The sequence below is a fragment of the Microchirus variegatus genome, assembly GCF_963457635.1.
Source record: "Microchirus variegatus genome assembly, chromosome: 6".
NCBI classification, from domain to species: domain Eukaryota; kingdom Metazoa; phylum Chordata; class Actinopteri; order Pleuronectiformes; family Soleidae; genus Microchirus; species Microchirus variegatus.
In genome coordinates this window covers 11057034-11201212 of record NC_139807.1, presented here as the reverse complement: position 1 = coordinate 11201212, position 144179 = coordinate 11057034, and the positions used below count along the sequence as shown (strand labels likewise).

General features: G+C 40.2%; 9 protein-coding genes across 11 annotated transcripts in view; 8 read left to right on the top strand and 1 right to left on the bottom strand.

The window, feature by feature from the left end:
- Positions 1-4748, top strand: part of LOC310928664 (zinc finger CCHC domain-containing protein 7-like) — a 6561-nt gene extending 1813 nt beyond the window's left edge. Inside the window, exons 2-8 of one of the 2 annotated variants that reach the window (XM_083891298.1) lie at positions 444-496; positions 824-934; positions 2253-2423; positions 2683-2718; positions 2900-3004; positions 3256-3373; positions 4090-4748. In XM_083891298.1, the coding sequence (XP_083747424.1) occupies positions 444-496; positions 824-934; positions 2253-2423; positions 2683-2718; positions 2900-3004; positions 3256-3373; positions 4090-4574 (1079 nt within the window). In that variant the 3' untranslated portion in view covers positions 4575-4748. Of the gene's footprint in view, positions 1-443; positions 497-823; positions 935-2249; positions 2424-2682; positions 2719-2899; positions 3005-3255; positions 3374-4089 lie in introns of both variants that reach the window. The other variant, XM_083891297.1, reaches the window with a different exon arrangement.
- An 864-nt stretch (positions 4749-5612) lies between these two features.
- LOC310928635 (E3 ubiquitin-protein ligase RNF38-like) lies at positions 5613-17665 on the top strand. 2 transcript variants are annotated; one of them, XM_083891264.1, is made up of 12 exons: positions 5613-6929; positions 11968-12020; positions 12153-12334; positions 12667-13087; positions 13787-13927; positions 14044-14229; positions 14896-15057; positions 15142-15245; positions 15520-15601; positions 15674-15795; positions 16024-16123; positions 16627-17665. In XM_083891264.1, the coding sequence occupies exons 1-12, from the start codon at positions 6635-6637 to the stop codon at positions 16687-16689; spliced, it is 1911 nt and encodes a 636-aa protein (XP_083747390.1). In that variant the 5' UTR covers positions 5613-6634; the 3' UTR covers positions 16690-17665. The 2 variants fall into 2 exon arrangements, with proteins under 2 accessions (XP_083747390.1, XP_083747389.1); XM_083891263.1 differs by having other exon boundaries at positions 16024-17665.
- Positions 17666-29113: 11448 nt separating this feature from the next.
- On the top strand, positions 29114-37042 carry LOC310928384 (neuronal acetylcholine receptor subunit beta-2-like; the record flags this gene model as incomplete). The annotated part of the gene is made up of 6 exons (XM_083890916.1): positions 29114-29165; positions 32385-32530; positions 32828-32872; positions 33221-33330; positions 35011-36001; positions 36887-37042. The coding sequence occupies 6 exons, from the start codon at positions 29114-29116 to the stop codon at positions 37040-37042; spliced, it is 1500 nt and encodes a 499-aa protein (XP_083747042.1).
- Positions 37043-43958: 6916 nt separating this feature from the next.
- Positions 43959-61051, top strand: LOC310929083 (neuronal acetylcholine receptor subunit alpha-3-like; the record flags this gene model as incomplete). The annotated part of the gene is made up of 7 exons (XM_083891788.1): positions 43959-44016; positions 55381-55520; positions 55630-55674; positions 55761-55870; positions 56258-56465; positions 56949-57995; positions 60926-61051. The coding sequence occupies 7 exons, from the start codon at positions 43959-43961 to the stop codon at positions 61049-61051; spliced, it is 1734 nt and encodes a 577-aa protein (XP_083747914.1).
- Positions 61052-71478: 10427 nt separating this feature from the next.
- Positions 71479-76149, top strand: LOC310928676 (neuronal acetylcholine receptor subunit non-alpha-2-like; the record flags this gene model as incomplete). Its single annotated transcript, XM_083891310.1, has 6 exons — positions 71479-71548; positions 72784-72935; positions 74495-74539; positions 74790-74899; positions 74979-75888; positions 75985-76149. Exons 2-6 carry the CDS (start codon positions 72813-72815, stop codon positions 76147-76149), a joined length of 1353 nt encoding a protein of 450 aa, XP_083747436.1. The 5' UTR covers positions 71479-71548; positions 72784-72812.
- A 5199-nt stretch (positions 76150-81348) lies between these two features.
- On the top strand, positions 81349-108891 carry LOC310928927 (neuronal acetylcholine receptor subunit alpha-7-like; the record flags this gene model as incomplete). The annotated part of the gene is made up of 9 exons (XM_083891594.1): positions 81349-81418; positions 89722-89861; positions 91412-91456; positions 92773-92882; positions 103415-103662; positions 105027-105221; positions 105754-105840; positions 108112-108221; positions 108304-108891. The coding sequence occupies 9 exons, from the start codon at positions 81349-81351 to the stop codon at positions 108889-108891; spliced, it is 1593 nt and encodes a 530-aa protein (XP_083747720.1).
- A 7116-nt stretch (positions 108892-116007) lies between these two features.
- Positions 116008-118372, bottom strand: LOC310928135 (uncharacterized protein). The gene is made up of 4 exons (XM_083890622.1): positions 117966-118372; positions 117788-117887; positions 117130-117260; positions 116008-116999 (listed from the first exon to the last, which is right to left on the bottom strand). Exons 1-4 carry the CDS (start codon positions 118200-118202, stop codon positions 116706-116708), a joined length of 762 nt encoding a protein of 253 aa, XP_083746748.1. The 5' UTR covers positions 118203-118372; the 3' UTR covers positions 116008-116705.
- Positions 118373-118899: 527 nt separating this feature from the next.
- Positions 118900-121481, top strand: polr2g (RNA polymerase II subunit G; the record flags this gene model as incomplete). Its single annotated transcript, XM_083891450.1, has 8 exons — positions 118900-118911; positions 119144-119253; positions 119669-119828; positions 120055-120105; positions 120204-120269; positions 120524-120595; positions 120721-120754; positions 121468-121481. The coding sequence occupies 8 exons, from the start codon at positions 118900-118902 to the stop codon at positions 121479-121481; spliced, it is 519 nt and encodes a 172-aa protein (XP_083747576.1).
- A 969-nt stretch (positions 121482-122450) lies between these two features.
- Positions 122451-129643, top strand: eef1g (eukaryotic translation elongation factor 1 gamma). The gene is made up of 10 exons (XM_083890925.1): positions 122451-122498; positions 123332-123490; positions 123706-123769; positions 124394-124536; positions 124685-124828; positions 124943-125072; positions 126793-126997; positions 127570-127742; positions 128629-128753; positions 129273-129643. The coding sequence occupies exons 1-10, from the start codon at positions 122487-122489 to the stop codon at positions 129429-129431; spliced, it is 1314 nt and encodes a 437-aa protein (XP_083747051.1). The 5' UTR covers positions 122451-122486; the 3' UTR covers positions 129432-129643.
- Positions 129644-144179: the final 14536 nt, after the last annotated feature.

Here is a 144179-nt window from a genome sequence, read left to right as displayed (position 1 = left end):
CACAGTGGATAAGTGGACCATCTGTAATTTCTCATGGTGTTATCAGCTCAGACAACCACAGCTTCTCTGTGGGTGTGCAATTTATTTTGGAACTTGCACAGAGCCAGTTTGCTCAACATGTACTCGTGCTTTTGTGAACATACACTCACTTAGCAGCACACTGGCGCACAGAGGTTATATTGTTTTGTTTTTTTAACACAGGTGATTTATTTTCACAATCCTGAGTGATTTTGAGCCGTGAGGACTACGTCTTTTTTATAAGACAGCGTCTTCATGCTTGGTAAATCTCCTGATCTGTCCGTTTGTCTTAAGGCAGTTTTTGGAAATGTGTTATGCAGTTCAACAAGTATCCACCATGAGAGCTAGTCCACCATGGATGGTGTTGAATTGAAAAACGTTTATGTCTTTATAACTCATTCTTCTCAATGGTCCCTTCAACACAGATCCAGTTATGAAGACATTTACAGGTACTTGGGCTGTATCAGAGAAAGACAAGGTAACTGTTGGTATATATATTTTAAAGAGCATAACAATACCTTATTTATTCTGTGAAATGTGTCTTCTGTATTGTTATACTAATACATGCACCAGTACATTCTTACAATACTGACACAAAAGCAACTGTTCACAATGACTGGATATTTATTGTTAAGATTTATTGTCAATTTTATTACACAGTTCTCATTATAGATTTAGGAAGCTTAAAAAAATAATAATTCCAAAATGGCATTAAACTAATGTTTCAGTATGTACTCACTATCATGACGTCACACATTTGATGTGATAGTATAGTGAAACTTCCTTTTCTTCTGATATCATCCAGTGTGGTGCGACTAAGCCTCTGACAAGCCGCTACTTTATGCACGGCCGTGATGTGATCTGTTACATCTGCAACAGGACAGGACATGGTGCTAAAAGCTGCTACTACCAAAAGGTAAGGTATTCTCTTATACTGTCAGTAAAATGCCAACCCAGCTGCTGAGACCTCTGGCTTAAATGAATTGATTTTTTATTTACATTTTTTTTTAAAGATCGACTAATCTTTACAGTTTTATTCAAATGTTTGTTGCCGATGTTTGTGATTAGTTCACCATCAGTGACACTTTCATTTATTCCCAAATTTTAAGTACTCGCCTATTCTGTGAAGTTCTTAAATCAATTATGACCGAGATTTTGCTGCAATGATACATTTACCGATCTGTGTGACACCGTTGATGGATTAGAAGGTTGTATATATCAACAGCTGTGTGTAATAGCGCAGTGTGCTTTGACTGATGTTTGATGTTGTTGGAGAACCTCTCTATTGTCGATGTGCCACAGGCAGCAGTATACTTTGTTTGCTGCTGTTAATGCTAGAGATTGGTGGTGAGTGTTTGCATGTAAAACAGATGTATAAGGGTGTCCCTACATCCAGTTATGATGAGATGTGGGAGTGGAAATGTGGCCTGTGGCTATGGACTATATAGGTTTGAAGCTGTTTTCATTATTAAAACAAGATTTCGATTGTTTTAGCTTCTTAAAATTGTCTTTGTTTGTTTGCTCCACATAACAAAGAAATCATTAAAACAGAATCATTTTGCTTTGTGGACAAAACACAGACGTTCGAGAACGTCGCAATATCCAGGTTTGACAAACGCAGATAAACATTTTTAACATTTTCTGACATTTTATGGACCAAATGTTTAATCGAGAAAATAATCAACAGATTAATAGATTACAAAAATAATCTACTCTGGACTCACTTCCACACACTCAGTGATCGAACACAGCTTTATGAATCTAACATAGTTCCGTTTTAGTTGCAAATCTACAAATGTTTATGCATCTGGGCACTGGTGTCTCATTCATCAAAACAATTGACAGCATTTGAACTGTCAAATGGTAACACAAATCTTTGGTCTGTTTTAAATTCATAAATATTTCTCAGCTGCCAAGACAAAAAAAATATTTCTGCACTGTTGTGAAAAATTATGCTGCCAAGTTGAAAAAAAACAAACAGAATATGCGCTCTGAATATGGTGTTAAATATCAGGCTAAAAAGTATGTGTAATGATTTGTAGAACTAAAGGAGACAAGGATCTGTGTTTTACAGATTTTGTGCTCATAACTCATGTGTTTCCTGACAGGCTACCACAAGATGTAAAGAGCCATCGTTGTTTTTGTAGTCCCATGGTCGCCTGCAGAGAATGACTGCTGATGGAAGATAACTAACTTTTATCATAAAACTGTCTTTGTTGTCTCTGCATCAGCAGAAATGTCCAACATGTGTCCTATGTGGGATCAAGGGCCACATCCAGAGAGACTGTCCAAGTCGCCCCTGCCCCAGCTGTGGGATGCCTCCACATGGCCTCAGGCCCTGTGAGAACCCCCCAGTGTGGAACCAGCTCTGCCGGCGCTGTGGGATGACAGGACACCTCTCTGATGTGAGTGTGTGTCTCACAGCCCTCGGGTCTAGTCCCCATTTTAGTGTGTGTAGTTGTGTTGAAGGAAAAACTTTTGAAAAGCATTTGTCAGTAAAGTGTGACAGATTTCCTGTAGCCTCAGGCACTCGTGGGCGCCATTTATGAAGTGCTGTTTTATTGACAAACAGTTCTTCATCATCATACAAGTTCAGTTACACATTGTATTTTATGTATTATTGCCCCCAAATGTTTTAATTTTCCCTGTTTGTGGGATCCTCAGACCTGCCCAGATACATGGCGACAGTATCACATGACGGTGAGTCATTTTTTTTTCTCAGTGATTTTAAAAAGCAAGCTGCTCAACATTTGTCTTTTTTTGAGATTTTAGTGCTTTTGCTTGACATTATAAAAAAAAGAAACTCTTTAAAGAGAAGACAGCAGAGGATTTGTTATTTATCCATGTTTTAAAGTACTCTTATTTTCTCCTTTTCCTCCAGATCCGGTTAGAGGTTCCTCTTCGGCCACGGAGAACCCCCACCCTCAAACATAAGAGATGCTTTGCTCATTGTTACAATTGCTCTAAGAGGGGGCATTATGGCTTTGTAAGTGATGAATAAAAGAAATTGTTTCCTTACATCTCTACTTCTCTTTGTGGCCTCTCTCTCTTTCTCTGTGTTGTTGGGCCAAACTTCATTATAATCCGCTCTTGTTTGAACTGCGTCGTCTCTCTTGCTTCTCCCTCATCTTTTTATTCATCTATTTATTTAGTTAATTAATAGTTTTTTGCAACAGCACTATTCTCCAAATTGTCTCATGTCTACCTCTTGTGTCTCTGTCTCTTTGTCCGTATCAGGAGTGCAATAAGAGGAGGATGGTCAATGGTACTTTTCCATCATTGCCTTACGTTTGCCACTATGACACCATTGCAGACATCCTCCAATATTGTACCGGGGTGCAAAATGAAACAACAGGTGACAAAACATAACTGTTACATAACATTGTTATTATCATTATTGGGTTTCTTGGTGGCAGGGTGGTCTAAGTTGGAAAACCTTCTGCACTTTCAGTGGGTTTCTCAGGGTCACTAGCATTTAGCCAAATGCCTCGCCTGCAAAAGCAGTAAGGTTGAGTGACCAGTCAAGGTGACCGTAGTGACCATGTTTGATAAGTTATGTACAGTTCTGTAATTGGCTTATAGAATAACTCATGGCCAGGTTTAGCACAGTGTTTTAGTGCCCTCTGCGGCTGATGGTGTAAAGCTTTTCACTTGTCTTTAAGGTTCAAACACTAGAGGTCAACAAACACAAGATTTGCAGAGTTGTCATTTATTTTTTAAAGCAGTGTTTTTTTGTTATCAGTATTGTTTTCCACTTTAAGTAAGTTGTAAAGTTGTAAACACAGCACTGACATGTTTGTCACCTAATACAGTTGTTACTGTGAGCATGAAAACAGTTGTCTATTACATGTAGCTGATGTAGTTGGAGTTGTGGCAGATATTCCAATATCTGTTATTTTCCCCAAATCGTTGATAATCCTGTGGTTGATTGGTAAACAGCTTCTTTCACATTGTGTTTGACCCACTGTTAATATAGACACATTGATTAGAGCTGTTGTAAACAACGGCCTTCATACAAAGTCACACTGATTATAAAGGAAATCTTTTTTGTCATCGTTTCTGTGTTTACAGAGCTTGTGGGCCTGGGATCCAAGCGCCCTTTTGACCAACAGCACTTGACTGAACCGTCAGGGGATAATAGTCAGAATCAGCCTATCCACGGGAGGAGCCGGACAAAACCGGAGACATGTAGCAGAGCTGCCAAGAGGAAGACATGGCCTGAGAGACGCAGAGAGAGACAGCAGGTGAAGAAAATCAGGAGAGAAGCTCAAGCCCGACGAGAGGGAGGACTACTGAAGAGGCCTCACTGCAATTCTGATGATGAAGCATGCCATGGAGACCCCTTCAAGTCACCTTGTAGTGGTCACTACCAGGCCACACCCCCTTCACAGAGGAGAAAGAGGGATGAGGCAGGTGGTAGAAGGAGCAGGAAAAGCAGAGAGGCAGAGAGGTGGAAGAAGAGAGGGGGGATGAAACGTGGGGATTTGTATCATGTAGACATCGGAAGTGAAAACCTCCTCTCCCCAAAGCAAAGAATACGCCACAGAAGAAGATAAAGTGCGATTTTTAGTTTAGTCTATTCCTTTTTTAATAGTGACAAATGTGACTGGAAAATAAATGTTGAATTATCTTTTGATCTTTTTAACTACCTCAGGGTAAGGGGGTAATGTTTTTGGCAGCATAACTTCAAATATAAAGGACAAACTTTGATTAAATGTTTTGGAAATGTAGGTTATGGCCCTGAAGAATAAATTATTAGATTTTGGTGGTGATGTGGTTATAAATAACTGCTTGTATGAACTGGTGTGGAAAACTGAGCCTGGCCTTTGTGGACTTTTGCACTCATGAGTGCTTTCGGTGTGCTAAACACATAGAACAGCATATACAGTTGAAGTATCATAATCAGAACTGGTTTGTAATTTTTTTTTCCAATTTTCAATATTCAGTATTTTCGAGTATGATTTGATACTAATTTTGGATCCTTTGTATCATGGTGTGTTTTTATTTTATTTGCATAAATGCTTGTAAAAGACACCGACATCTGATTGCCCTCTATAAAACGCCACATTATTTTGTATTATTTATAGACAAAAAAATGCATTAAACACGCGTTTTTAGATCAAAAGCCAATGCATGGTTTGTTTTCATGCGATTACAGTCATGTTAGCAACATTAGGAAACGGGGGTGAGGGTTTTTGTTGTTGTAGTAGATGATAAACGGCTTCAAACACGAGCGTTTTCCAACCCTTACCTCTGCTACGAAGCTGCTGAATTATTAATGAGCTGAGCAGCTGCCTGGGGTTTGCCAGGCCAAAGCAGTCAACTATGATAACACGTCGACACGGAAAATCGACTCCGACCTACAGATATGTAATAAAAGTCAGTTTGAAGGCGGTTGTATGAGTTTAAACGTTCCTTCTCGATTCGCTTTTTGTGACTTATTTATACGCAAGACGCGCGTTTGCTTCGTGCCGAGCTACATGCATCTCTGAGATCGATTGGCTTTGCCTGGGCAGAGATGTGAAACTCCCATTGATTGATCTCCACTACACTCCCTGCTGACCAGAGAAAACACAGCGAAGGCAAGAGGGGCTTTAAACTGGACTAATTCTGTCCACCTTTATTTGACGGATAAGGTAGCTGTCCGCGCACTCGCATAATATGAACTAATCCGGCGGTAGCTCCGTTAAACCGCCTGCATAACTTGAAAACAACACGACGGTTGCTAGCTTGTAATGTCGGCAGTTGGACTTGTTTTCCCCTCTAGACCCCGCTTCCCTTTAGCCTCGGGCTAGCTGGAAAATCGACATTATGCTAATGAACGAGCAGGTATAGTTCTCAGACGCAGAGGGGTGTAACTTCACTGTTCAGCGGGCACTCCGTTTGCATTTAGCTGCAATTTAATCAACGCACCCGTGCCGATGAGGTTGCTTCACTGCAGGATACCAGGGCGGCTGGTTTTCTTTTAGTTTGCTAACGCTCGACAGCTAGCCATCTTGCTTGTGTTTGGGATTTAAGTATTAAACCGGTCTAGAATTTAGCGGCGGACATTAACTTGAGTTACGGTCGCTTGTTTATTTTTTTCCACAATTGACGTATCAGTTTAGAACCAAGCCGTTTGAGACCAGTGCCTTTAAAAACACTTTGTTTTGCGGTGGAAAACCCGACAGTGTTCCTCTGTGAACAGACAATAGAGAAGCTGAGACTTGCTCAGTTTTGTTCTGGTGTCGATGAAAACTACTGATAACTAAACTGCGTTTTCATCATAGAATCCTACAAATATATCCTCTTTTTGTGGGCAAATGTTACTTGTTCGCGTATATAAGTGGTGAAATTAATTAAGAAGCGGATATTTTCGTTAAGGGAACACTGTATCGAATCGACGCATATGTTGAGGACTGAGCTTCCAGGTGTCTCCTCTCATTATGTTTAAACAACCGCTTTAAATGCTTCAGAAAACACTCGCAGTTGCCGGTCGTCGTCAGCGTTAATCAGGTGGACCGAGAGACGCGCAGAGGCGGTGTGAAGAGGTAGGGAGGCTCCTGGACGTCCGTCTCTCTTGCACTACCTTCATCACGTCCATCCACTACGGTTCCCCTGCTCCTCCTCACCAGTCATGGACCCCCCGAGGACTCGGTCGCGGTCTCGGTCTGGCTTCTATCATTTCGGCATGAACGGCGGTGTAGGGAACAGCGGCGGTGGTAGCGCTGTCGGTACCGGCAGCTTGATGAGCGCCAGCGGAGGAGGGGTGAGCTACCCGCAGCAGAGCAACTCTGGCTGGGCTCCCCACCACGGTGGCCGTAGCTACTCCGAGAGCCAGCAGCAGCAGCAGCAACACACGCAGGGGAGCTACATGTCCGCAGGGGCGCAGCGCCACTCTTCGCTCGGAGCTCACAGACACCCTGGGGCCGGTAAGCAGCCTTCCGTAAACAGGGCCTGAAGCCCGGCCAGATGCATCCTCACACGCACACACACACCCCCCTGTGGGATTCATGCAGACCACTGGCAACAGAACAGGTTCTGAGACATTTAATTGAAAAAGACTTGCTTTCACTGCCAGGTGATGCTTGAAAAGCCAAGCAAATGTCATGTCAGGGGAAGTAGAATAGGCTTGGCTTTAGAGTTGAAGTTGCATTTACTTAGGTAAATAGAAGCACACACCAGGTTCCTCAACGCCCTGTTTTGTATGTCACTGCCAGGCTGGCCTTCTATTTGCAGTGCAAACTATAGAGAAAGCACTCAGAGAACAATAAGTTGTTCAGTTTCCCACAGTGCCATTCTCACAAATATGGCTGATTGGTAAAAGAACCAAACAATTATGAGTTTTTTTAAAGTGAGTTTTTTTATGCTTTAGCAAAATAGATTTGAAAATCAAATTTGATAGCGGTGGGGCTTTCTAAATTGTGTATGTCAATCTGGGTCTTGATTTCCATTTCAACCTAATTATGGTAATATACAGTAAACGTCTTAGGCTACCAACAAATGTGTTGTTTTTCCAATACTATGATTACACTGTACAAGTATCTCTCCATCACTTTACTGGAAAACATTCAACGTGTATGCAGTTTTAAGGTTTAGGTTTGGAGTATTGAGTGTGACCTACACTAACACTTGGACAACAGCACAACCCTGGCTTTCTTTTAACTGGAGTGGAATCCTAATTAATGTTTCTGTTAAAGACATTCTTGAGCATTATATATAAATGTAGCATGAGTCTATTGGGTATTTTCACGATTAATCGAGTACTTGTTGCTCCATTAAAATACCAAAAACTTTTTGAAAAATGTTTAGTGTTAACCAAACCTGGAAATGATGGTGTTCTCAAATGTCTTTTGTCTGCCAACCAAAATTATTTTAATACGTTTTAATTATTTATTTGTTATATGGAGCTGAAAAATCTAAGAAACTTGTTTTGATTATTAAAAACATACTTGATTAATTATTACCAAATTATTATTAATTATTTATCAATCAATTATTAATTGATTACCAAAAATAGTTAATGATTAATTCAGTAATCAATTAATCATGTAAATGTTCCAGCCCTAATTGTATGTGGATTTTTTTCCAAAGCAAAAAAATAAGCAAAAACATAACTTTTTAGCAGAGTTATTTACAAAACTGGCAAAATCTCTTATCTCAAACATTGATTTAAAAAAAAGAGGAAAAAAATCCTGGATCTGTGTCTGCATCGCCATCAAAATGTAATTATCTCTCTGGACCAGAAAATGTAATCAAAATCCACCCTTTACCATTTGAGTTATGCTGCTCTCAATAGGACAAACCTCCTTGGCAGAGGTAATTATTCCAGTAGGGGTTTAACACTGCAGAACTTTCCAATTGGACAGTCTAGGGGCCTCATCTATATAACTGTGCGTGGTACGCCTGAAAACTTGTTGTTCACAGAGGAAACACAGAAAGTGCTAATGCACATAAATATAATATCAAACCTTGTATGTCCCACATCAGTTTCCCTTTTATAAATCACAATCGTGCATACTTAAGTTCCACTCATACGCGCAGTGTGGCTTAGGGAGTAGTGGCCGCCACTTATGTTCGTCGCCTGCAAGGTTTGTGAAAGGTTAGAGGGGTTGGGCATTGTGAGGGGGTTGTTTAATAATAAATTAATATTTGGATTAATAATGAATTGATTAATTAATAATCACCAAACCTAGAAGCCAGTTTCTGTGTGCGCTTCTCTCTAACACTGGATTCAGTGTGGCGCAGAGATCTAGCAGGACAACTCATGGAGGTCAGAAGTGGCTCACAATCCATTCATCATCACTACATAGACTTGATGTGATGTTTTGAATTAATGGAGAAGTCCTGCACTTTTCACTTTTTATGGACATTTTGTTTTCTTCAAATAGACAGATATTGTGATGTATCGCTACATGAAACTTATTGATTATCACAGAATCGTTGTATCATGATATTATTGGTATTGTGGACCATGTATCGTATTGTGTGATAACCTGTGATTTCCACCCCTATTCAGGACAGATTAAGTTAAGTCTCATTAAACAGCATTTTGGGGACTTGTACAATCCTTGTAAATCAAACACCCCACTGCTATGATACATAATACAGCCTTCAAAGTGGTTCATCATAAATGCCAATGCCATTCAACTCAAATTATTTTAGTTTATGCAAAGCTCTGTCCAAACTTGTCTCTCATTGGTTGTGCAGATTTATGCTGTGCTTCTGTAGCAATGTCCCAACACAAAGAAATGAGAAATTACCAGTGGAGTTCATTTGTTCCTTGTCTTTGTCAAATTCAAATTGATTGTATTGCCTACGACTCAACTGGCTTTTCATACCCAATTAAAATTAGACTTCACCAAAGCCTCCTTTTATTGATCACATTGACACCAGATTGACAGCAGGTTTCTATTGTTGGCCATTGCAAAGTGTCTGGAGAAACCTTCTGTCATACCAGATTGGATCCGTGCACAAGTGTAGTCAATGAATTAAAGCAGTCTTTTAATGGGCCTAATAGTAACAGTGTTGTCAAACACCGAAAATAACCCACACAGAGGGGACACACACACAGAAACACATGCTTCCTGAATTGAAAGACGACACAGTGGTTTGTGTGAATGTCCCTGCTGTGCGAGCTGCCTTCCTTCCCTTAGCAGTTGCACATGCCTCTTTGTAGATGGCACGGCTCTGGGTTTCTTTTTTTGTTTGATATGTCGATTTTCACACTGTGTGTGCTTATTTGTTTGTGTCCCTGATTTATTTATATTTTTCAAGCTTTTTCTTTTTAATCCTCCTCATTCACCCCAGTTTCAAAATGTGAGTGTTGCATCCCACAGCATACCAGGCCTGTAATTTGATAGCATCTGGTTTAAGAGATCTTCATTAACACTCTCATGAGATCTCTTCAGGTTATGTTTGGTAAAATAGGTTGTTTATTTTTGCCCTGGTTCCTCAAAATAATAGTTGAAGTCTCTGTATCTCACATAATGAACAAGATTAATCTTCTACTTGGTGACAGCTGATACTCCCGTTTTTTTTTTTTCATCATTCCAAACTGGATGTCAGTCCTCTAAAGAAATTGTGTCACCCCTCCCCTGTAGCCATGCTCGGAGGAAGCAAGCTCATGTGCTCGCCAGCAGAACCTGTCCAGTCTGGCTCACCAACCCCTCTCCTATTTCCCCGGGTAAATCAGCATTAACAGACCTAGTGCTTCATGAAACATATGGGTGACTGAGTCCAGGGACCCTGTGAGCTTTAGATTGTTCATGAATAAAGATATAACCCAGCCAGCATGTTGGCCCTCCTGTTGGCTAGTCAGTCAACCAACCATCCCTCTGTTCTCCTTAGCCACTAGCAGGGCGTCTTTGAGCTGTCAATATCGCAAACTTCACATGGCTCTGGAGTGGTGTCGCAAAGACAAGAAAGAGGTGGAAGTGGTTTTCAGACATTTATTTATTAGGTATTCTCTTTCTGCGGAGGCCGAAGGGGACGGTTTTGAGAGGGAGGCATTTGTGGGAACAGAAGGACATGGGGGAGGAGACTTTATTTTCTCTTTTTGGTGATTAAAGGTTTTTCGGAGGGCTGCTTAAAGGAAACTCTTGTCAGCTGTGTTCAAGGACATTCTTCTTAAGCTGCTGAAATGTCTAGGTGCACATGCTGCATCCAGATAGCTCATGTAGAGTCTTAGATAAACAGCTGGGAGAGCATTGTGTTTTTCTGAGATTATGTCCGTGGCATTATTGTTTTATTCGGTGCGATTTCTTTTTTTTATATTAATTCATATAAGAAAATATTGTATTCAGCTTTGGAGAGTGATTTTTATTTTATTTTTTATCTTATCAAAAGGAATCAAAAAGACACAATACTGATTTTTCCCAATACTGATTTTTCCCCACACAGACACTAATCCAGACTTTCTTCTAATGGTGAGCATCTATAGCAAGTACTATAGTGGTGCTGCACTTTATGGGCCAGTACTGTGACTAAGTTCAAGTATTATTTTCTTTTGCCATTAGTTTTTTGATTTACAATTATTGAAAAAAAAAAAAAAAAGAAGAAAAGCACATTTTCAAATATGAGAAACTGAAACCTGGTATCTCCCACCATTTCTGCATGATGAAGGACATTGATTCTCGACATCTCCAGATTGTCTTTTAAAGGAGTGTATCAACCGTTAATCCTCTATATCAGTGTTGGTAAAACCTTTTTTTATGGGCACCCACATGCCATTAAAATATGACAAATTGTTGATCCACAAGTTTGTGCACAATATATCAATTACTGACTACTTTTTACTTTCATTTCTGTAACTATTTATTGAATAAATATCCATATAAACCTGAAGGTAAAGGTTGAAAATAGAAGACCTAGTCTCTGGGAATGATTTCTCTTGTACAATATTAAAGAAAAACGCAATTCTGATGAGTTTGTCTAGAGACAAAAGCTATAATCTCGATTTATGAGTGTTTCAACTTGGGATACTGAATAGGTGCTTCAAAATGTGCGAGTGAGTGTGTCTGTTCCTGTGAGTGTGCATGGCAGGATTTTTCTGGTAGATCAGAGAGAGTGATTTGTCTGAAAGAGCCAGAGAAGATGAGTCCAGTGTGACATCTCCCAGCGATGGCTTCCTCCCTCATCTGCCCGTTTCAAGCAGCAAATTTAAAATCCTGTTTCTCTCTGTCTCTTGGTAACAACAGGGGACAACTCTCTGTCATCTCAGGTGCACTTTTTTTACGTAGAATACTGTGATGGTAGGTCTGTGCATCCAAAGTACCATCAGCCACGCTGCATCAAGATGATAACTTTTTGGCGAGCACTGTGGTCTTATGAGGAAAAAAAAATCAAAGGCAACTAGCTGCTGGTTTGTTGTTCTGCTGGTTCAGAAAACATTTCTCAATGGCTCATGTGACATTGATGTTTTTGTCAGTTCTCTTAACTGATTGTGTTTTTTTCTCCTGTGGCCTGTAGGAGGAGTGCTACATTTTCATCCAGATGGTGTGTGCAATGACGATGGGGACAAAGTGAGTATGAAATATGACCGCTGCTGGTTTCCTGCCCTTTGCTCCTGGTTTGAATAGCATTTGTATATCATTGTTGTCTCTAACTCATTTTACCCTTTTGTCTGAACTCTTTTTATTTTTCCCTTAATGCAGATAGAAGACAGCCCAAGCCCCAAGAGGCAACGTCTTTCCCAGCAGTCCATGTTGGATCTGGGCTCTGCACCTCCCTCCACTCCATCCTCTCCCATTCGCCCATGGGAGCTACCTCCCAGTCGCAGACCACACCCCCACTACATGCCAGAGAGATGTCACACACCTGTTCGAAACCGTCGCAGGTGAGTGTGCGTACATGTGGCAAAAATACACGCTTGGCATTATCTTCAGAATTAGTCTTGTCATTGTCGTCCAGTTTATTAAATGGCAAAAGTAGACAATTATGTGACTCCAATGATGGAGATTCCCATCACAAATTACACAATCCCTTATTTATATCCTAAAAAAGATCTTAAACCACTAAAGAGTCCAAAAACCCCAAATTGCTTTCAATAAAAATGTGTAAAATACACATTTTGACATCACACAATCTTTTCTTTTTTGATCACAACCTTGACTGCAGCACAGCTTCTTCTCCCTCTTATTTAGTATTTTCTTGTGTCTTTCACCTCAGCCCTCCAGTGAGACGACAGCGCGGCCGGAGAGATCGTCTGACTCGCCACCACCACCACCACGCCCACAACAACCACCATCACTACAACAGCAACAACAACCACCACCACCATCACCCCAACGCCCACCATCATCACCACCACCACCACCTGCACTCCCACCACGGTCCATCCTCAGCCCACCAGGATGAAAACTACCGTCATCAAGCTCCTCCTCAGGGCTTCCCACCTTACAGCCAGCAGCCACCACGAGGGCCAGGGCCTGATGAGCGCTCAGGATACCACCCCGCAAACCCTTCCCCCAGGCCTCTCCATCAGTCGCCAAATCTGTCTCCCAGGCTGCTGCACCCTGCGGCCCATCCACACCCACATGCTCACCCGTCCCAACAACAGAACAGTGTGGTGCTAGACCTCCATGAACAGGTGAGTGCAGTTTGTTTGGGGAGTTAAGTTTACAAAGAACAAACATTGTTCCAGTAAAGCCCCTAAAATGAGAAAACATAACCTGCTCTCGATTACTCAGAGTATTCTTATTGTCATCTTTTCTTGTGTATTTTTGTCTCCTTCATATACATTCAGAAAACAACCTTTAGATATGGTATAGTAAACTTAGCTCCTTATGGGTGTATTAAAGCTGATGTAAAATACACCACTGTGTCACCATAGACACAAAAACACGGCTACATTGAGAAACACAGAGACAGTTGTGTGGAACTGTTGACTCATTTGACAATGGTTTGAATTTAACAGACATTCGTGTATATTTAAAAGTTACACACTACTGCTGCTTAAATGTCGACCACATAATTTTCTTGCAATTTCGCCATATGGGTGAAAGTTCCTGTTTGTTAACATATCTGGATTCTGCACTCGTTTCTTCCAAGTGGGGAATGATTCAGTTCACTACGTCTCAAAATTCTCTGGTTAGCCCTGTGGCGTGTATCGTAAAAGAATACAGCTGTATCATATAATGTTCAGATTAAAATCTATTTGCCCTTTCATTTTTATATTACAAAATGTTGGTGTTCATTTGGAACCTTGTTAATTAATGGGTTTGATTAAATCAGAGTCTGCATTATGTCTAAAGTATGGGACATTTCCTCTTCTGATTTCCAAATTCAGGGTTCCGTTCCAGTATCATATCCCATGTCTCCTGCGGGGGCGCCACCTGGCCTGCCGCCTCGCTCTGCCCCTCAGCAGATCCCAGCATGCTCTGTGGTTTTTAGTGGACAGCACTACCCCGTCTGCAGCGTCCCTCCTCCTGTGAGTGTGTTTCTGTTAAATCATATTTTATTTCCACATTTGGTTTTATTGACAAGTTTTCTTTTTTGCATTACATCCTGAAATAACACTATCCTTTTTTTCCCCCACTCCATTAGGTCCTTCAGACCTGTTCGGTTCAACACTTACCAATGCCCTATCCCTTCCCATCATTGCTGTCCAGTGACCCAGCCTTCCTGCTCCCCCCTCCTCACCTCCCCCACCCAACACATCTGTCGCACCACCCACCTCATTTGCCACAGCCGGGACAGTTTGGACCCTATCCCACACAACAGGCACGATCGGTGAGTGGCCATGTGTACAGTATAGTGTAATGATCAAGTTTTGATACCAAATATGTCTGGAAAACCCCTGAGTTCATAGGCTTAGATAATGACGTCTTAATCTGCCATTGTGTTTTTCTTCATGGCTTCTTTCTGTGTTCCACCTGTGTTAATTGAAACAGTAGTTGTGCAGCAGTAAAGCTTCTTTATAATGGGCAATTCATATTTAATACATTAGGGTTTTCGCAATTTCTCATCTCTTTTTTTAGTGGTTAAAGAGACTGTTTTGTTATATATGAAGCCATGCACCTGTTAACCTGTGAGTGGCTGTTATAGTAAAGTGAGTAAACAACATATGTTAACTGGGTGCAACTTGGTAATGCAGTTAAAGAAGGAATATCTTTGGGTATTGGCATAATTGTCAATGAGAATTATTGTTTTGTAATAATTCAATAAAGCACTCCACATTTTCTAACAATAAACATCAAATTTCAAAACCAAAGCACAGGGCTTCTGGGAGTTTTAGTGTTCTCCTCAAACCGTTTCTTGGGATGTGGTGATTTTCCTCACACAGTCCAGAAACATCACAGCTGCATGTGCTGAGCCTCTCACCAAGTGTCAGTTGTGATTGGCTCCTTGTGGCTGTTGCTGTGCATGAAAATAATCCTTTCCTCTGTTTTGTCTCAGCCATTACAGAGGATAGAAAATGATGTGGAGCTGCTTGGAGAGCATCTATCTTTGGGTGCTGGGATCCACTATCCGCCTGCTACCCACCCAGCCCTTACCCCGCACTCCACACAGCTTCACTTCCTCTCCCATGACCCCTTACCACAGGAGTTCTTTGGAGTGGTGAGCAAGAAGAATCATTTTCACCCTCTAGAATAGAAATTGTCTAAATGATCTGATATCTATATATTTTTAATCTTGTCCTAGTCCTATCCAAACTTCATTCCTCGACGTCTCCCGGGGCGACGGTATCGCTCACAACAGCCACTGCCACCTTCGCCTTACCACCCCAGCCTCCTGCCTTACTTCCTGTAAGTAGCTCAGTACAGAAACTAAGAAACGAGAGATTAGAAGAAAAAGGCTTATTTTTGTTATTTATACTAGTCTTGTGTTCTCAGAGTGTTTTTTTATTGGTAAATGTATTATTCATGCCTAGGGAAGTTAACATTATTACATTAGTATGCTCAAGGTCCTGAGCCTTTAACATACAAAGTGTTTCTTAGGCAGTTTCAGATCACAGGGTGCAGCATAATTTGATTCTATGATCGAATTAACTTGAACTATTCTTTGTTCAATCTCCTTTAGTTCAATGCTGCCAGTCCAGCCCACAGGTCCTGCGATCAGCCTCGAGCTGGATGTCGACGATGGAGAGGTGGAAAACTATGAGGTTTGTCTTCATATATTAAACATGTTGTTTTGTCTTTGTGTTGTTGCTGATACTTGGTTTTCCCTCCCCCAGGCCCTCCTGAACCTCGCTGAGCGTCTGGGAGAGGCCAAACTCCGAGGACTGACCAAGGGAGACATTGAGCAGCTTCCCTCCTATCGGTTCAATCCAAATAACCATCAGTCTGAGCAAACACTGTGAGTGCCTTTTACAGCCACCAGGCCATCACCTGCTAATAGGATGAATGTGATATTAGCTTTGACTGTGACAAAAGTGAACATAACAAGCTAAATGTCCTCATTTCATAAGAGACTATTGCAGTACTCACAGTATATTTTTTCCCTGTGTGCCACATGGGGGAATGTGTGAAACGGCAGATTGCCGGTGTTCTTGTAAGTTGCATGATCATACCTGTTGTGTTGCAGGTGTGTGGTATGTATGAGTGATTTTGAGTCCCGCCAGCTGCTGCGAGTCCTGCCTTGCAGCCATGAGTTCCACGGGAAGTGTGTTGACAAATGGCTGAGGGTAAGTACACACACTGCACTGTTTCTCCTCCTGGGGCTGAACTTTTCACGTCAAAGTGTAAGTCTCTCCTTTTTTGTGGGGGTAAATGTCCACTTTTGCAGTCTCGCGTCAATAAATTGACACATGCCCCTATTTAGAAGTCAAAACATCCTGTTGGGTAACAGAAATGAGCAGCAGGCTTGTGTCTGAATGTTCCTTAATTCAGTTTGAAAGAGTCTGAAAACCACAATAAACCCCAGTAAAGGATCATCAGAACAATCTGTCAACATCTCCCTCTGAAAAAGCTAAAAGAGGCCTTTTCCTGCCAAGTTACTGTGGTGACCATAACATAGTCTTGTGATTTTAGAGGGATCAGTCTTTGCCCAAAGGCTCCTGGTGAATGTTCATGTTTAGTGACTGTTCAAGTGTAAAGTTTTTGAGACTTGGGTGTTTTGTGATTCACGTCATGACTTTAAATCCATCCCCACTCTGAACACTAACTTCTTCCCTCTGCGTGTCTTCAGGCTAACAGAACGTGCCCTATTTGTCGGGCCGATGCCTCAGAGGTTCAACGAGACTCAGAGTGACCACATGAGGGTGCCAGACGCTCCGCTGTCTGTCTGACACATTCAGTACTGCCTGCTCTGATTCTCATGACACACATGGGTGCTTGTTGTATACACATACACACACACACCATTTTTCTCTTTGTACAGCACACTCGTCTGTTTTGTGTCTTTGATTTTTCTCACTTTGAGTTACGTGCATCACCCTTTTAGAATTTCTCTTGCTCAGCTCTTTTCCCGTCTTTTCATCTTTCCTTTAAATGTACAAACACGGGTCCTCGCAATTGACCCACCTTACTGCAGTGGTGTGTGTCTGTGTGTGTGTGAGAGAGTGTGTGTTTGTGTGCACACATGCACCTGAAATGTTCAGTATCGTGTGGTCCGACTTATGGTGCTGGCTGTGGTGTGCGCGTGCGTGTGCGCGTGCGTGTGTGTGTGTGTGTGTTTGGCAGATTTGTAGGTGTCCTGGAGCATGCCTGAGTTCCTGTTGTGTATCACACAACAACATCTGAGGGTTTTTTTTGTTGTTGTCCTGAGTTTACTATGATTATGCACTGTGTGTGTGTGTGTGTGCGTGTTATAGACTTTGATCCTTTTCTCTAGTTTGACACTAAGGGTCCATGCTGCCACTCATTTACCTAGTTTGGTTTGTTTCATCAAAATTATTACTATTATTATTATTATTATTATTATTATTATCAGTTATAGGTGATTGTTTCCTGCCCAGCTGTTACCTCATCATTCCGGCTTTGGTTATCTTTGATTACAAATGCTTTACGGCACCACTTTTGAAATTAAGCACATTATATTATGCAGTTTTTCTTTTTTCTTTATTTTATTAGAAACAATAAGTTTGTCTGTGACTTTGCAATGGCACATGTGTTACATATTATACATATATACACTGTATAAATCTATGAATATCTGTATACCAAATAAAAGGCTTAATATTAACTTTTTAAACTTAGCATTTTGTATCTTTCTTATGTTTTGCAGTGAAAAATAAATCGAATGTGTCTGGATTTCTGTGTTAAGTGACAAAGACTTTTTCAGTATAATACTGCTGTGGCGTCTCTTGGTGGGTGGGGTAATGGCTAAAAGCTGCCACTAGGTGGTGACACTGCTCTTTCAGACGAAACTGAGAACCTTTAATTATTTTGGGCTCCTGAATACATGCACTAGTTTGTTTATGATTAATGTTACTTCTCTAAATTCAAATGTTTGTTAAATAGAGTATATATAGAGAGAATATTTGATTGTTGTGGATTTGTCAATGTGACCAACAGCTTTACTGTTACTGTTGTGTTTTTCAGTCACTCTGGGCATAACCTGTAATACGTCTATGGTATTAAAGATCAATGTCTTCCTCATGAGATGGTAAAACTAATGATGTTCCCACTTGATGCGTAAAGAGGGTGGTAGGTTTACACAAGCAGAAATAAATAACAATTACTGTGACCATGATTAATTTGGCTTGTATTTTTGTTTGATTTGAGTTTTAATGCAGCTACAAATACATTGTGATTGAAGCTAAAATTGACAGAAATCAAGAATAGCGAGAGCTTAATCAAAACTTGGAGAACAAACGAAGAATATCCAAACATTCATGGTTGTTATTATTAACTGTCTAATGCTCCTATTAATCTACAGTAGATGGAGCAGGAGACTCAAAAGAAATCAATAGTAGTGACCTGAGAGAACACACAAAGAACATGCCTCAACCAAGCATCAATTATTGTGGACAACTTAATGAGTTTGTCATTTTGAAATTCTCCTTTTCACCCATCAAATGAAAATTAATAGGGCAGGTGATTAAACAGAACGCATGAATTGAAACGTGTGGAAGATGGAAGGATGGAAGGAGCAGGACAATCAACAGAAATCAAGACAAGTGAGTATATATTCATATATCTAAACAAACAAACAACATGGTGTATATATATATTTACAAGCATTGATTTATTATGGACAAATTAACTTGTTTAGTATTTTGAAATGTTAAACTGCAGTAAATAAATAGAGCAGGTAAATAAACTGAAATCCACAATGCACTTGATTTGAAACTTGGACAAAGAAAGTACAATAACCCGTTAAAGTGCTGGTGAATGTAAACACAGAGAGTAAACACATTATACAGGCAAATGTCTGTGAACAGATAAAGAAGTCAAGTGTGTGTGTGTGTCCACACCTGTGTTTTAGTGGCAGCTCATACCTGCAGAAGACGATCAGAAATTGTGGTACTATAAATTAACAGTGTTAATAAAATTTTACAATATAATTCAAAATGGCAGATGAAGTTAGCTTGAGGGTGAGCAGCTTGCAAGGAGCTGATGCTGCAGAAACAAAGAAAACAAATGTCATTGTTTTCTTTTTTTTAATATGGGAAAAGTACACGTGTGAGAGAGATGGCTCCAGCTCCAAGGGATATTTCCCTCTTTTCTGCTTAGGAATATCACTACTTGTTGCCGATTTAATGTAAACTGAATTTCTGAGGGTTACAGTGAATTATGTTCTAAAGGGGGTTAATGAGACCTGAAACCAAAACGGCTTGTATCTTGTGTCAGATCCAGATTCCCACAGACTTAAGTATCTTAAATGGTTCAAAATGAAGAAAAAATGACACAAAACAACCACAAAGTGACTCAAAACGACCAAAACACAGCCCTGAATGTGTGTAATTCTGATAAAAGAGGCTGTATATGATGAAAACTGCATCATCATGAGCACTATACTGCTGTATTCTCGTCTTTATATGCAGGTGTGACCTTGACCTCTTAAGATTCAAGGTCAGACTAACACATAGATGTTTTTCTTCTTTGCAGTTGACTGCTTAAACTGATCAAACCTCATGTCAGGTAAAACAGACGAGGATGATATATGTTTTGCTTTCTTCCTTCTACTATCGCTCTATTTTCACTCTTTTCTCTGTTTGTTTGTTCCACCACTTTCATTCTCTCCTTCATTGCCTTTTCTTCTCTCCTTCCTCTTGTCCTTCTTAATCCAATCACTGTTTTAAGTGTTTCTTCTACTTTTCAGTCCACTGTCTTAGATGTTCTTCCTCTCCTCCTGCGTTTTTATGCATTATTTCTTTCTTTCCTTCCTCCTCTTCTCCGTCGTTGCCTCTGCCTGTGAACACCACCCACACTCCTTTAAGCAGCTTCCTCTGCAGAGCTCTGAAGTGGAAATGATGGGAATGTTCTGCCTAAAACTGTCTTCCCAGTTTTTCAACTCGGGGAACAAACGCGATTTGTCTTGTCTCGTTTTCCTCCCATTTTCTAGCCCGGGTTGTTTGAGGCTACAGCCTGGCCTGTTCTTGATGGCAGACTAAGTTCATCTTCATCTTTTTTCCCCCCCAACAGTCAAAACAAACCATATTGCAGTCCTCTGCAGTTACATTTCCCAAATAACTTTCTTTCACTGTGACACTGGTGCACATGTTGGTTTGTCTACAGCCAGTCATGCTCGACTGGCTGCCCTCTCCTCAGGATGTGCTGGGACGGGTGTAGTTCCTACAGTGACTGTGAAGAAGTTTGTCAGCTGGAGGTCAAAGAAAGGGTAAGAATTACATTTACAAGAAGAGGAATCACCAGAGTTTTCTATGTGGGCTTTGTATATTCTCTCCTTGTGGGTTTGTTTGGGTGTTTTCTCAGCTTAATACGTCACTACAAGGTACTCCAGCTGACCTTGTGACCTTTAGAGGAAAAGAGTATTTGCAAATGATAAATCATATACTGTATCAAGTCAAGTCAGCTTATTTCTTTTTTCTAATTTAAGTCACATTTAAAAACAACCAGGCTTGACCAAAGTGCTTTAAATGTGTAACAAAAAGGCACAAAACATGAAACTATAAACATGATGCTTAAATTAACCTGTAAAATAATATGATAATTTTCTGACTTATTCATTATGATACTCCCTACTTAAAACTGTAATTTTGTCAACTAGCCTATCTTATTATATCCAATATGTCAACAAAAGCTTAACATCCAAACAACAAATCAGAATAAAGGAACAGATCAAATAAAAATGCATAAAACAAAAGTAAAATTAATTAGAAATAACGTAATCTTAACAACATCTTAAAACAGTCTCTAAGGCCAAAGAAAATGACACTGGAGCTTTGAAGTTGACTATTAGTTTTGATGTAATACAATCTTTACTCATATGTTCCTTCCTCCAGCAGATGAATGTCATCATCATCATCATCGTCATCATCACCTGCTCAGTGCAGCTCTAAGGTACAAATAAAGCATAGTAAAGTCTTAAAGCTGCAGTACGTACCTTTTGCTACTTTTTCATTGTCGATGATGTTATTGTTCTGCCTCGGTTCAGTCTTTTTGAACTGAAACAATGCAACGTTATCAGTTTGCCGCGTCCTTCATCTGTGTCAAGCAATACTATCAGACCTGACTGAGGGAGTGGTTGTGTGTATACACTATCTGCTAACTGCTGAACAATCAGGTTTTATGAGCAGTAGAATTCACCTACCTAATAATTCACCACCTTACTTTACCGCTATGTTACTCTTGCCTCCGCCTGTCTTAGCTTAAATCACTTCCTGTGTGCAGCATCGGGAATGTTGCCTGGCGACACGAGGTCATAACACAGAGAGTTGTTTGGCGCTAATCATCCCTGAATGAATTCATTTGACAATGGCTTAAATGGAACTGTTTATGTGTTTATACTGTCAAGTTATGCACTAATGCTTTAAGTAGAGTAGAAAGCTTTAAGTATACAGTCATTTTTTTTTTATCTGTCCGATATCCGTTGCAGTGATTTTGACCATGTAGCAGACCGATACTGATACTGACCGATACTGACTCTCAGCCCTAGTATAGACTGTCCAAATGAATGGAAGTCAAAGCAGTGTTTGAAGAGGAGCAGCTTCTCTCTGTGTAGATATAACCGGAGCAGGCAGAGCTTAGTGGACACATTTTATTTTTATATACAAACAAGATGGAGAATCTGTGTTACCTGTCAGCTCTGGTCAGTCTACACACACACACACACACAGTTACTTGTTGTGTCCTTCTTCTTTCTTGTTCTGTCTTTCACTGATATCACTGCACTCAGCGGTGTGAGAGGTAAAATGTGAATGTGTCAGCAGCTTCCACAGGAAACTGACTGTTATATTTATTTCATAGGGATTTCCCCGTCCTTATATTCTCGGTGGCTGGCGGTCATGTCATCATGTTCTGAGCTGTCAGAGGACATCAGTGTTACTGCTGGGGCATGAAGTGTGTGTGTGTGTGAGAGAGAGGGACAGTATGAGGGACATGAGGAAGACAGACAGAGTAGAGTAGATGTATGGTAAGCTTGGGTGTCAACCTTGTGGCTTGAGGGCCTCAGTCGTTGTCCTGCGGCCCTACACTTATTTGAAAATTCTGATGGAAATTGACCCAAACTGACCAAGTGAACAATATTTTAATAGTGATTATACATTAGGCTATATTTATAACATTATTTATTCAACCTTTGACTATATATAAGCTTACCTAGTGTTTTAATTACAGTGGTCTACATGTTATTTTGATTTAATGTTTTGATTCAATTTTATTGCTGTCTGTTCTGTCTATTTTGCATCATAAATATGTTTTTTTTTGTATCTAAACAAATACTTTTACTTTGAAAAGGTACGGAAGAGGATTAGGGCCACGGAGGAAAAAAATATTTGAGTTCTGACTTTAATCTCAGAAATTCTGACTTTATTCTCAGAATTCAAGACTTTAAAGTCAGAGATTAAAGTCAGAATTCTGAATTTAATCTCAGAATACTGACTTTAAAGTCAGAAAATCTGACTTTATTCTCAGAATTTTGACCTTGAATTCAGAACTCAGATATTTCTTTTTTTCCTGGCCCTAATCCTCTTCCGTAAAAAGGTGTGCAATATCATCCTAAATATTTTTAATTGAAACATCACAATGGATTACCAAAATATGATTTTAATAAACTTACTAAACTGTTGGACTTTTTTTTCACTTGACCGGGCTCCGGCTCCCTCCTGACCACATTAGAAGTTCACTGGCCCCCCGGGGTCATTTTGAGTTTGAGGCCCCTGACATAAAGTGTTTCATTTTGACACGTACAGAACTTAGTCAGAGAGCTTTAAGACACATACATACACATACACACACACAGCAGCAGTGTGTGATGTGTGATGTACACTCATACACACATACACACAATGAACACGGACAGCAGGAGCCTCTGGGCGTCTTCCCAGTCTGCTGGATGATTCCTTCTCTTGGAAACTTGGGAGTAACATTCATGAGGTCAAAGTAAACACTGTCACTGTGGTTTTTTGGCTTTAAGAGGCCACAAAAAGATTGTACAACAATATGAGCCGGTGTAAAATGTTTATAAGGAAGTATACTTCCTGATCAGGTGTTGTTTTCCTTCACCTCTGCTTTCTGCCTCATTGTAACTGTGGAGAATGAGCATCTATTGAGACCATCTATGTGCACAAGGATTAAAGTTATCATATATGAACCTATTATCTGTCATAGCATGCAAATGAATATCTTCTTCATTCATGCAACTGTGCTGTGTCATAGAAATCACACTCATACAAAATGTAATGAATTTAACACAGTAAATGTTTCTATAAAACAAACATTTTTACGACTTAAAAAAAGGTGGCTCTCTGCAATATTGTAATAAATGCGGCTTATGTTCCAGCACCACCACTGCAGTTTGATTTAAGAGACCCATTTGCCATCTTTATATCCATTTGCCCTTATTTCTGTCCCTCTGGTAATGACGTTTCGTCCGTTTTTCTCCTCGCTGATCTGAAACGATGTACGACGATGAAAGGTGCGTCTGATGATGCCAGCTGTCATGTTCAGGTACACGCACCTGCTCATGACTGTGTGTCACATCAGGTCACACACACACGTGTCATTTATTGCCGTGTATGAGCGATTGTGCCGATATGCAATCTGAGCCAGAGAAAATGAAAAAGTATTTGTCTGAAGTCGGGTTACAGCAAAGGTTTAATGTGGTAAATGGACCAATAAGAGTCTCAGTCAGTGAGGGTGAGTACAGTGTGTGTGTGTGTGTGTGTGTCCTCTCACAGATTTATGAGGTTTTGGTGGAACAAAGGGAGGAAGTAGAAGTTTTAATAGTATCAGACCCTTTATATTTGTAGTTTAAATGATTCGAATTTCAATTTATAACTGGCCCTAAAATAGAAAAATAGATTAGAAATTACATACATTTATTAGCAAGAAGAAGACACAACTAGTCAGATTACAGTCAGAAAATGCATCTTCTTTTCCCTACAATTCCAGCATTTAAAAAAAACAAAACACACACAGTAGATGAAGACATGATTATTAATCACTGCAGTAATGCACTCAGATCAACTCACAGTCTTTAGTGCTTAAAGGGATTTAAAGTGATTCCAGGGAGGGGAGAGTCAGTACAGAACACTTTATCACCCATGAGTGGTCATGTTCATGTGAGTGCACCTGTAAATATAAAATGTAAAGCCATACCTGAATCTCAAAGAAGACAAGAGCACTCAGAGCGAGTGCCACTGCAACGACCGCTACACTCATAATCCACACAGTTGTGGATTATTTGCTGTGGATGCCTCAAAGATTATAGAGTTATAGAATACATATAATTACATGTTTTCCCCCTATGATATTATGTGTTTACTGTTTGAGCCCAAAAGTGTCACATTTCAACAAAATACACTTATAAAGATTCTGTTTTTGTGTAGAGATTAGAGATTAGAGATTAGAGATTAGAGATAGCGATAATTTTTTTCCCCCCGAACCAAAAACGCAAATAGGAAATGTTTGTATTCCAACATATTTATTTACCATAAGGAATCTATGAGTATGGAATATGGAGTATTTGGGATTTTGAAAAAAAAAAAAGAAAACGGTCAGAATTCTGACTCCAATCTCAGAATATATGCTGCATTCTTTCAAAAAACCTTTTCTCTCATCGTATTTGCTCGGCGTGACTGTGTCACAGGAACATGTCAGACTCTGCAGCGCCGTCATATTTCTTCACCCTCTTCTCTCTGTGTGTGTGTGTGTGTGTGTGTGTGTGTGGGGTCCATGCCTGTCAGACTGTTGCTGCCTGTGTCATACAGCATGTGCAGAGCTGCATCTTCTCGGTCTGCAGTAAAGTTGCCGTGAGAGCGTTTGTGTGGACGAGCACTGCCGTGGAGGCAGAAGATCAGCCATGCATGTGCACACACCACCGTGCACATGCACCCTGAGCCATGTGTGGACGTTTTAATAATTGATAAACCTACCTAGTTGCATTCTTATGGTTGATATCATTTTTGCTCTGAGGTGAATTTTCCACATAGGCTTCAATAGTTTCCACTATAAGTGCTTATAGATAAAGTAGACGAGGACATGAAATTGAGAACATACTCACTCTTTGGATTTGCTCACTTAGACTTTCAAAGGTTTTTCTGGGTCGATGTCCACCTAAATTTAAAATAGATATGTAAGCAAATCAGGCAGAGCAGCAGGAAAACACAGAAGTAGTTTGCAGACATGCTCTGATGCTGTAGGCCAAGTCAGAACATTTAAATGAGTTCTACCATGACAAGAGTCCTGCAACATGCTCACCCTCCCACTGGGAGCATGCCTGTTTGGTTTAAGAGAGACAGCAACAACAACAACAACAGGGTATATGGAAGAAGAGAGGTGATAAAAGGGAGGAGGTTAAAAAGGGTAGTGTGTTATTATTACTTATACAAACAAAAGTAATGACTGAAGGCTTACCACGAGGTTTAGGAGCACAGAGCAGGAGCAGGAAGATCAGAAAGAGATAAAGATAAATGATGAGATGCATTCATTGCTTCATGTCCGGGAGGTCCCATCACACTGGTTCTGTTTCACTGGAGCAGGACATTGAACAGCTGTGACATGCTACCAGTCAGGAAACGTGGAGAGTCCCATATCGCACTCAGTCCAAGTCCAAGACACACGTGTCCTCCAGTGAAATGAATTTGTAAGATGTAGAGTGTGTGTGTGTGTGTGTGTGTGTTGGGGGGTTGGCCGTGTTCCTGCTGTCTCTACGCTGCCAGGAGGCAAACAAGTACACAGTTATGAGCCTGGAGAGGAGGTAACTAAACAAACTTAATCCATTTAAATGATATACAATATGATGACACAGCTGCTGGGAAACACATACATACACACACTTTGAACCCCTCCCCGGGCCGAAAGCATTTAAATAATTCTAATTTATACTCTGCAGAGTTTTTACTCATCAGGATTATAAACAAAATTTACTAAGTGTTGAAGAACCGAGCTCAAAGAAAAAAGTTTTAGAAGGTTATGTTTTATTCATGTCTGAATTCTCAGTGGTGACCAGTGGTGGGAGGTCAGAAATCCCAGTGTGTTTTCATGGATTATACAGTGTTGCTGCTGTTTCCTCTTCCTTTATTTGAAAACATGACCATTTATCATCACATTTACTTCCTGATTTCTGCCAAAAAGAAGCAAAAGTATTTAAATCTGCACGTAAGAGCTGCTGAGACCCTAAACCAATTAAAAAACCCTCTGGAGGGTTATCCTATCTTATCTCTGCGACTTTCTGCCGGTTGAGCAAGATACTTTGGTTTTCATAGTGCATGCATATCTTATTTTAAATGTACTAGTTAAGCGATTTTATTGTTTATTTTACTTTATTTTTTAATTGTGTATTGATCTGTGAATCAATGTGATAGATGTTTTTCAAGCTATTTTCAATGACACAGTGTTGTTTCTAGTCTCCATTAAGACTTGTAGTTTTGTAGTAACACAGCTAATGAATACAACAGCACATGTTTAATGACTAACATTAAACACTGAAGTGTCTCAGGGAACCATGCAGCTCCCACTCTCTGAAACACAATCACAAAAAATATATATTTGAACCTGTTTTTACTCACTGTAATAATCACAGAAATGGCAGCACATCACTGCTCTGAAATCTTATGCTGCAAAAATGTGTGAGAATGTGTGCAAAATATGAACAAAAATGTGTCTGAGTTAAAACCTAAAACCACTAATATGGAACTTCTAATGGAATTAGGAAGTGCTTGAAGCTAAAGAAGCTCAGATGTTGTTTATTCAAACGTGCTTGAATGAAACCATGATTATCCTTTAATCTGTGTGTGTGTGTGTGTGTGTGTGTGTGTGTGTGTGTGTGTGAGCTCTAAGTAGCACTGATTAAATTTGGCCTCCCTCTGCTCCTCTGCCTTGCTTTTAGGAAGTAGCGATAATGTTCATTAGGAGAGACAAGCGGGGAATTCAGAGGGCGGATGCTCACATGTCGCTGAAGTGTGGCTGTGATGGGGAGTGATGGGAAGTTAATTTGATTCGGTTGCATTTGGAGCTGTGACCAGGAGTTCATTTTTACACAGTGTGTGCAAAAGTATGAGGGAGGGAGTTCAGCTGAAGTTCAGGTGAGAGTGGTTTAACTATAGTGTGTGAGGTCTATTGACGTGTTTGGGAAATACTGTAACACTACCACTGATATATATATATATATATATATATATATGTACTGTAATAATATGAAATATGTTTCCTCTGCTCTGTTTACATCCGAGAACAGGAATCCCTACTTTGTGGACTGAGGATTCTTCTATTTCTTCTATAGGACAGGGGATGTCACTATGTGTACAGACTGTAAAACTCACTGAGGCATATATATATATATATATATATATATATATATATATATATATATATATATATATATATATATATATATATATATAGGTGTAGGAATATATATATATATATGTATATATATATATATACATATATATATATACATATATATATAAAACAAATTTAATCTGAAATTGATCTCATCCTCGATTTAGAAAATACAACTGTTTCCATTTAGCTGAACGCAAGATTGCAGTCGTTCAGTGTCATTTTTACAGCTTTGAAATAGCACTTTTATTGCCCTCAAACCGACATTTTCCCCTCTGTTTTCAGAAAACCTTTTCATTTATTCATTATCATTATTTCATTCTTAGCCTGATATCTGCTCTCTCTTTTGCTGTCCCGTGTCCAGCTCTGTCCTCCATCTTCATCCATGCACCTCCACACTTTCATGCTGCCTCCCTGATTCCAAAAAGGAAGATTAAACCTTACCTTTCCTGTGGATCCAGTCTGCTTATACTGTACATGATGTCTCCTCTGGGCACTTACATTAGTTTCTTTGGGACTTTGCCGCCTCCTAACCACACTTACATTATAGAATTCATATTTACCAGCTCCCAAACAGGGCTGTTGTCCAGTGCTTTTGTCCCATTTGATTGGTTCTTGGTCTGAATTCGTGCCCAAATATAGCCTATGACTAAAGCAGACACTCACCACATCATAAAGTGCTAATCTCATATAGACTACAGTTGAAACAATGTTGTTGTGTAGTTGTGTTGTCATTTTAGTTATATGCTCATCTTTTATGTTCTCCTGCAGCAGACCTGTGGCCGCCTATGGTGATGTGAAGACACGTGGACAAATTCCCCCACAGTCATCAGTACACTTAAAGCTTTATTTCAAGGTTTTCACACTTCCTGTGACTTTCATCATGACCCCCCCCCCCTCATACCACCAAAATGCAGATACCAAGGCCTCTGCTGAGCTGCTTTCACAGACCTAATCCCACATAAATTAATCTCTGGATTTAATACATTTATCTTAATCTATATTAACAGATTAAATGTCATGTTTGTAGTTAAAAGCTTCCTGTATTTTTCCTCTCTGCTGAGCTTCGTGAGAGTGTCTCTTGAATTTCAGTGGAGGGATGATTCTGGTCTGATTGAAGGGAATGGAGTTTCCACCTCCTTCTGGGTAGTTAATGTCATGCTTCCTTGAGGGGGGGATTTCGGATTTCTTCCTTGTTGTTGTCACACATGACAAACTGCCGAACAAGACGCTTGAGACTGAAACTGACGCCTGACCGTTGAGGGAGCGCGCAGGGCGGGCAGGGCGATGATGTGAGGCACCGCGGGGCGCGTAAATCTTTTATCTGGAGGAATGGTCGCTCTGGTGATAGTGGGATTGGAGGTTCCCCATTTGCTCCTGACCCATATTCCTGGGAAAACTGATGTTGCGAGGAATAAGTAAGTGGGGAGTATTTTGTCTGTAGATGGTTTATTCTGCGCGCACAGCTCCAGGACCAGCGCTGGGGTCGGTGCTCTAATCTAATCCAGCCTCCTCATCTCTGGGCTTTGACAGCAGTTTTCTCTTTCCAGGCTTCAAAGCTTCACTAACCGCTCGTCCTCCGCGGGATCACCTGCAATGAGACCACTTTAATCCCACCCCGTCTCTTCAGTTATTTTTCCCCCCTTCTTCTTATTTCTACTTATTTCTCACTTCACGTAAAGGGCGGAGAAGAGAAGAAAAACGCGCGGAAATCAATCTTCTTCTGCGAGTCTCCGTGTGTCTGTCGCACTGGAGGTAAAACAATGGAAATCCCGGTGAAAGCAGCGATGGCTCTCCTGGTTCTCAGTTTGGGAAGTGAGTATAATCAATGAGATTTATCCTTTCGATCCTCTGGAATCCTCTCGTGATGGAGACGGGGAGACACTTTGGTTTGGTTTTAATCGCACGGTTGTTGGCTGTTTGTTGTAAAATGGAACACTCTATTTTCCCTGGACTCTGTCAATGCTTTATGTTAAACTTAATGTCACTTGTGCTTTGTATCTAACACTGCTCATATTAACACTGTGCATTTTAAATGCATAACTGTTTCAGACAAATCTCACCAGATAACTGTGGCTCGTGAAAAGCAGGGTAGTGAGGAAAGGAAGTGTCCTCCAACACATGTGATTCAGCTCACCTCAAACCCAAAGAATCAAAGTAAAATTAACCTCAATTCCAGCAGGGTGCTTTAATGGCTGCTGCACACATTTCAGCAATCACAACCTATAATTTAACTCCAAATCCAATATCAGTGTTGAGCCATTTTGGCACTGTGGTTTCCTCATGGCTCATTAGGCAGTGGGATCATGTGTCTTTAACTGCACACACACACACGCCTCGTATTGGTTCTCTGTGGCCCTCACTGTGTCTAATGGCCTGCAGTGTGTGTGTGTGTGTGTCAAGGCCCTCTGATGAAAACTACAGAGATCTAAAGAGACCGTGTCCTCTCAGAGAATCTTTAGTTCTCCCAGATCATGTGCAAGAGTCTTTCTTTTGTTTTTAGCAGAGGAGGAACTAATGAGGAGCTGTCCATGGTGCTGCGTTCAGGAGCTGTCCATGGTGCTGACACTATGTCCAGTATCTGCTTCAGCAGTCAATGAGGCAAACCCCAGAACCACTCGTGTCTGATTACTGTTTACTCTAGAGTGTTTAGATAATTCTAATCAAATACCATCTAGGTTTTAATGTGGTGATGTCACACGTTTGACACATCAAATTTTAAATTGGAATAAAGGGATGATCTGTGCAGGTAACTGAAATCTGAATTGTTATAGGTACACTTACATTTGTAATAAAAACTTACTAAATGTTGCACTATAGAGGACAATTGATGTGTTTCTGTTGTATCTAATTTCCTTACATTTACCTGTCCTCCAACTGCCTTTTTTCATCACTATTCTCAGAATTGTAATTGTGTTAAGTATATTAGAAACATATGGACCTAAGTTAGTTATTCCTATTCTTATATTAAACATTCATCCAAAAGCTAATTAAAATGCATGATGATAAAATGTCAAAATTTACATGATAATATTTTCAGCATGCAGCAACAAAACAGGGCAGTGATTCCCTCTGATTGTCTCTTTCCTCCCCATCACTTTCCCTTCCTCTCACCTCTTTAATCCCACTAACAGATCTATGATTCACTTCCGGTAACTGAACTCTGTCTGTCTGTCTGTCTGTCTGTCTGTCTGTCTGTCTGTCTGTCTGTCTGCAGCTGAGACATTGCATGATTGTGGCTCTGTTACACTTTTCAACCCTCATATGAAGAGACTAAATCCAGATATTTCACTTAGTTGGGTCTTATTTCTCTTGTCCTCTCGTTCACCCCTTCCACTTTCTTCTTGCACACTCATCTTGTTCCAGTTTCTTACTCTTATACCACAACTTATCTGACATATTCAGGGCCTCATCACTCGGTCTCACACATTGTCTCCTGTCCTCTCTCTCTCTCTCTGTCTCTCTCAGTATCAGCGAGTAATGTGAGCAGCAGCTTTCCCTGATGACTTGTTTTGCGCATTAAACAATGCCTGGGAGAAGAGGAAGTGGGATAACATGCTTCATGCATTTAACATGTTGCACGAAACCCTGACACAATCCTCGCTCTGCTTTTCTGCAGCTCTTGAGTGAAACGTGTGTGCGAGAAGAGAGATATTCTATGTTGAGAGTTTCTATGGTTGTTGTTTCTCTATCTAGTCTGGTTTAATCGGTGCATTCTCACAATCCTGTGTCAGTGATTCAACTGTAACATGTCAGTTATTGTGTGATCTTTGAATAAGAGATACAGTGCAAATTTAAGCAGCTGTAAACACGTGATAGTGATAATGAAACTATAAACTCACTTGATTGAAACAGGATAGAAAGACAGTTATGAAGAATTGTTGATTTCATCCTCGCAGACTGTGATGATGAATATTTTGAGAGCAACCAACCAACAGCAAATCTAATGAGACACTAAGAACAGTTTCTCCGGCAGTACCGCGAGCAACACAAGCGTCTTGATGAAACTTGCCCACGTGGCTGTGGAGGCATGAGAGTAGCACATGTCTTTCTTTACTAAAATAAACGACTTCCTGAGCAAATCTAAAGGGGAGCTGAATCCTAAACTGTCTCGGTGTGCGAGAGGCCAGATGGTCACATGCTGAATTATTCATCAGGCAAGAAAAGAACCTACACAACGACGTCCTGACGCTCCAGCTTCTCAGTCTGCTGGAATGACTCCGACACAGTAAAGCTGTTTGCTCAGTTTAACTCTTCATGTGTGTTGTGATGGAGACTTCGTGGTTGATTTGCTCTGATTGAGGACGACTTGGAAAATAATCTTTAATTGCGTCTGAGTCTGTGTGTTCGTGAAAATGATGGCATTTTTATTTTAGTGGCGATGAATTATTGAGATGTGGAGAGTGCAGCAAGGCAGAGAGGAGTGTGTGTGTGTGTGTTGGATGTGTTACCTCTTCAGGACCTTTGCTGGCACTGCAAACACTGACCTTGTCAGGACCAGCAGTCCTCGTGGAGACCAAAACCTGGTCCTAATGAGGTAGAATCTCATTTCTGAGTAACTGGTTACGTTTATGGCCAAGAATTGTGGTTAAGCTTAGGGTTAGACATCAACTGGTTGTGGTTAAGGTGAGGGATAACACTTTGAATACGCTGTTAAAATGAATGGAATTCATTGCAAGTCCTTTTAAGGATAGATGTGTGTACTCGTGTGTGTAATGCTACTCAAACACATCTCATTTTAGCCTCACCTACCAGTTTAGCAATTTACATCTCATTGTTGCCATTCTCAGTTCTCATTTGTTTTTCACCATTTGCACAAACCTTCACCAAACGCACATGTACCAAGACATTTTGGCCTCAAGCCTTTCACCAGGATGACATCAGACCTTTATCACACCGTATGGAATCTCCCACTTGGATCATTTAATGTCAAATATTTACATGCCATGGCTTTTTACCCTGTAGACTGATTGTATTCTCATTGATTCTGCATTATCTGATTTTTTTTACAGTGTCTTTTACGTGTTTTTGCAGCTGCTTTGTGTGCAGATGTAGAGGAGCGGCTGGTGAGTCACCTGTTGTCACCGGAGCGATACAACAAGCTCATCAGACCGGCCGTCAACAACAGCCAGCAGGTCACCATCTTTATCCAAGTGTCTCTGGCCCAGCTGATCAATGTGGTGAGGAAATGCACACACACACACATCTAAATTCACATCTTAGCCCCAAACTTCATTAGGACCAGGTTTTGGTCCCCATGAGGACAACTAGTCCTGTCAAGGACAGCCATTATGCTAGAAAAGCAGGAACACGCTCACCTCTCTGCCTCGATGCCCTCTCCACACCTCAGTATCACATATGGTGTTGTGATGAGACATAATCTCCTAATGCAACAATAATTAAATATCACAGATGGTGGAATTTACCTGTCCTGAAAATTCAGAGCTCAACAGATCCACAAACTGTCTGTGTTTCAGAACGAGAGGGAGCAGATCATGACCACTAACTGTTGGCTCACTCAGGTTTGTGTCCTCACTTCATCTCTCCTCTATCTCTTCCGTATTATGTGTAAATGTGAGTTCAAGTCGTGCCTTGTAGGGACACAACACTGTCTGTCTCATATTTTAGTCATTATTCAACACATGCATGCACACGGTTGTCAAATTCATAAAGACAATTCGGAGAGACGTCTCCTGTCTCCTGTCCACTGATGAGGTCAGCTAATGGCTTGAAGGACAAACACGTCTGTGAAATGTTGATTTTTTTTGGCGCATGCTTCTTGGATGTTGTGTGCATGTTAGTGACATTTAAACGTATTCATGTATTGTTGCTTTACTTGTGTGTGTGTCGATGCGTTTTTTTCCCTGCAGGTGTGGAATGACTACAGGTTAATGTGGGACCCTGAAGCGTACGAGGGTATCAAGAAAATCCGCCTTCCATCACAGCACATCTGGCTGCCAGACATCGTCCTCTACAACAAGTATGTTTACTTTGTGATGTGCACACTGAGTGTGTGTCTGAACAACCTAGTGACTAAAGGAGGAACAAATAAACAAACCTCTTTTCCTAACTGGTTAACAAGTTGTCTAGACTGTCTGATATTGTGATGGAAATACATTTGACACAGATTGGAAGTTGTTGAGAGAGTGAGGACGTGTTGACAGCAAGACAGAAATAACTAAGGCTATGGAGGACACACATAAATAATGTTTACTTTATTTCGATTAAAGATCAAGTTATGGTTATGTGTGAGCCAAAACAAGGCATCTAACTGTCAATACAAGTTGCAAAAAACTCAAAATCCTGTTAATTATGTACTGAATTTCAGTTTGAGTAGTAGTACATTTATTTTAAATTTAAATGTATTACTCATTATGCAGATTAATCTGACAACCTACTTTCTCGTGCCCCAACGAATGAGCTTATAAAGTTTCAGCCAAATGTGTACATGGGATTTGTGCAATATATGCATTGGATTAATACGATCACACTAGTTAATATAATAGATCCATCAATAGAAGCCAATCTTTATTTTACCCTTAAGTCTCAAGACAGAAACAGAACAAACCCAAATACAAGTCAAAGCCAATGTTAAACTTCGTTAAATATGCTTTTTTTTTGCTACATGAAAAAACTGAAAAAAGGAAACTTACCACAAGATCCCTTTAGTGGCTATTTCTGAAGCTGTGAGTCTCATCATATGATCTGTATCAGCAGTTTCAAGTTTGAAAAATAGAATTTTGAAATGTATGTTTCAGCTCATACACTGAAAATAAAACAGCCAAAGCCTTTAATTTGAAAAGTGAAGGCCATGAAGTAGGGGCGACTCTTCTGGTTAGCAAAAAAACGACATATGTTTCACTTGATTTACAGTCGGTCAACAGGAGTAACTGTTCTCAATCACTAGTTTCAATCACAAGGCTTGTTCAACACCACATTGTACGAGTGTACACTGGACACCAGTATGATTGACAGCTGGTATTGTCCAATAGGACTCCGTCTAGTGTAACATACATTCTAACTTTCAGCTGTCACATCCAAAAATACCTTGTGGTATCTTTAAAAATCTACTAAACAGACCAGTGTTTACTTTGTACCTATGATCAACACTTTCAAAGCTATGGACATGTAGTTTCTGTGTACTCCACTCATCATATCTGACTTGTAGGCATGAAACTTTTATGAACACATGTTGCTGGTCAGCTGACGACCACAGAAGGAGCCTAAAGGCTTAAGAGGCACAATAATAGAATATGATCAGCTCTACTTTACAACATCAGGTTGAGGTCTCATGGCCAAATCTGGGTGACCAGAGGAGGTCACAGTGAGCAGGTGGGGAGTCTACATTTTTAATCAGGCCACATAATCACAGCAGCCCCAAAGCATTAGAGACTGAGTGTGATGGTTGGATTCCTAACCTTCTTCATAATTGATAGGCCATCACCTGCAGCATTGGCAAAATGAAGAAAAAAATTCTGTATCAGCAGATTTGAGGTGAGGGGCAGTTTTTGCAGTGCTGCTTGCTTCCACATCACCTGTTTTAAAAAAGTGAGCTATTATTTAAACATGATTTATCTTTATCCTCATCTTGAGTGTGTTTTAAATTAAATCAAATCTTTTGCTTTTCTGTCATTCACCTCCTGCCCTTTCCGTCTACCAGCGCCGACGGGACCTATGAAGTCTCCTTCTACTCCAACGCCGTGGTCTCCAACAACGGCGATGTTGCCTGGCTTCCACCGGCCATCTATAAGTCGGCTTGCAAAATAGAAGTGCGTGATTTCCCCTTCGACCAGCAGAACTGCACCCTGAAGTTTCGCTCGTGGACCTACGACCACACAGAGATCGATCTCAACCTTCTCAGCGATTTTGCCTCGCGCGATGACTTCAAACCCAGCGGCGAGTGGGATATTGTTTCATTGCCTGGACGCAAGAACGTAGACCCTAACGACATCAGGTACCTGGATATCACCTATGACTTTATTATCAAAAGAAAACCTTTATTTTACACCATCAACCTGATCATCCCTTGCATCCTGATCACTTCCTTGGCCATTCTGGTCTTCTACCTCCCGTCAGACTGTGGTGAGAAGATGACTCTCTGTATCTCTGTCCTTCTGGCCCTGACTGTGTTTTTACTCCTAATCTCAAAGATTGTGCCTCCTACGTCTTTAGCAGTGCCTCTGATCGGGAAGTACCTCATGTTTACGATGGTGCTGGTCACCTTTTCCATTGTTACCAGTGTTTGCGTGCTCAACGTGCACCATCGCTCCCCCAGTACTCACACCATGCCTCCTTGGGTCAAGCGTGTCTTCTTGTACAGGCTCCCCTCTTACCTCTTCATGCGGAGACCCGGTAGCTCCAACATGCGCGAGAAGTTCCGGAAAAAGCACCAGCATCAATCAAACTTGGACCAGAAGCTGCGTGGAGCAGATGGGGGGACTGGAAGCCCCGGAGGAATCACAGGTTCGTCCTCGTCCTTCTTCATCAACGAGGAATCGGCCAAGCGCTACGGCTGGAAGATCAGCGACTTGTCGGAGAACACAGACTTCAGAAAGAGGATGACGCTCAAGAGCAACATCGACGTAGAGGACGCGGTGGACGGAGTGCGCTACATCGCCGAGAAGATGAAGAGCGAGGATGACGATGAAGGGGTAGGTGTTTGAGAAAGTTTGTTATACGTTTTTAAAGGAAGTCGTCCACAGAAAATGGAGCCGATGTGAGTGTGACTAACCGTGACTTGTACTGTCGTGACACCATGAGGGTGAAGCTTCAGAGGGAAAATGTCTCAAATACATTTTGAATGGATTAACATGACATTTGTTTCCAACATCCTCCTCAACCTCAGTCTGTGACTTTTGCTAAAATGCTGTTTAACATCAGCAGTTATGCATGCACATATTAGCATGTCATTTAAAGAGCCACCACTACATTCTTAGAAATAAAAGTGCTAAGTAGAGCCATATAAGGTTCTTCAGCTTGTCCTTATAGGAGAACCGTTTTTGGCTCCAGGTAGAACCTTTAAGGTTCCACCTGAAACCCTTTTGGAGGGTTCCACCAAGAACCTTTTTTAAACCCTTTATTCAGGAAAGGGGTTTTAAAGAGTTCTCTGGATCAAAATGGTTCTTACTGGAACCATTAGTGTTACCAAGAACCCTTGAAAAACCCTTTCTTCATGAAAGGAAGCAAATGGTTCCAGGTAGAACTTCAGCCCTTGAATCTACAGAAATACAAATTATAATTTTATAGTAACTATGAATCATTATTACTGTATTAGGTATAACAATTTGTACAATCATAGGTTTGCAAATGCTGATGACTGCACTGCAACCTATGACCATGTTGAGATTACAAAAGGTCAGGCTATAACGAGATTAAATCGGTGCTTTGGTGTTCATTTTAATGTGTAAGTTGACGACTAGTACTACTACAAAATCATTGACACAACATCCAGCATAATTAATTGTGAAACTGAAAAGTAGAGACTATAAAACCCAACTGACGATGGAGATACTTGTATCTTCTGCTTCTGTCTGCAGATCATTGAAGACTGGAAGTACGTGGCCATGGTGATCGATCGTCTCTTCCTGTGGATCTTTGTGTGCGTGTGTGTGGTCGGGACGCTCGGCCTCTTCATGCAGCCCCTGTTCCAGAGCTATAACACCCCCATTGTCGACGACATGGACCACAACTGAAACTTAAGAAAAAGCCTGAACTTTGATGTCAACGTGACATGACCCCGGACATGAATTTTACAAACAAGACGCTCTGAGAATATTTGAACACATAAAGTCACTCGTCTGCCTCACGGGGCAACTCTCACTGGGAAATGGTTGCGATGCACTTTAGCCCTCGACCCCCCACCTTCCCCCCTCTTCCTCCCTCGTCTTCATCCTCCGTCATCATCATGACTCATTGTCATTCACCGCATCTATTTATGTCAGTATGAAGGATAAATCTGCTCTATACGTATTTTTATACTTTAAAGCATTCAAGTAAACAGTTTCACAAACGTCATATTTTATGGATAAACTTCCGAGTTCATAATCCTAATCCAAGTGGAATCAGTATATTTGCATTTCCCTAGGGTTTGAAGACTGAAAATCCTTAATTACATTATAGGGCTAGCATGTATACAAAAAGAGAGCATTTTATTATTATTATTATTATTATTATTATTATTATTATTATTTCTTTAGACTCACAGAATGAGTCCAAAGATGAACAAAGTTAAGCCTCTGCAGATATGAGCCTCACGTTGATGACACAACCCTAAAGAAAAGGAGATTCCTTGATTCTTGAAATTACAGTTCAAACTGCATTAATAATGATAGTTGAGTGTGTGTTTTACCCTCTCACACACACACACACACACACACACACACACACACACACACACACACACACACACACACACACACACACACACACACACACACACACACACACACACACACACACACACACACAGACCTCACTGTGAGTCTGTGGTCGACAAACTGACCATATATCAAAAGGTTGCTGTTACAGTAGCTGTGTTTAAAAACAAAGTAGCGCCACCACAGTCATAACAGACTCCAAGGCAGTTTGTCAGTATCCATCATCTCAGAAACCAGCAACAATAACAATGCGCAATATTTTATACACTCTAACTTGTAGCAAATGAACACTCTGACACTTCACTTGCTTTGTCTTCCATCATCTTTTAAATCAGCCTGACATGAGAAACATGACTTGAATCTGTGTCCACATGCATCACCATCATACTTCGTCACTAATTTGACATCACTACCATAATTAGCCAAGGAAAAACAGTGTCGCACTAATGCAGACGTAGCCTTTTTTCTTTCATATATTGTTTGATTTGCAAATCATTCAATTGAACCGTTTCTTCTCTATCCAGCCACTGGACAGTTGTTTTATGTAAAAAGTTAAGTTTTTGTCCGTCTAGACAATAAATGCAGAGAATTAAGAGCTGTGAACTGTGATGTTTTGTTCACCGGATCAATAAATAAAATCAACAATGATCACACAGAGTAAGTCAACGTTTCAATACTAATACTAATAAATACGAGATTTGGAAAATCAGTAGAAGAATTTAGAAGCTCCTTTCTTTTCCCTTCATATTTCTGTTTCATTTAGGCGCTGTGATGGACTGTTGACCTGTCCAGGGTGTGACCCTGTCAGCTGGGATTGGCACCAGCAACCCCCCCCCCCACGACACTCATGGAGTGGACAAAGTGGTAGAAGATGAATGAATGACAGCATGAGTATTTCAAGATCCATGATTAGTTGTTTTTCAGGAACTGCTGATACTTCCAGTAAAATGAACCACTCTACCTCAGTGTTTTACTGGAAACAGCATTTTACACACACACACATGCGCACACACACACACTTACAGAGAGAGAGAGACTTAATCCTCCAGATGTAGTGTCAGCGTTCGAATTGGAGCGAAGCAATTACCGCTTGTATTAGTATTTTCTCCGTCGGTTTCACTCATATATTACATACTTGACATCTGCATCAATTTCTATTAAGACAGTGACCACATCAGGGTGTGGAGGGTTAGAGGAGCCGGGTCAATACATCGACGGATCGACGGATCGATCAACTGCTCATGTTCATTTGGTTCTTCCTTTCAAATTTAAACAGATCATCTTTTTTTTTTTATGTACCATACTTGCTGTTGGAGCCTTTTGGTCTGAGAGTCTGTGTGGATTCTTGCACTCCCCCTCCAAAGCTGTCAGCTGCTGTCTGAGCACAGCTGCAACAGGAAGTTCACACTAGTGAGGCTTGGGAAAGAGAACTCACTGACTTAATATATTTACACGTTGTAAATGTGTGGTTCACAGATTAGGGGCAGAATCAACCAAATGAAATGACTCTTCAGCTCTCCTTCATCGTATCCAAGGCTGAAATTAGTAGATAAACAGGAAGCCATGAATTCATGAGCTGTTTTTTTTTTGCCTTAATCAAGATATAAAACCACATTCACAGAAAAGAAGACATCTAGTTTGTTGCTTTTGAATTTGCTCTTTATTCAAACTAATTTGAGTCAGCTCATAGCCCCAAAAAGAAATACCAACAGTGTCTTAATGTCAATTTAGCTCTGCCCTACGATGAGTGCACCACCAGGCCGATTCCTCAAAAGCAAAAGAATCGAAGGAATTAAAGAGAAACGTCAAAGCAGAGAGAGTTGCTGTAATGGAGTCCAGGTCTGATCATGAAGCGTGACCAAACTAGATGGGTCAAGGGAGAAGGACTGGGCGTAACACGCAGGGTGGGACTGAGGGAGAGAAGAGAGGGGGGGGGTATAACAGAGGGAGCCAGAGATGATAAAGGTTGGTCATAAACAAAGGGACACATGATTGTGCAGCGTGTTCGACCAGCAGAGGAGCCCACATTAAAGACTCAGGCTGCAGGCAGAGATCAATAGGCATTTATACGTCACTGTTAACACATGTGGACATACAGTACAAGTGCAAATGTACACACACACACACAGAGGTGGGCGAGCATTTACCTGTGCATTTTTTCTTTTTAAATCTGGGTTAGGGTTATGTGCTTGCATTTTTTTCAACCACCACAACTACAAAAGTTAAACTTGGTTATTTCCATCATGTTTTCAAGCTTAGAAAGCAGAGACAAAAAATAAATAAAAATCAGTTAACACTTTAGATTAGGGAAGAATAGAATATCAGTGCAGAGTTGTAGCTCTTATGAGCACATATTATATGAGCAATTAACCCTTAACCTTCAAATGACATTTTGGGTAACACTTTAGATTAGGGAACACATATTCACCATTACCTAGGATCTTTCTGACATATATAAGTAGCATACTCGCCCTTTATCAGCTTAATGATCCCATAATCATTAAGCACGTATTAACACCTTATTCTACATAACCTTATTTTACCTCCATTACGACATGAATTAAGATTTTTCCTACATAAGGTGTTAGTACGTGATTAATATTTACTAATAAAGGGCTACTATGCTACTTATATGCATGTTAGTAAGCACCTAGTTAATGGTGAATATGTGTTCCCTAATCTAAAGTGTTACCCAAAATGTCATTTGAGGGTTAAGTGTTAATTGCTCATATAATATGTGCTCATAAAAGCTACAACTGCACTGATATTCTATTCTATTCTGAAAAACCCTTTCCCCGAAGAAAGGGTTTTTCAAGGGTTCTTGGTAACACTAATGGTTCCAGTAAGAACCATTTCAATACAGCGAACCCTTTAAAACCCCTTTCCTGAATAAAGGGCTTTAAAAGGGTTCTTGGTGGAACCCTCCAAAATGTTTTTGTTTTTTTATAATACAAAAAGGGTTCTCCTATGAGGTCAAACCGAAGAACCTTATATGGTTCTACTTTGCACGTTTATTTCTAAGAGTCTATTCTATTCTATTCTCTGGTTCCTGTATCCAGCCTTTGGCCTCCATCTCCCCCATTATCCTCCTCAAGACATTTGGATTTATACCTTAGGATTTATACCTGCCATTTCTGCTCTGCGGTCGATATTTATGAACTACATCACTGCATTACAGATTGTGTAGCTGTGCAGTTGATTCAGAAGGGGGGGGGGCTGATCTGAGCACATGATCTGAGCCGCTAAGCTGAGGGGGACAGACACCGGACCATGGTCCCAAAGCACTTCACAGGGTTTTAAACTGGGCTCAGGGGCTCCGTTCTGCTCCTGCTGGAGCAATAAATATCTCCTCAAGTCTGTTAACTGGTGACAGATCAGGGTGCGTTATAGTGCTCACTAGTGGTCAAAAGAAGGACTGCAGACTTGATTAAAAAATTGTGAACAGACCAAAAACACAATCTGCTCCCAGAAAAACTCTTTATTACCGATCAGAGGAAATCATACTACATCTAATTATAAATCATTTAGTTTGGATGAATATGTAGGAAATTATTGTGTATCTTGAATTTGTATTTCACAATTTTTCATACTAAAAAAGCTCAGACGAAAATGTCTTATATGTTTGCTATAAAATCTGGATTATATATTCCCAGGCACAATCTAGTTTAAGTGTAGTTGATTTGCCAATTTCGAGGACACCGACATCCCAGTATTTTTTTTATCTATTATGCACGACAGCGTCGATATCAAAACAGACTAAATAAGAAAACCAGCACAGAAAGTTTTAATCAGGATATTCCAAACAAACAATAATTAAAAATATTCAAAATGACAGGCAGTGATTCACACAAACGTGAATGGAGCAGATAATGATTGACCTTTTCTTTCTGTCCATGTGACCTCAGACTGAAGCAGAAAAGGACATTACCGGTCATTCGGAGAGCGACGTCACCGCTGGGAGGAGAAAATCACAAACACACTGTCACAGCAGATTTCATGGATGTCACTTAAGATTTAATGCAAGTGTGTGCACATGTGAGTGTGTGTGTGTATTCAGATAGGGAGCGTTTGATGGGAGAGAGATGACATTTTAATTAGCAGCAGAGGACTTTAATCAGATAACTGTGATTCAAACAATGAGGAGACTTTTATTAGATGCTGGTGGCTGCAACTCGACCACAGCACGAGGAATCAGATCACAGTGGACAGTGGATGAAGAAATGGAGAAAAGGAAGTAAACTCTTCAGTGTTTCAGGAGGAGGGAGAACAGAGAGAGTGATAGATGGGTCACACAGGGTATAGCCTGACTGGAAAAGAGCAGCATGAGCTGTGGGGATGAGAGGAAGATGCTGAGAGCTTTTAAAAACTCAGGGTTGGCAGAGGGAGGTGATGGTGGAGTGGTAGAGGATTAGCTGAAGCAGAAGGGAAAGGTGGAAGGCAAGAAGGCATGGATGGGGTTAAAGGGTGAGGCAGAAAAGACATATATTTTTTTTCTTCTTTCGATAATGTGTTGTGGAAATTCTCTGCTGCTGGTGAAGAATGAAATAGAAAACCTCTGCCGGCCCGGTGAGCTGATCCTATAGCTGGAGAAAGACCCAGAGCAAAGTGAGCCCTCCATATTTATACTTGAGAAACTCCCCTTCTGCATTCCTCTAATAGACAAAGAGTCTGCCATTCAAGGCGGTGTTTTCACACCTCTTTGTCTACTGTAGGTATCGAGGAGTCGAATCATACAAACTATCTTTGATGAAGTTTATTATGTTCTTCAAAATGACTCAATTACTCGACACTGTTCAATCAGTGACAAAAGGTCACAGGTTGACCTTTTAAAGCTCAGTGCTGTGGGAAATACCCTCTGATATTTGTTTGTTGTTAAATGTCAAGAAGCCTTGTGTAAATCATTATCTTAGAGGCAACATCTCTACCTGTGTCCTTAGAGAGAGAACTCACTGTGATTATCTCTTCTCTTCAGTTGTCCGTCACCGATCATATGCATTCCTCTCGTTAAACTCTGTCCTTCACTTTGTCCCTGTGTGTTGTTTTTATAGGAACTCCTTCTGTCCTGTGTGTACTGCACTTTTTCCTCCTCTGAGAGTGAACACTACAACAACCTCAGTTGACTTCACAGCCTCTTGGATCCTGACTCACCAGCTCCTGACCTTTCGCTCTCTTCAATAAGTGTTGCAGAAAATGACCAGACTAATATGAAGTCAACTAAATGAGTAACACTTGTCTTTCTTTCCCTTGATGTGCATGTACATCAATGCACTCCTCAACATACAGTACACTGTGCTTCTGTGTGATCAGTGTGAAGCTGATAGAAATTAAATTAAGGCTAATAAATAAAATAAAATTGCATTGAAATAACTTTGATTCAAACAGCAAGGAAATTATTTTTTTTATCAATATCGCACACATAAGTAACAGGCACAGTGATGTAATTTCTGGCCCAAGGAATTATAGATACTGAATATTTCAACAGGGCAGATACAAAAACATCTTTTGCTGCTGAATACAACACATATAGAGGTCTTCCATGCACGCACATACCCACATCTGTATGAAGGGGACAGATCTTCTAAAAGCTATTCATCCCTGTCCTATTATTTATTTATTCCTATTATATATATACATATATATTTTTTATTTATTTAATTAATATTACCTTTATTATAACCAGGAAAAAGTCCTACTAAGATTAAGAGCATCATATTTGTTGCACATTTAATAGACTACAAGACAAATAAATAAATAAATTAATACAAATTGAGAAATTACATTTAATGAGCTCCACCTCCAGTTAGTTATTATTCTAAATCTAAAAAAAATAAATTAAAAAAAATAAACATTTATTTCCATGAATTCAAGTTTTACTTTAAAATATGTTTAAATTCACAGCAGGATATTATGTTTTAAACCTTTATTTATTTATTTTAGATAGATAGATAGATAGATAGATATTGTAAACTTGAGTCAGGTCGCTGTGAGTTTGGCCCACGGGTGAGTGTGGGTGAGTGTGGGTGGGAGTGAGGGACGGACAGAGGGAGGAGGGACCGTGCAGAAGTTGACTCCATGTCTGCAGCGCACCACCAAGTCCAACCTCTCCACGCTCCTGAAGCGCGAAGGGGAAATGCTGTAATTGTTTCACAGTTTCACTGACAACACTTCTCTTCCCCTCCTCGTCAGCTCCATCTTTCGCGCACAGGACGCTTCGCCAAGCGTGGATGTATCGATGAATTTCGCCGGGATCCTGACCAGCGTCCTGCTGCTGCTTCTCCTCGCGGGGCAAGGTAAGACACGACGCGCCGTGGGTCGGTGTTGGACTCGCGACGCGAAGCCCAAACATTCTAGACTTTCGTTGAAGTGCGTTTTTGAACCGCTGTCACTTTATATCGCGACATGAATGTTGACCTTGCTTTGGATCCAGTTTGACCACCTCTGATGAACTCCCTTATGACCGACACAGATCAGTGACAAACACACCTTTTATTCCCAACACAACAGTCGCTCTCGATGAAAAACATGTCACGATAATAATATCAACATTTATTCAGTCTAGTTTTCTACAGAATATGCGCACTCGTGGATGAAAAGTGACAAGTGGCGCACGGCGCAGTTGCCATTTTAATTATTCTGAGTCGTAAAGTGCGCAAAGCTTCTCTCTCTCACACACACACACACAGCTTTTCTTCTTAGGACGCTGCATAGCCCCATTAGTACCAGGTTTTGGTCTCAGGGCCGGCCAAAGCCTTAATGGGGCCCAAACTGAATTTGACCCCCCCCCCCCCACCACCTCGGAGTAGCAGGTCCTCGACTATTATTTATACAATTGTAATACTACTATAATAATTAAATTGCTGGAAAAAGTTGTGTTATTTACACCAAACCAGTGTTACTCTTTTTTTTGTTTGTTTGTTTGTTATCAGTAGGAGGCAGTAAAATCACAAAAGTGGCTTATTATTAATTTGCACTTTCGTATTCAAATTGAAGCACTAGGTGTTTCATGACATGGCTGTTAAAACATGTTAAAACAGACGTGCAAGTGTACACTATATCTTTATTTTAAATCATATTGAAGATTTTAAAAATGTTTTTTTCTCCACATGCTATTTTGTATGATGCCACTTACGGTGGTTTTCCACTACACGGTACCGGCACGGCTGGAACTCAGCACATTTTTTTTGCTTTTCCGTTACCGATAGCTAGTACCTGGTACTTTTTTTAAGTGCCTGCTCTTGCAATGTTCCAAGCGAGCTGAGCCGATACTATGCGTGACGTCGCCAAATTGCAGGCCACTGATTGGTCAGAGAGTCGGCACTGGAAGAGGCGTGAGCAAGACGTCCGACACAAGAATCAAACCAAACAATGCCGGACTCTAGATCAATTTAACACTTAAAAAATCCTGAAAACTTGCGTGAATCTCCAACATTTAGCAAGGAAATGTCTTAATTCTCAATATTTAACCGCAACACAACCCCTGCCGCTAGCACACGGAGACACAGTCGTCTGTGCTCCGGTCATGCAGGAAGTACCAAACTAATATTTTTAATGAACTGATTCTAATGATTCAGTTTTTAAGTCACTAGTCCCTAGTTTGTGAATGTCCCCCTGCCACATTGAGGAGGTCCCGTGCCGTGTTGTGCCAGTACCATGTAGTGGAAAAGCGCTGTTAGTTCACTCATGCCTTGGACCCGGCTCTGTTTGGTGTCCATGAAGATCCTGACAAGGTCAATGTTTATGCCAGTAAAAGTTCCCAAACACACATACTTTGGATAGTTGTGAGTAGACTTGTTCCGATTCCGATACCGGTATCAGAAAGACCTCCGATACTGCCGAAAATGCCGTCATCGTTATCGGCGAGTCCTGGAGTCCAAGCACCGATCCGATACCACGTAACTTATTATAAATAGGAATCCGTTTAGTGGTTAGCTCCGTTAGCTCTGACACAACTCCTCTTCGTCGCTCTTAAAACAGTTGCGCTGATTTAAAAAAAAAAAGAAAAAAGAAAATAATGCAAATTATATCACATTGGTATCGGTATCAGCCGATACCACAGCACAAGTATCGGTATCGGGAGGGGAAAAAATGGTATCGGAACATCTCTAGTTGTGTGGACACTCACTGACCAAATAATGCCTCGAACTGAACCTTAAACAAACCACCTCTAAACTGGATTCTAACCTTTTCCCAGGCTTGTTTTGTCATTCATATACATGGTGAGGGCCTAGATAGATAGATGTATTTTGTTTGATTTCTGGCAAATTCTTCTTCAGGTACATGGTGTCAGGCACATAACAACCTCTGGGATGTTTAGTTCAACGTGCTTGAAGGGTTGACTTTTCTCCAATACCATGACATGTAGCATTAGCTCACAACTCGGTCCCTGGGGCAACTGTGAGGAGCTCATGCATGTGCGTGTAAATCGAGTCAACATATGAGCGACACATGTTTCTGTCTCAGTAGTTGATTGACTGTCGGTGTTGATGAACTGAATTGTCCAGATGTAAAGGAGTGTTGTACATAACAGCGTAGTCCTGGAGCTGTATATGGATTCACTCTCTTGCTCAATTTTTCAGTGAGTAGATTGTTCCCTGTGGTCTTTAACAGGCAATGAATCGTTTTCCTTCTTTCCGATGTTATCTCGTACCTGAGTTTCTAGTTCATGGAAGACTGCTGCTCCACTGTGTTCTTTAAAACAGAAGATTTTTGTAGAAGTAGACTCTGGCTCTCAAGGGAACCCAGAGCAGAACAAAACAAGATGACTGCTTTGAAAAACTTTTTATACTGTGTTGAATACGGCTCTTTATCTCATTATTAACATGGACAAAGAGTACACAGGGGAGAACTCATCTCAATAAGCATCCTTCTAACCTGTGTCTTTTAAAATAACTGAATGTGGCAAGTAAGTTGTGTTTATGTTGTGCCAATGTGTTTGTTGTGCTTTGACACCTGTCACATAATGTGATGTATGATGTTTGCTTCTGCCCTACATAGGGAGTGATGTTGAGAAAAGAAACGTTAAGTTTTCAGGCAGATAAATCATTTTCATTTCGTGTCACTAAGCTGAGAAAAAATTAAAACCTTTTTTTTCTTCAGTCGGTCGGTTAAGAGTTTCTGGCTCAAGTGAAAGAGTTTTTGGGGGGTTTCTTGTTCGTGGAATGGGAGATGGCTGAAATTTGTACTTGCCAACTCTTTTAGCTTTGGTTGACTGAAATAATGAATTGTGAGTCTCTTTTGGCTGGTTGGGCTCAGGTTTACAGATAGTGGAATCTGCAGGGAGCTACAGGAAGAGGTGCTGTTCCTTTTTGAAAGGAACCATCTCAGGTGTTTTGAGCATCTGATTAGGATGCCCCCCTCAACACCTTTGAAACTCCTTCAACTCCATTGGAAGTTGTCTGGGAGTCTCCAACTGGGAGGAGACCATGGGAATGTTCTGGATGGTGTAAGTGTTTTATCCCATCCTGAGAACTCGACAGAGCTGCTCATTTAAGCCAATTAAGAAAATTGTAAGATGTTTTTCGAAAATGATATTTAGTGAAGTTAGCTTTAGTATTGCTAACACTTCCTATGATACGTGACTGTTTCTCTGAGGAATATTCTGTGGAACAAAAAACATCCATCCATCTTCTACCGCTTATCCGATGTCAGGTCGCGGGAATAGTAGCTTGAGCAGAGAATCCCAGAATTCCCTCTCCCCGGCCACTTCGTCCAGCTCTTCCGGGGGAATCCCGAGGCGTTCCCAGGCCAACCGAGAGACATAGACTCTCCAGCGAGTCCTGGGTCTTCCCCACGGGTCTCCTCCCAGTGGGACGTGCCCGGAACACCTCACCAGGGAGGCGTCCAGGAGGCATCCTGACCAGGTGCCCGAGCCACCTCATCTGGCTTCTCTCATTTTTTTCATGTCAGACTTTAAACTTGACCAAATGTGTTCAGTGCATACTGAGTGGATATAAATGGTTTTCTTGATTAGTTCAGCCTCACTGGGCATTTTCGTTCATACCAAACACCCATCTTCAGTTTATCTCAAACAAACACAAACCTTTCCTGGGTAGAGTATGAAAAACACGTAGGAGGTGTGATTATTGTGGCCGTAAGCTGAATAACTGCTGCTGTGTGAAAATGTTGTACAACAATGCAACAGTGACTTTGTCCCAGATGTGATACTCGGTTGTCTGTCCCATGGGAGCAACACAAAGTGTCTTCACGTTATCAAATTGGAGTCATTTATGTTTATTCAGGCTTCACACAGGCTGCAACCTGATGCAGACAACCCCCCTCTGTCTCCCCCCCCCCCCCCACACACACACTTTGTCCTTTTCCCTCTATTTTATTCCATTGTCCCTGAACTGGGTAACTTTTTAAAGGATTTTTAAATGGACGCCAATACTGTCACAGCAGAGCAGATTTCCCTGAAGCGAGACAAAGTCTATTGTCTCTTTGCAATTTAGAGGTGATTAAATGATACAAAACCCAGAGAAATGAAAGGATTTTGCTCTCACCTTCCTCTTCCCTCAATCCCTCATCGGCTGTGTGGGCTTTTTTATGGTTGTGAACAGGAGGGGCTGTGTATGCAGATAAGTGCCGGAAAAACATACATTGACACACAAGCTCTCGGTGGGGGTCCGATTAGTGGGCTACAGAAGGTATTGTCTCCTGCCAGCCAGGATCAAGAGAATTGTTACTATGTCGGAGGGAATGCTGATCCTACAGTTCATCGGATTTGGGTTTTTTAGTCAAAAATAGAATTTGGATGGAGGAGGTGTATAGTGAATGAAATTTTGGACAGCAGGGAGGTTGTAAGGTGGAGTCAAAATAAACTTACAGTCTGTGGGGCAGATTGTAGTGAGCGTCGGCGTGTGTGAGGATCTGAACTTCCATTGTGAAGTCTCCAGAATTGTGATTTGTGCCAAACTTTGTGATCGTCACATTTTCCTATAGACTTCCATTTAAACTCAGTTCTTTGTGCGACCAGTGGAGTCACCCCAAGTAGCTAACCCTGAAATACTACATCCATTATTTTATGTACAGTCTAAAAAATGTTTGATATCACAACTGCATGATTCATTAACCTCCATCCTCTTCCTTGCATCATAGCGAGCAGAAAGCAATGTGAGGCACATGTCAAACATACTATATTGAGCCTCTGTAGCCTTTACTTTGTTGTCACTGAATGTGAGGCAACTGATTGCGTTACATTACTTGTGCTGTTCATGTCACTGGATTAGAACTGAGGAAACCTCTGGGATCATGAGAGGTGAAACGTGTGAAAAGCTGTTGCTTTCAATCCATTGACCTCTATTTAGAGAGAGAGTGTGTCGTCGTGTACGTACACAATGTTGGAGAAAAATAAATAAATAACAATTTACATAAAAATGAATGTGTACTCGCTGCTTTCGACTGATTGTGTTTGCTAATCTGCAAAACTAAAATGCTCGTCTGAGCTTTGAAGTACGGAGCAGCTCTCTAGTTTCTTCTCCTCCAGAAGCAATATAGCTGCATTAAAGCCTGACAGACAATCAGTGTGTGTGTGTGTGTGTGTGCGCGCGTGTGCGTGTGGCTTAGGGACTGTGTGGTGGCTGCAGGGATCCTCTTAACGCGATTGTCGTGTGATCATTGTAACCACTAGGACCCCCCCCAGCTCCTTCCCTCACGCACACACACACACACACACACACACACACACACACACACACACACACACACACACACACACACACACACACACACACACACACACACACACACACACACACACATGCTACCAGGCAGAGACAGAGGCGTCTCTTCTCTTCCTCATGGATTGGCACATACGTCTTCCTCCAGACAGCCCTGTTGTTTGATTCCTGTGGGACAGCTTGGTCTTTAGTGCAGGCAGAGAAAACTGAGTCATGCTTTAGCATGGAAGACGAGATGGTGAGAAATGGAAAGCGAGGGATGAAGTTGAGCAAGAGGATGAGCATATATCCAAACATAGTCCTCCTACTTTTCTTCCCCTTTGATACCATTCTCTTCTTTTTTTTTTCCCACCACATCCTTCATATGCTTTTTTTGGGGGGGGGGAACTGACATTTGGGGGAATTTGGAGGATAAGTTAACACCTTGAAGTCTTTGTCAAGCCAACTTTTGCAGGTTGGCTGAGCACAAACTTTCCCCAGCAGAATATTTCCCAGAGCATTACACTTCCTCTGTCAACTTGTTTTCTTACCATGGAGAATCCTGCATCTCTTCTTCAGGGAAAACAGACACACCGGCACCTGTCTGTCTCTACAGGAAGTAGAATTATACATGATTCATTAGGCAAGGCCAACCTTCATCCTGTTCTACAATCACGTCAGACCAGTCTGCAGCCCCATATGCAACAAGATGTCATGAACTGTAACCATTTATTGCTTATTCAATTTCACTTGTCGCATGATGCATATACAAGGATACACTCCGATGTAGTGAAGGTGCCGTCACTTTGGGGGTAACGCGATCATCATGAATTGTGGGAAATGTAGATTATGGTCAACGCACGCCTTAAAGCAGCATAAACCTATTTCAACACAGATTTTTAAGACCAATTAATCACTCGTGGGCCCCATAAAATGACGTGGCGGGCCACATCTGGCCCCCGGGCCTTGAGTTTGACACATGTGACTTAGAGTTATATACGGCCCCTTAATCATTGATTTTATTAGTTGGTATTTTTTCCACCGGTGACATTTTTTTGCCGGCCAAATTCACGTGACAACGGCCAAAATTCGTTATATACCGACTAACGTAAACCCTGGCTTGGAGGAATGTCATTTTCGTTGTTTTTATGCCGCTGTCAGTACTGTTCTCCTCAGCAGGCGTTTTTAAAACGGTGACGGCTGGGATTACGTCGGCTGCAGCGGAGCGGATTTTCCTGGTTAAATTCTGGTCAATAATGCTCCCCTGCTAGCTGGCTGTAAACTGTGGAATGGATTTCCTGAACGGAATCGTGCATCTTTACTCATTGAGACACGACCTCAGTTCAGGAAATCCATTCCACGTTTTTTGCAGCCAGCTATCAGAGCAGTCAGGGAATCACTTGTGGAGTCATTTCAGCAGACATTAAAGCACAGACGTATCGGATTGGACATTTCTACAGTTGTATCGAAAACATTTCCGATCCATCAATTACATCTGTATCGGAACCCGATGCAGATACTGGATCGGCTCGGCCCCATCCCTAATTTTTACACATGCTAACACATGACCAGACACTGACCTAGCACCTAAATCTGACTTGGAAAACGTGGAAACTACATTGGCAATAACACCACCAAATTGTTAGGATACGTAGAAATTGTAATGATGAGAGGAAGCAGGATGATGATGTGATGCGTCTCAGATGCTGTGACAGTTGACTTCCACTATCATTCCAGTGACAGCATCTCATGTCTGTGATGGAGGGCCATTATATATTGATTTTGAGGAGCATTATCTTGTTATTAATGGCTTTAGTTTTGTTCTGATATTGATCATACATGGAATACAGGTCTGCTTGAAGATCAAGTTTCCCCATTAGATCTTTTTGTGTGTGAGAGAATGCAGTTAAAATACCTTGTGCAAAGAATCTTACCTACAAACAATAGGCAACACTGTCTCATATGAAAGCACAGAGGCAAGGACATATTGAATTTCATGCACCAGTTGAAACAAAATCATATGCCGTTCACTCAGCGTGAGTCAAATCAAAGGTGAACGGACGTACATATATAGGAGGAACATGTGTACACACGTGTATGCGGTTACACATCCATGAGTGTACGTCATACATACATACATGAAAACACAAATAAATGAATACATGCACCATATGCTCCATGGGAGTCGCAGCATCACATGCAGTAATCACTGTAGATCCTCATGTGCGTCACTCTGCATGTCATGGTCAGGCCATCAAAAAACCCTGGAGAGCAAAGACTGACTTTCTCTGTCACTTCTCTCCTCCCATCTCTTCACTCGGCTTTGGCTCTGTATCTTTTAACCCTGCGCTCACACACACACTGTCAGCAGTGTTATTATTGGAGGGTAATTAGTTCCTCCAGAACGTCCAGCGCTCGCTCCCAGGCTCATCCTGTTAAGCACACGCGTGATCAAAGAGCTTCTTACAGGGAAACGGTCTTTTTTTTTGTTGCAGCTTTTGCTTCTGTAGCCAATGAGAGACGAACTCACTGTTTGGCTTGTTAATACCAAATCAATGTTGCTATTTAAGTGTGAAATGCATGACTGCTTGGCTTAATTGACTTTAGCCTTGGCTTGTCACTTTGTTAGCACGTGTGGAGTAAATGCATACGCAGAAAAATGGTGATGAAAAAGTGTCCAGCTGATTTCACGTCGTCATCAGAAGCTTGACAAGTTTTTTAATGTTTGAGATGATAAGAGTCGAGATAAATTATGTTGATGATGCCTGGAGCAATTCTGAACTTAAAGACTCTATCCCAACATTTTTAACATTTATTTTACATGAAACGTTTCTACTGATCTAGAGAATTAAATCTGTATTCTCATGAATGGCCATCATTGAGAAGCCTGTTTGTATGTAGGTCCATGGGAAAAAAACACACTTCTTGGCTTAGGACATCATTAAACATATTCCTGAGAATTCAATCTTTAGTTTTAAGTCTTCAATACCACATGATGTCCATTTTGTAAATGATGATCCCCATCAGAAGACAATAGATAAAATGTGGTAGTTATTGAGACTAGTGCTGAAAACATAACTCAACTATTTTGATAATTGATTCGTCGCTTTAATGAATAAACAAAGGTTTCTGATTTTTCAGCTTCTTAAATGTTAATATTTTATCGTTTCTTTGTGCCATATAACAAATCATTAAAACTGAATATTTTGGTTTGTGGACAAAACGAGACATTTGGGAACATCATCATTTCCATGTTTGAACACAACATGGAAACACACATTTTACAGGATTTTCTGACATTTTATGGATCAAACAATTAATCAAGAGAATAATGAACAGATTAATCGATTATGAAAATAACAGTTAGTTGCAGGCCTAAATGAGACACCATGTGGTTGATAGCTAATACCGTGTGTGCATGGTTGCAGATGTAAGTGGATGTTTCTTGTGGTTTCAACACTAAACTCCAGGCTTACAAACATCATCATAGGTCAATGGCAGGCAGTAAAAGTCACATCCAGCATTAACTGAGGTTAAAGAGCAAAGGTTGTGCTTTAATTCCTTTAAATTAAAGCTACTTAAGATCTAGCAGAACAACTGAGGGAATTAAGTAAGTGGCTGTGCCAACACGTGAAGAAGAAAAAAAAAAGGTTTTGTCACACTGAACAAAAGGTCCAATTAATGGACAGATTTTGATTGCTTTTGTTTTCCCCACAGCCAATTAGAGGCTTAAAGAAGGTTTGTAAAGGGCAGCCAATCAGGGAGCAGTGGGCACTTTTTTTAAAGGCAGGTACCAAGACTGAAATTACAAAACTGTCTCTCGAGAAAGGTCTTTTCATTAAGCTTTAAGACTCGTCTCTATACCTCTACAGGTGACCCCAGATAACTCTGTATGAGTGAGTTTGAAGTCACCACAGTATAGAACTTTTTATGACTCACTTTTATAACCCATACACTGTTGCAGCTAGAACTGATGTTTATTTTTTTTTGACAAATTTGAATTTTTTTTCTTCTACCCCAAAAGGTAGGTTTTATTCAAAGAAAGCAGTGCAGCCAAAAAACTTATGTGGGACTAATCGTTTGGAGATATATGTTCTTCATCCATCCATCGTCAACTGTTTATCCACGATAGGATCCCAGGGGTGGCAGCTCTAGCTAGAGGACCCCAAACTTTCTCACACCACATCTTCCAACACTGATTGGGGGGATTCCCAGATCAGCAAGGAGATCTTAATAAGTGGTCTGTTTCCATGCAAAGGAGCAGCAGCTCTACCCCAAGGCTCTCCAGGATGACTGAACTTCTCACTCTATCTCTAAGGGAGACCCCCCCCCCACCCACCCACTCTCTAGAGAAAACACATTTTCTACCCACAATCTTGTTGATCCCTGGGGATTTATGAAGAGATCGAGAGCTTTGCCTTGTGACTCGGCTCCCTTTTCGTCACAACGGTGTGGTGGAATGAACGCAACAGCACGCCTGGCCAATCTCATGCTCCACTGTTCCCTCACCCCCTCACTCCTTTGCTTTGGTCAAAAACTCCTTCCCCATGTGCGTTTTCACAATTCTGTTTCAGTAAAGCTATTGTCAGCGTCTAACATTAATCGTCATGCTTACACAAAATCAACAAACACGGGATGCAATTCGATGAGATTGTTATTTCCCCTGCTATAACAAGTCTGATTTGTGAACATAGAGGAAATGAACCGGTCGTTCAAAATGAGAAAGCAGACTGTAATATGATATTTACTGTATGTCTGCGAGATATTCATCTGACTGTATTCCCAACTGCAATAAGTGGCTGAACTGCTATAGGGCTTTATGAGCAATAAAAATTAGATTTTTTGGATTTGTTGGAGCATATAGGTTCTGTTTTACTGTATAGTATGTGGACGTTGAGTGGAGGCTGAGGTCAAAGGCCAAAGACACACACACATGGTTTCTCTGAAGACATTAAAAGTTTTATTAAAAAAAAAAAAAAAGAAAAAACTATTGCACACTGACTTAATGATGAACACATGTAGTGGTGGATCAATCCATTCTGAAACACTGGAGGAAAGACATTGAATTGAAAGCAAATATGACTATAGTTGAGATTTACTGAATATTAAACCAAATATACGTTTGAAATGCCTTGTAGAGAAACGACTGACTCACGCATCAAGAGCGTGTTCCATTAAAGGACCATGTTTTATTTAGATGTTGTCAAAGAAACAAACCTTTCCTTTGAATGTAGCTATTAGTGTGCGCTGAATATGGGTCGAGCGAGTTTTGCCCTTTTGGTGAAGCGCACTCTCTGTAATGGTTCACACTGCTTGCTAAGTGCAAGGGATGATGGTCTGGGACTGTGTTGAATAATAAGTGCATCACTTCTTGACCTGAAAGCCTCTGCTCTTTCTTTTTTTTCTTCAAAATGTATTAGTCAGTTAAAAAATTCAATAGCACACCGACTGTCAATGTTTAAATGGCTGACATTGAAATAATTAAACAGCAGCTGTGTGTTTATTTACCACATGTTAAGCTACTGCTGCAGTGATTCTGAGGTTGTTGTGTTTGCTGTCCCTCATGGGGATGTTCTGGGTTAGGCGTGGATCTGTGTGCCATGCCAGTTCTCCACAATACAACCTTCAATCCCATCCTCACAAAGGGCACAAACCCTTGTGCAGACTGATGCAGGGAGGAGGGAATGCATCGTTTTTCACCTTCAGCTTTGTGTCAATAGAGATCCATTAAAAGCTTTTCAAACTTTGCCTTTATTTTGATCCCTCACAGCTCATTCTTCTTCTCTCCAGAGCAATCCAGGGCAAAGCAATATTGATTAACTAGTTAAAGGGTCGTTTCATCTAAGTCAACTTAAAAACTAAACTAAAATAAGCTTCATTTCTCTTGCAGTCATGGTCTCAGCACAGTTCTCAACATCCATGTTTTAACATAATACAGCAAATGTAAAGTGACATTATTTCCCTCTCCTTCCATTTCCTCTTCCTCTTTCTTTAAATTAGGCTGCCTTTCATCCAAAGGAGAGGACAGATTATTCCGCAAGTTGTTCCGCAGATACAACCAGTTCATCCGACCAGTGGAGAATGTGTCTGATCCAGTTACGGTGGAGTTCGAGGTCTCCATATCTCAGCTGGTAAAAGTGGTAAGAATAGACTATTAGGTCTATGAAGAGATCATTTTAAGTTTTAGAATATATTTTTATCCAAATCTCTTTAACTCTGTTGACTAATTTGTCCATTTTGTCCTCAAAGGATGAGGTGAATCAGATTATGGAAACCAATCTGTGGCTGAGACATGTGAGTGAGGTTAATCTACATAGGAATCTAGTCTGCGACATTATTTGTACACAGTGATTTGCATTTTTTATTTTTTATTTTTTTAGGTGTGGAACGACTACAAGCTGAAATGGGCTCCTGTTGAATACGACGGAATTGAATTCATACGAGTTCCCTCCAATAAAATTTGGAGACCCGACATTGTTTTGTACAACAAGTAAGTGAGAGGTGAAGAGGTGTGTTATTATCACCCATCATAGGTAATATTGGTCACAAACATTATTTTATAAATGTACATTTCTTTGTTACTCTTTATCCTTATGCTGTTTATTAATATTCAGCACATTTTATGTTATAATTGCAGTTAAAGCTCCAGTATGTAAGATTTATAATAAATGATCTAGACCACTATGTTTTTACTTTAGCCCACAGTGGACAAACTAAACTAAAATCTAGACTTGAATGATAGTTGAAGGGAAGAGTGAGGTGACGGGGTATTTAACTGCAATTATTCCACTTCACCAATAGATTTTGCTAAATCCTACACACTGAACCTGTTTAAGTGAAATGACATTGACATCTCGTTGGAAATACTCTTCCATAGCGCTGTGGGTGATTTCCTCGTGGAAGACAAAACCAAGGCTCTGCTGAAGTTCGACGGCACCATCACCTGGGTTCCTCCAGCCATCTTCAAATCCTCTTGCCCCATGGACATCACCTACTTCCCCTTTGACTACCAGAACTGCTCCATGAAGTTTGGCTCCTGGACTTACGACAAAGCCAAGATCGACCTGGTGCTCATCGGCTCAAAGGTTAGAAGCTCCGTCTCTGTCAGAGGGCAGGATTCTTGTGTGATGATGTTTTGCTGCTTTGTGGAGTTACTTTAAAGTGGACATATTATGCAAAATCAACCTTTAATCAATTTAATACTTGTATTTGGAACTCTGGAGGCTCTATGAGTAAGCAAAGTGTGAAAAAAGATGACTCAGTCATGTTTGTGTTGTCCGCCTCAGTCAGTTCTTGTCTTTGTCTATGAATCTTTGTCTCACGGAGCTTCGCTTTTTCCTAAAAAAACGAGAGAGTGCAGGCGAGGGCAATAGTAGCTGGAAGAGTTGTACGCATGTTCTGTTCTTGGCTGCATAGTGCAGCAGTTGTGGTGCTTCATCCTTAAGGTATTTTGACCAAAGCCCATGTCACAGACATGTTCATTAGGACACCAGGGAACTAGGTTAACTTGGAGAAATAGGCTATAATATGAGTCCTTTAATTCTAGATAACTTTGTGCATTTCCACAGGTGAACCTGAAAGACTTCTGGGAAAGCGGAGAGTGGGAGATCATAGATGCGCCAGGATACAAGCACGACATCAAGTATAACTGCTGTGAGGAGATCTACCCAGACATCACCTACTCCTTCTACATCCGCCGCTTGCCACTCTTCTACACCATCAACCTGATCATCCCCTGCCTGCTCATCTCCTTCCTCACAGTGCTGGTCTTCTACCTTCCATCCGACTGTGGCGAGAAGGTGACCCTGTGTATCTCAGTCCTCCTCTCCCTCACTGTGTTCCTGCTGGTCATCACCGAGACCATCCCCTCAACATCACTCGTCATCCCACTGATCGGCGAGTACCTCCTCTTCACCATGATTTTTGTCACGCTCAGCATCGTGATCACGGTCTTTGTGCTGAACGTCCACTACCGCACCCCCATGACTCACACGATGCCAGAGTGGGTGAGATCGGTGTTCCTCGGGGTGTTGCCCAGGGTGATGCTGATGAGGCGGCCAATCGACCAAGGCTGCTCCTCTCCTGCTATCACAGCAGGAGGAGAAGGACGAGAAGGGAGCAGTGGAGGAAGAAAAATGAGGAAAAACAGCGTAGTAGGCGGAAGTAGCTCAGGAAGTGTGAGTATTGGAGGTTTAACTGGAGGTGTGAGCTGTCCATCACTGGATGGTGGTGCAGGGGGAGGAGAGTCCAACTCAGCAGGTGGTTCCATGAACTGTGTGGAGTACGGCAAGATGAACCACAACATGAAACGAAACATAAACAGGAGGTGTCCTTATAGAGGCAAGGAGGTGCCGACTCCTGTCCCTCCTTCAATGGCCCCCCCTCCTCCTCCTCCTCCTCCTCCACCACCTCCTCCACCTCCTCTCCCTTCTCAGGGATCTCAGACCCAGGGGCCCCAGGAATCAGAGCCACCAAAGCTACCCAGGTCCAAGAATGTCTCGTCCCCTGTCAATGCAGTCGTCGCCTTCTCCGTGGTGTCGCCAGAGATTAAGCAGGCCATCGAGAGTGTGAAGTACATCGCAGAGAACATGAGGACGCGCAACAAAGCCAAAGAGGTAAGAACAAGCATTTTTGTCACATTTATTTTTTGGGATCATAGCAGAGGATTTTCTCTTCCCATGAAATATAAACAAACTGTCAGGGAGTGGATTGTATTGAGTGTAATATATAGAAATCAAATAATAATAATAGCCCCTGAGTCAATGACCATTATGTTGAAAGTTGTATTGCATTGTATAGTGTGGAATGAAAAAGAAATATGGTTACACTTGGTCAATATGGTCATAATTTTGTAATCGGGCACAAATATTATGTTTATACAATCTTATTTGAATCATTATTGAATAGAAATACCCAAGAAAAATAACAATGGAAAAATGTGTGTGGGACATAAGGGAGATAAACTTAGTTGTAATCAAGTTCACTCGTAATTATCAATGTTGAATCACAAATATTTTAATATAGATAAAGTATTTCACTGGTGGTAGTAACTCTCATTACCAAGCTATTACATGGATATCACTTTGAAAAATAACACAGTATTACTGTATTATTATCTACTTATTACAACTGTTACTACCAAACCAGAAAGTGCATTACACTGTTAGAAATAAGGGTTCCAAAAGGGTCCTTCTACAAGGGCTGAGGTTCTACCTGGAACCATTTGCTTCTGAAAAAAGGGTTTTTCAAGGGTTCTTGGTAACACTAATGTTTCCAGTAAAAACCATTTTGATCCCGAGAACCCTTTAAAACCCCTTTCCTGAACAAAGGGTTTTAAAAAGGGTTCTTGGTGGAACCCTCCAAAAGGGTTGAGGTAGAGCCAAAAAGTGTTCTCCTGAGGACAAGCCAAATAACCTTATACTGTTCTACTTGGCACTTTTATTTCTAAGAGTGTAGAAACAAGTATTACCATAATATTACCTATAATACTTTTTTTTACCTATTACATTATTTTATATAGTTAATAATCATGAACTATGGTTGCTCAAGAGAGACAGAAACACACAAGTGGAGACAAAGGCAAAATCTTTCAGCCAAAACCACAGAGTCACCACAGAAGCTTGACCAAAGCTCAACTTTAAGTACTGGATTTTAACCTCAAATGAACTATATACTATATCTCTAATTCTCAAGTCTCAACCCTCAAAGCTATTATTAACCTCGTGGAGACCTTTATTCCTCCCTTAGAAAGGTGTGAATAGACCCACCCACACATGCACACAGCAAAAAAATATAGTGCATGTGTTATCTCGGTGTGGGAGTTTCTGCTTTGCTTAGTAAATGGAGGAGAAACCATTTAAAAGAAGCTATAAAAGGAGTATAAAGCTGCTTGTGTGTTGCAGATACAGAGCTTTTTGTTTGCCCCCCCCCCTGCTCTGGATGCGTCCGATATGTTTGTTGCCTCAGCTCTATCTTTTCTTAGCAAAGCTGAGATCTTTCTCTGAAGCATGTGGACTTGCCATACGGCCTCTTCTATAGGCGCGCACACACACAGGCATCATGGTCAGTGCAGCCATGATCCGATTGTCCACACCTGACTGATCAAGGGATGCACGCGCGGCGGCGCACACAAGCTGTGCAAACTCTGACAATAGCCATGATGCTTGGTGCTTTCAGGCTCTTTCGTACACATCAAATTAAATCAGATCAGATGTTATTTGTATGGCAACAGATCACAACACACATTATCTTATTATCAAGGCTCTATACATAGCAAGGCAGAAACCTCACCGTATTACAGAGAGAGGAGAGGAGAGGAGAGGAGAAACAGTTCACACAGTGAGCAGGCACTTTGTGTCAGTGGAGAGAAAAACCAGGAAGAAATGTCTGACAGACTCAAGGATGTGCAGCCGTCTGCCTCGTCCAGTCGGGGTGAAAGGAAAAGGGGGAGGAGGGGCCATTAAGAGACAGAAGAGGGAGAACATGCAAGAGCAGATGTTTTGATTAACCCTTTAAGGAAAAATTATTTCTTTGCATTTTTTATTATTCTATTCTATTATTTTATTTACTTATAACAATAACGACAAACAATATCTATTTTTTTTACTTAGACCCTACAGTATTTCAGATACAGGCCTCTACCAAACGGTTGAGATGTTTGTTCATAATAAACCTGGTTTTCATAATTCATAAAGTTCAACATTCAGAACAAGTCACATTTATTGTTAGTGAGTTCAGCTTGATGCATTTTTCAATGAGATATAGTGACTTAAAGTGTGGTCGAACAAACGGTTGAGTAGAACCTTAAAGGGTTAACAGTCGTGATATCTGTATACATATACATTGTCATTTTTATAAGCTGTAGTCAGTATCGGTCCAATACTGGTCAAAATCACTGGATCGGACAGATAAAAATGTAGAATCTGATACAATTTTAAAATCCTACATATTACGTGCTTCACTGTGCACGTGTACTGTAGAAATAAAACCATTTTAGCGGAGTCATGTTTGGGCTGTTTATTTCTTGTTAGGGTTAGAATTATGTCACTGAAATGACTCTGCACAAATGTTTCGTTAACAGCTTCATACGTTCATAAACACTCAAAAATGTCTGTATTGGATTGATATTCTTTGATATCGGTATCAATCTCGGACACAGAAAGGTGGTATTGTCCCATCCCTGACACAGTGTCCTAATAGTTGTGCCATTATCAGGATTGTCAAGTCCAAAAGTGCAATCATTCTTTTAAAAATAATCACAAGTAACTCTTGGTGATTTTCTTAAGTCTGCAGTCTGTTATGTCCGTCCTATTTGTCCGTCTTCTGTAAATTTTATATCCCTGGCCTCCACTTTGTTGCCCAACAATCTATGGATATTTTAATGATGTCAATCTAATCCTTATTTCACTGTCATCAGGTGAAGGTTGTGGGGAAAATTCCACAGGAGAAAGAACAGTGTATCGTTGTGTTATTAGTGTGAATTTCCTTATTTTCTCCTTATTTTCTCCTTATTTTCTCCTCCTATTTTATCCCCTCCTCTCCTCAGGTGGAGGATGACTGGAAGTACGTTGCCATGGTCATTGATAGGATCTTCCTGTGGGTTTTTGTGACAGTGTGCGTGCTGGGAACTGTCGGACTCTTCCTCCAGCCACTCATCAGCTTCCTAAAATGAGATACTTTTGTCTCTGTCCTGTCTCTTTCTCTCTCTCCCTCTCTCCCTCTCTCCCTCTTGTCTTCTTTGTGTCTATCTCTCTAACACACTTGCATTAGTGCGGGATTTATCTTTCCTGCAGCTCTTTCACATCAAACCCTGGGCTGTCGTCTTTCTCCATTTCTATTTTTTGTCTCCCCTGCATCTGTCCTCTTCTGTGGGACTACATCGTCCACCATGATATTTACTTACCCGCATTTCCCCTATGTGCATGCAATGCTGTCATACACTTGTTGGCTTTTCTTTCAACTCTTTGTAGGAGTGATTTTCACATCTGCTCTCCTTTCTTCTTCCATTTTTCACCTCTCCTTAATGTTGCCTGATGCTGCCTGCAGCTTTTCTGTTTACAGTCATCTCCAAACATTTACATCCTTTATTTTACTAGGCATTTACTCGATTTTTTATTTGTTTTAGAATCTGTTTCACTTGTTGTATTGCCAAGGAGGTATTAGCATACAACAAATTTGATTTGGTCATTTGGGGCAATAACACAAAAATATGAATAAAGGCTAAAAAGGAATGAAAAATAAAAAAAATGTTATAGCACAAGCAAAATACAAACACTACATTCAGACAATAATCACCTAGATCAGAAATAGCAATCACGATGAACAAAAGCACTTAAGTTCTTAAACATTCATGTCTTCAATCCTCTTTAATATAATAATCAACCAACAGTTCTCTGAAAGAGCAATAAAGTGCTGGCTCTTCTTTATTTTCTCGTCTTAACTCTGGGCATCAATATGTTTTTGCATTATTTTAAATCGTGATTATATTTTTTGAGATTATAGATTTAGTTGTTTTCCCCATAAGTATGTGCACAAATAAGGAGGAGAGATTCTGAGGGGAGATTTATATAAAAAAGCTAAAACCTGCAGCTGCCTACAGAGCACAGTGGTGTGTGTGATTTAAAAAAAAAAAAAAAAAAAATCAAGGACAATGGTGTGCAGCTTACAGCTGCTTTAAATATTGGTCGGGTGCATTCATAAAAAACAGATCAACATAAATCAACAATGTCGGACAAATAATTGCAAATTGTCTGGAAGGAGATTTTTTTTTTTCTCCTAAAAGGGAAAGGCAGCTTTCTCTGTATGGCACATTTCATTGTGCAGCTGTGTGCGATACATACAAACAAAATAACTGTTAAAATGGGAAATATTCACATTTTAACAAAACCTAATTATAATAAAAAATAAAAGAAAGTACAGAAAATGGAGAGAGAATAACACAAAAAGGTAGATTAAGATAGAGCAGAAAATATGATGTGCAGCATTAAAATATTGTTTTGTTTTGGCTTCTCCGTCTCTCAGGGTCACCACAGAGAATCACCTGCTTTTTCAGTATCCGGGCTTTGGACCATAATCATTTTAGCATGAATAAATCTGAAAATAATTGAGCAGTACATGTGTTAATTTACAACACTTAACATCTGTATTAATATATTTATATAAAGAAAAGCAGTGGACCTAACATCAAACCATGTGGCACACCTTTTGATACACAGAGGAGTAAGCCAGTATTGTACTAAGTCGAGGTCAAATTTCAGCTGCAGCAAAACCTTTAATAATAATAATAATAATAATAATAATAAAAAAATCTTTGCTTTCCAAAGTCAGAGTAATGTTGTAAAGAGACAGCCTGAACACCTTTGTATTCTCCAGTAGCACTTTGTTATCATTAGTCACTGCAATAAGACACTTTAGAGAACTGTGGACCAGTATGTCTTACTATACATTTTAAATTAGACCAAACTATATTTTGATAACTGCTTATGATACTTTCTGTTCAGTCTCGTGATGTAGAGGTCATTTGACGGCTGCCAACTTTCCTCCAGCTTTTCCTGCTGTTGTCTCCATGTTTTTCCTGTACATTCCCGCGTAAACTACGAAGTGAGTTATATGCATGACTTCTGAGAAGGACACTGGCTGTGGCTTCATCCTCGATGATGATGATGACGATATGTTTTCCCCAAAAAAATAAGCACAACAAATAAATTCACAATATCAGTGTCATGTATCGAGAACTCTTTAAAGTGCATATCGTAGATTAAACATACACATTGTAGATTAAACATGTACAAAAAAAAAGACTTTAAATGTAAAACTTGTTTTTAAAAATAAAGATGTTCTTGGACTCAAACTGTGTTGGTGTGATGTGACCGTATTCAACTGTTTTTAAGATTGTGTTGAGGCAGAAAGCTACAGAGAGCAGGTAGAGTCACTAAAATGAATTATTAATTTACATTATTTGTTCTTTCAATTGTGAAAAATTGTCATTTTAATGTGATACACACGAGCACAATGATCTGTGAGTGGCAGACGGATGATCTTGCTGTTTGTTGTGATGTAACAATATTTGACAAGTGTGTCCACAGTCTCTCCAACTTCATATTAATGTATTTTTTGATAAAAACTCATGTAATTTTGTATTAACTGCGTGTTTTCTAAATAACATTACAAATGTCAACACTGCAGAAATTGTGACAGGATGAGTGAGAAACTGTGAATCTTGCTCTGTCACAACAGACAATAATTCTTCTTCTGTCATGGGGAAGGAGGAGGTGTGAAAAGAGTGAAGGGTGAGTAGAAGTGCTCACTCCTTTGGATTTCTGCTAAGTCAGTGACTATAACTCATTTCTAAAGGAGTATGAAGAAATGTAAGGATTCTTTTCTTTTTTACTCTGACACAAAGGTGTATTCAAGTTAAACCACGTTCAAGGTGACGGTTTAATATTTGAAATGTGTTCACTCACTCATATTCTGCCACTGTCCATGAGGGTGACACAGGGGACGCTGGTGCCAATCCAAGCTGACCTCTCACTCTCACACCTATGGTCTATATATAGTGTCCAATTTGCCTTATCTGCATGTTGGGGGAAACAGGAGAACCTGGAGAAAACTCACGCACACACAGGGAGAACATGCAAACTCCATGTAGAAGGAGCCTTCTTCCAACCGAGTCTTCTTGCTGCAAAGGCAAGAGTTCTTAATTCAACCTATTATAATTTAATTTATATAATACCGTGGCATTGATCCACAGTAATTCCATGGGACATTCTTCATAAAAATCAGTTTATTTCATGGTGAATTTGAATTTGGAGAACAATCTGACAAAAGTCTGAAGCGGTGAAGACATGGAGTCACATTTACGGTAAAAGAGGAAAAGAGGCACAAACAGCAAAGTCAAAGGTCATGGGTGAGTCTGACTCTGCCTTTTAGCTTATACCGTATATGTCTGCACACACACACACACAAACACACACTAAAAGTTCAGTGTGGTGAAACTACAAAATGTAGCCTGAAGTCAGACCAAGTCTGGCTCTTGCTTTGAATCAGCCCACCCTGTGGCTCCCAGTGACTCAATCGCTCTTACTCAATCCCCACTTGTGTGCACATTTTCTGTGTGTGTGTGTGTGTGTGTGTGTGTGTCTGTATCAGGAAGGACGGAGACGAAAACACGTGTCACCTGAGGAACTGAGAGCGAGAAACAAAGGGAGAGAGAGAGAGAGAGTGAGATAAAGTGACATTGTTGTCTGCGTGTCCTCCCCAGCACGGCTCTCGCTACATGAGGATTATGGGATGGATGGAGTCTAGCTATGAATATGGAGATGCAGCAGCAGCAGCAGCAGCACAACAGCTCCACATAATATCCCATCAGTCCCGGTCTGCTGGCTAACAGGGTCACATCAGCACCTGGCTGTCACAGACACTCCGGTTATTCTTGGACGGTGTTTGCATGTTAGATTTTTTACAACACGTCTGTCCTCCAACTTAGACAGTTACCATTTTAGAAAAGAGTAAAATTAGCTTTTGCTCGCAAACATATATAAAGGTGTCGATTATATAGCATGTTGAGAAATAAGCGCTTCTCTGGAGCTGCAGCCACTTTAATCTGAATTTGTGATGGTGCTGGATATTTGAAAGCATTTTTTTTTTGAGTGATTAGACTTGAAGCACGCAGCGGCAGTCAGAGCAAGGCAGAGTACAGCAAAGCCTTTGCTACTAAATTGAGGGATAATACATTATTAAGCCATGCAGCCACATGGATGAATATTTTACACATTCCTTTCTGTTGACATCAACTCTTAGCATCCAGCTCCTGGACAGAAGGGCTACAGAATGAGAGCCATGTCACAGCTTATGTGATTTGATTTTGTGCTTTTTGGTTCTTTTGAAAATGAAATGACAACTTTGTTCATGTTTTTTTTTTTACTTTTTGAAAATCTTTTAAGCAATCTCAACATGCGTCTCCCCCACATCCTTGTTCTTGTCGTCTTCTATGTCCTTCTTTCTTTCTCCCTGTCCTTTTAATTTTAGCATTCGAGGGACTTCAAGAATCGAGGATGTGATCGTGGAGCGTCTGCAGGGAACCCAAGAAGCACACTGAGAAAGGCCGTGGTGGAATTATTGGGTGAGATGGGGCATAACGCAGCAAGCGTGGATGGTGAATGAGGGTAGACTCTTGTGTCATCGGGAGCAGAACAGTATGTGCCTGCAGCCAGTCAACTGTGGATAAGTAAAGGAGACTCTCCTCTAAATAATTAATTCCAGTGGGAGCCTTCTGAACACACACACACACACACACACACACATGCCCAGTCTGTTTCCTAAAGTAGAATACTAAACACACGCACACACACATGCAAACACAGCTTTTTACTCTGATAATTATTTTTAGATGGCTGAAGAAACATCGTCTTAGGCTCTTTTAGGTATTTTGAGAACAAACGGCACCAAAATGATAAGTTAACATTTAGATAGGAACTGCGCCTCAGGAGCATCGTCTCTGCTGCATTGCATCTTCTTTTGGTGTCTGTGTTAAAAAAAAAAGAAGAAGAAAGAAATATAAAATATAACTAGGACATAATGCTAGACCAGTGTTTTTCAACCTTTTTTGAGCCAAGGTAAATTTATTTCATTGAAAAAATCATGAGGCACACCACCAAACAAAAATATTCAAAAAAATGATACTCTGTAGCCTATATTAACAATTTAGTCATTCTTATCATAGTGCCTTGAATATTTATATCCATATTATTTGCAGATAATTAATTATTTGTTTTCAAAAAATGTTTTTAGACCAATTAGGTGAAATTGGATAATTTCCCACGGCACACCTGACGATCTCTCACAGCACACTGGTTGAAAAACAATGCTGGACCTTGCGTTGTATGATTTGTTTGAGGCGTGAACAGATTATTGGTGCAATACACATGCTCGCTATTGTGGAGTACATTTATCAGGGAATTCATTCAGTGTCATTTATTCATTTATTTTTGCAGCGATGATCAATAATTCCTTGATACTTCTGCACCTCCTCTGGGCTCTGTTTGCAGACTCACACCTTCATTTGGAGTTTGACTCTGCATGCAGGACCTTTTCCGGTGCTGGACTGCTTTCAATGGCAGCATATTTTCTAAGCCTTAAACAAACCTAAAAAAGGAAAAAGTCTCAAGAAATGTCCAACGATCAATGAGCGATTGCTTTGATTGTCTTCTTTCTCGGTCCTGTATCAGACACCTGGAAGTTTGAGTGTCCTGTGCAGTATTTTGGCTGTTCCTCAGATGCTCCTTCTGTGCTGAGATCTTAGATGTTGTACCTGGAATCAGCTGGAGCCACAGTCTCAGTGTGAACTGAGGACTTTCTCTCTCTCTCTCAGCCCTCAGCTTTTCTTGAGCTTCTTGTGTTCTTTCTTCTTCGTCACCTGGGATTGCAACTTCTTCTGTAGTTTGCAGTACGATGTCTGCTTGCTCATTCATCATCACCAGTTTGTCAGTCTGAAGTGGGCCATCGTTGACAGTGACGCTCACTAGTCTTTGATCTCCCTCATCCTGCTTAGTGTACTGCTTCAGGATGTTGGATGTGCGGCGAAACCCTCTGTACATTGTGAGGAGTCTACTATATCTCCTCCTTTGCCCTGCATTTGCTGTTGGTAGGAACTGTAAATTACAACTCCGTCTAATCCAGCTTTCCGTTTGCTTATACAACAATGAGCTCAGTGGAGTCAAGACTTTTCTGATGCCACAGCAGCAGCAGCAGCAGCAGCAGCAGCAGCTTAGTGTTGGCAGCGGGTTACATGTTCATGTGACATGTCACATATGTGTCTGTGCGTGACAGAAGGTGCCTCATTAACTGTCCATCTTCTGCAGAGGCTATTGTGCGTTACATAACAGGTTTGTGACTCTGGATTCTAGGAGATCATACACATGTCCAGCTTATATGCATATGCATGTATATATATATATATATACACACATATATATATATTTATAAAGACACGTCACCATATTATGTGCGTAAACAGATTTAGGTCCCCACAACACGAGTAACACCTGGAACACACACATACACACATGACCTGCGTTACCTGAAGGAGACAGAATTGTGACACCGTGCTGAGAGCTTGAGTTTCAACAGTCTGTGCTCTTTTATTTTTTTCTTTCCACATCAGATGATGTATCATGTTACAGGTCAATACATTTTTTTTTTTTTGTGCTTGCATGTGCTGAGTAAGAAACTTCTGATTTGACCCTGGAACTCCTCCAACCACCTTTCCTTTCCAATTTACTCCGATCTTTTCTATACAGTATTTTTGCTACTACAGTTTTTTTGGTGTCACTTGATCATAATACAAAATAACCTTTGCCTTACAAGTTTTCCCTCACTATGATAACATTGGTGGGCCAATGTGTGAGTGTTCTCCTTTGAAGATTGTGTGAGGTTAGTTTTTCTTAGAATCCCCCTCCTCCTCCTTTATCGTGTTTGTTTAATCCTTACAATAACAGAGTAAGATTTTAAAAAATACAGGCCTTGGGAGATAAATATATAATCTTTGATAAATATTTTTCCACTCCAAATCTTATCAAATTATGCAGCTTCTAGATTATGAGCAACAGCAGTTTAGAAACCGCCGAACAGAGGAAAAAGGAAAACACTAACCCACACAAACAACTGGTCATCACACACATACAGATTCGCCTTTACTTTCTTCCTTCTCTGGCTCCCTCACAAGCTCCCAAAACAAACAAACAAACAAACAAACAGAAAAACCCACTGTCTACCTGATCTCAGTCATCTAGGAAAGGACCAGCAGGTTTCCAATCTGAGACAATTTGTGAAATACTCAGAGGCGAAGTCTCTGAGGCAGCAGCTGCCTGCCCCACATCTCCAAGTGGAGCAGAAAATCAGGATAATATCATTGTGATAATCATCCTCCCATTATCCCATCACTTCAAACCATGAAGGAGAAGGAGGGTGTGGGGGGTAGGGGGGCACCAAGCCAGTGCCGGCCCAAGCCTTTATGGGGCCTTAAGCTGAATTTGATTTAAATTGCATTAATTATAGTAGTATAGTTATTTAAACCAATTTAAACCAAACCAGTGTCACTGTCTGTTTAACCTTATAGGGCAGTGAAATCACAAAAGTGTATTCACTTTTATTTTCAAAGTGAAGCATGAAGTGCAGTGACACTGAACTTGAATAAACAAGTTAAACCAGTTTAATAATTTTGGCTTTTAAAACTTAAAACAAATGTGCAAATATGCAGTAAATAAGCAAATCTTCAACTCCAAAAATAAAACCAAGTAACTTTAGATATACACTATTTAGTTATCTAACTATATATCTAGATGTATTTAATATGTTCAAGTAAAAAAAAAAGGATTTCTCCACACACTACTACTGGGGGCCCCCTGGTGATCTGGGGGCCACAAGCAGCCGCTTAGTTCGCTTATGCCTTAGGCCGGCTCTGCACCAAGTATTAGGGCCAGAGCATGTGACAGAGAGCAGGAAGTGGAGGAGGAAAAAACAGAAGAAAGAAAATGCGTAGCATATGCCTGGTCAACACCATATATACTGTGTTTGAGGATGTGCTGGTGTCTTTGTTCACACTTTCTTCCTGCCTCTTTATTGTCTTTTTTTGCAGTGTTCAGTTATTATTCTTATTCTGAAAGCTCAATGCGCTGTAACTAAAAACAATGTCTGATAATCCATATTTATGGTCATCAGTTCAAAACCATCTCTGGATTTTGTTTGTATGTTGTTGCCCACAGTGTTGTTTGATGCACTGGAGTAAACCGGTCAGTCGACTCTGAAACCTTGTTAAAAGGCTGGAGTCTTATTTTTAGGCTTTGGGATGACTCATGTTTGTGCACTTGTTCATATACTGGTGTGACTATGGAGGTTTTTTATCCTTATAAAAAAACACATCATCATTATACAAAACACAAACCTGGAAAAACATCATGGCTACCCAAAGAGTCGGTTGCCAGTTGTTAGCACAGGGAAGATTTTGCAGCACACGCACTTCTCAGCAGAGATTTCTGAAGCTGTCGTTACTAGGTATTACAAACATTTAAACATGATAATGTCACCACAAATCCGAAGCTTGAACACTTGAACACAATCATGAGAATCAGTGGAACGCAGACGGGCAGACAAGGCAGGAAACTTCCTGGAGCGAGGAGATGAGGAGGACACAAAAGATCTTTATTGTCATCGCAACACACACACAATTGTACAGTGCGGTGAGATGAGGTTTCAGGTAGAAAAATATAAATAAACAGGAAATAAATAGAACAAATAATATTCTGTACAATATTTCCCCAACAATATTGCACAGAATAAGATTCTGTTATTTGTTTATGACAAGTGACTGTGCAATATATTGAAACAGAGGATACTGTTCGGTTCAATTTACATAGCAGCAAGTGACAGTGACACACACACACACACAGCTGATTTCTCTACATCTGCCGGTAAGAATATTAACATTTTATTAGTTACGAGGCCACAAATCTCTGCACATAAAAACAAATCTGTATTTGTCACATAACATTGTTACACACCATTAGCATATTCATCTATAGAGGAAATCTAAACACAGTGCCGTGCATGCGGGGGCCACTAATGGACAAAAGCAGAATTCATATGTGGCCTCTGAAGCATAATATAAATGTGAAAAAATTGATTGTTTCTAAAGGAGTGCCTTTTTAGTGGAGAATAGTGATGCAGTGACCTTGTGTTCTATGGGTGCCGTTCCAATCGAAAAGAGCGCCGTTATGAAGTTCCCTACTGTCCTTGCATGACAATGTCCCAAAAGGCAACACGGTATGTATGAAAACTCACTATTTCCCCTGAAATGTATTTGTTTCTTCTACGTGATTTATTTAGAAGCCGCCTCTTCTTCCACTTTTCTGAGATTTCTCTCAAAATCGTCTATTGTACTGAAAACTACAGTTGCCGGCACCGGCTTGTCATTGCCATTGCCAGTCATGTTGACAAGTCTTATCACGTCATCGTCGTTCCCAGGGTGGATTTGACACCAGCCCCTTGGGTACGACAGTTCTGGCAACAGAGCCCTCCGAAAAATCTGTGACCGTCCCAAAGGGTGTCCTTAGAGGAAATGATATTCCATGCTGTATAGAAAATGCCCATCTCTGTGATAGAATGTGATGCTGTGCTGTAAAGGATGTCCCTGTTGGAAATTATATACTAGTGTGCCTGCCCCACCTGTGTGTAGTAGGTGCCCTTTTATTTTTCCACCCCTGCTTTTCCAAATATCTGTGCACACAGGGGCGCAGCTTGTGAACAGGCAAGGCAGGCAACTGCTTGGGGCCCTGTATGTGACCAGCCACATCCCAGTCCCTCTTAAAAAACAATGGGCGATTTGCTATGATATCTCAGTAGGAAACCTCCCTAAAGGGGCCCCACCTCACGTTAACCTCTGTGAAGTTATCGTTCTGCAAGTTGGAAAATGAAGAGGATTATTTACAGTGTAATGCATATCTTTTTTTACTCAGTTTATATATGTTTTTCAAAAGCTATTTACAGTATTTCATTGTTCTTTACATGTATAGTTTTACATACTTTTTAATTACAATGTTTTTCCAAAAAAAAAAAATAATATGTCGAACATTTTTCGTTGGTGTTAGATTATTTATAACATAATGGTGATGAACACTGGTTGGAAGGGCCCCCTGGGAATTTTTTACTTAGGGCCCCTACAGACTCTAGAATCGCCTCTGTGTGCACACCACTGCACAAACATATCACATTTGTATAGAATCATGCTCCAGGTATAACATATAACCTCACAACTTAAACATCGCAGAGACGAGAATAAAACTTGCTGTAAGATTCAAACCTCCCCCTCCTCCGGCGGCGTCTCCTCCCTCTCCCTCTCCGCCCCGCTGCCTGTCAGACAGCCGCTCCCCGTGAGTGACGCCCCGGCAGGAGCCTCGTCAGTGTCCGCACACACCGGCCACATGCAGCGGCGTTTCCTCACCCTCTGTTCGCCGGCAACAGGAAGCCTGTTTTCCGCATTTTTCCTGCTCTCACACAGTTATCCTCTTCAGTCGGTTGCGCTCAGATCGATCGACCATCATCATGAAGTTGGTGTTCCTCCTCCTCTTCCTCCTCGCGTGGATCTTCTGCCCGCTGTGTCTGGCCAACGTCGCCGGTAAGAAAACTTGGTTTAAGCGCAAATGTCCCTCAAACTCAGTACTCATTTGTGGACTGCTGTCGACAAAGTTACTCTTATTTTTGCATTAATGTGTTGCACACTTCATGTTTATACTTTATACGTTGTCCTCTGTGTGTATTTTATATTTAATTCAATCAGAAATTGTTAATGTTTATCCTCTGAATACATTTACTCACAATAATGAAATGGGATCATTTGGAGCTGATCAATGCTGTTATTTCACCATACTTTACTGTATTTACTGTACTATATCTCTTTGTTTGCTATTCAGGATGAAAAGACTAGAAAACGAGTCAGATGTCACTGTCCAGCTCTCTGTAACACACACACACAAACACACACTTGGATTTTTAATAAATAAACACTTCAGTCCAGTCAGTTGATATTAAACAGAGGTGGAACCAGCAGCAGGTTAAAGCACACATTATCTCCCATGTCTAATTGTATGATGATCTCTTATCAATCTCATATTCAGCATACGTTTCTGTTTCTGCCAACTGTAACCCAGTTACTCTCGCTCAGCCCCTCCTCACTCATAACTGTCTGCAGTGCATCATCAGGATCTCCTCCTCATCCTCTCATCTAATACTTGCCTTAATACTCCGAGACAGTCAGAGGGAACCAGTGCAGCACCCGTTCAACGTTTGCCTATTTTTTCTCTTGTGTTTCTTATCCCAACAACATCAAAGTTGGCACTGTGCACACGCGTGTCTTCATTCAGTCACCAGCGACACATTGGACAGTTATGCTATTAATATTATGTGTATAATATAATATATGGATAGATACTCTAGTTTGCTTTTGTTTTTCAACTAAATTTTAAATGAGATAATTGGATTTGATCAAATCTGTCAAAGCTAATTTGCACTCTAACAAACTATTCATTCTCCAAGTCTTATACAGATTTATGCACAAGATAAATGCCTTAGTTTGCAAAAACCTGAAGTTCCTTTTCCTCAGTTGTCTCTCTCTCTGTCTCTCATGTGCCCTGTGCACGAGACGATCACTGTGAATAATAGTCATTTAACTGATGGTCAAACAATGAGTAAGAGCCACAGACATTTGATTACATGTGGTTATTTACTTCTTTACAATTGCCACTGAATCGGTAGAAACAGGATGTTATTGGTGGAAGATTGACTGTAGTAGTCATATCTGTTTACAGTAACGTTGTACTGTAACAATGAATGGTTCTCCCCGCTTTATTGCAGAAAAAAGTGAGTTTGTGTCCTTGGCAGAGATGGAGGACTCTCTGCTGAAGAACCTTTTCCACGGCTACCAGCGCTGGGTCAGGCCCATCCTACAAGCCAATGACACTATTAGAGTTCGCTTTGGACTCAGGATCTCTCAGCTGGTTGATGTGGTGAGGATGAGCACACACACAAACACACCTCTGTATTTCCAATAATCCCAGTCTTTAACCAACAACTATGTCTCAAACTCTCACACAAAACCCCCCATTAAAACTATATTTTTTTGGGTTCAAATTTCTTGATTTTAAACAATTTAATTTATGTTTACTAAACACATACAAGCTCACCTGCTTCAGTAAAGTGGTTATTGTTGAACCTACTTAAATGCTTTGTCTACACATGTTAATTTTGCCCCATATTGTGTTTACTCACATTCTAATTATGAATCAACAAAGAGCTGGAAACAGTAGTGGGGATGCATTAGCACATTGTTAGTCTTTTTTATAGATATATTTGCCTGTATGTATGCAGTATGTTGCCTTATTCTGGGGCAAAGACTAAAATACACCTTACAAATCCTCATTCTGAAGTGAGAACAACAGATTGTTCGTGTCTCCTCGCAGTGTCCCTGTCCATTGTGCTGAAACCCAACAGCTTTTCAATGTCACAGTGTGGAGCTTTCCATGGTCCTGAAATAGATCTGGAGCACTTTCTATATCTACAACCACCCCGTCTCTTTCTCTCCATAGTGTTCCTTTAATATTTCAGAAGAAGAAGTCAGTTTAGGTGTTCAAGAAGCGAAAAATGGAAAATTCTAATGGAGGAGCCAGTCTTTTTTTGCCTTAAATATTTATCTCAACTGGTTTAGACTTAACTCGCCATTCTTTCAACTGACACATTCACTTGGTAAAGACAATTGAGGATGAATTAAACAAAGCCTCTTTGTGGTTCTGCAGAGAAGGGGGATTTATGCTTCTGTTCTACTGGATTTTTGGAATACTATGAGGGAAAGAGAGCTAACCACACGAACAGCAGCTTGGCTTCATTGTCCCCAGAGACTTTCTGGGCTGCAGCATGTCTCTGGATTAGATTATGGTTCACCTCTGGTTTGTGTAATCACCAAAATTTCAAACTCACTCTCACATGTGGGTCTGGATATACTAATCATTTGCATCATTGAATATAGTATGCCTTTCACTATTGGCCTGGTTTATTTCTCTGGAGGATTTTCTCAGTTTTATATTTTAAACTTCAGTTTGTTAAATGCTCTCCATTTCTCTGTCCCTGTTATTCCTGTCCTAGTCTATTTTATTCTTGCTGTATTTAATATTGCTCCAGCTGGTCCACTAGCTCCTGTCTCCGGTTTCACGTTTCTTTTTACTTGTTTGCTAAGGAAGTGGCAGAGACAGGGAAATGAGATTCTGTCTGCTTCCATGGGCGAAAAGTAAAGGATGATTTAGTTTGCTTTTAAACAAGCTTCCTATAAGAGTTCCACTGACGCCTAGATCAGAAACAAGTGACATCATTTGTAAAGTGAGTTTTCTCTCTTTTGCTTGAATGTAGTCATTTGTTTGTTAAGGGTGAAAAGCGCCTGTAAGTATGAACATTATTTATATTTAATTATTGTTTATTCTTGTGCATTTACTAAAGACTTTTGACTCTTGGTCTCAGTGCTTTGCTTTGAATATTTTGTGTTGATATACATTTCCCCTCATTTTTCTGTCTCAAGGATGAGAAGAACCAGCTCATGACAACTAATGTTTGGCTCTGTCAGGTAAGCAAGAGACAAACGCCTACATTATTACGATAACTCCTTTGGAAAAGCATGGCTTTCTGTTCTGCAGAGCTGCTGTTGTTATTGTTTTTCTTAATAAGATTGAGACAATTCAATATCCAAAGAATAACACTGGGAAGTACAGAGGCGAGACAAATAATCTAGCTTCAAACGTGAAATGAATATTCTTCGTAGGAAATTGTTTCATGTTGGTCTAATAATGCAGCATCCTGTGTCCTGTATTTACCAGGAGTGGATTGATTATAAGCTGCGATGGAATCCAGATGAATATGGAGGAATTACATCTATCAGAGTTCCCTCTGAAAATATCTGGCTTCCAGACATCGTCCTCTATGAGAAGTAAGAGTTCACTTTCAAATGATTTACAATCAACACAATCTACACTTTTTAACAACATTTTCTTCACGTATCTCCTCAGTGCTGATGGGCGGTTTGAAGGTTCCCTGATGACCAAAGCCATTGTCAGGTACAATGGGATGATTACGTGGACGCCACCTGCAAGCTACAAGTCCGCCTGCGCCATGGATGTTACCTTTTTTCCATTTGACCGCCAGAACTGCACCATGAAGTTTGGCTCCTGGACTTACGATGGACACATGGTGGACCTGGTTCTCATGGACTTCCAAGTAGATCGTAAGGATTTTTTCGATAATGGAGAGTGGGAGATCCTCAATGCCACTGGTGCCAGAGGAAACCGGAAGGACGGCTTGTATTCATACCCCTTCCTTACATATTCTTTTATTCTGAAGAGGCTTCCTCTGTTCTACACGCTCTTCCTCATCATCCCTTGTTTGGGTTTGTCCTTCCTGACGGTCTTGGTGTTTTACCTTCCCTCAGATGAAGGAGAGAAGCTGTCACTTTCTACCTCGGTCCTTGTGTCCCTCACTGTGTTCCTCCTCGTCATAGAGGAGATCATCCCCTCCTCTTCTAAGGTGATACCGCTGATCGGAGAATACCTGCTCTTCATCATGATCTTCGTCACGCTTTCGATCATCGTCACTGTCTTCGTCATCAACGTCCACCACCGCTCTTCGGCCACCTACCACCCGATGTCGCCGTGGGTTCGTGATCTCTTCCTCCAGAAACTGCCAAAGTTGCTGTGCATGCGTGGACACATCGACCGCTACCACTACCCAGAGCTGGCTCCTGAAAGCCCTGAGGTGAAGCCTCGCTCTGGAGGTCGGAGAGGAGGGCAAAGGGCCGGAGCCCACGGTCAGGTGACTTCTGAGGGGAAGGAAGAAGAAGCCTGCGCGTCCATGATGGAGAAGGCCATCTATTCAGTGCGGTACATCAGCAGACACATCCGCAAGGAGCACTTCATTCGTGAGGTGTGTGTATAATGTTCATTAATCACAATTAAACAATCATCTTGATAGTTCTTAGGCATTCATGTTTCCATGAGTGGTATTTTTTTCTTTTCCCAGGTGGTACAAGACTGGAAGTTTGTGGCCCAGGTGTTGGACAGGATCTTCCTGTGGGCCTTCCTCTCCGTCTCAGTGCTGGGCACCGTCCTCATCTTCACTCCAGCGCTGTATATGTTCTTCAAGATTCCTCCTCCAACTGCAAGTGAGAATCCACCTTTACACTAGTGGCAGTAACACACTGCTGATCTACCTTCAAGATTATGTTACACTGTTACTTTGACTGTTTAAGTTGTCACCATGTGTAGAATGTAATTGAGTTTTATCTCATGTTTTGTTTATATTTAAATGAGTTTGATGAAGGTTGCAGCCAAATTGCTGTAGTGGTTTTAAGGGCAATAAAACTACTAGTATCATAGTTTACACATGCTGGTCATGTGGACAAGGTATTTAAAATGAAATTAAAAAAAAAACTTGGGGAATAAACACTTCATTTATTAATAAAGGTTGATTTATTAACAGGACTTAATTTTACATTTTTGCTTTATATTTACACTTGACGTTGCCTATGTTTATTATTTGGTCACAAGAATAAGATTAAGCACAGAATACCTTTCACTTTAACTGTGTTTTAGTTTTATGTTACAAGAAAAAGCAATAACTTGAACTGAATTACACAATTAATAATCTTTAAAATAAAGTTGTCTTGACAACACTGTTATTTGCTATACTGTTGATCCCTTTTTTGTATGAATTGAAAGTTGTCCGTTGTAGCATCAAGATAAAATGTGGAACAATCCTGTCACAAGCGGCTGAGAAAGTTTGAGTTTATTTGTACTTAGAACAAATGAACTGTGCAGTACACAGTATGTTAGAAATATCCGCAGATGACAGCACCACCTAGTGGTAAACTGAAATAAAGTTCTTATCTCCTTCTTTGTAAACAATCTTGACAGCCTCTCTCCCCAGAACTTTGGATATGAAATGCAAGGGAAAAAAAAGGATTATATCAGTTGCTTGTATTAAACTGAACAAACATCAGGTTACTCATGTCCATGACAAAATGTCTTTAATGGCTTTAGCTTTATTCATAGCATTACTAAGGTACTTTACATTATCACAAACTGTATTATTTATTCTTGAGGATGAAGGGAAGACAGGGTTAGAGTGGAGGCAAGGGTTGGAGGGTTGATGGATGATGAAGTTAGGATCACAAGGTAGGGTTCAGGGGTGGAGGAGGTAAATTCAAAAGATGGAGGACGATAGGGTTGTGGTCGTGTCAATGATAAACTGAGAAGACCATGAGCAAATAATGTGGGTTTTAAGGTACATTTACATAAATCAACATTAAAAATTGACCAAATGCAACTAATTTAAGTAGCACAGACAGCCAGGGTTGAAGCTGGTTGTGTGTGTGTTGCTGCGGTAATGAGTGTGAAGAAAACATTTAGGTGTTGATAGAAGTAACAATAATTTATGATAACTTGAAGGGTGCACCAGGCTTAACTGAACAAATACTCCTTGAAATACTTATTTTCATATTCATATTTATTGAATTTCTAATTTCACCAACACAAAATATATCCCTCTGTGGTTCATGTCTGGAAAAAAGTAAGATAAATAGCCTGGCATTAAATTTTAACCTAAAGGTGAATCTAGCAACTGCAAACTGTTATAATAAATATTAAATATATATTTTATATAAATATAAATATTTTAATCCATCTGGTTTAAATATAAACATTTAAAACCTCTGGACATTAACGTTCTCATTTAGTTGTAAACAACCAAAATATAACCAAATGGGAGCGGAATATACATTTGGAGGCAATACGCCCTGAGCTCCATTAGGGGGCGATGGTGGTTCGTGCTGCTACAGTTGTACAGGTAGTGAAGGTGCCGTGACGTCACGTGTGACGGCTAGCCGCGCGGTGAAGAGACCGGAAGTGCTGGATGCGTCGTTGCCTGGGTGATGATGGCGCCTGAAAAAAAAGTTTAAAAACTTTGCCATGTCGCGGTCTACATGTAGAAATGGTGGACACGGACATGGACACGGACACGGACATGGCAGGTGCAGACGGGTGTTGGCGAGAAGGAAGCCGGGGCTCATGGCGTCCTCCACCACCTCAAACACTTGAGTCTGAGGGAGAGGAGACGTCGAGATGTCGTTTTTCAACGGGGTATGTAAGCTAGTTATAAGTAATATAATAGTTTGTGTGACTGGTTCCTCGCAGTCAAGAATGAAATTGTTTGAAACTGGTCGTTATCAGTTGTCAGGTAAGCTAACCTGAAGTTCCACAAGATGGCGTCCTCTGTTAAGCAATGTTCTTGTATTATTCTACAAGGCTACAGAAAGCAGTTATTCTGTTATATATAAGTGATTAAATATGTATCCAAACATGCTTATGGGGAGCATATTCTATTTCTGCCAATACACCATTCTACACTTCCAAATAATGAAATATGATGGAATATTTCCACTCTCGTTCAAACACAAACGTCCACACATAAGCTAAACCAATAATATGTGTCAATGCATGAAGACACACTGACATAATTAATGATATACACATATGTCTGTATGTAGCCATTAATATGCATTTATACTATTTGATTACACGCCATCACCCACAGAACACACACACCTCTGTTTCTCTCTGTGTTCCATTTACTCTCTCTCACATCCTTGTCTCCACCTGCTGACCTTATACACAAAGTAAACTCCTTAGTGCGTGAGAGAGGTTTGACCTTTCTGTGACATAAAAAACCCGTTCAGCCTGCACATGACAAAGACAAATAGCAGAGGAGGGGCGTCTTCAGGACTAAGACGGACTTCATCATGTGGGAAGATATTGTTTTTTTTAATTTAAGACATACATGGGAATAAAACATCTAAACCACAGTGCAGAAAATCCCTTTTCCAAATATTTCCAAGTATAATGGGCCAAGAAACTGTCACATGCATGAGCTTTGGTACCTGTGCGCTTCCTGTCACAGCAAAAGCTATTTTGTGGCACATCAAAAAGTTAGTGACTCAGATGAAACCTAAAACTCATCTGACCCAATTCTATCACACACACACACACACACACACACACACACACACACACACACACACACACACACACACACACACACACACACACACACACACACACACACACACTCATTTTGAAGCAGTGTCAAAAGGGAACATCTGTCATCAGCATCAGCTCAGTCTATTGTTTGTTTCACACACACATCCCTCCACATATGAGAGGAACAACACAGCTGTTGTCTCTGTTTTTATGAGATCATGTGTCTGTGATATGAGATATGTGTAACTTATCCAATAAATACATCTCCTCTAAACTCTGAAGGTTAATTAAAATTGTGTTTGATGGGGTGTCAAACCTTTTTTTTAAGTATAGTTGAGAAGTGTCTTTGCTTTGTGTGATCATTGACATTAGGTCTCTGTTTGAGTTCATCTCTGTTTCTGTCTGTTATTTTTGGATTAAAGAGCCAAGAGTCGGCAGTCGTGCCACTGCTTTTAGTGACTTTCTTCTTTTTAAGGTGAGCGGTGGGATTCTTGTGGATTGAGTTTGTTCCTTCTTCTCTCTCTCTCTTGTGTACAAGAGTGTTTGCAACCCCCCTGTGCTCAAGAAACCAAACGTAATAACCTCCGAAAATAGGCAACTCCTGGGGAGAAAATAATACATGAAGTATAGGTGCGATGGAGATTCACAGACTCTCCATCGTAAACACACACAAAGTTGTGGGATGTGCACATTCTGATCCTGTAGAAGTTATAAGGAAAACAAACAAAGCTCATGAATGTCATTTAGATAAAAAAAAGATATATCGCATTTACAATAACCCTGTACTATCTCTGTACTAGTATTATTAGGCCTGGCAAGCAACATGATGGTTTTACTCATAATACTGATGTTTGATTCTAGTATTTTGCATGTTTTCAGGTGTTTTTGTTTAAATTACAACTGATATGATTGTACTTTTAGTGATTTCTACACAATCCACACTTCTTTGTCAAACCACAGTAAAGAAACGTGTGTCAGAGAGGGACTCCAAGCGAAAGTGGTGCAAGTACAAGGCACATTTAGACAAATGTTCATCCAGTACCTCATTGTCTGGATTTAATTATGACCTACAGTCAGGAACAAAAATAAGACGGATAAAACAAAATGCAGGTTAGTGAACCTCCGTGACTGTGAGAAGTGGGGGATTTGACATGACTGTCACACACGGCAGTCATGCGACGCGAGATAAATGTGAGTTTGATGTGTGACATGTCAAATTCCCATGTGATGTGTCTGCTTTTGGGGGAGTGGAACAGTTGTGTGGTGATTTGTCTGAGTGGAACAGGTGATGTGCACCTGCACCGTCCAGCCCTGGGCCTGTAGATCAATCACTGAGTGACATGATGAGCGATGGGTCGTTCAGGTGTTTGTTTGGAGCATAAAACTCAAGCTCTTCTAACGTGTATTGATGTTTTTGGCCACTTGGGGGCAGCTCAACAAGCTTTATAGAGACAACGCTGACATATTATAAGTTTATATAATCGATATGGTGAATGATTTAGAAAACTATTACACATCCAGCAAACAGGGAGCAACAGTAGTTAATGTCTGTACATTTACAGCTGTTTCTTGTATACTGTATTTTACTTCACTTAGTAACTTCTTTTCCTGTATAATGTATTTAACTGTAGAAATCACACTTTTAAACACCACAACTATATTAGTTTAATTGTGGAACAATCTTCCTCAGGCACCGTCACTGTCCATTTTTGAAATGTATCTTAAACCCCATTTTTTACTATTTGGCTTTTGACTCAGTATATGAAATATTGATTTTACCCTTTTTTATTGCACACCTTGTTTTTCTTTGTGTATTTTTTATAGTATTTTATTGTTTGTTTTTAGGTCGTATGATTCTATATTTTATTTATCTTTGACGTAAAGCACTTTGTTTCAGCTGCTGTTGTTTCAATATGGTCTTACATTGTGAATTATCACAGTTAAAGGCTGTGAATTCCTGGAGATTTTACAGTGTAGTTTTGTCTTTCAGCTGTTTAACAGTGAGCGTTTGAATACTTTTAATTATTTCACACTTAAACCTCCAGCCGATGTCTTCTGCTTCACATCTGCACACTCTCCTGACTCGGGTTAAGTGTCTGTGAAGTGTCAGTGATTTCTGGCAGTTCCATCTCGGACGCGCGCTCCCGCGCAGCATCTCTGCACGTTGTTCGCAAAGCTGCGTGGACGCGCCAATCTGAAATCCACATTCACATTCAGCTCTGGATGATTTTTTTTTTTAATCCCTCGGTGTCTCTGCGCCCCCTTTTCCAGCCTCATGCTCTCACCGCCGAGCTGCAGCACTTCACCTGACTATCACTGAGGAAGAGCCCGCAGCCTGAGCGGTGCCAGGATGCGGTGCCACAAGTTTTGGGGACCGTGTTCGGTTGGTTTTACCATTTGGGCGGCCATTCTCTTCAAAGGTGAGGAAAAGTCCCCTTTTCTGCTTTATTAAGTTTTCTTCAGCAGATTTGAATTGACATGGGGAAATAGAAAAAAAAATCGTTGTATGTTTTTATCTATAACTACTGAATGGATTAATGAGTTTGTGCGCTATTTAGGCAACTTTGCTCTTTTGGCATTTGAACCAGATTTCATTATGCTAATGACTATGCTTTAAACACCATAAATTACCTTTTTATTGTTGTGTGACAAAGATGTATCTTTCAATATTTAATTATAAGCCATTAAGCCTACAATTAAATAATAATAGGCCTAATAATAATATGTTCTTTATATACACTGACCTAGCAGTCCTGTCCCCTCTAAAAAAGTTATGTAATTCACTTAGAGTTATAGAAAGGTCCTTGAGGACCTTTTCTGGCTTAAACACTGACCTTGTCGGGACCAGTAGTCCTCATTGAGACTAAACCTGGACCTAAAGAAGCAGCTCCTTATTTCCTAGGAACAAAATTAAGGAATTGTTGTTCGGTTAAGGTCCGGGTTAGGGATTAACTGGTTTTGGTTAATGTTAGGTGTATGACTTTGTTTACGCTGTCCAAAATGAATGGAATTCAGTGCTTGGTCCTAAGAAGAGTAGCTGCACAAACCTATGTGTGTGTGTGTTTGTATTTGTTGTGTGGATTGGGCAGTGAGATGTGCATGCATAATCTCCCCTAAACCCCATCTCATCATCAACATCACCATCAGCTTCAACATCTAACATCTGGGTCACTCACCAGTTTGTGACGCAGCTGCTTTGCTCAACGTTTCCCCCATGTGTCCTCACAGAATGTGTCCGGCACCATGATTACATTTCTTCTCCCCCGACCTCGATTGTGGTTGCCAAATTTTTCCAAAAATTGGAAAATGAAGAAGCTGCAATTACACGGTGTTGATGCACGTCCCCATACATAACTATTCCTGTCTGATTGTTTTTTTATAAACATTTACTCTATTTGGTTAATTTGCCGTGTGTCAGCAACAGGGATTGAAAGTGGACATGTGCCTGCTTTTGAGCAGAGGATAATTATCACAATACAAGAAGAGACAAAAAGAACACTTAATGTTACTTATGAACTCGAAATTGATATTTTGTCAGTATTTATGTGTTTCAGACTCAATGCAAATGATAAAACAGGATACAAAGTTTATTTCTATGTCTTTTATTGAATCGCATTTTAAGACACAGCTGGTAAAATAAGTGTCAAATCTGGAAAAATTCAAATGGAATTGAAGAAAAACAGAAAAAAACAGATTTCACAGGGCTCTACATAGTAATTTTATGTCTTAATAAAATAATTGTCTTAGATATTATTGTACCTTTAAGTTGTTAAGATGCTGTAATTACATGCTGAGTTCAATCTGGACAGATTTTTTTTCACAGACTCTTCCTATCCCTACCTTTCCTTGTATATATTCTTATACATAAGTAATACTTAATACTTTGATCACGTTACATCGGTGTAAATAGTGCTGGTCATTCACCGACGACACTAAAAATGGTCAAATGGTCAGCTAAGATTAACAGATACTCTCAACGAGCATAAGTGTATGTACAGTGGTGCATAGCACTTCTGGATTAGGATTAAACATCCGGTGGTTTTTAGAGCTCAAAATCCTCAAGCACAGATAATAAATCTCCACTACGCGAGTCCTTCCATAGAAAAACCCATTAACACACGACACCATATGCTCTGATCCATACTCATACGAGTCACATACTTTCAGCATCACAAATAAAAAATGATAATGAGCATGTGTTAACAGAGAAATTCCAGTGCACTACGTTTTCAGAATTAGTTCATCTGTGTGGTCTCCTTTACTGTTCCTCAGGTGTCGATGATCCTTCCTCCACTCCGTCTCCTTGAAACCTTTCCCCCTCATCATAACAGCCTTTGTATATTACCTCCTGTTTGGTGACATGCTGATGTCTTTTTGTCCAGTGCCAGGTTTTAGAGGTCAAAATGTAAACATTTACATAAAACTTTCATGTTGCCAGCTGGAATTTTCTTGATAACAAAGCAACACAGGATCGATGTAGCAAATGAAAGCTGTTATTTTCTATAAAACATTTGAATGTTAGTAAATAGGACAAGATGGTACAGTATATATTGTGACATGAGACATCTTCTTTGATTTTGGTTGTCATCATATCGTGCCTCTGGTGACTTTTCCTGGTTTCTAAAGGCATTCTCGAAGGCATTGATAATCATCATATTTATTATATTGAATACATTTGAGGAATACACTTAATATTATTAATTAAATATTATAAAAAATGTAATTGTTATCAATAAATATCCTCAATTTAACATAAATAAAACAAAGAATAAACCAGGTATTATCTGAAATGAAAGGTAATAACTGTATTTTAATAAACAGTAGATATTTTTATTTTATTGTATTTCCAGTGTATTATCGCTCTCCTTTGAGAAGCACAAGCACCTCAAAATAAAAGTTTTCATGAGCCCAGAGAAACACCCTGTGTGCATCCCGATATATCGCATCGTTATACTGGGATATAGTTCGTTTGAACTTAACAGAAATATAGATTTGATGTATATCATGAAACATATCGATATTGAATGATATAAGAAAGTATATATCGTGATGAGATCTTTCCCCATATCGCTCAGCCCTATGCGTCTTTATTGTTTAAACTCTTTCTGAGGTTTTTAAGCATCTGTGAGAATAAGTGATGAATCCTCTAAGCTGCAGGACGGAAACAGACATTTTAATGGGAACTCGCCCACATGAGTCACATTAACTCTTTAACACAGGCCTGATGATGCTGGTGGTTAAGGCAGCATCTGTCATGGCCGATTATGTAGCAAAAGTATTGAAATGTTGTTAATGTGATGGTTTCCCCCATTGGGTGCACTCTGTTTTGGCAAAACATTGGCAATGGGGGAAACAACCTAGATTTGCACAAGTCTCTAAATGCTGATGCTCACACTGGCTGCTGGGGAAAGTTTAACTTTTCTCAACTTTTGTCACATGCAACGTCAAACAGTTCAGCGATCCTTAAAGGCGCTCCATTCAAAGTGAATGAGATGTGTTTCCACTCACTCTACCATGTACATGTGAGTCGGCCATCTTAGGTGTGTCATGGACATGTTTCTTTCTATTCTTTATTATAAAAAAAACAACAACATTTAATTGAGGGAGTCACAGCTCTTCCATAAGACTTAGTGTGTATTTAATGACGACTTGCTGTCTGCAATATGCTGTTACATCAAAGCTAAGATGGAATCCATAACAGTTTTGGGTTGATGTGGTTGATATTAGGAATAATATTATTAAAATGTGTTTTCTGTTGAGGATGCTGTGAGGAGCAAGGTAGCCAACCCCCATTGCTGCCCACTGCTCCTGCGTTTGTGTTAAAAAAGGATGGGAGGTAAAAAAAAAATCACTATCGAACTATATTCAAGGTGTAACTTAAAAGTGTAATGAAATAATGATAATAATAATAATAATAATAATAATAATAATAATAATAATGGTAATAATAATGATAGTGCAGTTTATTGTAAGAGCCGCTCAAACACTCAAGGACACTTTTTACAGTGACAAACAATAAAAAAACAGACAACAGGATGACACATTAAACAGAAAATGCAATAGTGAAATTACAGAGGGGAAGAGAGTCAGCGTTCACACAGGAAGTCATTTATCTCAAGACAGATGGAGGCAACTGCAACACTGCAGTAGTAAAGCGAGACAGCTGCAAACAGGTTGGAGCATGACTAAAAATACGCCCCTGGAAAGTTTCAGAAGGGAAATCTACTGCCCAAAAAACACAAAATTGTCTTTCTGTGTCCCCCAAAGAAACACACTTGCACATTTACATTAGAAAGGCAGTAAATGTGTATTTTTTTGTTGTTGTGGTGAAGACTCTCTCAACAGGGAGCTGTGGTCTGTCAGCGCTTTCTTTGTGCACAACTATTTCCCCTCCAGGTTCTTAACTCCCTCTGTTCCACAGCATTCTGGGATCAGATCCATGCTATTATCCACACTGGATAATAACTTCTTGTATCAGTTGTTTAGCATGTTTACCACAGTGTGAAATAAGATTAAGTAATGAGGGGTTGGTTTTGCTATAGTTTTTCCTCTCTTTTTTTTATGTTTTTCTTCTTAATATCGGCTTATTATGAGGTCTTTTGGAAACAAGCCTCAAAACAAAGCTTGTACTTTCTTGTTCAAGTCGTAACACAGCTCTGTAATGTCCTCACTGTTTATTCATCAGGATTCACGTTACAACCTCAGGGACCCCTGCTTCACCAGAGGCCCTCAAATCCTATTTTGAGTCAATGTAGCTGATTATATCACTTTCACAGCTGCTGATTAAGTTTCACTTCAGCAGCAGAAAAAAATCCACAACATAAATAAAATAAACAGCAACCATCAAACCACCGAGCGTGCCTGTCACCACACACAATTCATGAAGTATGTCATTGCTCCTTCAACACAAAGAAACAATTTTGGATTAAAAGTATCCTGATCTGTTACAGAAGTTGAACCCAACAATGCATTCCCGTTCGGTCAAGTTTGAGACCCCTGGTCCAAATGTGATTAGAGGTAAAAAGACTGAAAGGCTGTGGAATGTGCTTCTGATTTTTCCTTATATATTCAGCATTTAAAATTGTGGTGAATACTGGCATCCATCCATCCATACATTGCTCTTAGACCCCAAATTATTAAAAAAAAAAAAAAAAAAAAAATGTAAATGTATGATTATTATGAACATCAAGATTATTATTCTTCATCTTTGCAAAAGCAAAAATACTGAGCATAATTACTCATTTGCAGAAGTTTCAGTGATCATCTCTTCTGCTGACCTCGTTTCCTCAGAGCAAACTTTTATGATCAAATAGAAACAAATGTTAGCAGGCCTGCTTTTTTGTTGTTGTTATTTATAAAAGAAAAAAAAAAAAAAAAGGAGAGACAACATGGATAATCTTAAGACTGTGTTTGCTGTTATTTAAAGAAAACCAGGTCAGTGGTAAGACACAACAGACTGAGAAATATAGCAGTCTCGTTTGTATGGAGCTCTCATGTGTTGGAAACCTGGTGGTTGTTCACCTTGGGCAAACTTATTTTGAGTAATTAATTTTAATGGCTCCCCTTCCAAAACACCCACTCTGTTATTTGAATACATCTTTAACTTTAGATCAGAGGCTGGAACCCAGTCGGAGATGAGTTAAAGGAAAGGTGACACATTCTTGGACAAGTTCTCTTACTCCCGGAAAGCATTCAGCATAATGCATAAAAATACACAGACCAAATTTGCATTTTACTTTGTGTGTCACATTTTTCATCTCCTCTCACTCCTCTTTCAAAGTCATCTGTGAATGTTGTGCATTGTGCTGCTGAGCTGAAATAAAACGTCCTCTCGGGTGTTGATGCCCTCGGGGTCACTGAGTTGCCCAGGAGCAACCTCACTGTGGTTATTAATCTAGAACTAATTCAATATGCAGACGTTCTGGAGCTCAGGGGCAATCTGGGGTTCACACACACACACACACATGCACGCACGCACACACACACACACTGCATACAGCAAGCAGATTCTGAAGTGAAATCATCATATTTAGTATTTTAATCCACACGGGCATACCATTTTTACAGTCAGCAAAAAATGCTTTCTAAATACAGCTTCTGCCAAATCCACCACTATAACCGCACTCACTGGCCTCTTTATTAGGTACAACTTCAACTTCTTGTTAACAGCACTGTCTCATCACCTAATCATATGGCAGTAACTCAGTGCATTTAGACATGTCGACAAGGTCAAGACAACCTGCTGAAGGTCAACGTGAGCATCATAATAGAAAAGAAATTGAAATTGAAGTGTTTTAAAAGTGACTCAAAACCATTTAGAGAATGGTCTGAAAAAGACAAAATATCCAGTCAGTGACAGTTAACAGAGCTAAAATGCTTTGGCAACAGCAACTCAAATAATAACGCGTTATATTCAAAGCATGCAGCAGACCCTCTTCATTGCATGTCCTGTTTAACTAATGAAGTGGTAAATGTACGTGTTCAATTCCTGGATTTGACATGTTTCTGACTGAAATGAATCCTACTTATACAAATTAATTGTGTTCAAAGGTGATTTTGAATTATTTCAGTGATATATTGTTTCAACTTTTAACACGCATGCCTCTTTGATGACATTCATTCAAGAAATTCAGTAGCATTTTCACTCGTTTCCTCCTTTAACCTTCTTTACATATGATAACAAAACGTTTTAAGTGGTATAACCATAAAGGTGTGATATTTATGAATAATAGACATGTTCTATGTCATTGCATTTCGCTAATCAATCGGTTGAGTAATGACACCAATCGGTGAACTTCTCTGAGACCTGATCAGGGAGCGAGCTGATGACCACTGACATTTACTGTAATGACCCACATGCTGTATCAGAGACAAATTTAGTTGCTTGTCATTAATTAGTCTGTCTGTGTTTAGCAAGCACACACGTACACACACATACATGCATTCATATAACAATATAAACAGTAACTTCTAAAGGTCAAAGGTCAATTGTGTCATTTAAAGTCACTTAACTGGTTGCCCTTTAAAATACTGCTCATTTTACAGCAGCCTTTATCGGTAAAGGAATTTCGACGTAAATGTTTTTTGTCTTATTGACATTGGACCTCTCATCTCTGAGGAACACACATGGGTTTTCCTCTATTTAAATGAAAAGAGGAGGTTTGTGAGTTAAACATCTTCCAGCTCATTCGCTCTCTCTTCCTCAAAAGTTAGTCTGGAGCCCGATCGACTCAACTCAGCTTCAGCTCAGCTTCAGCTCACTGATGAAATGTTTTGTTTCTCATTGTAGCCAGTATCCAATATCCCTCTGAAAAAGCAACCTTCATTGTGTGACCCTGAGATACAGCACCTGTTCTGCAGTGAGATCAGTCAATTCAAGGACAGTGACAGTGTTACCTGTGTGTGTGTGTGTGTGTGTGTGTGTGTGTGTGTGTGTGTGTGTGTGTGTGTGTGTGTGTGTGTGTGTGTGTGTGTGTGTGTGTGTGTGTGTGTGTGTGTGTGTGTGTGTGTGTGTGTGTGTGTGTGTGTGTGTGTGTGTGTGTGTGTGTGTGTGTGTGTGTGTGTGTGTGTGTGTGTGTGTGTGAGAGAGAGAGAGAGTGAGAGAGAGTGAGAGACTTGTGTACCTGTGTCTCTCTGGGGTGTAAGTGGAAGGTTAGGGAGAGGTGATCAATAATGGTGATGAGGCAACAAACACATCATCATCATCATAGTTACCCTGAACCTTAAAGCTTCATCAGCTCACAGTCACAGCTATCCGTGTGTACATTACACTTGACCATGAATATTCTGAAGTCAGCACATATAAGACCTTACTCTTTGTGGTAGCTGTCCACAGCAATGTCAAGTTTGCATATTTTAGTGTTGGAGTCTGGGACATCTTGGCACAAACTGTGCAGAGTGTGTTAAGGATAAGGAAGGGTAAAAGGTAAGCAAATGCAATTAAAGCTATTTTCACGCCTCGGTAGACAAGGATGTGTTCCAAGGTGTCATATGCAGGAATGGGATTGTTGAAAACTTTGGTGACCTTTTTTAAAAACTGAATTCAGATGTTTCTGCGCTGATTTATGGTTTTAAAATGCAAATAAAAATACTGCACACCTTGTGTCTATAGATCAAAGCGTGACCTTCAGGAACTGTCTGCTGTGACTGCAGGTGTGCATTTTCATCTCTGAAATATGTGGAAGCTGCTGGTGGATGATTTATCAGTTCTATCAGCACCTTGAGTTAAGAATGTTTTGTCAGCCAAAGCAGGACCCAAGGTCAGGAATAAAAACATATGTTCAAATGATTGTGCTTCATTTAAAATGTTCATTAATGGGGTTGGGAATTGCAGGATACTTCACGATACGATATGCGATACGTGGTCCGTGATAACCAATAATATTGCGATACAATGATTCTGTGATATATTAAAAAAAAAAAAAACGTCAGTGTAAAGTTAAATCCCGCTATAAACTGCCTCTTCTTCAGCCAGGTAACTTCCACCCAAGTCAAACCTCATTCACTTGAGTAGCGCCTCCGTGAGGAGACATGTAGTGGTGACGTCCAGCAAGTAAACCTGCCAGGGATTGTTTACTTTAGAGCGCCTTCATTTGTTTATTAAAATACTGTTATCGTATTACACAAAGAATATTAATGACGATATATCACCGAAGTGATATTTTGACCCACTCCTATTCATCACTGAAACCTGTCTTTTCTCCTGCCTTTTTTGTTCCTCCAGGATCCCTGCAGGGTGAACACCAGAGGAAGCTGTACAAAGAGCTGCTGGCAAACTACAACAGACTGGAGAGACCTGTGGTCAACGACTCAGCTGCCATCTTGGTTGAGCTGGGCCTCACGCTGCTGCAGATTATAGACGTGGTGAGAGAAACTGAATTTCTTTTTCATACTCTTTATGTGTTATGCGAGTGTTGTGTTTAGAGTTGTTTTGGCTATACATTGGTCACAGGACAATATCCTGTTGTGTGCTTTGTGTTGTTTTTCCAATATAAATCATTGTGTGGTGTGCAGTAATGGAAAAGGGGAATTTGCCACGCAATTGTATAATTTTGCATTGGTGATATTTAGATATTGATTGCAGAAATTAATAAACAGTCAGAGTATTCTCAGAGAAAACAGACAACTAATGTGTGCAAAAGGAATAACAGCCCTATATGATATTTAAATCAAAGCAAATAAATACATTTTACAGCACCAAATCCCAGGACATCACCTCAAAGCACTTTACATAGTAAGGCCATATCTGTACAATATCATAAAGGGAATGAGAACACAGTGAGCAAGCATTGGAGAGAAAACAACTCTTTTTTTTCTTCTTCTAATGAATCTACATGTGTCTGTGTGTTATTGTATTTGTCACCTGTTTAGGACCAAACACTGACCTTGTCAGGACCAGAAGGTTAGGTTATGGTTAGAATTAGGTATTATGGTCATGGATACGGTTATGGATAATGCTTTGTTTTGGCTAAATGAAATGAACGTGAGAGCAGGTTGTGTGAACATTTGTCCATTAGCCACAGAGACAGAGGACTCTTGTTAAATACTCACTCCACAGGGAGTTTCACACCGGCCAGATGTCTTGTCACGTTTGTCAGAACCAACACATTTGTGGGGTGATGTTAGAGTTGTCTAGTGAGAAATAAAGGCATGACATGTTTTCTCAGACTGCCTTGTGCTTCGAACAGAGTTGACTGACACTAACTCAGTTTACACACCGTGTGTGTGTGTGTGTGTTTGTGGCCATAAGACCATATGCCGATTAGTCGTATCAAACAATAGAAAATAAATCAATATAATACAGACCGCTTCAAGTAAAACACCTAAACACCGCAGGCACTCTGACCTTGAGAGATGTTAATACTTTGAGGTTATAAATATTATTAAGAATTATCGTTTGACCTCTCTGAGGATTCAGACATTTCCAAACAGCTATGACTCGTGCTCCATCATCTGGGTCATCTGCTTCTAGACCAGACGTTGTAGAGGAGTTTGTCATTCATTTTCCACTCTAAAAGCAACAAAAAAACATTGATAAAGTAAATAATTAACAGTAATACAGATGCAGTAGATTAAGAGAGGAGGAATCTTTCTTTTAGCCTCCCTCTCTCCTCTTCCTGCTCATGGATATGTTCCTGTTTTGACTTTTCAATGCTGAAACAAAAGCTTTATATACACTTTTGAAGCTCATTATTTGATGACGGCTTATGTGGGCTTAAATCTTTAATGTGCTTTACTTCAGTCGTTGCGATTTAAAAAAAAAATATATTTATTTTTCAAAATTAATCTATTTTATGCACATTTTTGATTAGCATTCATTATTTTAACAACCTGTTAAAAATGCATTGGCCTGGTCAGGTTTATTTTTGAAATACAAACTCTGTTTCTCTTCTGTTCTCTGTTTCTGTCCTCAGGACGAGAAGAACCAAGTGCTGATAACGAATGCATGGCTGCAGCTGGTGAGTTGGGCTTAAGGCGACACGTTGTTATTATTAATTTAACGTGGTTTAATCATATTTAAACTTTTATTACACTGCCATCTTCTGAAGGATGTTCCTCAAATTGCTTGTGTCAATACACTATGCAAATCTGGATTTAATTTTCCTGGATTATTAATTTGTACTTTCTCACAGGCCTTTTTAAGAGTTAAACTAGTATTTCTGTATTTATGATTTAATATTATTGTATCCACTTATCGTGAGCAAGAAGCTCATCCTTTCAAATACAGTAACTCAAGTAAGCGTGTGTTCGTATGTCAGGACCAGTAGTTCTCATGGAGGACAAAACCTGGTCCTAATGAGGCAGAATCAAATGTCTGAAGAACTGTTTAAGTGGTCTGTCTTAAGGGCTAAGATGTGAATTGTGATCATGTTAAGGTTAGGGATACCGATTTGTTCAGTTAATGGAAGTCAATGAAGTCTCATTCAAGTCTCATTCAAGAAGAATGTCAACATGCAAAGAAACCAGGTAGAAATTTATAGGTGCCATATGTAAGAATGTGGCCGAAAACGGTTACTACATTCAAATTCAAAATACCGAGGTCTTTTAGGTTTCGATTTCTGGCGTAACTGGCAACCCGTGGTTGCTCGGCAGCTGAGACTCTACTGACTTCAATGATTGGTATACGGAGGTAGGTGGCGCCACATGCCAAAACATATTTTATGCAAATATGTTGTCTGTACTGTTGTTGTTGGTGAGTTCAGTTTGTTATATGAACATTATTCCTGAGTCTCTGTGACACATTAGGAGGATTTTATAGCCAGTTGCTTTAGATTTATTACATAATGCACCTTTAAATAAACTCTGAATTACTATCTTTATTCTCTAGCTTGTTATTTAATGGCATTGCCATTTTAATTCATTTTTTTTGTCAAGGATTCAAACAAAAGCTGGCACTTGCAGCTTTGTATACGAGAATGGAGAAGATGTGTGCATGAATAAAACCCAGCAATATACGCTGAAAGTCAAGACTAGCTGATAACATCTGCTGTTTGATTTTTTTTTTTTAAACTGAAAGAATCATTTAAGCTAGGTTTATACTCGCCGCAGTGTGCCAAAAATTATGTCATATCCTGTGTCGCATTGGGTGCGTGAGCTCCAAAAGGTGTCGCGGCTCTAGTGCGCACACCTCTGAAGTTTCAATGGAAGACTGCGGCACATCACACGCGCGAGTATACACAAGGCTTTACATACAATGATGCATTTCTCCACTGAATGAGCCATTCAAACACATTTTTTTATGATCTCAAAGTGAAAATTCCTCCTGTTGTCTCAGTACTGGACAGACGTCTATCTGAGCTGGAATCCAGAAAACTACCCTGGTGTCCAGAACCTGCGTTTCCCGTCAGACCAGATCTGGACCCCTGACATCCTCCTTTACAACAGGTGAGAACTCCTTGCTGATACTCATTGTGTACCTACTGAAGGGTTAAAGGTTGCAACACCTTTCTTTACTTTTTAATTTATGTGCTGGATTTATTTTCTGTTGCTAAATATGAAAAAGATAACCTGATGTTTCAATGATGATGTTTTTTAAATCCCAGTGATACACTGTCAAACTAGAAAAGCACTCAGAGAGCGCAGACCTCCGCCAAGGCAGCTCAGCCCCCCACAGATCACGCCCAATTTGATCACTTGTTCCTGGTACCATTGCGGACATTTCCTGAAAATTTCATCCAATTCCATCTATGACTTTTCGAGTTATGTTACTAACTAACAAACTCCGGCGAAAAAATATACCTCTTTGGCAGAGGTAAATAACAAAAGTAAACATGACAGTTGAAAGTCTCTGATTGTGTGTCAGGACAGAACTCACATAACAACAGCACTTCTAATCAATAATTATTCAGTCAGCACATGAAAGGATGAGACTTTATTTGTTAGAGTTGTCCAGTATGAGCATCATTCTCAGCCACAGACTGTAAACAAAGATGGCCGACACGTCTCCAATTCCTCACGCTGTACAAACATGAAAATAAAAGATCTGACATATCTGAAATATAAATGAATAAACTAAATCAGTGCGATAAAAACAACCTAAAATGACAGAAACCACGTTTTTTTATTTGACTTTATCTATTTTATTTCACACAGAGAAGTTTCGGCAGCAACAGAAAGAAAGAAAAAAAAAACCTAGGATTTACTTGAACCCCTGTTTTACACTTTACGACGTCCAACCTCTTTACTGTGTGAGCAGAGTAGACAACAGAGAGACAGACTACGTCACTGACATCATTTAACATGTGACGGAGAATAAAGAACTGAGAAAAAGCAGGAAGTTCTGAGGCTCATTAGATCATAAAAAACCTGTCATTTTAGACACAAGTATGTTTCTCACAGATCCACTTCTTTTTCAAAGAGTAAACCCCCCCTCTAAAACTTCCACGTTGATTCAAGAATAGTTTGTAATGGCTTCTGGGATGTTCCAACTCTTCTCTGGACTGGAACCTGTAGACAATAAATCATAGTATTAACCTGAGCTGGAACTCAGGATTAAATATTAAATTAAACTTGAATCTCACTTTAAATATTTCAGACATTTTCTCCGAGACTTCAGCAAACACATTATTTTTAAAGGTCTGTTCCAAATTTTTTCAAACTTTTGGACATCATCACACTCTGCTAATGAAGTTTCTGTTTATGTAAAAATCACAAATGTTTGTACATCTGCCCCATTGTGTCAGTTTCAAACTTTGACTTTGAGGAAAGTGAATTTAAACAAAAACCTTGTCTCACCGTTGTGTTATTGTTGATTCATCCATCACCCATTGATATTCACGTCCTCTCCATTGACTTTCCACATTAATCCAGATCTCCTCGTTCTTACTGAACTCTGTAACAAATTTCTAACAGTCGACAAGAGACAGGGATCATCATGGTCAGAGTTTAGCGAGTAACAGATCAGTGACAGTTTCGTTAACAGACACTCACCTGCTCCGCTCCATTGTTCATGATCACCACATCAGCGTCTTTATCTAGACAGTAAAGACGGCTCTCCTCCCAGTCTTTCTCTTCAGAGGATTTCGAGTAACAACTGCATCCATATCGGGTCCATCCATCAGGACACGGCATCACTTCATGCCAAACATGTTTGTAAAGACAGACACTTACAGTCACCGATAACATCTGTCAATGTCATGAAACAGACAATTTAAGAAAGACATCATGTCAATGGATTCAAAAATAAACATTTCTCTCTTAGTTTTTTTCCTTCAGCTTCTTCACCTCATCCTGTTAACTGCTCTGTATCTCAGTGATGTTCACTGACAAATATCAAGACATGGAAAACAGTAACACACTGTAATATTTATACCTAACAGTCAATTGGACATGTGATCCAGTGAAACATGTTATTGTGTCTTTTCAAACCTGTAGTCTTTGACAGTTTTTATTGGAGTTGTTTGTAGTTGTTGTTCAGGTTGTTGCAGTCGTTTTTCAGGTTGTTGTGGTTTTTGTTCAGGTTGTTGTAGTTGTTGTTCAGGTTGTTGTAGTTGTTGTTCAGGTTGTTGTAGTTGTTGTTCAGGTTGTTGTAGTTGTTGTTCAGGTTGTTGTGTCTGTTGTTCAGGTTGCAGTAGCTGTTGTTCAGGTTGTTGTAGCTGTTGTTCAGGTTGTTGTGTCTGTTGTACAGGGTGTTGTGTCTGTTCTGCAGCTGCTCATTTTCCAAAGTGACTAAAATATCTGGTAAGAAACAAATAATAAGACACCAAACTAAATGAAATCCTTTTTCATACATCATTTCCTGTGTCACTTCTCAAGACCAAACAATACTTATAAATCAAGAAACAGATCACGAGTTCAACAATGTAAGGAAACTGTCTGCAACGGGACATAATTTAACTTAAAGAGCGTTGAATGTGGTAAAGGAGACTTTATTGGAAAAAGAAATGCTCACGGCGTGTTGCGATCCCTGCTAATATCAACAGATACAGCACTGCCAGGGTCACAGCAGACACTCTGGAACAGCTTCTTCTCACAGCTGGATGCTTCTCCTCACTCTGTGGTTCTACAAAGAAGAAATCACATTATTCTGACTTTTTAAACTATGGTGGCAGCACAAAGAATTACCAAAAATATAGACATATACTTTATTGTCCTCATTGCTAATGTTGTATTGAGCTCAACAAGGCTATCTCCATTAGCATACATCAGCCGAGATACGAGGTACAAACATAAAAGAAGGAAAACATCATAAAACCAATGGAATAAAGTCAACAGTCTCACAGAGGAGAAATGAATACGTAAATAAAAAGAGGAATGAATCTGAATGCAAACTTTCTGTGAGTTTTCCTGCTTATTTAAGCTATCGTTAAGAGCTATCGTTAAGAGCTGTCATTGAGATTGGAACAAACGAGTTGTTAAAAGGTTAAATTTACAGGATCAAACTCTCATCAAAGCTCCTATACATAGTGCAAAAAGGGGTCACAAAGAACTCTCTGGTCATGTTTGAGTACACACTGATCAATGATATACTGAAATACTGTGACGACCTTGGTATAATAATGTATAAATGGAGTTGAATATGACTGTACGCCGACGACAATGTGATATTACTCTTAAACCACCAAATTGTTAACAATTAATGCTCAACTCTACATTTTTTCCGTCTTGTGTAACTTACCAGCTGTTTGTAAGTCAACATAAGTCTGCTTCTCTCCGCCTTCAAACATCTCCACCTCACTTTGCCCTTGGACATATTTGACAGACATCCTGATGAACCAAAGAGCCGTAGAACGGCCTGAACTTCAGTTTGACCAGTTGTCACTGCTTGTCTGTTTTTTTCGGTCTTAGTTACTGTCCAGACATTTACTAAACTGCTCACTACAGCTTCATAAACGCGCGTCTGGGATGGGCAACCAGAACAAGTACGGCGGGAACAACTCAAGTGTCTAAAAAGTTTTATTTCTCACACTACTTCGTATTTTGTAAAGGGACAAAGCTTACTGGTTCTGATGATCAGTTAAATGAAATTAAATAAAGGTTAACAAACTTTTAACTGATAGTGCTATGATGTTATCAAAGCAGCTTTGATGTCAGACTGATGACAAACTGCAGTTTGCTGCTGGAAAGTTCTAGAGTCACTGCAGCTTCTTAAAGGAATTAACTGCCGAACAAAAGACAGTTTCTTCAAATTCATTTGATGACGAGCTTCAGTTTTCTGTTTTGGCTCAATTATGTGTTTGAAATATAATTTATTAATGTGGACTGTGCAGATTTAGAAAACCTTTTAAATGCACTGAAAAATATTATTTATATAAAATTATATATTTTATATTATATAAAATACATTTATTTCATGTCTATATATATATGGGTCAATGACATGACGTGCATATTTTTGTGTCCAAGTCCATTATATAAAAAACCAAAATGTAATCTTTTCATGACATCTATCACTTTATTCTATAAAACCTATTAATTTTCATACATTTTTCAGTAAATTCAAATAATTATATTATTTTATGTTTTGGCTTCTCAAACCCCTAAGATATCAGGTGATGCAGCTGTCCGAGCAAGGGAGCAGACTAAGAAAACTATTAAAAATGTTATTTTAATAATGATAAACTCAAAATAAAATACTTGGGCATAATTTTATGTTTGAAGTCTTTTGAATAATGTTTTTTCCCTAATATCAATAGTTTTAAAGCTGCTAAAATAACTGCAAAACTTTTGTCCAGCAATTTACATTTCCTAGATATCAGGGTGGTGCAACCATAAACATTGGACTTTATTTTGAAGTCCAGAGACAATAGCTGTTAACTGAATGTTGCATCAGCCAGAGGAACCCCAGAGACCATTGGGACTAAGCAAAAAGGTTTGTAGATCTCTGTCAAATACTGATAAAAAATAACTACTTTCAACTATATGTAGGTTGGTACACTTTCCATGTCAGTGTGGTACAACCAATGTAAAACGATCAAGGCCGCTGTGCCCCCATGTAATCGGCAAGCACTCCCTTGTCGATGTGCTGATTGAAACTCAAGTCACACCATCAAATATGTCATTATTACGGTTACATTGTTCTTGTCAATAAAGAAGTTATATTTAGGGATGCACTGATAATTCGGCGGCCGAAACACAGCGAGTTCACTGTGGAACAGCACATATTAAATGCTGGAACGTCTCTTTGCGCTAAAGCGAAACTTGGCTGCATACGGAGCAGATTATGAACTCCCTGCGACAATGACTTCACACCAGAGAACATGAGCAGTTTACTAAACAGATCAGCTCATCTGATGCATCTGTTATTCCATTAATTGCAGCGCTAAAGTGTCTTCTACACAAAGATTGAGAACATGGAGTGAAAACAATGAAAAGTGAGCTCTGCTCTTAAGAGTCTGTCACCACGTTTTATCAACATCTACCCAGATCCCCTGCACACTATCGCGACTGTACTCGATCCTCATCATAAAGATGTAATGTTATGTGAATTGTTTCTGATGGGTTAGGGTTAGGTTTAACTGATGTCTAAAACATGTTACTATTTGAAATGAAAATGCATTTTTTTTTCAGCATATTTCATGTCATAACTAATGTGATCAGGTGGTGCAACCAATATTTGTCAAGTGGTGCAACCAATTTAAACCAATAAATGATACGTCAAAGTGACCAAATGGTTTATAAATGTAATGTGTTTAGTTATTATACTGAATATATGAATTTGTGTATTTGTGTGATTATTTTCCTGTCTTTAAATGTAAAACTGGATGTTAATTGATGCTGAAAACCTGACCTTCAGAGACCAAAAATTATTGTAAAAAAAACCACAATGATAAAAAAAATTATGTTTATCTAGTGTAGACACCTTAAGGTATAGTTGCCAAATAATTCATTATTCTATCCTAAAATAAATATTAGGAATGTATATATATTTTTATAAATAGTTGGTTGTGCCACCTCACATTTTTTTTGTTGTGAAGTTAAAGATACTGTTAAAAAATTAGTTAAAACAGTTAGAATAGTTATTCAATATATGAGAAATGTTCAAACACATTGACTCAAAAATATGCATTACATCTACACCTTTTTAGAAGCTTTATTTGTCATTGACCCATATATATATACACATATCTATATAATATATAATGAAAATGCAATGAAATTAAATATAATGAAATGTGAGGAGTGAACCCTTCAGTCTTAATTCAGATATAATATCCTTCAGAGGCTTATTCTGTCAACTGGTGGTCCCATTTTGAAGGGTCCTTTAGACTTTTTTGGCCAGGCAATGTTTCTTATTGGGAATAAATCTGCCTCCTGTGAAAAGTCCATCACTGACTTTGCTCTGCCTATTTACGCCACTGTATTTTAACGCTTGCAATAATGGCGTTACTTTGAGAACTCAACATTTTCATTTTCAGGCTGGTAAAGAACACTTCTGTGGATTCTGTGGAAGATTGCACTCTGTGCTCTCTCAGCAAGTTTGAAATTGATAAAATCAGTAAGATCAATTCCCCAAGTTATACTCGGGTGACTGTGTATTAACCAGACTTCCTGAAATGTAATACACTGGCTGGAAAAAGCTGGCAAACTCTTTGGGGATCTGATTTGGTCTTGGTACTCAACAATGCAGCTGGAGAGAACTATTGGTGTCAGAATGCTGCAGGTTTTTTTATATAGTGTTGAAATTAAAAGTGCATTTTTAGTAACTCATTGAGCAGCCATTAATGTCATTGTTTTTTGCGATTAAGGTCAGACAGATGATCGGCTCTGTAATTGAGGGGAAGGAAGCTGTGTGGGACATAAAGGTTTGATAGATTTGACCTAGTGTAAGGTTGAGACAGAGTTATGCAGTTGTATATTCACTGATGTTTCCCCAATACACACACAAACACAAACAGATATTTCACATCCAAAGGTTTGGGAGTATTAACCTTTTTAAACCATTTTAAAAGCTCAGCTTTTAGACCAGGATTACCAACCCTAATCTCAGTGATTTTACCCTTATCTTTTCCCATTTCTGCCTTTTACCCCTCTGTGTCCACTCCACCCCCCCTCTCCCTCCATCATCTATTTTCTCATCTCATTCACTCTGTCTCCCTCTGCCTCTCTTTCATAACTCACTGTCTCACTGTCTTTCTATTCAATCATCTCTTTCTCTTCATATTTTATAGTTCCCAGTGCACAGTGACTCCTCTTTATAAATCATCCCGTCCACCTGTCTCTGTCTGTCAAGCTGTCAGCATTTTACTGTCTCCTCCTTCTACCTCTTTATGACACGCTGAGTTCTCAGCTGGTGCTGCGTGTTGCTCTGCCACCTGCTCAAAATCTGTTCATGAATGAAAACATGAAAATACTAATTGATTTCACTCATTTGCTTTACCAAAAACAAAGATGTTACTGATCTGAAAGTATGCATTTTCTGTACCACAATTTGTGGCAATAGATGAATCTCCTGGTTACATTAAAGGATATGTCACGTAATCACCAACGTCTTTGAGAGGTGATGAACATGTTCATGGGTTTTCTCCAGGTTCTCCAGTTTCCTCCCACAGTTTACAGACATGCAGATTTGGGGATTAGGCAAATTGATTGTGAGTGTGAGAGTGGATGGTTTTTTTGTCTCTATGTGGCCCTGTGATGGTCTGCTGAACTGTCCAGTGTTTTGCCTTATGTCAGCTGGGATTGGCACCAGTGCTCCCCGCAACCCTCATGTGGAGAAGATGAGTGAGTGAGTGTGTCATCACCATCCCCTTAACAGGGGTTAATCTCTGTTGCCGTCACACAATAACGCTTCAGATACCAGAACATGGACAAAACAGGGTAAACTCATGAAACAGTCTTCTCTCTTCTCTGAATATAAATTTGAGGGGAGGAAAATACACTCACAGTAACCTGTTGCAGACAACTGCACGTTTTTATGTGAGTTAATAATGAAAACAGTATTGATGTTGCTGTTTTTCCATGCATTCACTGTTGTTTACAGTGGTGATTACAGAGGGCGAACAATAATGTGAAGCTGGAAGGGAAAAGTCTCTTTACAGCTCAACCAGAACATTTACATGCCCCCTGAGGAGAAATGTATAGCTCTGAGTAATAATATGGATCACTGCTGGAAACAGACGTATACATCTGCAGGCTCCCCTCTTACTAATATACAGTAAATACTGTAAATCTGTGCACACAGTACACATTAATTCACTTATCAAAACACGCACACACACAGAATCTCACAATTACTCCCCAGTAATGTCACAACACATGCCATTACTCAGTCGTTTATCAGTGCACAGCCAATAACACGCTAGTCTTACTGTGTAGAATATAGAGGATGGTATTCACACTGCTGCATGCTGCTCACCATAAATCCATTCATTCATACTTGTTGTTTTAATACAAAGTTAATGACGTTTAGAATTGCTGTGGTCGTGTGCTGTCTCAATATGGATGGTATTCAAAGAAGAAAATCATCTACTGTCTCTCTGTGATTCATTCAGTCATCCTGCTCATATTATTTTTCTCAGTGTGAAGTCTCCTCATATTGCTCTCATATTGCTTTTTTCATATTCTCGCTCAGAGTGCTCATAGTGTCTCACACTCATGTTTCACGCATGCTTAATCAATACTACGAGTCACAGATTTTCCATCCAAGCCATATTCATGCATGGAGAAAAGAGTTTGTTCTTCACTGTGTTTGTGACAGATTTGTGTTGTGACTGACAGCTGACATCATCTCATTCAGATCAAGGAGCAATAATTTGGCTACTTTGTGTCAATCTTAAATTAGTTTACTTCTTTTAGGGCCACAACTAACGATTATTTTCATAATCGATTAATCTGTTCACTATTTTCTTGATTAATCAAGTAATCATTTGGCCCATAAAATGTCAGAAAACGTTGATCAGTTAATCATGTTGTTTTGTTCACCAACCAAAATGATTCAGCTTTGACTCGCTGTAACTTACACGTCATGCACACACACAAACTTTTTTTTATATCTTAATGAGGGCACATTATATACATAATGCATTTCCTAGCCCCTTAGCATAACCATTACCGTAACAGTTATTCACAACCCCAACCTTAGAACCAGCTCTTAACCCTGAAAAAACCCTTTAATGTTGTGGGAGTCCAGACAAAATGTCCTCACATGGTCAAAATGTCCTGAAAAAGATAGGTTTGTTTATGTTTTTGGACATTGTTGTGCATGTGTGGAGCAATGTCACATGGTGGACAGTCGGTCCGTTTCCCTGTTTCATCTTTGTGAGGATCAAAATACGTATAGGAAGCGAGGACATTTTGGGAAAGTTGGGACATTTTGGTTGGTCCAAAGGATGGTTAGGATCTTTAATTAAGTGCATACGTGGCATATATGTTCTCTTCAGCACATACATACAGTCACTTGTACTTGTGCTGTGAGTAAGATTGCAGGAAAGTGCATACCTTGAGATTAACAAATGCCAAAGTTTGAATAGTTCATAGTATTGCTCCATCTTGGCCATCTCTCACTTTCCGCTCTGTCCACAGCTGAAAGCCGCGCGCACACACAGTACAGATTTAAATGAGATTTTTGTTTCACTTAATCCCCCTATAGATGCAGACAGCATTATTTTGTTATGACTGAATGAGGCTCCAGGATGTTTCAGACACAGTGATGTTATCGGCCTCTCACGAGAGGGCATTGTGTGTGTGTGTGTGTGTGTGTGTGTGTGTGTGTGTGTGTGTGTGTGTGTGTGTGTGTGTGTGTGTGTGTGTGTGTGTGTGTGTGTGTGTGTGTGTGTGTGTGTGTGTGTGTGTGTGTGTGTGTGTGTGTGTGTGTGTGTGTGTGTGTGTGTGTGTGTGTGTGTGTGTGTGTGTGTGTGTGTGTGTGTGTGTGAAACTGTATGCAAGTATGTATTATTAAACCCAAAACAGAAAACTGAAACCATGTCTTCACAGAGGTGCCCCACATTTCACTCACTTGGTCATTTATTGAGTTTTCTTCCTTATTTACAACAGCATTGCTACAGGATCAGCAATAAAGAGAAGTTGAGGGATATATTTTTTGTAACAGATAGGTGGAAAAACAAAACAAAATCACTGTCATAAGTTTCTCTGCATGTTCTTTACTGTAAGGTCCAATGGTTAAATTGCTCCTCCAGTGCTCTATACAGATTCTACTTTGTTCAATTAGTTCATAGGCTTTTGGCTCTGTTTGAGAGTCTGGCAAGTAAAACCAAACCCATCTCAAAATTAAATATTCAAAACTTCACCTTCAAATACATCTGGTGATTTCCCTTGTTGTTAATTTGATTGATTTTTCTTTAGATTTGGAATGGTGTCACAAAACTGGTCACGACCACATAATGGTGTAGGTTTTATTGAAGCTGAGCCACCACCAACTCTGACAGCTTAAGAACAAGTTGATGGTTTTAAGCCCTACATGTTTGACGGATCTGTTTTGCGGTGAAGGATGGGAAATCAAGGGCCTGCCTTTACCTGGTTGTATAATTAATTTTACGTTGCCTTTTCAGGGTTGAGAAAATGGGCTAAGGATATTACATGATGTTTGTACAGGAAATGACAGTGGGAGATGGAACAGAAGGGGCATCATCTCTCTCAGCCTTTTGTCTGGATATATACGCCTTGGCTCCGCCTGCTCCTGCACTGCCACTGTGTACGCACAAAAGCTCCCTCAGTCAGGTCTGATAGTATTGCTTGTCAGCGTCCATTTTCCAATGGAGAATGCAACAAACAAGGAAATTGTTAAATGGTTTATGTTCACAAAGACCAAAAAGAGTGACAGCAGTTACATAAATAACAAAAAAAAAAAAAGTGCATTACACTACAGCTTTAAACGTGCATCCACTTGTCTTGTTGTGATGAGTCTTTGTGAGGTAAAATTTAAAATTGTCAACTTATGGTCCCTGAACACATTGTAAAAACAGTTAAAAAGGGGGAAAAAAGAGAACTTAAGCTCAATATTTTGGTGCATTCCTTAGTGCGGATGAGCGATTCGACGCCACCTTCCACACCAACGTGCTGGTGAATGCATCAGGTCACTGCCAGTACATCCCACCAGGCATCTTGAAGAGCACCTGCTACATTGACGTACGTTGGTTCCCCTTCGACGTTCAGAAGTGTGACTTGAAGTTCGGCTCCTGGACGCACAATGGCTGGCTGCTGGACCTACAGATGCTGAATGTGGACACATCCACTTACATTCCCAATGGAGAGTGGGACCTTGTGGGTAAGATTGCTTCTGTTTGTGTTTCTCACTGCAGCATTGCCTTCTCAAGAATACGGTGTGGTTGTATCACTTGGCTCCTTAAATTAATATAATTTGAAAGTGTAACTCACAAATACACTGTACAGAATTATCCCGTTCAATCTTCCTTGAATCTCATTATGTTAGGATCAGGCTTTGCCAACTTGTATCAAACATTGAGTCCCATGAGCCTCTGTAAAACGATTTACGTTGTGGGAAATTATTTGTACGGTTGTAGTTGGATGCACTGGACGGAAAAGCTCGAAGAACTCCAAAGCTGAGTGTTTCCAGCTGGGACAGACTAACAGCAGATCCCAGTGCCTTGGGGTGATGATGATGGTTAGGTGGAAAAGGGTGTTGGACAACACCAGATGGTATGCAGTGGGACTGATTGAGACTGTGGCGTAGTGTGTGTGTGTAGCCACGACATATGTGAGCGCAACACTACACAATATCACACTCTACAAGTTTAACAACCACAAGTTTTTAAAATAATTTTCCCCCATGTTGCTGGCTCATGGAACATCCTATTAATAAATCCAGACATGACTCACTACTTATCTCTCTGATAATTTTGGGTTTGGATGAGTAGTGGTCAAATCCCCAACCTTGTTCCACTAACCTCATCCCAACCACCTGTCTCTGCCACCACTATTTTGAGACATAATTAGGAATCCTACAGATGCATTTAGAAACATTTTTATGTGTCTTTCAATTTAATCTACAACCGCTCATCCAATCGACTTGATCTCAGCTGGTGTATTGCTGAAACAACAGCATATGATTCCGCCATTGATTTTTAAACTGCAGACTTCACTTGGTACATCTTGAAGCTATAACTGATGAGAATAAGGCCACACTTCAGCTTGAGTGCACTAGCCTTAAAGGTGCGTTACGTAAAAAATCTAAAGCAACATACTGAACTCACCAACAACAACAGTACAGCCAAAATATTCGCATTAAAAAAAAATATTTTGCAGACCGCAAATCATGTTTATGTTTTGAAATCATGTTTTTGCATGTGGCGCCACCTACCGCCATCTACCAATCACTGCAGTCAGTAGAGTCTCAGCTGCCACGGGCTGCCAGTTACGTCTGAGCTACAATGGCGGAGAAAACCAAACCTAAAAGACCTCGGTATTTTGAATTTTAGTAACCGTTTTTGGCCACATTCTCACATATGGCACCTTTAACTAGTAATACAAAAGTTAAAATTCAGTAAAATATGTTTAGGGTAGAGGAAAAGGGATTTTGGTATTGTGAATTCCATGATCTTGTACCTTTCTAAATGTATGAATAATGTCTCAAAAAGCCAAAATATTCATGCTCTCTCTCTTTTATCTCAGGTGTGCCAGCGAAGCGTAACGAGCTATATTACGAATGCTGTAAGGAGCCCTACCCTGACGTGACGTTTACAGTCACCATGCGCCGCAGGACTCTGTATTATGGACTCAACCTGCTTATCCCTTGTGTGCTTATCTCTGGCTTGGCTCTGTTGGTTTTTCTGTTACCTGCAGACTCTGGGGAAAAGATTTCTCTGGGTAAGAGTGTCTCAGAAAGTGAACACATATCCTTCGTTCAGCTAGACGAGCGATACTCACGCAAAAAAAATGAACAAGGAACCAAAACACTACAATTGTAGGTATTCAAGCTCATACAAGCAAGGTCACAACTAGAACACTAAAGTTGCATCTGTATGAATCATATACACGAGTAGGAAGTCACACATGTCCAATCACCATGAAATAATTGAATTTCAAATAGGCTGTCCAGTGTCCACCACTACTTCCATGTAGGAGTTGTGTTAGTGACAGGGACTTTTGATGAATAGCCATGTGTGGACGAGCAGCCGCCAGTTACAGTGTCAGTGTTTGAATAATTTCTTGAACGTACCTTGGACACATCAGATGAGGCAGGAGCTGACAAATGGCCGTAGTGACATGGACATAACTGACTACATACATAAGTAATTTCAGGAAAAACTTCACACACCAGTGACCCTGATCTCATCGTGATGCATATACTCATGTTCTGTCTGTCTCTGTGTGTGTCTCTTCCTGTCTCTGCCTCAAGGCATCACTGTGCTGCTTTCGCTGACTGTCTTCATGCTGCTCGTAGCAGAGATCATGCCCGCCACATCAGACTCTGTTCCTCTAATCGGTGGGTTACATTTATGTTTGTGGAAGTATTACTGCATCTTCATCTCTCCACACTGACATGTAACTTTACAGAAAGATCTTGACTGTACAGCAGAGCACTTACCGCTCTTACAGTAAACACCGGTAATATATAAACAGGGCATTCATTATTGAGAGGATCAAAATTGCTTCACCTCTCTAAATGGTGTTTTCTCTGTGGTTTTCCCAAGCAATAATGAAAACTCATCTTTGGTTCTTGAGGGTGACTATCCATCATCAATCTTAGCACTGCTGGGTGGTGGATGGAGTAAATTGAGAGGCCCAGTCTAAAACTGTCAGCACTGTTAATAGGCTGTGAAATGTCTGGTTTTCCAGTAGGGAGGAAAGAAAGGATGATTGAAGAAGACATAATGGATGAAGACACCAAGATGGGGGAAGGGACAAATATCCTTTGGGGTTAAAGCTCTCAGATTTAGCTTTCACACTGGCATAGCTCCGGTTCTGGTTCTGGAAACCAAAGTTTAAACCGCCTCTGAAAATGAACAGGTTCGGATACTTAAAAGGTTAGTCCCCAGTGAGAACCAAGAAATACTTTCCAGTTTTAGGTTAAAACCTTGTGAACATTGGCTGTTTCACTGAAAGCACCAAGATTCTGAACAGAGTTAAAACCCAAACAGAAACTGTGCTGGTGTTTGCCAGTGTGAAAGCGCTATGAGGGAAACACTTTTGACGGCCCTGTGACGGCTGTGAAAGGAGGGTTCAAACTCCTTATTCACCATGTCACAAAAAAGTTATGATCTTGAGATTATTATCCCAGATAGCGTTGTCTAATCTCTCCCTCAGTCTTTGCCATATTCATCGAACCACTTGCTGCTGCAGTCTGACAAAATAAAAACATTAAAGGTATCCAAACAACCAACTCGGACCACACAATCAGCCTTTATGCTGATGATGCATTACTTTTCCTCTCAAACACGCAAACTTCTATTCCTGAGACAGTTGCTCTAATTTATCAATTCCTGTGGTCATATTGGGGTGGGCATTCTGGGTGGGGCACCCCTGGGCATTGCTGGTAGTGGATCACGACCCGCTCTTGCACATTCTCTTTGGGTGCTACGTGGACCATGATCCGTTCTCTTGCCAGTTTCTGCTGTGGGCTCCTTGGTGCCCCATGTGTGTGGCGGGTCCCTTTGTTGGAGGCGGTGCTAATAGCAAATAAAAGTACAGATTTACAGGAGTATGTTAGATTCCCTTCTGGGCAGAGCAAATCTGTCTCAACACCATAAGGTGTCCAGGCAACCAATTTGTCTGCCTAAATTTCTCATTTATAGATTAATCAGGTTTTTATTCCCTATGACCTAAACACAAGGCCAACTGGGACACTTTTAGGAGCCTTGTTAAAATGACTCGTGTCACTTTACAACACTGTGGCTGAAAGTGGACGTGACTTATTGCAGCTGCTTTAACTTGACTGTAAATATGTACAGCATATGTATAGCCATAGTTCTTTTTTCATGAGTTTCAGTTAATGTCGTTATCCTAACCATTTCAAGATCATTTGGCTCTGTTCATTTGAATCAATTTTAATTAATTTTTATTTAGGTCGGTGAAAATGAAAAGCAATGCCATTTGTGACTGATGTTTGGAATTATACATCATATTTTTTCTGTTAATGTTACCATAAACTCATTAGTGACTGACCACAAAGCAGTGAGGACACATGGAATGTCCTTCCAACTCTCATAAATTCTGACACTATTTTTAGTGTCTTGGCTCTTAGTGCTTTCATCTTTTTTGTTTTATTACCCTCTGTTCCACCTCGTCTTCTGAAACCATCTTCTCTTGATTGAGCCCCCTCCCTCTTTTTTTCTTCCTTCATAAAGCCCCGACCTCATGAGGTGATGTGAAGTTTGACTTTGCTGCCACTGCAGTAACTGTCTGTAGTTGTGTCGAGCCGTTAACTTTTCCTCTTTCACAGTTATTGGGTGCATGTGTATACATGCTTGATGAGTGCTCAGTGCTCTCTACTGTTCTTTCATGTGGATTAAATATCCCTCTGAGCCAGCAATAATATTTCTCTCTCTATTGCTGTTTTTCAGTTTTGTAACATTTCTGCACAAATGTTATTTCCTCTGTCTGAGTTAACATGCTTTATTTATAGTTTGACCATGGAATACCCTTTTTGGATGTCATTAAATTTCACAGTTTTACATCATCAAGTGTGTTTATCAGCGGTTACAATGGGGTAGTTCAAAGAGGCGGCAAAAAAGCATGTTGATGATTTTTGTTGCAGCCCAGTACTTTGCCAGCACCATGATGATCGTGGGAATGTCTGTGGTGGTCACTGTTGTAGTCCTGCAGTTTCACCACCATGACCCTCATGGAGGGAAGATGCCTAAATGGGTAAGTTTTAAGTAAATTTGTATGATTTTTATTTTTAAATGGTCTTTGTTCATGTGTGACGATACTGTTTTTGTCTTTCCAGGTCCGGGTGGTTCTGTTGAACTGGTGTGCCTGGTTTCTCCGTATGAAACAACCCGGAGAGGAACGCAAGCGACCCGGTCACAAGTACCGTCACTCCTCCCAACACCACTCTAGCACCAGCTCCATAGAGATGGGTGCAGTACCAAGCCTGTCTGTACCCCTCGCACAGGCATCCTGCCCCACAGGCACATCCAACGGTTCTATGAGCCTCTACTTTGGTAATTACCACCCTGTAGAGAACCCACACTGCCCACCATCTAGCGACTCAGGTGTAGCGTTAGGTGGACGTGCATATGGCTCCCCCAGCGATGAGGCTGAGCCACCTGGAGGAGGCACTGGAGGCCTGGTTATGGGAGTTGGAATGCCCCCACCAGAGATCCAGCGCATCCTGCAAGAGGTGTCGTACATAGCCCAGCGCTTTCGGGACCAGGACGAGGCTGAGGCCATTTGCAGTGAGTGGAAGTTTGCTGCGGCAGTCGTGGACCGGCTGTGCCTGGTGGCTTTCTCTCTCTTCTCCATCATTTGCACTTTCACTATTCTCATGTCAGCCCCCAATTTCATAGAGGCCGTTTCCAAGGACTTTACATAGCTGGATGCAGCAGCACAGCATGAGAGAGGAAATGAGAAAGGAGGAAATGTATTGGGGATAATGAGTGAAAGTGTTGAGGGAAATGATAGGATTTTAGGCTGTGTGGTCTTTACAGACAGAAACCGAGTACAGAGCCATGCAATTCTGCCAAGCTGATACATTTTGTATAGTCAACAACCAATCAGGAAAAAAAAAAATAATAACCATGACACGTCATTATGTCTGATTATCATATTATAAACAAAGAAACAAACATAGTCCCACTGGTTTTTAAGCCTACGACTATTTGTTTGTATTTAGAAGTGGAAAAGAAGAGACGAAAGAGGCAAAAGTGTAGGAATCAGTGCATACATTTTCTTTCCTTTTTTTTAATCGTTGTCCTGAAAACAGTGTAAATATCATCAAATCCTGTTTTTAATGCATATTGAGACCACACTCCAGGTGACTTCTTTTCAGTTGTCCAGCTGTCATCATGTATCTACACACACACTTTCTGGACTTTTCCTGACATATCATCCCTGTGCTGATGTTAGGTTAGTTACTAAACGAGATCTTTCACTGTGAGTGTTACCGTTTTTTGTTTTTACGTCCATCGGCATAGCATTGGACACACTTGTGTAGAAGTCATTTTCTTCATTCATCAGCATATAACTTCTCATTTAGGATCACTTTTCAGTTCATCTTGCTTTTAGTTGTTTCAGGCAAAGTGACCACTTTGGGAAAATGTGATAATAACATTTCCAGTATATTATATCAAAAACAATTGTGTTGTCTCATATGGTGTTGAACACTTACACAAGGTGTCAGTCTAATGCTGTGTTTTAAACTATACTGTTCACCTTTGTGGTCTGATACTACACTAATGTGTCTGTAGAATACAGGTTAGATAGGTTTGGTCTTTTTGAGGACTGAGGCTGAGAGACAGCAAGACATGAACTCAATCATCACTGCAGGATATACTGTAGACTTAGTAAAGGCCCAAGCATCAATAGGTTTTGCCTGTGTGCTGTAGAGGGAGCCAAGTGAGTGATTCGTACAACAATGTTGTTTATGTGTGAAGGTCCACCTCCAAGCCAATGTTTTGTTGTAGCTGCAATCTTTGGTCTCTTTGTCTCTGTCTCTGTTGTTCAATTTTTGGCTCTAGATCAATAAAGGTGTATTTATTCTCTGTATAACTGACTCTGGTTGTGTGGGTTGTTGCTTGTCACTACATTTCATGTAGTATAATTAAAACTTCACAGATAGCAGTCATATCTATCGTGGATTATCGGTGGTGAATGGTGCATTATACCAAACAAAATCCAATTTAAAGTAATTTAAAGGGGACATATTATGCAAAATCAACTTTTTAATCATTGTAATGCTTATATTTTGGACTCTGGAGGTCCTATCAGTTGGCAAAGTGTGAAAAAAGATGACTCATGTTTTTGTGGTCCTCCTCAGTCTAAGTACAGGAGAGATTCGGGAAGCCCCGCTTTGTCCGCAAAACACGCGAGAGTGCTGGCGATGGCATGAGTATCCGAAAACCGGAAGTCTGCGAAAAGTTCTATTCTTGGATCCACAGTGCAGCACAGAGTTCTACACAAACTTCCATCCTCAGATGATTTATCTGTCCAGTGGATACATGTTATATATGATGGCAATGTGCCTGCTAGAGCAAAGTGATCACTTTTCCAAATGCTAACTGCTGTTAGCTCTCAGTAGCCTCTGTGGCTGATGTCATGTCCTGTCCCTTAAGTTTTATTTTTTCTAAGGTGGACCTAAAGAGATACTACTAAACAGAGCATTCTGAACAGGGAACAGGAACAGTTTTGGCAGGGTGATTGAACTGCTGTGGCGCTTCATCCTTATGGTATTTTAACCAAAGCATGTCACAGACATGTTCATTAGGACACCAGGGAACTAGGTTAACTTTGAGAAATAGCATATAATATGTCCCCTTCCCTTTAATATGGTATATGCTCAGTCGCTTTGATCCTGTTAAACCAAAGTTCAATCAGAGTCCACGCAGCTTTGGTGTGTGCTGCCATCTCGGAACAGATCGGCCAGATGTCTCTGCTGCAAAATTGAAATGCTGCGTTAATGAGGATAGTACAGAGGCAAATGGAATGAACTGTTTAAAGGGTCATGACTCAGTTTGACAAGAGTCAAAGTGTGGCATATAAGGATGAGCACAACAACAACAAAAAAGGTTTTGTAATTAGGAAGATTTGTGTGACACTACAGCATCTGGTGTTTTTGTCTCATCATAACTTTGAAATATTCTCTCTTCCTACATTGTAATGGCCCATTAAAATGCTAACGACGTACGTAGATTTAAAAAAAATGAAAATTCAGCATCAACTAACAGTTTTCACATCGTTCAAATGATGTAACATAATCCTTTTATTTTACTTAGTCTCTGGTTGTCTTAGACTATTGAAAATAGTCTAGAGAAATATCCTCAGTTTCAGATAGGAAAGTAAATAAAATATATACACTGCGTGAAAGGAAACCAAAGAGAAAGTTGAGATAAAGTGGGTCACAGACAGAAAATAAAGAGACGCGTTTCCTTCTTGGGGAAATCTGCTCCGATTTCTTTTTTGTCTGACCAACAAAGGCTTCCTCTCAACTTCCATTTGTGTGAAATATTTGTGGATGATCATTTTGGAGATAAACCGTGAAAAGATCAACAAACTGTCCATAAACTTGTTTGAACTCTCAGTCCCAAAGTCACAGTATTTTACAGTCATATCGTTTGTGGGACATCATGGAGGCATGGCAAAAAGCCAGCAAGCAAGGTTCTACTTTAAATAAGTGGAATATATTCTGCTTGGAAACGATTAAATATACATTATTTCTTCACAGGCTAGTATTGATATATCTGCTATTAATAATAATATGCAACTCATCCTGATTATACCAGAAGTGCAGTATCACTTGAGGCTGTGCAGCCACAGGGACACGGTGTACAACACATATATATTTTTTAATCTATTTGATTAATAGAAATAAAACAAATCAGAAGTAGATTGCAGTCAATAAATTACACCAACACGGTCACTTTCATGATTTAAAAATTGCATACTGAGATAAACATTACAAGGCTCCAAGCAAGTGTATAATTATTCTTGAATTGGCCACATTTTATTAATGTGTGTTTCTAAAATGAAAATGTATTTTTTTTTTTTTTTTTTTTACTTTTTTTTTAATAACATCAGTGATACGGTTAGTTTTCACACTGATGTACACTGCTTATTATGAATAAATGGTGTCATGCATGTGTTTAACAGGGACATTTAAGTGCTGAGTCATGCCACCTACACTGTCAGCATTCCAATAATTTCAATAAAGCAGCACATGTTTTTAGAGAAATACATTCATAGATGAATGATAAGTCAAAATCAGACATCGGCTACTAATTATAGCTTCACTGTTTATAGAATACAACTGCTCCATTAAACTGCGACGCCTCATTGAATTCCATTAAGAAGTGGAACTAAAAGGCTGTGTTAAGTCTCCTGTGAGTATTATGGCCCATAAGTGCTGTTTATATGATTAGTCCACACTGTATGGTGTAATGTCTTTGGCAGCTCAAAATAAATCACGGGATAAGCAGGAAACAGTGTACATGGTTAACGTGATCTCTTTGAATAAAAGAAAACATGAGTGAGAGCCATGAGACTAAAGGGAAGCGATCAGTCAGACATAAGTGAGGATAAAGTGAGAATCACTGAAGTAAGACTTATGGGTGAGGTCAGAAAGGGTATGTGTGTGTGTTTTAAATAAGCTGTGTGTAGACCAACTGTCAAACAAACCTACGCTTGTGAGGACATTTTGGCTGGTCCACACAACTTTAACCCGGCTTTTTGAGGATTAAGACCTGGGTTTAGAGTTAAGGTTAGGGTTAGAATTAGGGTACGGTTACAGTTAAGGGTTAGGGTAGGGGGCTCGGGAATGTTTGATGTCTATGAGTGTCCACACAAAGAAACCAGCATGTGTGTGTGATTGCTATATATATGACTGTTTGCTTCCTAAATGGTGACTCCACTGGCTCTTCAATCTTCCACATATATACACGATGAACGCTGTAAAACACCAGCTCAGTGCAACAGAGAAAATTGAAGAAAACAAAAGAAATAATTGGGAGCTCTACATTTAATCAAGTCATTTCATTTTGGGGCTCAAATCAGACTCACTTGAGTATAGCTATGTGATTAAAAAAAACTGAGTGTTCTCAGACAAACAAATGTATGTGTTTTCAAATGTATACTATATATTCCTTTTATTTCAGTAAATCTACAGTTTATTTATTTATTTTTTAGATCTAAATCTCTGCTGCTTGAAATATTCAACCAGACCTCCACTGTCTGTTAAAGGCTCCTGGGAATAGCAACGTGTAAACAAGTGCTGCTGCTGCTGTTGTTGTTGTTGTTGTTGTTGTTGTCGGAGGTGTTGGTGCGTTTGTTATTTTTGTTGTTGTTCAATGCGACACTACAGATACAGAGCCCAAGTGGCAACATGGCAGGTGCAAGTGCAAGACGCTGGGTGGTTTGGGTGCCACACGCACACGCACACACACACACACGCACACACACGCACGCACGCACACACGCACACACAGTGGGGGCCTGAGTGGGAGCAGACTGCGTGTTCACAGTGTCAAACGATCAGGCTGCTGAGCTCAGTGTGGAGCTGATGTACACTTCATGGGGAAGTTATGGACCAAAACACAGATGTGAGAAAACTAATTAAAATCGAATCTACGCTGCTTAGTAATGAAGCGGCAACAGATAATGTAATGTAATTAGATCACTTTGAATTACAAACTATAAATCAGCCAATGGGGGGAAAGAGAGACGTGACAAAAAGGCAGGATAATAATGAAATCCATGGGAAAGTGGGTTTGAGTTGAAGCTCAGTTTTATTACTATATAATATGAAGCTTATGCTGTGTGTGTGTGTGTGTGTGTGTGGCAGGTGGCGGCGTGTCAGCTTCACAACAGATCTCTTGCTTCCTCTTCATGTTTTCTCCTTCCTGTCTGTATCAATATACCACAATCCCCTGGGGGGGTCGGAGATGAGAAACAGCTTTGCTGGATGCTCCTGTGGCACCATGTGATCACAGCTCCCCCTCTTTGCCCTGCACGTTGCCACCTATCTCGTCAAAATCGCTCCGCTTCGCACAATTTGACTTGTTTTTGCTGTCTTCATTTCTCTTTTTTTTCCCTGACTGTTTTCTACTTTCCATTTTAGTAATCTATTAAGGTATTATTTAATTAACTCTGCCCTGACACTGTTATGACTGTAATAAGCTCTGATTCATGTCAGGGAGGTGGAGAGAAATCGCGGCGGGACAGCCTGAATACTAATGCGACACATCATCAAAAATGACAGTGTGGTCTCACGTGTCAGACGTCCTGTTATCATACACTCTCACTTTTCTGAGGTTTTCCTCCGCCCTCTGAGCCAAAACATGAATTTTACATGTGATGTGTCCAAATCTCCTCTGAACTCAATGAGTCAAATAATATTCACATTAGTGAAATGCACACACAGAAAAATTAGCCCCACATTAGTCTGCCAAGTTCCAAGGACAGCTGCAGAGGAGGCAAACGTCAGAAATAATTATTACAGCCTAGATTAATGCATCTGTGAAAAAACGGAGAGAGAGAGAGAGAGAGAGAAAACCACAACAAAGATTGAAGTGTTTAAGCTGGGAATAATGCCAAAACCAAACACATCACAGCAATTGGAAACACAAAAAAAAGTCATCTAATAATAAAGCCATTAGTGCCAGTATGCTGTAAAGGCTCAGATGAGATGCTGCGGGTCACATTTTAATGTCCGCCCGTGTCCTCGAATCACACATGCGACCGTACAAACAACAACAAAGAGCAGCAGATATGAGATAATGCATGAACCTGTAATCCGCAAACATTGAGTCGTCTGAATGAACGTGCATTTGGCTTATCGGTCTGGAACACTGTGATTTAAAACACTTCTCAGGTGGTTGACTGAGAAGGTCATAGGAGAACCTCAGTCGTGTGCAAACAATTGCACTCATTATGCAGACATTATATGGACATTATGTGTAGATATAACATCCCATGCAGCAGTTTTAGTTTTCTTCTCGTCCTTAGTTAACCTTAATTTTTTTTTGGCAGATATCATACTTTATTATTATATTATTTTTCTTACTGGCACATTTGTTGCGTTTAGAGCCTCAGTATAATACTGTATAATAACAGGCTTAGACATTTCTAAGTATCTGTAGGTGAATATTTGTATTTGATGATCACATTGGCCTTTACATTATTGCCTGTATAAGCATTCATATTCACCAAAAACCCAACGAACCATATTTTATTCCTGCTCTCTGTGTCACAGCTGTGTGAGCTGAGTGCATGTTCAATCCCTGATGCTGTGTCTAGAGGGATTAGACAAATAGATGCTGTGCTACATGTGAAATTCCATCACATGAAATTAATGCAAGTGACTCCGGATACAAATGCTCGGAGAACATCCTTCATCGACACATGCAGAGGCTTTGTACGTGTGCACATGTGTTAAAACAACAGAGTACACCAAAGTAAACAGTACTGATGTTCAGAGAGCACAGGCCTCAACCAAGGCTTACACACTAAACTTAAAGTATTCTGTTACAGTAAGCATGGAAGAAAACAACCTGATCTGTTAAGTCTGAACTTGTTAAATGGAGCTTCCCATATTGAATTTAATCTGGATCCGGACTGGATGAAAGTCTGATCCTTTTTTCCCTATTTTAAGATAAGGATTTCTTGAAAATCTGATATTTTTTGTGATGTCATCAGTGGGTAGATTCTTACCAAAATTGATTTTGGACAGGACAATGAAACGTAACCCCTTAACAAAGCTAAAACTTATTTGTTCTCGAGTCTAGGGGAAGAAAACTTTCAATATTCAATAGTCAGACGAGTGCTTTTATTCCTGGGATTTCTCACTGGAATCTCTTCAGACTGTCAATCTTTCATTGATCTCAAGCTCTGTTCACAGACTGATGTGAAAAGATGACACGTTTTCTCAGGTATACTTCAATATATATGAGGAATAAAATAGAATATAAAATAAGTCAAGTTTGACTTGTATCACAGCACAGGGACACTGATCTTAAAGTAAGCTGCTTGCAAGAAAATGTAACTTCGGGGGAGAATTATGACATTTTTGACAGAAATTTACATTCATCGTACATTATCTAGATCAGCTCCTTTTTACCCCACAGCACTCTGTAACAGCTGAAAGATAATCTGTAGCCTCATATTTTGACTTGACCATAGCTGGGGTCTATTGGAAATATGCAGAATACACAATACAGTGAAAATTTAAGACATTCCAATGATGCCATCTGGTGGTTTAACACAGTCATATAGCTAACACTTAAGAATCTAAGTAAGAAAATGAAGTGTCAAACCAAGAAAAATATAATCTATTTATCCGTTTTTTTTTTAAATACAAACAAGTGAATGCTGCTCATAAAACACACTGAACACAATGTGTCACATGGTAACAAAGAGTTCTTTCAAGTGATTTTATGAACAAGGAAATAAACTGGAAACTATTCATGGTATTTGGAGCGCACAGGGTAGTAAAAATGTTTTGCATACACTGATTTAGTCATGGAAGACACCACACATTTCAAATGAGTAAAAGCTGAGACAAACTTAGAGATGTCCTCTTGTATACCAGGTTGGAATAAAAGGCCATGTAACCTTTCCCCCACTTAGTAATAATGTCCTTTCAGCACTCAATAACTTTATTAATAAGAATCATGATAAACTTGTCTGAAACACCTCTTTTCACTTCTTCGCGTCTCCCCCTGCGTTGTCCTTGCTTTTGTCCCGTGGCATACGGCCCATATTGTAAAATTCTGCGTTTGGCCTCATGTCGGTGAGGTGAGCGAGCCGGTTGGACATGGCAAAGAAAGCAGCGATCGCAGCGATGTCCCAGGCGTCCTCGCGGTCAAAGCCCACCTCCTCCAGCGCCTCGAAGTGCTGTTCTGTGATGGTGTCGCTGCGACACACAGCCATCGCAAAGTCCAGCATGGCGCGCTCCCGAGGACCCAGCTCTGCGTTCTCATAGTTAACAACGACCTGAGTGAAAGGTGGGGAGAGGGATGATGAGCGGATGAGTTGTTTTGTTTTAAAATGAGGAGTGTCAAAATGACATGCTTTTAAAAAGGAACAAAGAAACATGATACAGTCAGTCAAAGACGAATGGTACCTGATCGGACAGAGTGGGTTTCTTAGAGTAGATGCGATGCAGTGCACTGTGGGATACCACGCAGTATAGACACCTGTTGTGGATGCTGGTTGCAACTACGATCAGCTCTCGGTCTGCTTTGGATAATCTGCCTGAAATGCATTAAAATGAGGGGGGAAATTAACACAAATTTGGCACACAAAAGAACATATGCTGCTTGAACTGTAAACGTAAATCTATCATGTGTTTATTGGTATATATCAATTACTATATGCCAACTAAGTTGATCATTGACCCATCGTTTGTATGCTGTTATTTTAACCTCCTGTTTCCTGTTTCTATGATGTTAATCTGATCATGTTGCAGATGTCATCATTTTGAAGTTTAGGAAACACCGTTGAACATTTTCTGGACTAAGTTACTAATTGATGAATAGGGAATATAAGGGAAACATTTGCCTTCTCTTCCCGATATTGTGCGTCACATAACATGCACAGTCTGCTGCTGACTGATCTGGGGCTGCAACAAACTAAACATTTCAGAAATTATTGAAAAATGTTGATCAGTGTTTTTCATACCTGGAAATAATGATGTTCTCAAATGTCTTGTTATGTGCACAAACCAAAATCTCTCTCTCTCACACGCACACGCACACGAACACACACACACACCTTCATACCTGTCTCCTTGTTCATTAGTTCGTTGTAGTAAGCAAAAAAAGGTCTGAACTCAGCTGGTCTGTGAGCGAGCACTTTGAACACGTTTGGCAAAAAGCCTCCCTGTAAACAAAAAGATAATATTTTAGTTGATAAAACAGCAACAAAAAACAATATCTTTTTTAAAAAATGTATGTTTACCTTTGTCTCGACTTCCCCCATAAGCTCAACGATATCATAAGGCAGGTCTTTCTTGTTAGGGATTGGAAAGCGACTGATATTTTCTGAAGAAGCGTCGCTGCACAAGCGTCTGTTCCCCGGCGCTAACGCCGCCACCTTCCCCCATGACCGGGGACTGGCCTGAGCCTGACCGTGGAGCAGGAGGCGCTGTGTGGACACGGGAATACGAGACAACCTGGAGATGAGGTTCGTCGCCATGTCTGTCAGGAGAGAAAGTTAGCTGTCTGTCTGTCTATCCGGTTTGTTTATGTCACGTATTCGCCCCGTGTCCCACAGAACTGGAAAGTACGGAGCCTGGGAAGGGTCAGCACGCAATACCAACAGCCGCACATACACAGTAACCTACAAAACAAGCTATACGGTGCGCCAGCTGACGTTGCAACGGAGTGTGTCTGAAAGTTGGACGGATTGGTGAACTTTTTTAATCAAAAGTGTAATTAAAAAAACACATTTGGTTGTTGCTTCTTCGGTATCGCCGCCCTGTCAAAGTAACCAATCGTAGAGCAAGTATTGAGTCACGCCCACTGTCTGTTACCACTGTCATGCACTGCCCCTCCTCGCCGCTGTGGGTCAGACTCGGGCTCTGTGATGTCTCGTTTTCTGGGAGGTTAGCTGACAACAAGCCTCATAAACGCATTATTAGTCCCGCGTTTAAGATAATTAGCAATAGATTAACTTTATGTTTAACGGAGATTTTTTTTCTGGGCAAATATGGCATTTATAATTCCCCGGGAGACATAATCCTGGACAATAAGTGTTTTATCAGGAGACGACCCGGTGACCCGGAAGTGACTTTGATGCTTCGCTTCTCATTCATTGGGTGCAGTGTGAAAGATTTGGGATAAATTATCAAAACAAGAGAACCATTTGAGGGTTTTCGAACTCTACAACCGTCATGTTTTACCATGTAAGTATGTGTTATTCACACTGTATGGACGGGCTAGTAGCAGATGATAGACATTGTGTTTATAAAAGTTTAGCCCTCGCGTGATAGCTACTTGGTTAGCATTGCTAATGCAGCTTCAAAAAACTCCTTATTTTGTCTTGCCGACATGAAGCTTTATCAGATCGCTGTAGCAACATCCATAGCATCACGTTGGTAAACACACTAAAATACCAGCAATTTTGTGTGTTTACAGATTTCTTTGGAGCATGAAATCTTGCTACACCCGAGGTATTTTGGTCCGAATCTACTCAACACAGTGAAACAGAAGCTTTTCACAGAAGTGGAGGGTACATGTACTGGCAAGTGAGTGTTTCCAATATAAGCTATATGTCTGTTCGTCGCATGTCTTAAGTTGCTTGTACAATTAAATTGTACACTAATTTTGTTGACGTGCATATGTTGAAATATATGTGTATGTGATGAACCCCAACCCAGATCACACGCAAATGTTCATACCATCTGAAAGTGAACAGTTCCCTACTAGTTTTGATTTTTATCGGATCTCTGGGGCTATTTGACAACTTTTGACCATAACAGTGTATGATAAAAGATTGTGAAATTTAATTTGTACTTAGAGCCACTCTAATAATTTTTTAACTGATGCAAGATTGCATTTAAAACTGACAATTTTGACAAATTTTGAATAAAAATGTAATCCTAATGGCAACACAGGAAAGCTTAAATATATACACATTGCTAATTCATTGCTCTCTTTCAGGTACGGCTTTGTCATTGCGGTCACCACCATTGACAACATCGGGGCAGGTATAATCCAGCCAGGCAGAGGGTTTGTTCTGTACCCCGTAAAGTACAAGGCCATTGTGTTCCGCCCATTCAAGGGGGAAGTGGTGGATGCTGTGGTTACTCAGGTTAACAAGGTGAGAAACAGTGCAGTGCAGGTTTACCAGCTATTGTGTAGAATGTCTAAGCTTGAACTTCATCCTTATATTGCAAAGGCATTACAGTGTGTTTCCCACTGGTCTTTCCCCAATCATCACGACCACCCCTCCCCTCCATGATGTTCTCATTAATTTGATGCTGCATTGCTTAGATAGTAGATAATGTCTTGTATATCTAGGAATGAATGTTTCATGTTTCTTACAGGTTGGATTGTTCACAGAGATTGGTCCCATGTCTTGCTTCATCTCTAGACATGTGAGTCAGTGTAGCATCTATCTACCTGGTTTTGTTTGGTACATATTTTGATTTACATCTTTTAATTTTGTATCTAATGAGAACCTTTCTATTTGCAGTCCATCCCCTCAGAAATGGAGTTTGACCCCAATTCTAATCCCCCTTGTTACAAGACAGTTGATGAGGTAAGAATATTCAGGGTCATTTTTTGTTATTAGACAACAGTAGCATGTAACATAATTCTCTTGATTAGGTATCTAACAAGTTTCACAATTAAATGACTAAATGTAAAATGTACATTTAGATATAACTACATCTTAGACATTGTTTTTCTGGAAAAGGAACAGTGGTACTGTATTACATTAATTATGTTTGAAACAAGACATTTTACTGTTACATAATTATTCATTTATATTTATGTTTTATTGTTTTCCTTAAGGACATTGTAATCCAACAAGACGATGAGATTCGGCTAAAGATTGTGGGAACAAGAGTGGACAAGAATGACATTGTAAGTGTATTCTTTCTTTTTGAAATGAATAAGACCAAATGGTTCACCTTGCTGCAGGAAAAGATATCAGTCTGTATGTCGGATGTTACGCAATGGTTTTTGAAATGATCCGCTTTGTTTTACAGTTTGCTATTGGATCTCTCATGGATGATTATCTGGGTGAGTATGACGTCAGAGAACATATAACTTACTGCATTGTGCAACTTGTAAAATGCATTGGATTATGTCCAATTATTTAAGCAAGTCAGAAAACATTATTCATAGTTTGACAAAACAGGATGTGAATTGTTTCCCCTTTTAATGGGTTGTTGTTTGAAACCCAAGAAATGTAGGCATCATGAGGCCTGTTCTGTGAAGTAGGTTCAACACACCAAGGATATACAGTATCTTCATTATGTGGCTTCAAGCATCTTAACGTTTGTGCTGATAATGGTCTTAAAATGTTTGTTATTAATTTGAGTGTTCATCTTGAAGTCATTTAATCTGTCTCTGTATGATATTAGTATACCAAAGCACAATTAAATTGACTTAACCGAAGCCAACAGAAAAGAAAAAAACAATTAAAAATAGTGATCTCCTGTGACGACCTGGCCCTCTGCAGTAAAGAAAGTTGCTAATATTAAAAAGTCAAGGAAAGCCAAAGGCGTTTCCCAGTCTCTGAACATTCTTGCTGTCCTGAGAGACACTATGATCCACCCACTGAGTTCCAATCGATGTTTCATTTCAATAGTGATACCATTTTGTTGTGCAATAAAGTTGACATAACATTACCTTGCCAATGGCAAATTCTGCTTCATAGTACAGGTCTCTGATCATATAGTCTTTGTTTTGTGATCGATCTTTAAATCTTCCCTCAACTTGTTTTTCCCCAGGTCTTGTGAGCTGAGTTGAACAGAGGCTGCACTTCACATGGAACATTTTATGTAGAAGTGTATTTCTTTGTTTGTAAATTAATATTTTTCTACAACGTTTGATATGATTTGGTGACCGGTGGTGAAGCCGATAGCTACTGTTTTATTATTATTATGCTTTATTACTATAAAATGTGTAGGTTTTTAGAGTTGCAAGATTCAGAGAAAAAAAATGGTAACCTTTAATACAGAAATAAGTCATCTACTCATTGTCCAAACTCTGTATTTTTATTTTGTTTCTGTGCAAAATAAAACGTTTTATTTGTTCTTATATTTTGGATCCTTGTGTCTTTGATGTATAGTGTACAATATGATCTTCGTTTGGAAAATTAGATGATGCACTGATGTTGCTGTAAGACATGTTACTGTAGTTATTATTTATAGAAAGAAAGAAAATCAATTGTGCTGAAATGTGGCAAAGCAAGACACCACCGTGCAAATCATGCCACTGAATTGCAATTCTTAATCAAGATTCTGTAATTGCACTATTTTAGATATTGGGAAAAGTGTATGGAGGGAGTTTTATTAAAGATTCATGATGCAGGCATTAAAAGAAAAACGTTTTACTGCATTAAGGTTTTTTAATTATTATTATTAAAGCCACTTGATTCACAAACATTGTTTTAAGCTAAATGTGGCAAAATTATTATGTTATTTTCAGCATGAGTCACTTTACAAACGGAACCCCATATGTTTTCTTTTATTTAACTAACTGACCTGGGGCTTTCGTGGTTTTCTTGATATTTTCTTAAGAAATAATGACTTTGATCTTTGGACTTTAAACCGTGTGGAAGGACTGTGAGAACTGTGATAAAGGACTTTGAACTGCGGTTTGGGGGCAGCATCGCGCCTCTCACTGTACAGCCTGCCGGAAATTCTAAATAGAAGAAGACGCGGGTTTCTTTTTCCACGCGCACGTCTTTTGGCCGTAAATACGTCAGAGGAGCGCGCCCACGTTCTTTCTTTCTCTCGTACTGAAGATGGCGGCAGGGGTGAGTAAAATGGAGAGGGGCCTTATGATTGAGCTTTTCCTATACTTTCGTGACACAATCCGCTTTAAATCAGCGCCATCTACGCTCCTAATGAATTCCCTTATGTCACAACAGTGTCGTATATGTGTTGTTAAGCTTGTAGGCAGTTAATTTGCGAACTTTTCATTCAATGTTCTTTCTATATAGCTCTTGCTAACCTGACGTCGCAATGAAACTGAATGACACTCCTTCCTGGGCCAGGCTTGTGCCACGTTTCCCTTTTCATTCCGTCTAAACTATTGCTTCATATGTCCCGTGTTTACGCTTAACCTGGACATTAATGTGCAGTTTTGTTAAAGCCAGAGTTGCCCTATACACGGTGTTGTAATGTTAAGGGTTAGTTGGAAGGAAAGCTATGGTTTTGTTAGCAGCGAGTTGACTGGTTAGCATTTAAAGCAAGTTAAATCACCACGTGAATAAGCAGCATTCCAGAGCTTTCCTGCTTCTCTATAATTTTTGCTGAGTCAGTTTCTCTCAGTTAGACACGTTTTAAGGGGTCAGCTTTCAGTTTGTGGAGTACATCATTAATTTATTACAGGAACATTTAAAGGGCTCAAGTTAGCATCGATGAGTGGCTTTGTCTCCATTTTACCTTGTACTACGTAGTCCATGGGGTTAACACGTGAATAAAAGGCGTTCGTAATTGCTTAATACATTTCAAGTTTATCATGACATTGTCTCTAGTTCAACTTATAATGGTGCTACCTTTACTTGCAGAATTGGACATGTACACATACAGTTAGTGTTACTCTTTTATGTTTTATTAACTCCTGTGTTATCTGTGCTGGTTTCAGACTCTCTACACGTACCCGGAGAACTGGCGGGCCTTCAAGGCCCAGATTGCAGCCCAGTACAGTGGTGCTGCCCTCAAAGTTGCCAGCACTTCCCCTGCCTTCACCTTTGGGCAGACGAACCGTACTCCTGCCTTCCTCAACAACTTCCCTTTGGGCAAGGTTAGTGCAGCTGATTTAGTAAATTTGGATTGTCCTAGTGAAAGTGCTTCAATCTTTTGGCAAAGTTGGCTGTTTGGACTAAACTGTTGCTGCAATATCTATAACTGATGCTTTTGTTATGTAATGTAAATGTAAAACTAGTTTGGCTGCACCATTGAAGCAAGAAAATCTGCTCATGTGAAGTTCATGAACAATTTCTTGATTTTTCTTTGTAGGTACCAGCTTACCAGGGAGATGATGGCTTCTGTCTGTTTGAGAGTAATGCCATTGCTCACTACTGTAAGTCTCGCATGTATAATCATCAAATGATAAGTCTTGCACACTCATGGTTAGGATGTTAATGATTCAGGCAGTTCTTGAAATACAGTAAATGCTAATTGTTTGGATTAGGCATCTTCTCCCTGTTCACGTAAAGCAGAACTTTGCATGATTGGTCCCCGTCTTTCTCTGCTTCTTTTTGTCCAGCTATGCCATGAATGTCTAAAATAACGCCATCGCTGCCCTGATCTTAAAGCTGCTATTTGGCTAGGGTGTGTGCAGTGCCTTGAAGCAATTTGTGTTTCTCGCGAGACCTTCTGAATCTGAGGACTTGGCGGCTCTAATCTTGCAAGGCTGGTTTTCTGCTAAACGACGGTAGGGGGAGTGGAGACGGGCCCCAATTTCCCACAAGACATTTAACCTCAACAATGACTTTGAACCTTTTAAAGTAAAAATCCTGCACAGTTCTGCTTTAAATATCTGTAATTTACCCATTTGCTGATCAGATATTTTTTTTGTTGTTGAAATTTTAATACCAAAACATTGGTGGTGAAATGCAGATCTCATCTAAAGACAAACTTGTCCCTGTATATGCTTTTTTCTTTATTGATTTCTATAAAGAAACATGTTTTCTTTGAACCATAGTGAGCAATGATGCCCTGCGTGGGGCCACTCCTCAGGCCGCAGCCCAGGTGCTGCAGTGGGTCAGCTTCGCTGACTCAGAGATCATCCCGCCAGCCAGCACATGGGTTTTCCCCACTCTGGGAATCATGCAGTTCAACAAACAGGTACTTAAATAATTTTCTGACCAAGCTTAAGACCTAATGATTATTTGGTAGCTGTAGTTGAAAGTGGAGCGCTGACTATAGATTTCGTGTATTATGTAATCCTGCATAGTCATCTCGTTTTCTTTTTCTTTAATCTGTATCTGTCCAGGCCACAGAACAGGCCAAGGAGGATGTGAAGCGTGCCCTTACCGTGCTGAACCAACACCTGAACACCCGTACCTTCCTTGTGGGGGAGCGAGCCAGCCTTGCCGACGTCACTGTGGCTTGCGCAATGCTCTGGCTCTACAAACAGGTTTGACATACGCACCACAGATAAATGACCATACACTCGCCTGCCTGTTATTTTGGTTCTGTGTCATATTTTTTGAGCCATGATAATTAGGCGTCACTTCATTTCACCCTGTAGGTCCTTGAGCCTTCTTTCCGTCAACCATACCCCAATGTGAACCGCTGGTTTGTCACCTGTGTAAACCAGCCCCAGTTCAAGGCTGTTCTCGGAGAGGTTAAGCTGTGTGAAAAGATGGCCCAGTTTGATGGTAAGTTACTAACAGTTGATGTGTTTACCTGACGTTTAAAAAACAAACACACTGTTAGTTTAGTTAGTCTTCATCCGGGCTTGTATGTAATGCATGTAAACATGCAAGTCTGACTCATCTTACTAATTTGGATTTCAAGTTGAGTTGGCACACCTGGATAAAACACTGGTTGTTGACTTGAGCTGGCCTTGATGCTCTACCCGTACACGGCTCCAATTTTGTGCTCTCATTTTATAGAAAAGTTAATGGATGGTAGCAAGACTGGCATTTGACATGCTAACTAGCCACATACTAAGCTGGAAGCCACTTAATTAGGATGGGCTGAAAGGGGACACTTGGCCTTCATAATGTAGGCAGACAGGGTCTACTGGGTCAGGGGCAGTAGTCGATTGAAAGGTGTTCGCTGTATTGGAACAAGAAGAGATTAGAACCTGTGACTGTCACTTGAAGGGTGTAAAACAGTTTTTCCCTCTAAAAATAGTAATAACAAAATTGGGATTTGAGCCGGTGGAAATGATGCACTTTGTAAATAAAGACCAATATAAAGCTGCCGATAAGGACTGAGGTCCACCTAGGTTATTAATGACAGTTGAGATGATGTGATTTGGCACTATACAAATAAAATTGAATTATTGTGATTGCTCATTGAACATGCAGATGTGCGCTGCTACTAACGTTTGCACCTTGCATCAAAGCACTGACCAATAATGCCTCTGTACCTGTTCGTAGGTTGCGCGCCATCTACTCCTTGCGCACAAAGCATGACGCACTGTTGCACACAGCTGAGGAGAAAATTAATTCTGCCTGCTTAAGACGCTAAACACCTTCTGGATGTTTTAATGGCCGACAGATTTGACCTGACGGACATGGATGGATGTGAAAGACTTGCGGAGAGAGTAGGGGTGGGTGATATGACAATATTAGACCGTGAAGGATGAAAACATATTGACGATCTGTCAAAGCAAAAAAATTGTAGTATCTGTCATTGCCGTTCTATGCTCTTTCATGGACACATCTTTTTTTCCCCTCACCCAAATCACACTATTTGCTAGTCTGCTTCATGTGCGATCGACCAATCACAGTGAACTATTGGCAGTGTTATAGATTTCTGTTTGATTGTAGCAGGAAGCCATGAGGGGAAAGGAAGTGATCCCCTGTCAATGGGCAAGGCAGTGTCCAAATATGGCACCAAGTCTTAATCTGACAGGGGTAGAAAAATAGATCCCATATTCATCCCAGTCATCTCTGAATCAGTGAGTAAAAGGCTGGTTCATGCTATGGGCACAATAAAGATGTCTGTTGATACTGAGCCACAAATAACTTGGTGATCTGAAGTGTTGCAGGGTGCATGTTTAACCTTTAGTTTGGTCCCAATTGTAGTAAAAATCTGTTGGGAGTGAGCACTGAAATTAATGTGCATGTAATTTAAAGCATAATATTCACAATTTAAAGGGTTAATTGCATAACATATAAATACATTTCAATTCTAGCTGTCCATATTCTCTACTCACAAGGTAGCTCTGTCTCAAAAAGGTTATTGACCCCTGATCTAGAGTATTATGCAAGTATTATGTCAAATTGCTTGTAATATTTCACTCTTCATTTCCAAAATCATTGCCAGAGAGTAGTCCCACAGAGTGCAAAACCAAAAACAGACGATTGGAACATTGACTTGAACACTAAATGGCAAACATTGTTTTTCATTGTTCTGTTTGTTCAGCCAAGAAGTTTGCTGAGATGCAGCCCAAGAAAGAGGCCCCTCCTAAGAAAGAAAAGGCACCAAAAGAGGCAGCCAAGCCCCAGGAGAAAAAAGAAAAGAAAAAGGAGGAGAAGAAGCCTGCCCCTGAAGAGGAGATGGACGTCTGTGAGGCTGCCTTGGCCGCTGAGCCCAAAACCAAGGACCCTTTTGCACACCTCCCAAAGAGGTAAACATCTGCAGTCTGACCTTGTTTGTATTGTTTTCTTGATATGCAAATATAATTTGTCGTCCAGAAATGTCACGCAAGCAAGGTAGTGATTTCAAGATAATGGACAAATACTCTACTTGATTCTATAGTGCGTTTGAAGTGTGACCATTCATAGGAAATGATGCATGGTCTGCGCAAAATTTAGTTTTGTGAGTTTAATGAGCCTGTACTCCAGGATACTTCTGTGTGGGCAAAGCAGGTTGTCCCCTGTCTTTGGGCAAGGCAGTGTCCAGATATGGCACTAAGTCTTAATCTGACGGGGGTAGAGAAAGAGATTCCATATTCATCCCAGTCATCTCTGAATCAGTGAGTAAAAGGCTGGTTCATGCTATGGGCACATATTAATTTAGGACAGGCATGTTTAATGACTTAGTTTGGTCACAAGTGTAAACATTAATATTTCTGATAGATGGCCTTCTGTTCCTAGCTGTGTTTTTGTCTCAAACTTTTTTCTTGCCCGCATCACCCTGTACATAAAACAAACGTGCAAATGACCTGACCCCCCCCCCCCCCCCCCCTTCTCTTTTCAGCGCATTTGTCATGGATGAGTTCAAGAGGAAGTATTCTAATGAGGAAACCCTGACTGTTGCCCTTCCCCACTTCTGGGAGAACTTTGACAAAGAGGGGTACTCCATCTGGTATTGCCAGTACAAATTTCCAGAGGAGCTGACACAAGCCTTTAAGAGCTGCAACCTTATCACAGGTAGGACTCTGCCAAAGGCACTTGTATGAACACATATGGGTCTGTGCACATCTATTGTGTGGAGAAATTGTTTGGTTCATTTGAGTTTCCTCCATTGAGACGGTTATTCATTTTTCTGTGACCTTCAAGACCCTTTGTCTTATGTGGCACTAAAAGGAAAATGTGCCGATGACTAGTAATGTATCATATTTTGTCTTAAACATTTTTACCTGTTTGAACAGTGAAAAGAAGACGCACTTTGAGAGTAGGGCAGTGTTTGGAATTGTGACTTTAACTTGAATAAGGAACCTGCGGTTGCCCATGTTGTACACGGTTATCAAAGTGTTGTTTTGAAATAATAGTTTGTATGTAGGGCTTGTGTAATTTTACATCCATATAATCCCTTATCGGCCAGGTTATTATGATACCAAAAGTACAAAATAAAGCCTTGCTCAAGGTTAAAGCTAATTTATTAAAACTATTTCAAAACATTGGCTGATATCAACTTCAGTCAAGTTCTTAAGAGTTGAGAGAAACCAGTGAGGCATTTATGCAGTCCTAATGAAGAATACATAATGGTCTGTATTTAAATGCAGACCTTTGTGGTTATAAATAAAGCTGCTCTCAAATTACGGCCATCCACCTGTTGAGGGCAGTGTCCCCTGTCACTGGGCAAGGCAGTGTCCAATCATGGCACAGAGTCTTAATCTGACGGGGGAAGAAAAAGAGATCCCATGTTCATCCCAGTCATCTCTGAATCAGTGAGTAAAAGGCTGGTTCATGCTATGGGCACAATAAAGATGTCTGTTGATACTGAGGACTGAAGTCTTACAATATGCTGTGGACACATGCCACAATACTGTGTTGTGGACTAACGGTTTCTGTTAATTCTCATAAATGCCCACAGGTATGTACCAGCGCCTGGACAGACTCAGAAAAAATGCCTTCGCCAGCGTTATCTTGTTTGGCTCCGACAACGACGGCAGCATCTCTGGCATCTGGATCTTCAGAGGCCAGGAACTGGTCTTCCCCGTAAGTTTTTAGATAGGACACTGGTGTCCCTGGTTTAATGACTTCATAACACCCCTTGGGTGTTACCTACCCATCTTTGACAAGCCTGATGTTTGACAAAAAATAGGCCCAGCAAACGTCTGTTCCCTGAGATTTGTTGAGGGTTTTTTTTTTTTATCCGATGATTCCCTGTCTGGGCAAGGCAGTGTCCAAACATGGCACTAAGTCTTAATCTGACGGGGGTAGAGAAAGAGATCCCATATTCATCCCAGTCATCTCTGAATCAGTGAGTAAAAGGCTGGTTCATGCTATGGGCACATATTTCCAGAAACATCATTTATATTGTACAGCTTGAACTAAAATTAGTCTGCAATGCTTTTGTAAATAGTCAGTAAGAAAATGATCCTTATTAACCCTTTTATGCTCTTTATTGCTGTGGAATATTCTGGTGTGACTCGTCTATCATTAGTAGAGGTGGTGATGAATGATTTGCTGCAGGGTAATCGCTCGTATTCAAATGTCTTTTTGTTCCTCCCTTAGCTGTCTGATGACTGGCAGATCGACTATGAATCATACGACTGGCGCAAGCTGGATCCAGACAGCGAGGAGTGCAAGACCATGGTGAAGGAGTACTTTGCCTGGGAGGGAGACTTTAAGCACGTGGGTAAAGCATTCAACCAGGGCAAGGTCTTCAAGTGAGAGGACACTGGCATTCTAAAACAAAAGCACTTTTGCGACTCTGCTCTCCTCGAATTAAACCAGTGGACTTTCAGCCAACACGTGCTTACTCAACTACAAGAAAGACAGTGTTTGAAGACGAGTGAATTTTGTCTCGGTGGCCCCAACTGTTTTTGTTTGTCCTGCGAAAATAAAGCATTTTCAGTAATGCCATCAGTGGCATGTGTCTATGACTTCAGTCTACATGTATCTTTGTGTTAAACAGTGCATTTCGTGGTGACCCGCTGCCTTAATTCATTAATAACTAGAAAAGCACCTGGAGAGTGCAGCTCAGTAAAAATTAAATCACTTGTTCCTGGTCCCATTGGGGACCTATCCTGAAAATTTCATCCAAATCAGTCCTTGACTTTTCGAGTCACGTTGCTAACAAACAAACTCTGGCAACAACATGCCTCCTTGGTGGAGGTCAATAAATCACCATGAAAGGACCAAGTAGTGGAAAACATCGACAGCTATATCAGAAATGCTTTACCTACTAAGACAAGTTTATCTGACAAAATGAAGGTTGTTACCCTGTTGCAGCTGCGAATGTATTCAAATTGGTGACATCACTATGGCGCAACAACACATTCTGACTACACCCAACAGTAGTACAGGGTGTGGTTAAAGCTCCTATCTAAAATTTTGAAAGTAAAGGAGTCCATGTAGCAATTGATATTTGGCCTCCAGATTTACATATACTGGGTTTGATCACATGAATCCATATACCATTAATTTACAAAGCTAAAATGGAAACTCAGGGTGTTGTGAAAGTTGCAGTGTCGTTTAATTCCTGTAGAGGGCAGTGAAGACTGGACGCTGGAAAGCGGTTGGGCCTGTTGAAGGGAACACCCAGCAGGGAAAGAAAATGAGTAGGCAGCGCTCTGTGGTTTTTCTCAAACTAAAACAAGGTCATCTGCTTTAAACTATAGGTTGTTGTTTTGATGTTGCCTGTGCCTCCCCTAAGGAGAGGAAGCCTGGAATGAATCTTACATTCAAAATGTCATGTCCAGGCCGTGTGTCCTCAGTTTTAAACTTGGAGCATATCATTTTAAAGTTTAAAGACTCTTGCTGTTGTCACGGATTGTAAATAAACCGTTATTTATTGATGTCTCTGAAATCCACATCAATGAAGAGTGAAAAGCCTTGTGTGCGCACTTGCGCACGTATTTCCTTTTCTTAAGAATGCATATGAAATAAGTTGCTTTAAAAAAAAAAAATATATATATATATACACGTGTACTGTGCATGTCTTAACCAGCTTTGTTTTCAGCCCTCATCACTCATGCGGCAAGGATCAGTGCCGCAGGCGCACCCATGGTATATTGCCGTGGGAATAATGCACAACGCCTTATATGGACATCCTGCGGGTGAGTGTTTATAGGTCACATTCAGGCTTTACAAATTGCATTTCTTTGTCTTATGTGTGAAGTTAAGTTAATTTTATATCAAGTAGCAGTAATTGTGCAGAAGTCACAGAATGTATTTTATTTGTTCATAAAATGAGCTTTGTGAATTTAGAACAGTGACGTATTTCCAAATTTCATGAATTCAATCCATTGTTGTAAAGAAAACTGCATGCCTTTTGCTCGGGTGTGTTTTTTAGTTGGTTGAAATCAAAAACAATTAGGAGCCTAAATGCTCTGTGTTCTAAGTGATAATACATTTTGTAAACATTTTGTTTGGAATAATGTGACTGTGTATAAATATATATTTTAGCAAGCTTTAGCAACATGTGTATGTGATGGTCAAGGATGATTTGTTTTACAGCAGGACTAAATTATGACAAACGGGTTTTACCAGTAACAGTAGGGTACATCCCACTTGAAGGCGCCATATGTAAGAATGTGGCCAAAAACGGTAACTACACTCAAAATGAAGATACCAAGGTTTTTTTAGGTTTTGTTTTCTCCGCCATTGTAGCTCAGACTGGCAAGCCGTGGTTGCTCGGCAGCTGAGACTCTACTGACTGCAATGATTGGTAGATGGCGGTAGGTGGCGCCACATGCCAAACCATGATTTCATAACAAACATGATTTGCAGTCTGCAAAATGTTTTTTTTAATGAGAATATTTTGGCTGTACTGTTGTTGTTGGCGAGTTCAGTTTGTTATATGAATATTATTCCTGAGTCTCTGTGACATATTAGGATTATAGAGGATTTTAACGGCCAATTGCTTTAGATTTATAACATAATGCACCTTTAAGACTTTAACCTTTTGCTGCTGCACATTTCTTGTATTTTCTGGACACGATCCAACAAGTAATTGAGTAATAATTATACGAAGAGGCTCAATCCCGTTCGGTTCTCAGCCTTAATTGTGGAATAGATCTAAGGCCCTTGGATAAAGACCTAAATTTACAGCCTGACTCATGGCCTGAGATAAGATCGGAGATAAAAAGTTTTTTTTAAACACAAGTTACTGAAAATATGCTAAAACAGGTGTAATATACTCTCTCTCTTTTATTTTTGTGAGGAATCCTGCGGCTACATTTTGGACCGTCTGTAATTTATCTATTCTCTGTTGTGGAAGACGTGAATACAGAGCATAACAGTAGTCCGGGCAGATGTAGAGAAAAGGATAAATTACTGTTCGAAGTTGTTTTCTGGTAAGCACTTTGGATGAAGTCTTCTAATTTGGAGGAAACATGAGTGTACCACAGAAGTGACATCAGATGTGAGAAGGTATCAACAATGACCCCTGGATTTCTGCAGCTATTGTTAATATTAAATGATTCCAAACAGAGTGCAATGTGAATATGTGTCACTTAAAGGGACACTGTGTAGTATTTATGGGTTTATATAACCCAAAATCCACTTTTTTATACATATTATGTGCTCCTGCATTGTCTAGTCACTGTATAATATTCTTTGTTTCATTTTCGTAGTGTTTCAAAAAGTCATGTAAAATAACATGGTCGCGAGCCGCGGTTGCATAGCCACTGTTAGCAGCGAGACGCCATGTTTCTACCGGAGCCTGTAAGGACAAACGCGAGAGAACAAATCAAGCGTCGCTTTACTTGTAGCGGAAGTCCCGCCTCCTCTCTCTCCGCTTCGTCTGCTACGGCCGCGGTAGCTCGCCCTCTCCCTCACCTCACGAACCTCATCTGCTGACACGGAGAAAGACGACGAGGACGACATTTGACCGGCTGCGGACACCGTAGCGCTCAGGGAAGGGAGGGGGTGAGCAGAGGAGCAGGTCTTTGTTGTAAATTTCAGCCTCTCCTCTAGATATCACTATAAACTACTTACTTCACCTTTAAAGAAGAAAAACGTGTTTTCTTTGCATTCAGCTTTTATTTATTCCATGATCAGGGATAGACCATTTCCTGTGCATGCATAATTTCACTTCTCATGTCATACTGCCTTAAACTGAAGCTTAAAAACACTATTCCTTTTTTTTAAATCATGATCGTTTTCACCCTGAAGACAAAACTGCTTTCTACTTATACTGAGCACACCCAGCTATATGAAAGTATTTGTATCCGTTTACATACCTGCAGCCAGGCTTCTACTTTCACTTCTACCAAAACAGATTTCTTTGTGCGGTGCTTTTGTGTTCATTCAGCACCAAAGTAGGCCACCAAGTCCAGCCCATAATAATATTTACATGATATTCACATTGCACACATTTTAGTGATAATCAATATTTTCTTCATCAAGAATATAATCAACTATGTTTTTTTTATTTTTTTAGAAAACCCTGGGTGGATCACCTTCCGTCTCTTACTCACACAGTCGCACACACACACACACGAGAGATGCACAAGACGGAACTCACATCCCAGAGTGAGTCAGTTGTGTCATTTTTTCCAGCTTACTCAGCGTGATTCACGGTCGTTCTGGCACCACCATCTTTCACCATAGTTTTTTTGAATCACGGAGGCCATTTTAGTTTGTTCTGTGGTCTCATGGAAATCAGAAAATGGAAATGTTCTCAAGTCCTTGAACACATGACTCACCCATCCTGTGCATCATGGTGGAAGAGGACTGTAACTTGAGCAAATAACTTCACTCGCAGGCAGCATCGCAGCACTTAGAACGCGCCGCTGATGCTAACCCTTTGCTTGCTGATGGAGTTGTCTTAAAAGCCCCCCTTTTTTTTTTTTTACAATCTCTTAGTTACACATAAAATGAATTTGAGCAGGTCAAACACATTTTAAGGCTCTTTCCACCACAAACAAAGCAACTTCCAGTCCAGGCTTTGTTTTGATGTTTTTGTTGCATTTAGTAAACGCAGAGTTAAACAGCTAAAGTGAAATACGCCACAAGAACAATGTGCAGTCTCATGCCAACGGCAACATTTTCTCTTCCACCCCTTGCCAACCATCTTCTCCCCCGGTCTGTGTTTGTCCCTCAGCCACACACTCGCTACTCTTTCCTTCCTCCCTTTAACTACTGTGGACTTTTTTTCTTTTCTTTCTTTTTTTTTTTTTTTAGGTCCGTACATGAAGGGTTGATCTTTCTTAAAAGCAGTTGCAGCAGTGAGGAGTGCTGGCGAGGGAGGAACACAAGAGAGAGGCCCCATTGTTTCACTACACTAGGTCCCTGTGTAGCTGTCAGCCCCCTGCAGGAGCTCTGGGCATGGTATGCATGTGCTGAGCATATGTTGGTGCAAAACACACACATCTGGAAAAGACAGAGGCATTCGACGGAGGGGCTTGGAACTGTGGGAGTCCCGAGGTTAGAGTCCTACACGCTTTTCTTTAAAGAATCTCTGCGCATCCAAAGTTCCTGTTCTATAGGTTTAGCACTCCAAAAAGAGACAGGTATAATTACACGGCGAGACTGTGCAGACATTTTTTTTTTCTCATTTGGGTCATAACTGTGGCTCCAACATCCAGATTCCCCCCTCAGGCAGCTTCAGCCAATACAAGAGTGTGTCATTGTTGTAGGATGTCTCTAGGTGGGACTGACACAGGACGCAGCCACCACACTTAGCCCCACCCTCAAACGTTTTATGGACTTTTCCCCAGACTCTAGTCTGGGGTTGGGCTACAAGTCATACAAAAATACATTAAACTCAACTGGCAAAAGGAATGAGGGGCAGGAAAACGTGTCCTGAGTCAGCACTTGAGGGTTACTTCACCTCACGCGTGCTTCTCTTTGCATTCGAGGCACGGGTTCTACAGGACATGTAGGAATGCAAGCAAGTGCAAATGCGTACATGTACATCACGTCAACTGTACCAGAAATGCACAGATCCTGATGTTCTCTATCAGGAATTTAAAGCAGAATTTGGGGAGAGATGTTTTTGTGTCTGGTTTCAGCTGCACATTTTTCTGTGGCACTAAAACAGCAAAGTAATTTAGGCCTGGAATGGAATGGAATGGAGGGGAGGGGAGGGGAGGGGGTCAAAGGTGGGTCTGTTGAGGGGAAATAGCTGAGGGGAGGCAAGCAAAGGCAAGATGATATACTGACCGAACAAGAATGGCTAAGAATGCCTGCAAATAACACCGTTGAATAAACGAGTCAATGTTTAGAGAAGTGATTATTACGACGACGCGTTTTCTCAGCGAGTTTCTGTTGCCCTGCAACAGGAGGTTGAGGGAGGGAGAGAGAGAGAGAGAGAGCAGCGGAAAGTTTGTGACACGAGGAAAGAGAGGAGAGGAATGGCGAAGGGAAAACAGCCCCTGCGATTTTGGATATGTAACCCCAGAGATGCGTCTGGCTCGAATTACCAGAATCTGGAGGTGGAGCGTGAGGAGTGTTGTTGTCAAACTACAGCAGAGCTGGAGTAGGCGCAAAACCATGACTTGATTAGTGCAGAAACATTGATGACGGCTCGTGATAAATAAAACTTATGTAATAGAACAAAAATCAAAACAAACAAATTCCTAATGCAGACTTTTATCATCCTTACTGTTGATGGACATCTTGGTAAACCGCATAACATACATTTAAAAGTGACTCACAGAAGTAATGTCAGCTACTTTGTACCGAACCTCCAATTTTACAAACAGCACCTATCCATTATCCCTTCATGAAACATGACCACCTTTCGTTAATAGGTAAATTGCGAGTTCATGAGCTAAAATCTGTGGTTTATAGTAATTTGCGACGCTCGCTGGAGCGAGAGACAGTCTGGTACCTGGATGAGCCCGTCGGTGAGGACACACAACCTCACGTTGGGAAAGAATTGATCGTTGAAGCGTGCATTGACTTGTTTGAGGTTTACATTTCACTCAATGAAAGGAGTTGGAGCTTTGGAACATTTGCAGCTATGACTGGAATGTGCAGCTCAGGAGTGTACACATCTTGTGTTGAGGCATAACAGATGAAGGGGGGGATGAGGAGGAACTCTTGCAAAATACACCTTGGGAAAGAAAAAGAAGAAGACGACTCCAAACAGATCAATAACTCAAAAAAGTGAGTGATTTTCTGCCACTCTAAACGATCTGATAGGACACAGTGGGCTAATCGGGCTAATCATCAGACAAACAGTGCTATTTGTGTGAACATGTCAAACCTGTGGGGTTGCTTCACTCTCTGTGAACAGAACAGAAAAAAAGAAAACACCCAAAAAGTTTTCAGTAACTTTTTGTTTTATTCTACCTGAGTCATGAAATTATAGAGGCAAGAACAAACACGTGAAAGGTGTTCCCACCACCGCCGCTCTGCTTACACAACTAGTGTAAAAGATCTATTAGGCTGCATTAGGAAACACAGGCGGCAGATCATCATCATCATCATCTCTCTGTGTCTCTCTTAAAAAAACAACAACACATAAACAAATACAAACAAAAGTAAAGTTCCTTACAATGTCACAGACCGCTTTGTTGCATGTGCTATTTATCCATACACACACAGCGCATTGCTATGGAAACATCCCTGCAAGTACCTGCCCCTTGCTTATTATGTTGCTATAGCAGCCATCCCAGAATAGTCTCTTTTTTTTTTTTCTGCTTCCCTCTCCTGTCCCTCCCTCGTGTTTGTGACTCACAACTTGCAGTGGAAACCACAGTTCAGTCTGTCTCTTATTCCCCTTTTTTTCCCTGGCATTCTTTTCTTACCAAAGGCACACACTCGCTTTTCTGAATCATCACTGTGTGTGTGTATGTGTGTGTGTGAGGGAGTGTGTGTGTGTGTGTGTGTGTGTGTGTGTGTGTGTGAGGGAGTGCAGACTGTGGGGGAATTCCAACAAGATAACCAATGATGAGTTACTATGGTGATGGTAAATATGAGGCAGGGTGACCTGTGTGTTGTGAGATAGAGTATCTGGAGCACTGTACACTGTCATTACACTGAGGGTGATTTCGTTGTAGCTGTAATCTCTCCATGGAGACGCTCGGCTCTCTGAGGTAACTTTAAATGTCCACTTTGTTTTGAGAACCCTCCAGCCTGTTTACCCACAGGGCTCCAGGGGCAGCATAGCACAAAATCACATGTATGGTATGGTATGGTATGGAGATACGTTACATCCGGAGAGAGAGAGAAAAAATAATATATATATGAGGTAATTGAGTGGAGGGTTTTACAGGAACATTATGTCCACTTTTGTACTTGGATTTATTAATTGCCTCAGGTCTCAGAAAATGAAAAGGGAGCAGGAAACGTCTAGAATAGATTCAAACAAAGGCGATGATGAGTTTATCCAAATGTGTCCCAACAGCTGTAATCAACGTGTCAACATCCAGAAACTTACCTTGTGGAGCTTTAAAGCGGACCTAGACCGGAAGTTCCAATTAACGCTGTTTATTAGTGTGTATCTGCGTCATTACCTTGTTCAAGAAGCCCTGAAGGTTCAAAACAAACAGTTCAGCCACTGCTGAGAACTCTCTGTTTTATTGGAAACATCGGGCTCAGCGAGATCTCTGAAAAAACCCGGTCCGGTTACGTAAACAATGGTTCTCCTGAACAGCAGATCGTCCTGCTCCGGGCACTAGTCCGGGCACATCCGGTTGCGTACATTGAACCGCAGAAAAGAAGAATAACGTCCGTTGTGGAGGTGTTGCACGAGCGACAGTGTCTTCTGACTCTGGGTCTGACTCCGGGTCAAAGTCATAAAAGGGACTGTGGCGGGGAGTCGTGAAGAAGCTATTTTTAAACACTGTTAAAACAATGTTCTGATAATGAGTAGCAGTGCATCCACCGTTCCAGAGGGGGGAGCTGCGCTTCTGAGAGCGGGTGTGCTGAATATGTCACTTCCGGGTACTGGCCAATCACAAGACAGTTGGGAAACCGGGGTGAGAGAGTTGAGTCTGAAATATCGCGGCTGGGCAACGGCGTCAGAAAAGAGGATTTCTATCGGCTCGTTTACAGCAACTAGGAGGTTTTTGACCATAAAAACAAGTTAATGTATGTAAGTAGACCTCCATAACTAACATATGTGCAACAGGACCACTCTATGTGAGCTTTAAGCGAAACTTAACCGTTTCACTGTTGCTGCTCTTGTCGCGTCATTTTCACTGACATTTTAACTGCTCATCACAGCAGACATACACAGTTCACGATTCACATGTTTATTTCCATTTAGAGTTAAGAAAACAAGACAAAATTTAAGAGAGGGGTAAATATTGAATTCCTAACATGAATAAGTAAAAGGGGACACATAGATGGTGTAGTGGTTAGCACTCGCTTGCCTTTGCAGCAAGAAGACCCCCAGTTAGAAGAACATGCAAACTCCATGCAGAAAGGCCCTTGCATCTGCATGGAGTTTGCATGTTCTCTCTCCGTGTGTGCGTGGGTTTTCTCAGGGTTCTCCACTTTCCTCCCACAGTCCAAAGACATGCACGTTTGGGGATTAGGTAAATTGGCCGTAGGTGTGAGAGTGTGAGAGTGGATGGATGGCTGTTTTTTGTCTCTATGTGGGTGTTCCCCACGCCTTTCCCCCCTACGTCAGCTCCTGAGCGGCTGAAGATGAGTGAGGGAGTGATTACATATTGTAATACATATTGTTAAAGTATGTAATCTGTACCGTCAGATTATATAAAACTGATCTCACATATCTTAAATATACCTTAAAGTACTTAAAAGATAAGATTTTCAGCAACAAGGAATACGGTGGGAAGGTGCGTATTTTTTTAAATTCTCAACCAGACCTCGTTAGACATAAAATTAATGTATTTAATTAAAATAAATGTAATTTATTAAAAGCATTTGTAACTACAAGGAGAATTTGTTATATTACATCAATTAATAGCAACAATTTTTTAAAATGTTTCTTCATAATTACAATAATTGTTAACAAGTGCAGTATTTCTGCGTTGAGTAATATGTCGTACTAATGTGTTTGTACTGTGTAGATGATTTGTAAATAGCCCACAGGGAAAAAAAAAACTTGAAATGATATATTGCCAAACAGTAACTATTCCTGTTTCTTTTCTTGCTGAAAGAGTAGATGCTGCAGTCTTCAGTTTATTATTATTATAATTATTATTATTAACCACAAGATCCACTTTATGTCTTGTTCATATGTTTTCCTCGAATCATTCAAACAAACTGTGACAATAGAAAATGCCCAAAACAAAACAAATTGTATTTTTATATTTTTATATAGGTCTCTATGAGTCATGTTCATGTCGATCAATCTTCAAGAACAGCGCGTTTTTATTGGTTTGCGCTGAGGCTCCTCGACACTGACAATATTTATTCAACTGGGTCTTTGGCGAGTTAAACGATTGTCACAATATCGACAGTGTGGCATTGTATAAAACAATCCGATGAAGTGGGAATACAAAGAAGTCTTCTATCGACACACAGTCTGGTTTGTGTAGTGAAGAGCTTGCTTTTAACAATGATCTTTACACAATGCACAACTGCACTGAGCTGGACTGTTGATGTTTACCAACATTCTAAAGTGATTATCAATTGCTCTTACAAGTATTTTGTGTGTTATGTCTGTCAGTGATAGCACACAATCATTAAAGACACTGATTACTCCGATCTCAGCTGACATAGAGACAAACAAACATTCTTTGTTTTTCATACCTCAAACTCCCCAAACACACACACACACAAAGAAAAAAACAAAAACAAGAATGAAAAGGAGGAGAAAGAGGAATAATCTTATATCATCTGCCTCCATTTAACAAGACAGTAGCAGAACAAAACCTAAACATATGTCGTCGTGTTTTCCTCAGCATGTGGGCTTTTATTATCTTTTTGCTGCTTATATTCTTTGGCATCTCTGTCAGGATTGTTCCTTAAACAGATGACTTTTACAAAGACACATCATTTAGTTCTAAGTTCTGTGCCTCTGATTCATTTCTGAATATTGGCAAGCAAAGCTATTCTTATGAGCTTTATACATGTTTCATAATAAGAGATAATGTTGTGAATGATAACTGAAATATAATCTACTTATTGATAACAACTGTAATTGGATGATTAATGGGTTTGAGGTTTTGCAAGTACTTACCCATATGTTTATACAATAGGCCATATATGGCACAGTCATTGAGTTATAATGCGCTGTCATCTCATTGAATCCTTCACTTTCTTTCACCTTAAGTCCGTTAAGTGTCTCCAATTACTCTATTTCCCATCCAGTATGACGTTAGACTGGTAAAGCAGTTCTTAATATACCTTATAATTAAATTTAATTTTAAGTTTACACTTACTTTGCCGTCCTGACTTGTCGCAAACGTACGCACACGACTAAAAAAGAGCAGCAACGCAAACAGAGTTGAGTTGATTTCTTCAAGTGTGTTTACAGAAAAATTCCTCTATTGTATCCCATGTTCTCTCAAAAGCTCTTGATGACTAACACAAGAAGGCCCTTTTGCCAAGCACACTGCTGGCATTGTTCGAATTGCGGAAGGGCTTTTGGTTTGTGACATTTTAGATGCGAGATACAAGAACTGTTTCTTTTTTGACCTCGTACGCGAGTATTTGCAAAAACTCTGCTCTCAAATGTGTGCAAGTAATCCTTTGTGTCAGTTTAAACCGTGTTACTCAATCAAACCGTGCGGCTCACACCCCTGTGGCACTCATGACAGTTGCTCAAGCGCGTTTGATCGTTTGAACGCATGACCATGAGATCCAGGTGGGAAGTCGCTTCTCTTTAATCATATCACAAGTTCGCTCTTTGCTCAGACCAGTGCCATGTGACTTCCCTCATCCTGCAGGAGAGACATTAATCATAAGCGCACACATTTACCCGTCCGTCCCCTTCTAATCCTCCAAATTTTTGTCTTCTCTCCACTCTGAGGTTCCTTGTTTTCATTGTAGTCATGGGCCGTGACTCATCGCACGTCTGAGCCAAACTATTTGTTTTGGTTCACACTAGCTGACACACCTATAGGACCAGGAAACACACCCATTCCCACATATCCTTGTATTCATCAACAGTGACCTGCCACAAAACAGTGAAGGACAGAGGGATTGACTTTAGAAATCCATGTAAAGGATGTGCAGAATATTAGGGACGTTGAGTTCTATGTCATTTGTGCAATCCACAATCTCTTTGACTTTGTTTTGATCTCATGCTTGGTGTTGATGTATTACGGGTGAACTAAGGCAGCTGTGCACACTGCAACTGTCAACACACACAAAACTGCCACTTGTTTTGTGTGTGTTGTTTTGTTCTGCAGTGTGTGAAGCTCTCGCAGCAGTAAAAGATCACGCGTTCGAATTCGGCTTTAAGTTTAAGAAAAAGAAAGCAAAAGTGCAAATACACGGCCATTGCTAAGCAGGCTGGTGTTTACTGTGAGGTTGTCAAACACTCCAAACCTGCAGAAAAGTTGTTGAGTAACACACACACACAGTTGGGTCAGGAGTTTTACTGTTTACATGCGCACACTTCATAGGTGTTGTCTGTCTGGAGGCAGCGATTGCTCTGAGCTCAAACTGTTCTTCAAAGGCAATAACAGCCACACCTCAATGGCAAGAAGTCAAACAAAGCAAGGAACTGAACAAACAGGTGCAGTAGCAGGTCAATTTTCTGTCTCCGCCAAATGCTGCGGTGCATTTCTGTAGTTTCGTTTTTCTTCGTTTCTCATTGTTTTTCTGTGTTGTTTACAAAGCGTCAACAATATAAAAAGGAATCCGCCGTCATGCGCGGCGGCTTTAATGACCTTTACAACATTTCCTCTTGACACATTTACAGTCCTGAGTAAATCCATACACTGCATGCAGAGTTCCTTAGGATTCCTGCTTATCTTACACATAGCTGGGATGACTCCTTCACTTTTATCCTGAGTGAGTACACAATCACACGCACGCGTGCACACACACACACACACACACACCAACAGTGGGACGTCGCCCTGTGGGAGAACTATATCTGAGCTCTCTTTCATGGCGCTGCGATGTCAAAATATGGGTGTACGAGGGCCTCTCCCTCTCACGCTCGCGCGCGCATGCCACTCCCTGTACGCTCCCCACAAAGCCACGCTGTAACTTCCTCTGTTTCTTTCTAGGCGACACCACATTGTTTTCCCCGGCTCACCGCACAGAGCGTGTGGGCGTGACCCGCGAACAAGAAGGTGGTCGAAAGAAGGGTGCTTCAAGGTCGCTGAACTTAGGCAGAGGTGAGCGCGGCAGAATCAAACACGCCCACCAGTGCATGTCACATACATACGTACATACGTGCACATACCACATGGCATCCCAGTCGCAGTGCACATGGTATGCACACAGAAATAAGTGCGTCCCACAAAGATAGCCTATAACAGCTGCAAGGGGGGGGGGGAGGTGGAAAGTTAATAAAGTGGGATTACAGAGACTGAATAATCTAGGTAACTGAATTAGTTAAGTATGAACAGTTCATCCAGTCACATATGGTTGAGAAACTAATGCCTGAATGTTTAACATTTTTTTAAATGTGTTAAAGTCATACATACGTCAGACGTCATGTTAAACACGCAAAAGGAGGTGATTTGTTTTATATCAAGACAGACTTTTCACGTTTCCCCAAGAAAAGTTTCAGAAGCGAATTCTACTGCTCAAAAATTCCATCGTGCACTCTTAGAAATAAGGGTTCCAAAAGGGTCCTTCTACAAGGGCTGAGGTTCTACCTGGAACCATTTGCTTCTGAAAAACCCTTTCCCTGGGGTTTTTCAAGGGTTCTTGGTAACACTAATGGTTCCAGTAAGAACCATTTTGATCCAGAGAACCCTTTAAAACCCCTTTCCTGAATAAAGGGTTTTAAAATAGTTCTTGATGAAACCCTCCAAAAGGGTTCTCCTATGAGACAAGCTGAAGAACCTTATATGGTTCTACTTAGCACTTTTATTTCTAAGTGTGGAGCAGTTTGACCGTATAAACACTTCGTCTTCTACCTGCCCCTGCGCCCTTGTTTTAAACGAAGGAGGCAGCATACAAATAATGACATAATTTCGGTTTATGAGGAGAAACATCGGCAAAAACAAAAATTACCAAAAAGTTACGCACTGCAGCTTTAAAGTAATAGGCAGGCTTAGAGCTGGGTGATACGGCCACAGACATTACCACAATAATAAAAAAAAAACGATTTAAATCAGTCAATATGGATAATTATCACAATAAATGTACACTAATTTCACTAACCTGTGTTTGCACAGTGCATAACATTGTATTCATATCAATTGAATTCTTGTTATATTGAACTACATCATTTTGTGACGTATATTGATGTTGAATTATTCTCCAGCCCTTGGTGGGTGAAATGGTTGACATGGTTAATTATAAATAAATAGAAAAAAATAAATAATAATAAGTAATAATGGATTCATAGTTAAAATATGTATCTTCTGCTTGCAAATACAGTCTTTATATAAAGCAGCCTGAGCATTAAAGGGGGCAAAATCACTTAAAAAAAAATAAAAAAAAATGCCTGCAAAAAGTTCTATTCTTGGCTCCACAGTGCAGCACAGAGTTCTACACAAACCGATTCCTACACAGCCTCAGAGGATTTATCTGTCCAGTGGATACTGTTATATGTGCCTGCCAGAGCGTGTAATCAGTTTTCCAAATGCTAACTGCTGTTAGCCCCCAGTAGCCTCTGTGGCTGATGTAATTTTCTCTTCCTTAAGTTTCGTTTTACTTTTTTTTTTTTTTTTTTTTTAAGGTGGACCTAAAGAGATACTACTAAACAGAATGAAAGCAGGGAACAAGGTTAACTTGGAGAAATATGGTATAATATGACTCCTCTAATATATTTGTATATAAACAACCAAATTGAATGTACACATTTCGGAATATGACAGCTGGATGAGGATGAAGAGGAGACGTGCGTGATGATCAGACGCCAGACATTTTTGTCCCATTTTGTGCTGGCACAATACTCTCCATAATCCAGCATGAGGCACCACCCATTATGACTCAGTGTGAACGATTCATTCACCCTGGTTACTTTGACTGGTCCTGCATTAGAGCTTGTGAATACAAAACCTGTATCTCTATTTAAAGGCTAAAATGTGCACCGGGGCAATAGTAGAGAGAAACGTGGGAAAGTGAAACAATAATGGCCTGAAAAAAAGTTTCAGTCAACCGTACGATTACAAAATAATGCATGCAGGGCAAGATATTATATTATTTCTACAAACAATTACCTCTAATTCTAATTCTAATCTTCAGATGTCATAAAAAAAGGGAGTATGTAAAGCATACTTTAAAATATTACAGTTTTACATCCATGGTTCATTGTTAAAAGAAAACAAAACAAGCAAATGACAAAAAAAAACAACAGACACAGACAGAAAGTCCTGTCTCATAAACAGACATTTTAGCCTCTGTATGTTAAGTAAAGGACTCTCTCCTGAGTCATCTTGTTAATGATCACTTTGTGTCAGTTTGTGTGGAGTAATT

Bases quoted from the DNA above. Each gene is read 5' to 3' on its own strand.
- LOC310928135 (XM_083890622.1), bottom strand. From the start codon at position 118,202: ATGGCGACGAACCTCATCTCCAGGTTGTCTCGTATTCCCGTGTCCACA. The intron at 117,888-117,965 runs GTAAACATACAT...TTTTGTTTACAG, and splicing joins TGGGGGAAGTCGAGACAAAG to GGAGGCTTTTTGCCAAACGT. The intron at 117,000-117,129 runs GTACCATTCGTC...CCTTTCACTCAG, and splicing joins AACCCACTCTGTCCGATCAG to GTCGTTGTTAACTATGAGAA.
- LOC310928635 (XM_083891263.1), top strand. From the start codon at position 6,635: ATGGACCCCCCGAGGACTCGGTCGCGGTCTCGGTCTGGCTTCTATCAT. The intron at 13,928-14,043 runs GTGAGTGTGTTT...CCACTCCATTAG, and splicing joins TCTGCAGCGTCCCTCCTCCT to GTCCTTCAGACCTGTTCGGT. The intron at 15,058-15,141 runs GTGAGCAAGAAG...ATCTTGTCCTAG, and splicing joins CACAGGAGTTCTTTGGAGTG to TCCTATCCAAACTTCATTCC.
- eef1g (XM_083890925.1), top strand. The intron at 124,829-124,942 runs GTTTGACATACG...TTCACCCTGTAG, and splicing joins TGCTCTGGCTCTACAAACAG to GTCCTTGAGCCTTCTTTCCG. The intron at 128,754-129,272 runs GTAAGTTTTTAG...TTCCTCCCTTAG, and splicing joins GCCAGGAACTGGTCTTCCCC to CTGTCTGATGACTGGCAGAT.